A 144,179-nucleotide genomic window follows, 5' to 3' on the forward strand; every position below is an offset into this window, starting at 1 on the left:
CTGAGCTATTAACACATGGGATGGATTGTATAGTACAGTGATTAGGGAGCTGGGGTAAAAACCGTTTAATGTCCGTTCCAGCTGTTTGATCCTCACATACAGCTCTTTGGGGTACTGCTCAGGCTAGAAGCAAGATTATTTTTTTGCAGGTAACAGTGAGTTGAACGGAAGTTGTGTTGTTGTGACCGTTAGGGATTTGTCAGGAGCCCAAGCACTACATAAAGTTTTAGAAAAAAACAAATGTTTGAAACTCCAAAGTGAAAACTACGTACTTCTCGTATTCAGAAAACAAACAACAACAACAACAAAAATAAATAAATAAATAAAACAAATAGTGGAAAAGAAACTCTAAAACCCATTACCACAGAGAGGCCACGACTATAAGACAGAAACAGTATGGGTGCCCACACATTCAAGTAGGATGTGTTTATTTATCGCCCGTCTTTGTTATACATTATTTTAATCCTTTCCGTGTTGCTTAATGTGAAATTACAGTCAACAGCAACACATACTATATTTCTCATGGGACAGCTAATGTTAATATTGATTATCCACAAACCAAAAAAAACAACATTTGTTGCACAACAGTGTTTCTCTCCTAGCTGTCAACTTGCATAGGATAAGCAAAATGTAAAAACAAAAAAACAAAATTTAATTAAACAATTGACACTTTTATAACTCTGGAGTGAAGTTCTCTTTGGATAACCTTTGATGTGCGGTGACTCACGTATTTCATTAACCATATTATGATATGGTGTTAGTTTCACCTTTGCTGAGTTTATTTCAGCAAAAGACAAGCTCACTTATTATGGTATATAATCCTTGTGGTTATACAATTCATATCATTACACTTGAGTAGATAAAGTAATGGCCTGACACAAAGCCACAGAAAACATATATGCTAATGACATTTAATGAAAAAAAATCTCCTCTATGATATGAAATGATGCATTGATGTATGGGGAGAACTCGTAAATGGGAATGTGGAGGTGGTGGTGGGAGGGGGGGGGGGGGGGGGGGGGATATAGTACTTAGGAAATAGTGTTTTCTTATATACATCGTTTTTTATTTATATATTACAGCTTCAAGATCTCAAACACGCTGATAGCTATAATTTTAAAAGGGACAAAGGAAAAAGAAATTCTGAAGGAAAAGGATGACAGGGTGAGAGAAATGACAGATAAATGGGCTTGCTGTGTTGATGATTTTCTTGCTTGTTCCACCAAGAATGAAGAGCCCAGCAGTCAGCTCTCATCAAAGATAAACACAACTTCTTAACGAGTGCATTTATCCTGTTGCACTGCTGTCTTGCAAATGATGTGCTGCGCTCATCCCTTTTTTCCCTCTCAGTGATTTTTTGTGGTGTTTGTGTTGTTAGTTTTACCTCATTTGAATTGAGGACCCAACGCAGCAGATGTATGCTGAGTTCACTTGACCTGCCCCTCATGCCTTGTGATAACAGGAACCCATAGTGTGCCATTTATGTGAAATCCTTTTCTTTTTTTTCTTTTTTTTAGAAGTGGAGAGACATAGGTGATGACAATTATGATGGCATTTTATTGTGCATATGTGTTTTTCATTGTAAAAGGTTCACACAGCAGTAACTCAGCTTTCTTGGTGTCCATGGCAACTGTAAAAGAAAGAAGGCACACTTCACCCATTTCTTCTCTCGGCTTATTTCATTTGTCTCTCCCCTCCATGCCATCCATTAATTCTCTATTTTTCTCAGACCTCCCCCAATGTTGTTTTCTGCTTGTCTACTTGCTCTTTTCTTTTGTTGTAAACTAGTTCACCTTGCAAGCACACTTCTAATTTCTTATTTTGCCCTGGTAAATCCCTGTAGTTGGTTCAACCAGTACTGGCACAACTGCAAAATTGCTCTTTATCGGCAAGAAGAGGATGAAGGCTCCAAGAAGGTATAAAATAGTCTTTTCTGAATTACCACTATGAATCAATCCAATGATTGAGTCATAGTGTTCATATAATAGTGTACACAGTTAATTCACAACCTGCCTCATGATTTGAATCACACACTCAGTCACTTCACTCCATCCCTTTCTGAAGAACACAACCAGGAATTCCTGCAGTCAAATACAACGACTAGATCGGATTAGCTGGTTGAGCAAACAATCCATATGCCAAAGGCAACTGTAGAGGCCTGGGTTCAAGTCTGCCCCAAATCATTTCTTGTGTGTTATTCCCTCCCTACTCTATCCTTGCTTTCCCATCTACTCTCTATATTATCCTGTCAAGAAAATCTGTAACTTAACAGAGAGACCAGGGAACATCTTCTTGTGATAAGAAGCATTTTGGTCCCAGTTTCAATGAGGTAAGCATGTGTGAAAGGAACTATATTGGATTTCATTAGTTTATTGTAGATTTCATTAGTTTATTTTAGATTTCAGCATAAATTGAGTTTTCTAAATATTCTTTTTATGTACAGACATAAGAGGGAGAACAGGAAGCATCCATGGCACATGGATTAATCAGCCGCGTAAGAGGCAGCAGAACATCATATACTATGTGACTAGAAAACTGTGGAAGAGATTCATTACTTGTCATTTTCCACAAAATCTCACATCTGCTGCCCAAGCTTCTCAGCATCCTTTGAAACAAACAAAGTGTTTTCTTAGATGAGCTGTGCAGAGAGGAGGAGGATGGGCTGGAATTTTTTCTCATCTCAATTGCTCCATCTCTATTTTTCTGTACAGCTAACAGTGAGGCCTTAAGGGTTTGAGCAACTGGTCTCAAGAAGAAGAAAAAAAGAAAAGGCAAAGGCTCAAAGGCAAAGCCAATTCAAGATATTTTTGTATGTGTGTGAGAGAGACAGCGTGGTTAAGAGTTAGATCATGCTGTGTATTTGAATAACAGAATAATGCTGGGTGTGAGTGTGTGAGGGAAGAAATGAGAAGGAAAAGCTGTTAAGGAGAGAAAAAAATACACAAAGGCAATTCAGGAATACATACATAGGTTTGTGAGACTGTGATTTGTGTGCCATGCATGTATCATAACATTGCTGTTCAAAGGGTTTAAAACTTAAACTTTCCAGTTGGGTTTTATTTAAATAGTCTGAAATATTACAAACTGATTTGCTAATACAATCGACAAAAAAGATGAAATCTAGTTGGAAAGTTGATGCTACTGAAAACCCTATAATAGTATATCACTTTCTCCGTTATTGGTTGGATTATATGAAAATGTATTCTTTGCATTGTTACATATTTCCTTTACATTTTGCTATGTAAATGAGAATAGGCTCTGTGATTAATTGAAACGTGCAAACATGGAAATTCAGTGTACAAGGCTTAAATATAACAAGGTTTAAATTCGATATTTTGTATCACATATAATCTTCAACACAGCCTTCGGCACACTTCAGCCTTTTCTCCTTGCTTCCCTTACTTATGAATGGTTTCTTGACAGCTAACCTTCCACTGAGACCATTTCAGATGAGGCATTAGCAAAGACAAAAATGCTAAAAAATAATGAGATATGTCACTTTTTGACAATATGTGTTTTTTTTCTTCCTTATAATGTCTTGGGGAGTATCAGATAAACATCACTCAACTGTATCTGTAGTTATATGGACAGCATGCAATCATATAAGCAGATGAAACATGAAAGCTAATTAGAAAGGCCAGAACACTCAAGCACGTCCCTCTGAAGAGAGGTACATGCAGTTACAGGAAACATAATGAGGCTTTGAGGGACTCGATGCAGGTAAGTAAAAGGTCACAGGGGAGAGAATACATGTGGGCAGGTAAGATACAGTCAACAACACAGATTTACAGATGACACAAGAAAAAGAAAACATATTCAGTCTATGTGGAGTAGCATATTTTTGATTTTTTAAATTCTAACAAATTGTAAAAGCAGTCTCAAAATTGGATGGGAATCTCAATTTCCAAAACATAGCACTTTCTCATAGAAATAAGCAACAAAACTGACTTTTAAGTGACAGGCAAGACAGCACACACGAAGAAGTAAACATGGTTGTCCAGAGGGAATAGAAGAACACACTGAGTCAGTAGTGAACAGAGAACAGAATTTGAAAAGAACTAGGTAAAGTGATATTGTAACTAGCTCTAATTATACTGTAGAGAGTTTATCAGCGTCCGTAGTGGAGGTATATCCTCATCTTTTGTAATTATCCTTTGTTCAATTTGATGGACAAAAGCTTTTCTATTAAACAAGGTAAAATTGGACCATTATAACCTCACAAGGATTTTTCTTCCATATTACTGCTGGTTTGTGTGCAGTTAAGCCTTGTTCTGTAAAAAAAAGGGAACATTAATTCTGCTCGGCTCATATTAATGCTTCAAGCCATTCTCTTTGTTAGTGAACCAGCGACTTCATCACTGATGAAATCACTGATTACTGATTTTCAATTACTGCAACGAGAACTTCAAGAATTAAAAAGAAGACTGTTTGATATAAAGTACTTTCCGTGTGGGTTAACAGTTGCTATTGATCAGTAGGTGTATAAACCAAGAAGTTGTTACCTCAGAAAAGGAGGTTTTGTTTTTGGTAGCGTTTGCGTGAATGCGTGTGGGCATGTGTGTATGTCATTATGTGTGTAAACATGATAGCTTGAAAAATGTTGAATAAATTCTGAGAAAACTTTGTAGGCGTGTAGAGTGGGATCATGTTAACAATTCATTAAAATCTGGCTTACATCCACCAAGGTCAACTTAATGATTTATTGATTAAAAATTGCCAAAAGCTCTTATAACTTAGAAACTATGATTCTTTCAAGTGTGTTGTATATATTCAATATATATAAAGTAGCATAGAAAGGATGTAGAATATCATGTGACATCTGACTTCTGACCTCTCCTTCAAGGTCAATAGCTTAATCTAAAAGTCAAAGGGATCATAACACTGTGGAGAGTTATTTAAAACTAGTTTTCTTACTGCCACTGTTTTTTACTCACAACGTACAGGCATATATCATTACTTAGGATCTATCCTGGACTCCTCATACGAACGTTGTGATCAGAAAGTCTCATCAGCGTCATTTCCTAAAGAGGTTTAGGAAGTTTTGCATGAGCGCCAACATCTCCTTAACCTTCCACAGGAGCACAAATGAGAGCCTGCTGATGGGCTGCATCAGAGTTTGGTATGAGAGTTGCTCTGCCAACAGCCGGAAATCACTACAGAGACTGATGGAGGTAGCAGAGAACATTACTGGCAGCGGCTTCCTGCCATTAAGGACTTCTACCTCCAGCAGTTCCTGCAAGGCCCACAGTATTATAACCGATCACAGCCATCCAGCACACCAGCTATTCTGCTTTTTACGGCAGATGGCACAGGGATGTGGCTGCATAGATCACGAGATTATAGAGCAGGGTTGTTTTTTTTTGTTGTTTTTTTTGTCAAGCCATTGGATTACCCAACTGCAACACCTGACACTTGACTGCTGCTTACAACTGTTAGATGTCTATGTGCAATATGTTGCATACTAAACCCCTCCCCATGTTATTTATTACTTATAAATGAAAAATGTTTTTCCCTTTTTTTAATAAACATTGAAACAATTTTTGCTAAACAATGAAATAAATGCTACACTATCTCCATCCACTTAAAAAAAAGAAGAGAGTTAGCTGCTTTGGTGGAGGTTTGCACTCTCTGAGTGCTATACCTTTACTTATACTTCTCTATAGTGACTATAATAAATCTGTGTTTGACAGCTTTTGACCTAATTAACAAACAAACAAAAAAATCCCCCATAATGTAAAGCAAGAATTAAATAGTTAAATTCTTTCTCAGCATAAAAATGTACAGCATGACCAATAAGCTTGGAGATTTGTAAAAGGGTGTGAAAATGTTGGCGATCAGGGCTTTATATGACTGGCTGTTTTACTATGATATACTGTAACAATAATAGTTTTACTGTATCCTTAACAACATAACCACCCACTGTCTGCTATTATTCAATATGATCACTCTTGCACTTAGCCCCAGGTATCAGCTTGCTATCCCTTTGTTGCTGAGCTAAGACTAAAAGTCTCTGTTCCTCTCTTACTGTAGTTTAGGGCTTTTCTCTCCTGCAGAGAAAGAAAAAAGAAACATGAAGCTGAGCTCAGCTTCTTCCAGTGAGTAAGCAACCGTTAGCTGTGAATTATCCCACTTACTTGCATATTCAAAGGCACAAAACCATAAAGTTCTCTCTCGGAATTAAGTGGGAAAACCATGCCAAAGGCAGAACACACTGTGAGGTGCCACATCATGCCAGTGAAAACATCAAAAGCGAGGGATTCCTGGGGGACGAAGGCACCTGAGGTAAATAAATTGAGGCATTTACAGTGTGTTTAATTAACAAATAATAATGGATTTAATAACACATATATATAAAAATCACTTTTAATTTGAAATGTACACCAAAGCCAATGGTCTATTTTATTTACATTTTTATATCTTATTCCCTCATTATGATTTATAGATGTACACTAATAATGGAGCCAGAACAGTGTGACAATAGTAATGTATACAGGTACAGTTATCATAGCAGCACACCACACAGCTGAATCAGTTTGCACTAATCCCATGCCTATTTGCTATTATGGATAAAACTGTCAGACCTATGGGCTCCCAAGCATGAAATAAATTTCCTTTTTACCGGAGGCACAGCTGAAGATGGCCGAGTTGAAGATGCTAAGATCTGGAGTCACGTGGATGGACAGGATTAAAAATGAGTGTATTAGAGGGACAGTTCAGGTTGGGCGGCGAAGAGAAAAAGTTAGAGTCCAGACTGAGATGCTCTGGACATGTCCAGAACAGGCATAAATGATATACTGAAAAGGGTATATTGAATACAGAGTTGACAGGCTGGAGGAGAACAGGAAGACCACACAGAAGATTCATGAATGTAGTGAACAGCAGATGATCCATAGTGGTGACCCCTAAAGAAGTTTTTTTTTCCCCTACTCAACTGATCTGTGGATAAGAGGTTGTAGAGGTTTAGAAAAAGTAGTGGAAAACATTTGTTAATTAGACAGTTATGTTCAACCATGAAAGCACTAGCTTTGAAAAGTTCAGCGTTAATGCCACAAACCTCTCTGCATGCTTGAATGCAAAACAGTGTGTGAATGAAGCTAAAAATAGCCACAGAGGCACATGCTATTCTCTGTTACCCGAGAGAAATGGATTAGATAGAATATGAAATTAGATATTCTCTCTCTCTATCTTCTCTATCTCGCTTTTTGAATTCCATTAACTGATAGTGATGCACAAAGTCTATGAACTCTTAGATTTGTATCTTGCAATGTAACCGTGGGTTGGTAGGCATTAGCTAAAACTATATAGGTTTACTTTATAAACCTTAATAAGGTGGTCTAGTATGTTTTGTTTTAATAAAATTACATGCTTCTGGATATCAGTCTGTGTTTTTTGTTGACTGTTGTGTCTTCGGGAGAAAACAGACCTGCTATTTTAGACATATAAATGCATGACTGTATCAACACAGAACACATAAAGAAAGAAAAAGTCCCAGGAACAGTGTAACATCCCTTGGTTTAAGTCTGACCTTTTCTCTAACATCCAGTGTGACCATAATTATAGACCTCACCGATTCACCACAGCTGCACCGTGGTATGTGTTTTATTGCACTAAAGTAACACAATAGTGGCACCAGATGTGCTTAAAATGTGACATGCATGGCATTTCTAAACACATCAGACAATAGCATATGACAAAAGATCAACTTTTACACTACTTGCTGAAAATTGAAAAGCGGGTGTCCAACAATCCAAAAACAGTGGTTATATGTATAATTCTGGTGTTACGAAAGCTCATTACCCCAGGCCCAATAATACACGCACATTACACATACAATGTGTAGCATTTAATTACCTTTATTATTTAACCTGGGGTTAGATCTTTTCTCATATAAACAGTGTCATGACACAAAATAAATGTGCTCTAACTTTAGTATCATAAAAGTGTACATTGTACAGTGTACAATATATATTAAATACAACAATAATTTATTATTATTTAACAGTAACGTTTAACAGTTATTTAACAGTAAAACTAAAAGAGAGAGAAGAAGAGAATGAGAGAATTTGAGCACAAATCAACCCTCTACCTGAAAAAAGGTCGTGCTCAGAGCCTTGGTAGATGTTTGATTTTGTGACCCAGAAAATGATAAAAAATCTGGGGTCAATCTTCTATAGAAGTCGCCATACAAGAATCAAAATCAGAAATCTTGAGACTTGAAATGAACAACCTACCATGTGAACTTTAATAAAGTTAACTTGTTATTTTCTCCACAGGGAGCATTATATTATTTTGAAGCTGATGGAGAGTCATCTGCCTGTCCATCATCTCCGCCCGCATGACTGGCAGACTGCAAGCTACTCTGGGAATGAGATGTGTTGCTCTGCTAGATGGTGTGTTGCCTCAGGAGGGAGCCTCCCAGAGAGAGGTTAACACCTGCTAAACCTGCTGAGGCCCGTGGGAGGATGCTCCTATAAAAAGAATTTAGTTGAGGGAGAGAAAGATAAACAGAGAAGCACTCATGGACACATGCACACAAGCATGCACACACATGTGCTTTCTGGGTAAATGCATATTAAACAGGTATTAGCAGCTTGAAACCAGCACACATGCAGACCTCTTTGGGCAAGTGTTTTTTCAATGTCTATGTGATTTTTAGAAATAAAAAACAAACAAACAAACAAACATGGACTTGATGCCTGTCAGCGTGCACTTTTTTTTTTTTTTTAGATTGTCCTAAGTCTGAAATTCATTACTGCTATTGCAACCACTGCATGCTGCATGCCAATGCATTATAAAATCGGCACCTGAGAACCTGTTAAGTGCATAATTACATCAAATATCCATCTTCTTTTGCATTTATATTAGCACTTTATGTAACAAATAAATTATTTATAGGGATTATTCTTCACAGTTCCAGAGCTGTTCAATAAAAAGTCCTTTATTTGCACACAATAAATATAAATTTACATTTGAAAGCGATGGGACCGTTTTTGAATGTTTAGATGCTTTGCATTACATTTTGCCATGGGCACTAGGAAACATTAAAGTCTGAATTACTTACAAAATGTAAAATTGCTAGTAGCCAGAAAATATTTAAGCACTCCAGTATACTATATGGACAAAAGTATTGAGCCACACTAAGGCAGAATGCTTCTATTGCCAGTCCCAAGCCCCGATAAATGAGAAGTGTTGAATCAAGAAGGTCATGGGTCAACAGGTTGGAAACTTTGCCACTCTTTCCCAAAGGAAAAGGAAGAGGAGAGGGGTAAGGTGTGTTAGGAAGCAGCGTGACAGTGAGGATTTTATATGTAGGGAGTATTATGAAAGCGAAGAGAGAGTCAGATAGGGTCACGAGTTTGTCGCTGAAACTGAAGAGGTGGTGTTTTATATTGCCAGGGCTTATTCCCCACAAGTTGGATGTCAATTAGAACAGAAAGAGGAATTCTAGGGTACCCTGGATGAAGTGGTATATATGAGGGACAGCTCAGGTTGAGCAGTTTGGAGACAAAGTTAGAAAGGCAAGACTGAGATGGTTTGGACATGTGCAGAGGAGGGATAGTGGATATATATAGGTCAAGGGAAGCTGAATATCAAGCTGCCAGGCAGGAGATAAAAATGAAGACCACAGAAATTTTCATGGAGGTAGTGAAGCAGGACATGCAGAGGGTTGATGTGATAGAAGAAGACGCTAGGGATAGTGTGAAATCGAAGAAGATGATCTGTTGTGGTGACCCCTAAAGGGACCTGCCAAAAGAAAAAGAAGCCACACCACTTAGTCTTAGAATCCAGGTGTTTTCACAACCACTAGCTGAGGTGTATAGAGTCTTTACAAAGATTTGTGAAAGAATGGGTCACTCTAAAGAGCTAGCTGAATTTGAGTGTGGTATTGTAACCACTGCAACAAGTCAATTTGTGCAATTTGTTTCCTCATAAATATTCCACGGTCATCTGTAAGTGGTATTATTGTAAACTGGAAGCATTTAGGAACCATAGCAGTTCTGCTATGAAGTGGCAGACCACGTAAAGTTCCAGAGCAGGGTTGCTGAGTGCTGAGGCACACAGTGTGCAAAAGTCACCAACGCTCTGCTGACTCAGTAACTGCAGAGCTCTAAATCTCCTAGGCATTAACATCAGCACAAAAACTGTGTGCCAGGAACTTCATGTCAAGTGTTTCCATGGCTGAGCAGCTCCTATAGGTAAAATATGTAGGCTGCCCAGTTGATTTGGCTGTAGTGCATCTTAGCAGGAGGGGCAAAAAGAGAAAGAAAATGATATAGTTGAGAAGCTGACACAGTTTGCTGAAAAAAAAGATAAAAAGCCTTTTGAGTTGTTTTTTGTCCAAAATGCACAGTAAAACATCTATTATATGTGAAGAAGCCAGCATATAAAATTAGTACAAAGGAATTGAGGCTTTACAAACAGTCAGAGGATGCCTGCACCTTCTCATTAGTGAGCATGAAACCACACGTGTGACTCACATATAATAATGCTGATGAGTTTTATTTGTTGCAGACTACTATTGATTTTGTTTGAGAGATATCCTTACCCCGAGGGCAGTCTGAGCAATGTAGTAACTATCTCTTCTGTTATTCTGACACTTTCCCAGAGCATCAACAGTCTTACTGCATTGCTGGGAAAGAGCTTTGTAAGTAGACCCAGGGGAGCAAGACAACACGAAGGTTCACAGAGTTGTGTGTGTGTGTGGAAGCATTCATGTGTTTGTGTTAGTGCGTGCATGGTGTATAACGCATGTTTTTGTGGACTATATGATACTGAACATGCAATATTCCATTAGGGAATTCACTTGTTTTGGTGACAGTTACCTGTCAGTAATAATTCATCAGCTGGGTTTTGTGATGCTCAATGTGTATACTGCATGTGTGTCTCTGAGTTGTAGGAACAACTATCATAGTTTACAGAATAAATGCTGCATACTTGGCAGTTTTCAAAGTGTAATTTTTTTATGATAAAGGAAAATTTACTTCAAGCATAATATAGAAATTTTATATTATTTTTTCCTTTATTTATAAAGTTTTAATGATTGTATTTATGCCTAATTTGTATTTAAGACTGATTGGTGAGAAACATTTGACCATATGTGATTCACACACACACACACACACATGCACTCACACACAGATGCACAGACAAAGGATGCTTGCTTAATGGCAAAGTCTGACATGGCTTTTACATAACTGAATCATGAATTATTCTTTTCATGCTTCATGTGATTAGGCTTTAATGTGTCAATTATACAGCCTTTCCCATTTGCCCATTAGGAATTTGCTGATTGTCCACCAGATCAAGGTAGAATGAACCACTATCTGTGCCACTCAGAGGGCAGAACAACCAACTGAGCTGAACCATTGCACCATACCACCAACAGCCAATCTCAGAGAGCTGATGATGATGCCCACCCCACCCCCACCCCCCAATGTTGCCATGGTAACAGAGCAGCGAGTACCTCTATAGCTCTTATATCTGTGGTTATGGTTGTCCGTTTCCATTTTTAGGTGCAGGGATTGATCACTATTCTGCTCACCAATCATCGAATCAGGGTGGCACTGGTGCAGAACATCTGAGGATGGCCCCAGCTGAGACTGACTACCTGCTTCTTACATGAGAAATCACATAAGAGGAAAAATCTGATGGAACCTATGAGAGATGAAATTTGTTCCATCCACCACAGGTGGAAACAGCTAACCTAATGTATTTGTGACCGTCATCACTACAAACTTGTAAAACCCTCATTAACTTTCAATCTAAATATTTAAACACATTGTACATTAATACACAGAAAATAGTTGCAACCTATTAACATCACACATTGATGATGATGTAGAAAAACTGGTGTCTCTCTGAACCTAACCTGAGTATGACGGAGTAAGTGTTGATTAAAACGGTTTCTTTCTGGCTCCTGTATCTGCTGGTACAGTTGAAATTGCTTAGCAACACTGAAGAAACTAATTAAGAAATTATGTGTTTGGGGTATGGCTGTGAACCACAATGTTATCACATGATAACAGTGTTAGTCACAAGGGTGGTGGAACCTGTTAAGATGCAAATAACCATGACAATCCACACAACTTTGTCTCTTAACAGGGGGAAGAAAACCTGCAACAATATATCATTTTGACATGTGACAGCATATCAGAACTGCTCAGCTGTATTAATTCACAATTAACTACATCAGCTACAGTATTATTTTACTCTATTCTTTGTCTTTTATTACTGTAGACTTTAACATGGAATGTTTCTGTCTGCAATTTTTGATTTATGCAGGTATTTTTGTTGTGGAGAGAGCACTTACGATTTGTTTAATCTACAAAACAAACAAACCAAAATTGCCAAAGATTTTCTCATAAGAGAACAGAAAAAAAAATCCTACACAGTTTCTTCCAGTATGCTTAGGAGATGCTCTGTATCTAAATAATTTATTTCTCTAAGTCTGCAGAAATCTTCTGGATCTGACATCATCATCTGAAGTTCCATTAGGTTCCTCTTATGCTTCATTTACATCTGCTATCTTTTATTTTCGTCATGAAATGTTTTCAGAGAACAGAAAATTAAAAAATGTTTGTGTGCTAATAGGCCTGAAACACCTGGTTGGTTTTCTTTGACTATGGTTGTCCTATAGACACCAATAATATCTGCAACAATAACATGCAGTACCCCTTATCCGGTTTAGGGCTTCGGTGGTGCTGGTGCCTATTCCTCTGTCACTGAGTAAGAGGCAGATTACACCCTGTGCAGGTCACCTGTCCATCACATAACTGCAGTTACTGTCCTCTGCAAAGTATTGTAATTTTCAAGATACTTATGATAAATGCACTTCTTCAAGGAGTGACTGCTGGAACATGTAACACATATTATTGATTTATTACTCCCCTTGAAAATATACTCGAACTAATTTATTATCTAGCATCAATTTAGGAATGACAGTAAGGTCTAATCAAGTTTCAGGTTTTTTTTAGATTACCTGTATCCCTATTACCTGGAATTGGGAGCTTTCAGACCCATCTTCTGTGGAACCAGCTCCCAATTTACATTTGGGAAACAGATACCCTCTGAATTTAAGATTAAGCTTAAAACTATTCTTCTCGACAAAGCATATAGTCAGGGCTGGATCAGGTGATTAAATCTTCGCTTATTTATGCTGCCTCGCTTAGGCCCAGACTGCTGTGGGATTCCCACGAGTGTTTCTTTTTCACTCACTCACTTTTTTCACACACTATCTGTTTATACACAACTCTTAATCATCAGTTATTTTTAATCTCTGGCTCTCTTCCATAGTGTGTCTTTCTCCTGTCTTTCTCCTTTCACTTCCTACCGGTTGTGGCACATGGCTCCCTGAGCATGGTTCTGCCAGAGGACTCTTCCTGTTAAAAGGAAGTTTTTCCTTCCCACTGTCGCCAAGTGCTTCGGGGACTTCTGATTGTTGGGGGTGGGGGGTGTTCTCTTTATTATTGCAGTCTTTACCTTACAGTATAACGCTTATTGAGGTAACTGTTGTTGTGATTTCATGCTATGTGAATAAAATATAATTTAGTTTAATTTAATTTAATTTGACTTCTGTGTTAAAACAAGGAAAAATGTGTATTTTTATCATATTTCTGTAAAGACTTGTACTAACACTGAATATATACATTTCCTATAGATTTGTTATGCTAGTATACATATTAATACATATTGGGTCATCATGCTGGCCTATAATGTCAAAGTAAAGTTGTCTGAAGCCACTGAAGAAGCCAGAGTTATATTGCCTGTGATAAAGATTTCCTTTGGGAGAGGTGGAAGAAAAGAGAGACAGAAATTAAATGGTATGAGGAAGACATTACTGGGACCTATTACATGCACTGACACTGCTCTGGGAGCCATCAGCTTGCATAAACAGGTCATTCCTTTACTGAGCTGTACTCATTGATCTACCTTTGCTCCTCCTTTCACTAAATGAGCAGCAGCCAGTTCAGCACAAATGTTGCGGCAACCAAAGATTTTGAGGCTGACCTACAAGGTCTATCAAATGATTTAGTCCCTTCAATTAAGTTCTGAGAAATACAGGGTAGATATTATGGTGTGTTTAAATTTATGCATGCTGTACCATCTGTAATAGTGGTATGTATATCTTTTTCATGTTTAAAAAAAGGTTCTTTGGTAAACTCTGCCATACCATAAACAACTACTAGGTGTACAATCTCTTTTTGCAATCATCCACATGACAATGTGCCAGAAGCCACGTTTTTAACTGCCAGTCTCACATGAATCCACAGAGACTTAAAGAACAGTTAATATAAGCTTGTTGGAGGCTTTATGTTTACACTAAGGCATTTGTTCTAAGGCCATGTCCCTTTACACCCTCTAGGCAGAAAAGCACTCTGGAAGATGAGTTGATGTTGTAAAGCAGCATAATACAAGACACAGAGTGTGTGCTGACAGACTTCTAGTTGTAAAGTGGTCTCCATCTCTACATACACATCTCCTTCTCCATTTTGCTGTGTTGCTGAGCAAAACTGTTGATGGGTTTTGTTTTGTTTTTTTGTTGTATAAATTGGAAGCGCTAGAGGCCTTTGCATTTTTAGATATATTTTTTTAATATAACCGAAATCTTTCAGCAACATTTATGTAGAGTTCCTTGAAAATGAATAACATTTAAACAAGGTAAAAAAACAAAACAAAAACACAGTGTCAACAAATGTTAACATTGTGTTTTCTCAGTCCATCAAATATTTTAAATGTTAAACTAGGGAATGTTTTATTTTTTTAACTCGATGCCAGTAACACAAGGCAGTTGACTGGAAATAGTTATGCAATTATGTTGGCATATTGGTACATATGCATTGGTGCACATCTCATATATAGATTAAACACCAGGAACTACTAATGCTTAACAATATTTTCAGTAGCTTTGCTAAACAAAACCGTAGCCATGCTAAACCCAGGCAGATTTAAACAGTCTAATGGGTGCTGACCCACTAAAAACTACTTCAGATCATCAGCACTAACAATTATAGAGTGGTATTAATAAATATTACATGGCAAGAAATATTACATGCAGAAAGAAACAGATGAATTTCAGCCTTTGGTTTTTCCAGTGTATGGTGGATACAGGTCACAATAGTTCTTCACTCATCGCCATCGCTACGCTAAGTAGAACAATTTCGCACATTCTTACAGACATTATTTAAGTACATTATATGTATCAAAAAGTACACATAACATTTACATACAAAAGCCTGAAAAATGATTTGATAGTAATGAAAAATAATCCATGTCCACTGTGAGAAAAATATAAAATATTTTTGTTGTTATTTTTGTTATATGCATATACAACTACTATAAAGCCTCCTTCATATAGCCCTTGAAGCTTTTCCTCTATAGATAAAGGGGAAAACCTGAATTGTAACATTTTAGCAGTTGGTTATTTTGGAGGTGTCCTGAGGGTCACTTATTGTGATCAGCAATAAATTGTTCCCACTGAAAAGTGCTTTAATCAATGAAAATGACAGAGTTATTTGGGGGAGAAAGATTTGTCACCACACAAAATAACCTTTGTGTTGCCTTTAACAAAATGTGTCATGTTTAACACACTTTCTATTTATGCAGTCCTTATAGGAATATTGCCAAACTATAGAGTGGAGAAACTAGGCTTTATATAACAACATCAATATCTCAAAGCTTTTGCCAAGTCTTGTTAACCACACTGAGTGAGAACTGCCAGAGATAGTTGACTTAATTTGCCAGCAGTCAACCTTACAGCTTCACAAAATCCTTTTATATCCATAACAAGCACCCACTAAAATAATTAACTCTGCAGAAGGGGGTCATTTATTGTGTCTGATTGTCTGCAATGCTGCTAAAAAAAAAAAGAAAAAGAAAGAAACGTACAGATTTCCATGAAATTCGTTAGACAGACAGTCCTCAGGCGGTTGAATAATTGATTCCGTTTTGGTGGCGATCTAGATTTGGGATTTCTTTCCTGAGACAATTACCCCATTTAGCCATGACTATCAAAACTGTTTTCAGCCATCAAACTAACCGAGATACAGACAAATCCAAATCCTAAGGGTATGTTTCCAATAGGAGCAAACTGTTAAGCCCAGTTAATTAAAAATAGGAATGCTATCTTTTGATTTAACCTCAAGAACTGTCTTGCATTTGCAGCACTTTTTGCTCACTTTTTTTTTCTTCCGTTTTATCCATTTACCTGCTGTTCTAATAGTTTGGCTGACAACAATAAGCAAAGACGTGAGAACAGATGGATGTGTGATTCTGGCTTTCTCTCTGTTGTCTTCTGATTCACTGTGACCCAGGCCAATCGGTTTGGAGTGAAGGAATCAACAGCCATGCTGAGAGAAGGAGGTTCAAGCTCTCTCAGGATGTAGCCAAAGAAACATATTGTGTACACACCCACATATAGACACATCAACAAATAACAGCGTATTTTCTTTTCAAAAGCAGTTGTGAGGGTAAAACACGAGGGGTGTTTAATTATAAACTATTGTGGATTAAAGAACTAACTCACAAACAACAAAGGAAAAAGGGTAGCACTTTCTATTTCAGCCAAGTATTAATGTGCTATTAGTGGGGTAGGGTGGAAACGAGAAGGTAATAGCAAGTTATTAAAGCTCAATTTCCAAAATAATATCCAAAGCTCTGTGATATTATATTAAAATTTTATGTAACTGGGTAATAACAGATCAGAACCTAGGGGTAATAATGTAGTAACAAGCATGTTGTTTGTTTGGTTAATGTTTCATTTAAGGTTTAAATGTTTGATACTTTTATTTTGAAAGACAAAAGTGGCAGTAATAAAAACAATGGCAGAACGATGGCAGTCTTATATTTCCAGCCTAAATTCTGCATTCCTATTTTAATAATGCAAACTCTTTGGTCAAGTAAAAAAATTTAAAACCTTAAAAATGAGTTTGCGATTTCCAAATGCTTGAAAGTAAAATTCTCAAGCATTATCCAAAAACATGCCATATCAGCAATGAATCCAAATTTAAAACTTTTGTTGTCTGCAGTCATCTGTAAAACATGATGAAAGATCGGTCATTGTTTGGAGGAGCATGTCGGCCAGAGGTTTGGGGAATCTTGTCAAATCTGATGAAATTATGAGTACAGAAAAGGACCATTCATGTGGAAATGTTCAGTCTGTCTGAAATGTGCAAAAGTACTTTTGCACATTTCAACAAATCACTCCACATATTTACCATTTTCTTGGCAAAAGTGATGGATGCGTAGTACAGTAAATGTTAAACTATTTACTAAACAACTACCCATTTCCAGTCAACATGCGGAACTTACATAAATTCTTTAGTGACAGATAAAATTTTGCTTATAGTTTGCAGTTGTCTTTCTCATTGCTGGTGAAATATCATTTTAATGGCATGAAAAGTGTTAAGAAATGTGTAACTTGTCCCTTTAAAGAACATATGATAATTCAAGTGTTCCTCCTACGTTCCAAGACTCTGAATTCTAGCAGTCCAATGCTTTTGGGTTTTTTTTACTCACATATCTAATTTAAGGTCATAGGGTTGAATTTATTAAAAACATTTTTAAAAAGTCCAACTTGCCCACACTTTTTATTCATCAACACAAAAACACGCTTTGTAGTTTCAGCTCATTATATGTATACACATAGCAATTTGTAATGGGCAATACTCACTAAGTACAGGATTCCTAACAGTCCAAGAAAAAGGGAAGTCATGCAGTTCACCTCAGACTAACAGAGATTATGTCAAGCAAAATACAAATTTTTATAAAAGGCCTACTATTACTATGTAATATAGGCATTATAATACCTATATAGTATGTGCAACATTATTTTACTGCCCTGGTATTCATGTGTTATCACTCTCTGAAGCTAAAAACAAAACAAAAACATTCTGAGACAATTTGAAGCTTTTATAGTCTTGCTTTGGAGTGCCACTAAATTTTAGGTTGTGAAGCAAAGAAAAACATGTTTCCCCAGCAACAGGAAATTAACATGACAGTGAAATCAAATTTTGATATTAGTGTAAAAGGCCCTTCTAGTTGCTACCAACATTACAAAAGTGTGACAGCAAATTATAGTGGGAGAAAAGCAGAACAATAAGCAGAATTGCCATTTATGCTTTGAAATAAATATGCATTCATAACACTGGAGCCTTAAAAATGACCATACCCTTGAGGAAATAGCTGCAGCCTGAGGCTTCAGACTTCACAAAGCTCTGCCTCACTGCCTCACTCACTCACTATAACTGTTGATTTAATTAAATATGCTAAACATTTTCTAATATAAACTGAGCTTTCACAGTGCAGGACACTGATTGTTGTCCTAGTCTATAAATTTGAGGAAACCAGCCTTTGCAGGGCTCACAACCTTATTGATTTTCCCTCTGAGGCTTATTAGTTTATGAAATCCTGTATTTCCTCTGTCTTCCTCTCCAGACTGAGGAATTGCTTAAGAGGACAATATAAAAGGAACTCAAACCTTGTACTTTTTTTTAGAAGAATTTAATGGCCAAGAGCTTTTTTTCACAATCTTAGCCTCAATTCTATATCAACAAAAATGTTCAGAAACCAGTCAGAAATATTAGAACATCATATTATACTGGTTTCTAACTAGCTGCTTAATGTAATGTAGGCTTCTCTAAACTAGGATGGGCCATTATCTCAGAAGCCTGGATAAATGCCTATAAATATTATATAGATAATTATGACTTCGGTAATCCTCAACAGTTCTTCTCACTACAGTTCCAATACCGTTTTTATGAGGAAATAAATGTTTCCAGAAGCCTCAGCAGTAGATCCTGCTTAGTGTTAACAGATAATGTCCTGCCAACATGTTAATAAAGATTCAACATGCTGTGTGTGCTAAATACAACATGTTACACAGCTGTTAGCCTGGGCTTTATGTTAACATGTTAGAGTTAGCATTTACCTCAAAGAAATAACCTTGCCTAAGAATCGTTTCACAGCGCATTAGCATGGCTGCAGACGCATTTCAGTTCTATGACCAGATGTATATTCACATCAAAAACTGAATTATTTCTTTATCAAAGTACCTCTGCTTCTTACAGGTATCTTAAGAATTTATGGAAGATTTGTAGGCAACACAATTTTTAAAAATGGAGAAACTGATGTTCAGTGGTAAAAAGAATGCTTTTCTGGGTGATTTATGACACTAAAACTTAAATAACTTATCAACAATGAAATTTATACCGTGTAACTTTTTGCACGCCATGCAAAAAATTCCATGCCATTCCATGCACGAAGAACTTCTGAAAGTAGGACTGTTTTTGCAGCAGGCTAACATGAACATGAATATTTGAGGCTAAAAAACCTTGTATCACTTAAGATGATGTCAGCCTAACCCGCATGGAGGATATGTGTCTCTATCCCAACAACAGCTGGACCTAATTTATTTTCTCAGTTGGAGTCAGAAGCATACAAAATGAGGAAGAGGGCTGAGAGTTAAGCTATTATGTCAGTAGTGGGTCCTGTCCCCTGAATATAAATATTTATAAATTTGTCCACAGATAGAAGACACTCATTACAATATCAGGGACGTGTAAAGTTCACTTGCACCTTTGAGATAATTTTCAGTCTGTTATAAGAGCTTGAGCTGGGCTAACAAATCAGCAGCTGGCTCTCAACTAGAAGTAGAAACTAGATAATGTCTACAAGGGTTTCTAGGGGTTCAGATTACAAACAAATATAAACACACACTCCTTGTAAATGCATCTTTTTAAAATCCCATGCACTTCTCATTATAGCTTCCACAGCATTTTTTGTTCTAGCATCTCAGTCACGCCTGTAATAATTCCCCCACCATGTTTCCATCGCCTGTGCAGTGTGTAGGCTTCCCCCATGTGTGGTTGTGTTGGCATGGAAACAGGAATGACATTATGATGTGTGTGTATTGAATTTTTCACCCTTGTCCCCAGAGTTCCACACAGTGAGGAAGGCCTAACACCATCCCCTCCCCCCACCTATTACATGATGGGGGGGGCAGATTCTTTTAAGATCTCAGCAAGCACGTCCATAAAAACTCAGCACTCTCCAACTGCTATGATCCTTTAAAGTGAGAGCAGACCCTCTGTGTAGCTAACAAATGCTCCTGAATGCTCCCCAGTTTCTGTCTACCAGAACAATCCTGTAAAACGATTTTGTTGATAGGAGGCTTTTGAATAGAGGTCGTACCGTTTGATGCTGCATGAATGATAATAAGCAGCAAATTATCCCAATCAGTTTCAGGAAATTTCAAGTATTATTTGCAAACCAAATCAACACTCAGAAATGAATAAAATATCCTTCTCTTAGTATGAAATTATCTTCATTACATTGCCCCCTTGTGGCTATTCTATAGAGAGAGCGAGGCGTAACAGGCAGATGAAGCACCAGGCTCAGGAATGACCAGAAGGTAATAGGCTTGTTGTCCCCATCTAGTGGTAGCACAAGGCTATATAACCGTCCTTGTTACTGTGCCTGTTAATCCCCAGAATAAAAACACAGATCAATTTGACAAGCTGTCACATTTACTTTTATTGTAAAGGTGATATTATTCCAAAATATTAATATGTTAGAGGAACAGAGATAAACAAAATGAGGGAAATACATCTAGAAAACATCTACACAAGACTTTGGTAAGAATCTTGGGACACATTCTTATCAAAAAATTCCACTGCAAAAAAATAATAAATTTTCTAATAATGCTCCAAACCATATAGATGTCAGCTGTGGTGCATCTACATGTACAACGACATAGCCGGGTATAAAGTCAACTGGGCTTTTTGTTCCCTAGAAACAACTGAACAACTGAAGGCATATAAAACACTGGAATGGCTGGGCACCTGTGCTTTAAAGTCTGGAATATACTGTACTACTTAAGGATACCACAAGATATAACAGTTCTTCTTTTTATGAAAACAATTTATAGTTCATAATTATATTTTTCAAGATATAATTTACCACAACAAGTTTACAGTAATGTTGCAAAAGAGTCATGTCAGAGCTAGTTTGAAAGCACAAAAGAATCAGCTTTAAAGTTTAAATCCAGACTTACAGAGAAATGTTTGACTTTTTTTCTTCTCTTAACGACAGCTGACCTGAAGTCTGGATTTAACCAATACAGATTCAAGAATGTGTCGTTTCAGCCCTAAACAGAGTGCATTGGATCATTGTGCAACAGTGTGCCCTGTACTCTTCCCAGTCCACCCATCCTCCCATCCGCACCACCCTCTGTTCCCCTACTCCTTCCTAGCATGGGTGAACATTACAAGCTCTGATCTCCTTCCTGTCCTTGCAGCTGGACAGCTGGGCAGTCTTAAACTTCTGCTTTACTGTCATGAGGCGTTCTTGAATTCCTCCGCCGCAAATCTTTGTACATTCTGTCCAACTTGACCATGGTCTCATTCTACACCCTAAGAGTAAGAAAAAATAGAAAAAAGAGGTACATTGTAAGTGTTGTAGTCCTGAATCAGCAAAAAGGACGGTGGATACCAACCTGGATGCTCGGAGTTGCCTTCAGCTCTGCCCTGTTTGCTCCTCCTCTTGTCACGCTGTTCCTTGCGACGTTTCTTCTCATCACTGTTGCCTTGTCCTCGGTTGCACTTCCTGATCTTGCACTTTTTCCGCTGGACCCCTTCAGGACAAGGATCTCCGCCAAATTGAGGCTCAAGCATCACAATGCGTGTTCGGATTGTATGACCTTTCCCACACGACTTATTACACTCTGACCACTCGCTCCACTCTGACACGACACAGTCTATGGCTAAGAAGGAATATGAAAAGAAAAAGCCTTAATAATGAGTAACCGTACAATAAATCACACAGATGACACAAAACTAATGAAGGACGTTAGTTTTAATTTCTGAATCAAATTTTAGATAACATTTTTTTGGATTACTGTCTTGGAGAAAAGTCATATCTCTGCCGAGATTCAAGATATGCCTTGACAGAACCCAATACTCTGAGTCATTATTTAAGAGAATCCATGATAATTACCATATAACAAGACGGACATTCCAGTGGTCCACTCATGCAAAAAGTTTCAATCTAATCTTATCATTTGTTGAAATAGATCTCAAGAACTCTCACAAGTGTGACAAGCAGACTTTTTGCTTTTTTCCATGTTCAGGAGGTTTGTTACTGTACCATGAATTTTGAAGTGCAGCCAACTGCCTCACTGTCACAGACATGTTTGTCACTTATTAAAAACATTTGTTCTTGCACTGCTACCTCTTGAGACATCTCCAACTTGATCTTAGGCATGTTGCTACTCAACTTCACTATCTATATCAATATACATCAACACAATAAGAATAAACAAGAAACTTAGAATACACAAGATAAAGACCAACTCTGTTTATTTGCCCTTTCTTACTGTAAGAGAAGTCCCCTTATGAATGTAAATATTCACAAGACGTGAGGTTTTATAACAAGTATTAGATGATAAATGACATAAATTAATAAATTAGAGATAAACATGTTCAGTACATGGGTGGAGTTTATTACTTACGACACTCTGGTAGCATGCACTTCTCAACCTGTTCTAATTCTTCTGTACACTCTCCCAGTTCCACAGGCGACTTGAGCATACGCTGCCGTGTCCTCAAACCCTTCCCACAAGTTACACTGCAATCACTCCAGTCAGACCACGGAGTCAGTAAGCAGGGAATTGTATCTAAACCAAAGAAAAACACATACTTTTTCTCATTTGCTTAGATGAATGCAATATCAAACATATTCTACAACCTGGTTTCCAAATGAATTGGTGCACTGTGTAAAGTGTAAATCAAAAAATAATAATAATAAAGCAATGCAGAATAGTACAAAGTGAAATAATACCAAGTCAACTTATGAAATGTTAAAACTGAGAAATTTGATTTGATTTTTTTTTAAATATATATGTTTGCATTTTATTCCAGCACTGTGTTGTGTTACCTCTTCTTTTAATAACACTGTATTGAATTTGGGAAGTGAGGAAACTCATAGCTGTAATCCTGTTCTGTTCTGCCCAGTTTAGCACCATTTTTTATGGGTTTTGACCTTCTCTGTAATGAACTAAACCAGCATCTTGGCAATGGCTTTCTGAAGTATACCTGACTCCATGCTGTGATATAGTGATTTGCACTACAGAATTGTCTTTTAAATGCCGTGCTGCCAAAGTTCTTAATGTCATAGCTGTTTTCATTTTTAGCCATGTACATTTCATTCCGATATCTCGTTCGATCCTCTGAATTATTTAATTATATTACTTAACACAGTTAATGATATGCTCAAACTGATAACAACAAAGGTTACAAAAAATAATAATGTGCTTTACTATTTTTTCTGCTTTTTTGTAATACAGTCATTTTGAAACTTTTAGCATTAAAAATATAATTTCTATTAAACACTTTGTAGTTAACCACCTGGTCGAGTAGTTATTACAGAGGCAAAAAAATACCAATATTGTTAATTTAGCACAGCAATGGCATAAACCATTAGATGGTGGTCTAATGAATTTGTTATGTACTGTATAATCTATGTATTTCTTTTTACAAAAAAAATTCACATTTCTTAGTTTCAACATTTGAAATTTATAAATATTGCAGCAAGTAAATACAGTGTATTCATTATTTTATCATTATTGTATTCAGATGTTATTTACATTTTATACAGCATCCTGACTTTTTTGGAAAGTTGTAACAAAAGTTTTATTTTAAATGCAATCAAAACTTATAATTGAAACTTAGAATGAAGGCACTAGAAAGTTTGTCATGAAGGAACAAGGGGAGAAAATTCATTTCAAATGACTGAAGTTCAGGCAATGACTACGGGAAATCCATTTGCTTATATCAAAAAGAGTTTTAACACTTTGCATGATGTGAAAACATCGACTGCTGAAATATATTATGATTGGTGTAGATAGTGTTAATGGGGCAATTTTCACCAGATTTTCACCGTAGGAGGTTTTAGGATAGTTGTGTGACTGAAAATGATGCTACTCACGACATTCTGGCATCATACACTTCTCCACTTCTAGAACCTCTGCCCCACAAATGGAGCCATCTGCAGGCGGCATCTTCACCATTCGCTCTCTCCTTTTCATGCCAAGACCACAAGTGGCACTGCAGACATCCCATTCACCCCATTCTGTAACTAGGCAACTACTGGGAGCTAAGACCAAGAGGAAAGTGCACGGTACAGAAAATTCAGTGTTACTTACATTTGAGAAGTGTTGATATGAAAGTTTGATAAACGGAAAAGGAAAGCAAAAACTCACAGCATTCCTCATTTACCACACAGTTTTCAGTCTCCTCTGTGGGCAGAGTGCAGATTGAGCCATCATCGGGGAACTGTTTAACATAACGCTCCCTGGAACGTGTCCCTGCACCGCAGGACACACTGCATGGAGACCAGGTTATCCACTCTGACATCATACAAGTGGAAGCATCTTGAGAGTCAAAGGAGAAAGACGAAGCAGCCAATGAGTCCAGTGAAGGCGATGGTGATTTTGGCAACAGAAAAAATAATGAATTTTGACTGCACATAATCACAAATTGCATTGTATTTAATTCAACTGCATATAAAATGTTAATTATGTTAAATATTCTTGGACAGTATGAGTGAGGTGCCCTTGCAAATTATTTACACAGAATGATTTGGCTTATAATAGAATCTCCCTGAATGACGCAGTTGTGATTTGCTTTTCTGTATTTCTGTTTTCATATATAATTCCTATGTTAACTATAATATTGTTTGTTGTTCCATACTGTTAATCTTTTATCTCTCTGCTGTCTCTTCACCCAGCCTGTTGAGGCAGATGGCCTGTATCCATGAGTCTGGTTCTCCTTGAGGTCTGTTATAGTTAAAAGGGATTTTTTTTCTCCCCCCTGTTGCCAAGTGGTTGCTCATAAGGGAATAGCTGAGTTTCTTTATACAATATCTACAGATCTTGATCTCATTAGCAACTTTGACAAAGCCAATATGACGATGAAAAAAAAACTGCTTTTAAAATTATGGTAATTTTTAAAAATAAATTTAGTGGAATAACACTATTGTATCGTTCAGGATGTTAAGTGATATTACTATTATTATTACTACGAATGCTCTAATCATTCTTACTTTCTTTTTATCATCATAAGTTTGATTGTACCAGAAACACAAATACAAAAAAGTAAGATTGATGTTAGTGCAGACTCACTGAAACTGCCCGTGCAACATATAAACAAAAGATTTGCCTTTTTACCGTTTTTTTGTTCGTAGTCATTTGTTGTTAAAAGTGAAGGATTTGACAGAGAACAGGAAAATAAAAATGGCTTGAATGTAGGCATCATGCCTGTTTTAAGTGTGGGAGCAGTCTTAATGGACAGCTGAATTCCTCACATTATTTATTCATACGTGTCACATGATGAATTAAATCATCCATTCCTTTCATCTCGAAATACAGAGCACCAACATCTTTTCTCCAAGTGTAATAAATGACAAACTAATGGCTAGGTGAAGTCTGAAAACATAAAACAAGCCTAACCCAGCCCTGAGGCAGTGCAAGTACCTCCAGAACACAGAGTACAATTTACAGCCAAATGTCTCTTATAAATAAATATGCTTAATGGCCTCTTCTAAACAAAGTGTTCTCTTCGTCTGTCTTTCTGCTCTCACGTTCTTGCTGCTGTAGAGTGCTACCTCGGGTATTTTATGAATAACAAACAAAAGAAGCATTTCAAAACATGCCATAACTTCTTCAAGACATTAATGGGTACAATAATTATCACAGATATTAAAAATGCTCGTAAAGGTGCTCAGTGGATGGGGAATCTGTGGAGGAATCTTAATTAATTACAGTGTTTCTCCATCTTCAAAGCAGTCTTCTACTTTTTTCTGGCCAACCCAGTGCGATTAGTTTTTTAGATAAATACCCACCCTCATCACTACATCCAGGCCCCATGCAAGGCTCAAAATCCTGAGTGTGTGGGCAGGGAACACTGAGGTCCAACTGTGCCTTCAGCATCCTCTGCCTCATCCGTTTGCCCTTTTCACAAGTGGCCGAGCTGCAGGCAGACCATGGAGACCAGTTTGAGTAGATACATGTCTCAGGAGTATCATCTGCAGGACAGAAAGGGGAATAGGCGTTCTATAATAGCCTACCATTGTTAAGTGTGCTTTTAATCTTGTGTGTGTGAAAAAGAGAAAATGGAACAGGATGCAGACCTTCCTCTTTCTCCTCCTGGGCAATATCTGCTACAATGTCATCCACATTGTCTGGGACAATGTTGCACTGTTCACCCTGTGAACACAAGACAGACATTTATATTGCTACAATAGTCCACCGCTGTGGAAGTGGTTTGTTGCTCTGGGTTTCTGTTTATTCTTGTTCAGTCCTTCTATTCACCTCCTAGGGCTATCAGAACAAGCAGAAGCACACGGGTAAGCAAAAGGTCACCATACATTTAAAATGATCCCAGCTGTGGTAGGCACACAATATAGATAATGACTATAGAGTACAGGAATGCATTTCATAATGTGTGGATGTCAACACAGAATCATGCATAAAAAATCCCCACAGCTGCCTCTAGATGCCACTGAAGGACTGCTAACCTTTGAGCCCTCTTGCAGCGATAATGTTTCATCACTCCTCATAATTGAAAAAGCTTAATATCTTGTAGAAAACTAATTTAAATACCTGCATTAAATGGTTTAATTAACTAAATGTTTATGCTGTACTTCCTTCACAAGCTGTACTGAACATCACAATACTACTGCTGCACATATTGCTACTACTGATATCACTATAAGAGAAAATAATTTACATTTTTTAAATAAAATATTAAACTGAACCACTAATTTGTTCATAAGTGGTTTAAATATACACATTTTTTTTCACTGTACTGCCCTAACAGAATACAGGAAGTGAATAAAAAATGCTACCTAAGCTTTTTTTTCTTCATGTTTGGGGAGCAAACCCCTATCTCCCCCTTCATAAAGGGATCCCTGGATTGATGAGTTTTATTGCTCTGTAATGGAGCTTTCTTCAGATCACCAAACTGATTGCACTGAAACACTTTTCACAACTAAAATACAAAGTGTGGTAATCAATAAAAAATAGAATGATCAACTGTAAACACTGTATGATGACTAAATGTTTACCTTTAGAGGTCGGTGTATGCCTGTCATAATGAAACTGGGTGCATTATATCACTATTCCATCAAAGACAGAACCAAGACTTGACTGTTAGGAAAACAGACAAACCTTTCTGGCAATGCGTTCGACCATCACCCTCGCCACAGGGGTAATAGCACCCCCCTCAGGATCATAAAAAGGGCTTTGTGGATGATCCAGACTGGTTAAGGGACGGATTTTATCCTGGGGCACGGTAGGCTTGTTGGGAGACTAAAAGAACCACAGACAAAAAAAAAAATCCATGAGCCACAAGAAAGTGGATCTTTGGGATTTTAAAAATAACACTCTGACAAGACTTCTTTGAAAAATACATTTCCACGTTAAGGACAATGAGCCCGAAGTCACAAAAGTTACACAAAATTCAAGTTGAACAAAGGACAAGTTTCAAAGTCAGAGAGCAGCTGTGGACGAGCAGTGTAGTTTATATGGGAGCTACTCTCAGTCAACAGTAAAGGTCTGCCAGCAGGGGGCTGATAGAAGCACCACCGCCAGAGGCAGTCTGGAGGCAGAAGACCAGCTCATCCTTCAACCCCCACTGAGGCCACCCAAAAGAAAAATAGAGAAAGAGCAGAGCTGTTTTTGTTTGTCAGAGAGGGGAGGGATAAGCAGAAAGGTGAAGAGTGGTCATTAATCAACCGTTACTGTAAAAGTGCAATGGTTGAGACTTGATACTCTGTTACAGACCTGTGCGTTTAACAACTTTGTAACAAAGATGCAACGTCTCATCCTCCCACCCTTGTTCAGAATAGCAACAACAGACTTCTTAAAAAGCTTTAGCACTACTGATATGGTCATTCGTTATTCTCAACAACACATAGTTTTATATCTCAATACTTATTTTATTTTGGCAATATTTAAACAATGGAGATTAGAACAGTGGAGTCTTTTCATTGCGCTGAAAATGATGCATTTGGATAGAGTGAACTTAAGAGTGCACTGCATTACTTAGATCTAAAGACAAAATGAACATTTGTGTTTAACATTGCTCCAATATATACAGTTCCAAGAAGGAACGTTTTTTCTGTTATTCACATGCAAATTTACTGACATTTATTTGAGGCGGAGATCTGCAGTAATTACATTATGTTAAAATGCATGTCAAACAAAAGCCAAAAACTGTGGATTCAGACTTCCCTCAACCAGCATTAAAGGAGAACAGTTGTTGAGGCTCATTGTGCTATTGCCACAATTGCCTTTTATATTTCTTAGCCTACATACTCCTTTCGGTTCTTCTAGGTCCTCAGAACAAGGTGTTCCTCTCACAAGCGGTAATTTCACATATTTTAAAATCCACTGCTGAATACAATTTTGTATTTTTGTACAGTAAAAAACAGAGGAAGAGAAAAGGTCAACTTAACCGATAGGCTGGCCAAAATAAACAAGAGGCTACAGTTCAGTGGGTGTACTGTATGAGCTCTAATAGATCAGCCAAAAGTTTCATACATGTTTAGTCACAAAATTTGGTCAAACTTTAAGCCTAATCTCTTGGTGCTGACAGGAGACATTGAGCATGCAGCACCTGAGAGTGAGGGCTGAAGAAGGGACATTGCTCAAGGCTTTTAGAGGAGAATTGGATGGGCGATGACACTTGAATTGTTGCAGCCTGGCGGTATGATGTGAGAGAGGGAGTGATTGTGAATGTGGGCAGACAGGCAGATGAAGAGGTTGGTATAATGACAAGGTCAAAATGTGAGTGTGAAGGGAAGTCTCAGCTGGTGATGAGAGCGAGGAAGGTTATCCAGGGGGTAAAAGGCAGAGCGAACAACAGCTTGCAAAAGGCTGCGATTGCCCAGGGAATGTGAGGTTGTAACCTTATTTGAGTGAGAGACACTAATGTTTTTGTTGCATAATTTTCAGAAGGTTTTACTTAAAATTAATTAAGTCAAACCTTAACTGCTTATTGAGCATGCATTAAGACAACTTAACTAATTAAATTAATAAGCTATTACGTCAATTATGTTTTGATATTCACATACAATGTTTAGTAACATCTGAGTAGTAAATTAAACAATCTTACATTTTAACAAACATGGAAACATTGGTATAAGTGCTTTTCTCACCATATATTAGATTAATGGTAGTTCCTCATGTTTCACTTTAGGAACCCGCTGATGTCACAACAAATTTAAAAACATTTTACATAGCACAAGCACGCTTAGAGCAAAAACAGAAAAAAACACTTTATTGTGCCATTGTTTGAGGGTAAATTATTAACATATTACATTTAATTTTATAAAATTTGTACCCACCTCATATGACACCCCACTATCAGTGCCTGCATCCCAGGGGATAAGGTCCTGGACCACCTTTTGGACCCAACCACACTCCTTTGTACACAAGTCCTCAGCAGACAGACCTACATTCCAGTCTGGACTGGGCCCCAACATCGTCAGGAAGGACATGAGGTGACGTGTCCGGTCTACTGAAAATTCTGCTGAGGGGGCAGCCCGCCTGAGGAAGAGCATGAGTATGAGTTCTGAGTGCATCAAACCACTATGTGAGTAAGGGAGAGCCCAACTGACAAGTGGGAATCTCCAAAGTCTGTGGCACACAATGGATGTGTCCTTCATAACACCTTAGGGTAAGCTGCACCTGTTCTGGACAAAACAAAATCCAGTAATGCATTTGGTGTATCCTCATGTGTTTGTAGGGCCGTGCATTTTCAATTTTGCCCTCAAGTGTCCCAAAAATGAATGATAAAGCTTGCAGGTTATTGAGATTTCTGAGGTTGTGAAATGTTTAATCAGGCAATCAATCACAAAAGAGATATCCAGAGTTAGTTGAACCGAATCAGGTGTCTTTAATGTTGTGTGCACATTCAAGCCGTGACGTTAAAGTAAATAATTTGTACTTCTGGTTCCTGGCACATTGGATTTTGCCATGCAACTTGTTATATTTTCACAAAAGTTAATATAAATTGAAGCAGAAATAAGAAAAATAACACTCTCAATATTATGCTCAGCTAGAAGGAAAGCTTATCTAATATTGTGGAAATTTACAGGCAAGCGTATAAGAATATAAATACACAGCTTATAAGTCATAGTAACTGAACATTTCTTTGACATTTTATAGATTCAGATTGTCAGACCACATCTGTCTCCACATTACATTTGCTTTGTTCTAACACTGGAGACTCACACACATGCACCTCTGGCCATCTTACTTGACCAATGATTGACAGCTAAACTAATTGCAAGAATTTTTCCAGATAACAGAAGAATAATTAGGAGCGAGAAGCTTCTTCTAAGAGATACAATTAGCCAGTGATTCCTCTTCACCTGTCATCATGGCTACATAAACCTATGACTTCAGCCAACTCTGTCCTGCACTTGCACATTCTGCTAATGATGCCTCTGAGGAGCTGAAATAACTGTTATCCCCTGAGAACACACAACTTGACTCAACTCCCCCGGGTCTCTGTTCAGAGAGTACTGCAAGTCTCCGCTTTATCTCAGAGTGCCACCTGGGTTCCACAAAAAAGTCAGGTGTAATTGACAGAAAAGAAGAGACAGAACACGGCTGGTTGCAAATAAGGCAGGGGATTAATCACCCTAGATAACCCCAGTGAAATGCTTTACTAATTCCAAAATGTTTTGGTTTATAAATATGCGCAGGCGTGTTTTTGGAGAAGAGTTGATATAAATTTTAGTAGGTGTCAAAATGTTGCTACATGGATATATTCAGTCATTCCCTTGAATATGACAGTTTCAAAAATGACTTGTGTGGGCGGTTAATCGGTGTGTTTGTTATGCTTGGTAAAGGAGACAAAAACTACTTTCTTAAGGTAAAGGAAATATTTCCTGCATGCAAAGCAAACAAATGAAAAACAAAGTTTTTTCTTGACACAGTTACTTTTGATCGATTTCCACTGCGTCTTATTGCATTGCTAGCTATTGTTTTATATCATATTATACGACATATGTGCACGTGACATATTATACGACATGTCACGTGCACGTTTTGTGCACACGACATAAAATGGACTGATGCTCTCACACTGCTTCCATAATGTTTAGGCTCAAACTCTAAAGAGGCCAGTCCATTACCGATGATTTTCTATCCAGGTCTCAGATGTTTCACAGGTGGTATTCATGGTCAATCAAAATTTGATCATATTTTTCTGCGTTTATAAAATTTTGACAAGATCCCCAACACCACTGGCTGAAATGCAGCCTAAAACAATGACAGAGCCTCACCTGTGTTTTACAGATTGCTGTACTGTTGTACTTCTTTCCTGACCTCCTCAGTACATACTGATGAAAGGAAATTTTAATTTTTATCACTTCACGAGACTTGTTGCTACTGATTTTCAGTTTTTTCTCTCTGTTTCCCTTCCTTACGAATGATTTCTTAACAGTCACTATTTCAATGTGATCATTTTTAGTTCAGCTGAAGGGTGAGATCCATCTCGCAGGTCTCTCAGGTCTTGTTGGGTTTTTTCCTGTTTTCTTAGGGACATGACTTTCAGATGCTGTTTTGTTGCAAATTGTTTTTTTTATTATTATTATTTCATTTTATGCCTCCCACTTTTTCTTTCATCCTCCACTTGTTCAGTTTCCTAATTTTTTTAAGGACACACTGTACACCATTCTGAGATATGCCAAGATTTCTGGCTATAAGCTCTTTGGGATAATACTATTTAATGCCTGTCAAATTGTTTCATCACTGGCATTTATTGTTGATCCAACTCAAGAAATGGGAACAAATGATGTGTTTTTGTGACAGGCTGCTCAGAATAAAGTGCCCAAAGTGCCAATTTAAAATTGGTTCTTTGATAGCTTGTCTGTTGTGAGACACAACACTGGTTCATCGCTTGAGTTATGTCCCCTTTCGTATGCATGACCTAAAAATCCTTTTAAAATGGGCAGGTAATGGAATGAATATGAGCAAAAAAGCAGCCAGTGTCCAAAGTAAAATTCTGAAAGACCTTCAGAAAGCCTGGAAAACTATTGCTCAAGAGCACTTTAAAAATTAGAAGCAAGTCATTGCACAGGACTGTATAATAAAGTACTTAAAGCTTTTAGCTGCTATTCACATAAAACTCACAGAATAACACCATAGTCCTGGTTAGCGGGAGTGGGGAGGCAATAAGAAGCCAGTGTGAGTGTCATGGAGCTGTCAAGCTGCCATTCATTTATTTTTTTACAGACCAAAGACAGAAACAGTGAAACTAATAAAAATATGTTTAGTTAGAAAACTGAAAGCGCAACATTGTACTGAAAAATGTGAGTGAGTCAGAGAATAAAGCGTAGATTCCTCAGAATCTGCGTGAAGCCTTCAGGAATATCTATTATGTTAACGCCCACAACAAAATCTACTGGAAAACTTGCGTTGAAATGTTTTATGTAAGTCTGACATCCATTTGGGACTGAAAATGTGTGTGTTTCAATTGTGTTTATAAGCAAACGCTGTCAATGAAGTTATGTTTGAGAAGTGGTCTTTAGTAGTTTGTGAAAATAAAGTTGTAACCTTCTTCTAACCTTTAGAAAAGGCTCAAACTGAGATTCTAAGAAGCAACACTTTGTGCACTAAAACTGATTTATTGCATTTTAGAAGAAAAATGATCTGTTTGTTTTAGCGCATCTTAACACATAACCTCTATCCATACTGATGCTGGTGTTACAGTAGGCTTTACAATATTTAGGAAAATAAGACTTTTCTTCTACAGTGTAAAACAATATTGACATGATAGTTCTTTTAATTACATGTTACACTTCTTATTACTGAAATCAAGAGCGCTATTTCTATAATATTTTATAGATAGACAGTAACTAAGACTGCCTCAGACGCTTACAGTCAGGAAGCTGAGATAGATCATGACATTTACCTGGACTATTTCAGGATCAGTGACTTTTAATACAATAGCCAGCGTTATTTGTACTAGGTGAGAGTTCAGGTTTAAAATATTCCCTTTTAAACAAGAAAAGTACCGGTCTGTACTGACTGCAAAATGATATGACAGTGGAAGGACTATGGAGATAAGAATGAGAAACCTGAGAAGCATAATTTTTCAGATGTTTCTAAACAGAGCGTTGACTCAAAGAAACACCTGCAGCATACTGAGGCACAGAGCTTCTTCTTCACTTTGAGCGCTGAGTAGTTTGTTGGCTTATTTATTTATTTACTCAGTCATTGGCAGCCAAGAGTTGAAAATTTTGAACTTTGGGTAAAAAAGTGCTTTTTGTAGTTGTCACTTTTCATCCAAACGTCCAATCAAAGTGAAGAGGTGTTGAGAAACACTACATTAACCAAAGGTTGCATCTAATTTGTGCATCCCAATGGAGATGGGATGCACAAATGTTGGTCTCTGAGTATTCATGTCTGTACTACAACAATATTGCTATCAAAAATAATGCTTGAAGAAACATTCATTCACCATGGACCTGCCAAATCTGCAGGTACTTCCAAATATTGCAGACAAAGCATCTCAGTCAAAAAAATCCTGCACCTCCTTTCAAATACTCTTAGCCGGGTATTTTCAGAAGAGGATCTGGCGTATCCAGCTGGCAAAATAGCTTTGTTAGACATGGCAACTTTGGGGAATACTCAGAGAACTCAAATTTCATCATGCTAGCTAGTCAAAAGAGCCAACTGAACATCTGGGGAAGCGATTCTTAGACAATCTGTCTAGCATTTCTTAGACGTATTGAAAAGAGGTGTTTCAGTAATGCTCAGTTTAAGACAATTTGTTATTTTAGCATTAAAGCACATAACCCTATTTTGGCAGGCATATATAATAAAAGCATATTATTATGGACACTTTAACTTCGGGATAAAGGCCCATCTCTACTCTGTGTTTAGTCTAGGGGTTGTATAAAACAAAATATGTAAATTTCCCATGGGTGCTTAGACTTTGCACAGAAAAGTTATTCATACACCTAAAGAAGCACAAACACTGAGACACACCAGCTTAGATATTTGCATTGCTTTGCTGGTACCTTTAACACACAATTGCACACAAGTACACGTATCCAATTTTGTATGTAATTTCATATGCAAACCTAATAAGACTCTTTTAAACACTACATGGTGCATTTTCGAATTTCATGACTGAAATGTGTACTTGACTCTTTCGACGCACAGTGACCATAGTTTGTAATTATTTACATAAAATGTCCTTTCCTTTTTCCTCCTCCAACCAACACAATTGATCCTACACACTCTCGCATGTGCTGTTCATAATCACTGTGTGAAACAGTTAATTGGTTGCATATACAGAGCAGGGTAGGCTAATTAGCCCTTGTGGATATCATTGCTTCTATTCCTGGCTGTGTTCTTCCCTTCAGATATTAATCCCATTGCCCTTATTCTAGCTCTATGGTTGGAGAAACAACACACACACAACAACACACAGGACATTTTTCTATACTAACGGAATAAAACAGGTTCTTGTTGTTGACATGAATGAGAAAGTAAATGACTCATATGACTATAGGGGTAAATAAATGTGCAAACAGTAAGTTAGTGTCGCTGGTGGTTTTCACTGATCAGCGAGCTCTGATGATCTAATTTAAAATGATAACTTCATCTTAAAAACTTCACAGGATGATTTAGTCATCATCAGCCTTTATTTTTGCTGCAAATCTTTTTACTTCAAGGTAATCGCATTTCTTTATCAATGCAGTTAAAAATATTTGTAAGATTAAAAAAAAACCAACAAAATAAGACTTTTTACTTTAAAGTTCAAATATAGAATCAATTTGCACATTCCCCAATGTCTTACAAAACAGCCCCACAGCCTCCACTGCACTACCGATTAGTGTTAGTGAACTTGAGTGAAAAACTGAGTCATTTTTTCACAGTACTGAACAAACTCTACTGGTAAGATTTCTTGCTTGAAATGGCTCAACAAATCCCTGAAATATTGGTTGGAAATCAGAACTGCACTGCAATCAATGATGCATTTAAAGAACCTACAACTGGCAATGATTAAGATTGTGAAATTTCATTAAATAGAAATAGTGAGTGTTCCTTAACCTCAGGACCACACCTGGGAGGTTGAGAGTTCTGTGCAATATGTCAGCTGTTTCTAAGACTGCACACTTCTGGACAGAGACCTCTGATGTTGTATCTAGAATCTGCTGGAGCCACTCTTTCAGCTTGGGGGTTGTAGCGCATAACGCTCCTATTACCACTGGGGCCACTTTGGACTTCACCATTCCACATCTGTTCAAGTTATCCCTTCAGCCCTCGGTACTTCTCCGTTTTTTTCTGTGTACTCTTTCTTTCTGATGTTGCTGTCCCAGGGGATTGCCACATCAATCATAATTGTGGTCTTCTGCTCCTTGTCAACCATCTGTATGTCTGATTTCTTGGCCAGCAGCTGCTTGACTGTCTGGACCTTGAAGTCCCACAGGACCTTAACTCTGGGGGTTCTTAACCACGTTTGGCAGTATCTCCCATCAGGAGCTGGGAACTTCCATGTGGCATGAATGTTCCTCTATGATATCCCAGTGACTTGGTTGTGCCTCTCACTGTATAGTGTCCCATATTGAATTTTTATGTATTACAGCTATGTGCTAGAGAGTCTCTGGGGCATGTTTGTACAGCCTGCAACTTGGGTCCTGCCGGGTTGTTGCCTTACAAGAAAGCCTTTCTCCTTGAAAGCAAAATATGAAGAAATGAGGCTCAAGACTACGATACAGCACTCTGCCAGCCAGTCCTTTTTCAGTAATGACCGTCTGTAGCTCCTTGCAGAGGGTGCTGATGACTGTGTGTACTAGACTAGACTGATTAGACCATATTCATAATGTTTGAAAAATAATTCACTGTAACTCAAAATTAAATATTCTAATAATCTGAAATACTGCATTTCTGTTTTTCATGACCTATAAGCCATAATCATCAAAACTAAAAAAACAAAAACATATAATATTTATTTTTTTGACATGCACTAGTATGTATCTAAGATATATTGATTTCAAACAAAAATCATCGAATTCCAGAAGTGATCCTAGTCAACTTAATTAAACTTGTTCCTGTGTACCAGCTCTGACACATTATAGTCCCATATCACATTGACAGGATTGGCTCCTTGGATTTGATAAATTTATGATTTTTTTTTTTTTGTCTGTCATTGATATACTGCAGATCCAAGATGCAAATAAGCACCGCAGGCCTTGACAGTTTATTTTCGCTCATGAGCCTTTATGCATCTTTACACATCTAAGTCCTAAACAGCATTAAAAAATCAAGTTTAACTATTTATATTATTCATTTTATACAATAAATTAGGGTTTGCAAGCAATTTATGAATTTTGTCTATCAATTTATAAGTGAAAAATGTTTTGAGTTTTATGTATGATTGTCTAAAAAAGTTTTATTTCACAACCTCAGGAATATTTGAATGCATGACATGATAATCACCTAATTTATTTATTTATATTATGAAAACTGAAAAGTCCTGGTATTAAGCATAAAATAATGTCCTGTTACATTTCTTATAAACCTTCCAAAACCACAAACAGGCATCATCATAATTAAAGACATATCACTTACACGTTAAGCGGCTGCCAGGCTGGCCACTGTGCTTTCATTTTGATGACTGTCAGGACTTCATCACCCTACAGGAGAAAGATAAATGCACACAGATTTAGTGTTAGTCTGCTGAAATTATCTAACCTCTCACTTCAAAAAAGACCAGTGAAAGACTTTCCACACTCTATGACTTGGATACATGTGATATGTGTGGTTAAATAGCTGAAAGCAACCTCATCCATAGATAGAAGCTATCCTATATAAAACTATATAAATGTAATGAAGTTATTAGTAATTGAATATTATGGAAATTTAATTTTAAGCTTTTAATCTGGCAGTTAAAAGAACTGCTATTGGCTCTGTTCCAGTTGGAACTCTCCACTCTCAATGACAACAACAAGAAATTACACATAAATGCATTTTGTTGTCATCTCTTTGTGTTCAGTTTTCTTCCAAAATATATTTTCTATGTCATAAATACTGTAGATCCAATCTTAATTCCATCTGTGATGCTGTATCATATTAAGAAGATTTATAACCTTTGCGTAAACTCCTCAGTCTGTCAGTTTTAAAACATACGTTAACGCCACACTTGCAAATTTAAAGCGAATAGCAGTTGACAAGTGTGAATATGAATATGAAGTCGAGTTATCACTTTCGAATTCGTAGGTCAGTTCACATATTGAAAAAGGTTTTGGTTTATTCAAAAGGAAAACATTGTTATTTTCTCAGATGTTTTTGTATTTAAAAGAAGTGTGAGATAATAATGCAGCATCTTACATTACTATACCTTTGGTGTATTTGTTTTTATCTCGACCTGGAAAGGTGACTGAGGAGAAATGTTTTGGCCATGTAACTTTCCTGGCAGTAGGTTAGAAGAAGTGTTTACCAGTTTGTAAACTAATGTGAAAAGAGCTAGCAAATATTGCTCTAAGACCGATAGAAAAGCCAATAACACAACAAGCAATATTCAAGACTACCACAGTAACAAGGATCACAACTGCACAAGGCAAAAATGAACCCTTTTCTGACATTCTAGTCGTTTTGGAAGCTGTAAGGATACGTTTCAGCTTCTTTACCTGCAAACCCAGAAACAATAGAGCCATATATTTTAAAATAACTACACTTGAATGGTCACATGATTCTTGGGAAAAGTTCCTTTGAATCACCTTAGTCAACTTAGCCTTCCACTTGTTTGTTTGTAATTGAGCTATATACTGCACTGAATAAAAAAAGTGAAAAGGGGTGGGGGGGTTTTCATACCAAAGTGTTAATAAAATGTCACAGTGGAGAGCTGCATGTAAAAGGTAACATGCTGCACCTTTTCTAATATGAGCATCTTTTTTTCTTTTATTGTGAAAGGACCTTCTTTAAAAGAGAATGACAGGAGATGATATAATTAGATGTAATTGATGCCAAAATCTAACCCATTAGACTTTCAATGGGCACAATGTGTGCCTATGGTCAGGAAAATATGGGAGCACTTGAAAATAAACTAGTAAATATAATGTATCAGAGTTAATAAATTTCTGCAAAAAGTAATAAAAAAAACCAGGACAGAATAGAATCTCAGTGGTATTCCCCTGGCCATATCTTAGATAGTGGCCGTCTGTTGAAAGTCTTTTCAGGAGCAATAAAGAGGATGTCATCTAATATCTCCCATCATTACTCAGTAATTGCCAGATACCCATCACTTAGTAGCTCTCTAGACATTTTAATGGAATGGATAAGTGTCATAATTAATAGGAGACATGTCAGTATCTTGTCCGCGAGCTATGAAGTAGCCTCAGGCACATCTGCCCCTGCCCTCGGTACTATTAATTTTTAATTTACCTATAATTGACATCACCGCTGAACTTATCTTCTAGTGAATTTTATTTTATGCTAAAATGTTCCAGTTTTCTCACTCAGAAGTTACACAACATGGTTCAGAGTTGCAGTTGTTAATATACACATAGACAAACACAGATAGCTACTTACAGTTTCTAAGTTGGCAATAAGGGAAAGTTCATATCTACAATATACAGTTTTTTCGCAACTGTTAAAAAAAAGAATAATGTTTGAGTTTTAATGTTAGTCACATGAAAAATATGCAAAACAAGAGCATCAAACAAGCAAATAGTCTAAAGCACCTAAAGCACAACTCAGCTAGTATATCAAAATTACACCCTTATTGACTATGTTTGATACTGATATGAATTGCTCTTTTTGTAAAAATATTTAATATTATTATTAATATTTAATATTAAAAAAAAAATTTTAAATATGTTTTTATTCCCATTCAAGCAGAAAGGAACCAGCTGTCAATGCAAAATCCAAAAGGAAAAAAAAAGAAAGTTAATGGAGAACTGCTAACATTACTGTAGCTTAAATAACTGTTTGACTGGCAAATAGGTTTATGTGTCTATCTTTTACTCTAAAAAGGGAAATAAAAATGTTTTATTTTGTAATTGCAAAATGATTACTTCTGAAAAGAGATCATCCATCTTCTGTTGCGTCTATCCAAGGGACAAATATTTTAATGTATTAGAAGCACCCATGAAAACAAACACTCCATACAACTTTGTTGCTAGTTTTATTGAGCAGAACAGAGAACACACATTTATTGGCCTAGTGAAAACAATCTGCAACAGATCATTACCTTGGCACAAAATCCCAAGAGTCTGAATTAATTTTTTAATTAACATGTATAACGTTGCACGTGTATTTTTCCATGTTTTCTTATCGAGTGCATCTACCATAGATTGTCGTGCTGCTATAAGAAAATCTTTATCGCCTAAGCAACTGGTTCCTGCAGCGTCTCTTTATGCCAGTGTCTCGAAAGACAGAGTATCATGCCGTCATGTTTCTGCTTCCCAGATGGCTCTTCATAGAATTTATTAAGAGATGCTTTGATTCCATTACTGTCATCTTTTTTCTGTTAATTTGTTTGTTTCTTTATAATATATAAATATAAGTTGTTTTAATGTTGCAGTTTTCCTGCTTAGAATACTGAATGTTATTGGTCAGCCTACACCACTAATTAAAGTGTTCTCACTGGAAGAATTATTTCAAATCTTTTGCTTTTCCTCATGTGTATGTCAAAGGCAGCCACAGAGGGATAGAATTTCAAAGATTAGGTGTAAGTAGACCTCCTACTGCCTAAATTGACTATATATCCAGTAATGACAGGGAAGTCTAAAGCTGAGCCCTATTACCAATGTAAGTTGTCCCTTGCTTCCCCTGCAAACACATACAGTAGTTAGCTTTTCAGAGAACCTGTCATTTCCCTCAACTAATTAAATACTGAGCAAAAGCAAACCTATAAATCTTTTGCATTTCACAGGGTGGCAGCTAAGGAACAACTTCTCAGGAAGTCATTAGAATGGACTCAGAAAGTGTCTTTTCAATTTAGTACAGAAAAAAAGCAGTTACTAATAAATCCACAGCTCTTCCCTGCTTTCACATGTCACATGTCCAATTTGAGTGTTTCCTCAAGTTATAAAAATGTCTATCCTGACAAACTTACAGAATTTCATTTTTCATCAATCTTCGCTAATGAGTAGGTAAGTAAAATGTATTCATACAGCACCTTTCACAGATAAAAATCACAAAGTGCTTCACAATGAAACCAGAAATAAAATAAAAAACATAATGTAAAACAATAAAATGACAACATAAAACAACAAATTAATTAAAGGCTTGTAGAAATGTCTTCAGCTGTTCATTTAGGAAATACAATTTTTTTCTCATCAGAATCAGAATCAGTGAAATCTATTTAAATTAACCTCATTATATTAACACATCATGTCATACACTATGGTTAATTCCATTAATGAATCATCATGTTGCGATAGCAGTCAGATATTAAATGAAATATTAATTTAATAAACATTGAATATTATATCATATATAATTAATACAAATAATTACCTAATCATGTGACTTTGTCAAATAAGATTTGAAAATATGGAAAAGAAAAAAGAAGTGTTTTACATTTCTTATATAAATGTAAACATTTCTTTCATGATCTTAAGCATTTGAAAATAGTTCAGATAATGCTTTTTTGCTCATGTTTATCAAGTCTAGAGTCTTTTTTCTAATTATGTTATGGTTACGCATGCTTACGGAAGTTTATTACTGCTGATGATCAGACTCTTCTGATATAAAAACAGTTTTTTCTGACAGAAAAGTGACAGAATTTTAGAGTAGGCTTGAAAATGTAATATTTTGGTATTTTGTTTATTGTTTCACAACCTACTAACAAAAATTCAGTCAAATGAAAAACACAACTGTATTCAAAATCTCATGAATTCTTCCTCGATTAAACCGGGATTGAGGTCATACTTGAGGTGAACGTGTAGTCTTTTGGTCAAAAACATTGTAATTATTTCGGGAAATCAACATATGGTCCTCAAAAATGTGCAATGACAAGGACAGTGATGAATGTATCCATGCATGAATAAATAATGCATCTTTAATTTGCATTGGAATTTTCTCTTGACCCTGTTAAAAAGAATCATCATAAGCTGGAATTGATCCCATTGACAGAGTCCTCGAAAGCCACTGGGTCAAGCCTTTCCTGCTGGGATAGAACTGACCTGTCGCACTCCCTCACACTGAGGAGATCAGCCATGAAATTGGCTCACAGCGAGCTGAGGGTATAGTCTTTAAGTACTGCCTCAGCAAGGTAATATCCAAGTTGTGCATGGTTCCCTATTGGAAAAAAGGGCAACCATCAGATCTTTTCCTTTAACTTCATTACCAAGACAACTGTGCAGGGTGGCTTTTCTTCAGGCTGTTCTTCAGGTTAGGCAATGTTTTTATTCACAAAGATAAATTAGATGAACACAGATGCATTTACTAGTTGTGTACAATCTTTGATTCTCTGAAATGACTCTCAGTAATTTTCTCCTGTAAAATTTTTCACTGTAAAGGTCACACTGCTTCTTCTCCAACAGTCATACAAGGCAGCGGACACAGGGCAGTTCTTCACATGGTTTTATATGGGTAATACAAATTGTTAAGTGCCTTACAAATTGGCACCATACACAAATTTGAGTGGCCTAATTTTAAAGCTTAAATATGGTTTATTGCCCCCCAAAAGCAATACAAGTTCTAACTAAGAGGAAGAGCTCATAAAGAAGTGTGTCATTCAGGCACCATGAACATGAAAACATGGAGGGTTTCAGATGAAGATGTTAAAAGAGTCATTATGGGGAGTCAGGAAGAGAGAAAGCATCTGCCCACACACCATCAACACCAATAGATTATTTATAGTATTGTCATATGTGTTTTATTTACTAATACAATTAACAGATATTACTGTTTAATTTTTCAAATATATAACATTGACACACAGAGAAAGGAAGAGAAAGAGAAGGAGAAAGACACTCAAACAGACTTGCAGCTGCTGCATATACGCTAGCATAAACATGTTATTTTAAATATTGTTTGGAGACAAAAACTAGATTATGTCATAAAGAAATACTGTAAAAAAAAAAACTCTGTAGAGTCATTTTCATAACAGAGTAGTATTTGTATCCATTAGAGAAGACACATCATGCAGTGCAGATGACATACTCTCTCATCTTGGAGGGAAAAGATTCATATTGCATGAATAATTTCCATCCAGTCCTGACAAGCACAGTGAACATTCATTTGTGCTGCTTGATTTAGCATTTGTAATTCCCTGTTAGGCAAGAAACGGCATTTAAACTGGCATCATTGCAAATAAGAAATGGTTAGCAACAGAGTCACAGTGTTAATATGGTTTAATATTGGCTGCATGCCCTACTGACATTTGTAATGGTTTCATATGAATGTGGCTGGAATGGCAACCATACATTTGTTTACATGCTTTAATGCAGCAAAATGAACAATCTTAAATCTGTCCCAAATCTGCACCGCTTTTTCAGTCATGATAGTGATGATAATGTAACTCAAACACTCAACATTTACAGAGAGTAACAAAAACACATAAAAGACTAAATCTGAGAAAAAGCAAAGCATTGGGATATTAGGATGTTGTTTTTTGTTTGTTTTGGGGGGTTTTTTGTTTGTTGCTTTTTTACTGAATATACAACACAAAAAAATGTGCTCAGAGTAATTTCAAAATGACTTCACATTTGTTTCACATTAAGTTAACCTTCACACACAGCTGTGTTGTACATGGATGGTAAAACAGAAATAGTTATTTAATGTTAGATATATAAACGGAATTAAAACTTAATATATGGATTAGGGTGAAGGGACCAAGTCAGAAAACATCTCCAACAACTGGAAACACATAAGGCAATGTACATGTTTGTCTTTGGTTTAGTTACGTATACAAGAACGTATTTGTCACAGTTGAAGAAAGACTGTTTACTTCATTTAGATTAAGAAGGCTTTACAGTCATGACTACACAAATAAACACCTGGTTACTATAGGGAACATTCATTCATTCTAACTAAGTTTGGATAGTTAATAGTGCATAGTTAATTAAAATATTCATAAACAGCTTTAGAATTTAGTCACTGAGTTGTGTTTGGGGTCTTCGAATACACTCACATAACTGATTTTTTTTTTATTTATCTGAACACCTGATAAAGCAACTTATTGGCAAAATTCTTTCAGTCCTCAAGTTTTCACATTTTGGGGAAATCGTCTGTAATGCACACTTGATTTCCCTGTCACTGATGGAGATTCACATAAATTAACAGAATACTCAACAGCCAGGGACAATGCAAAAACACTGTAATACATCACATAGCTTTCATGGTGAAAGCAAATCATTGATTTGCTGATTATCTAACATAAATACACCGTTCAACCCTGAAGCTGCCACTACCAGCTTTTAAGGGGGAAAAAAGAGCTGTCACATAATTTATTCCTACAAGTATCCACCTGCTAAAAGGTCAATAACCAGTGACAGAATAAACTATTCAGACTGTTCTTTTGTGTACACTTATTGCCTAACTGCTTTATACTACAAATCTTTTAACTACACTGTGACATTTTTATTTGTATGCCAGACATCCCATTTCTTCTGCTTATCAAAAGTCAATGTTAGCTGCAGGCTAAGCAGAGTATTCCACATCTCCCTGCCTACAGCAATGTTCTTCATTTCCTCCCAGGGTAGCCAAAGGCATTGCCATTCTAGCTGAGATACGTAATTCCTCCACTGAGTTCTGGATCTTTTGGGGGGTTTCTCTCTAGCTGGAAGTAAACCTTCAAAGAAAGGTGGATTATATGGTATTGTATGATGACCAGTGCCCCTAGGACATACTGATTCGCTATTTTTTTTCAAGATCTGGTTACAAAAATAAAATGAAATAGTCCATTGTTTTGACAAAATCTGCACCAGAAACAAGACCAGAGCAATTGTTCTGTTACTTTCTCTGCATGTTTTTGTATGTCTGTACCATAAGATACACAATTTCTTGGACAATAACACCACTTTTGTAATTTTGCCTCCGTACATATCCATAGATTTTAAATCACGCAATCAAGACGGGAACACAGCTCACCGTGCCATCGGCAATTGCGGGTTAAAGCTGTATCATGCAAACAAGTGAACACAGGAACATGATCCAGAAACAGTGAACATTTAAAGTGGATTAAGGCAATGTTTGAAACTGTTCTTTGGTCAGACAAACAAAATTTGAAATTCTTTTAGAAAACATGGCCACTGTGTAACAGGTGGATCAAATAGGTGAGGAACATTCGGTTCAGAGATAGCCTTCACCTGTGATGGTATGGGGCAACATTAGTGCCTATTGAATTGGCAGGTTGCACATCTGTAAAAGCACTATCGGTGGTGGAAGGTATATATAGGTTTTAAAATGACAGATGCTCTCACCTTCCATATTTCAGGAAGACTATGCTAAACCTCATACTCTCTGTTACAACAGCAAGACTGTCTGGGTGCTGAACTGCCTGTTATTGAGACCTTTGACCAGCTGAAAACATTTGGTGCATCATGAAATGAAAAATATGACAAAGACAGAGGACTGTCGAGCAGCTGGAATCCTGTTTGAGACAAGAATGGAACAACACTGATGCAATCAAATTCATCAAATTCTTTTTTATTTTTCTAACTGTCACATTTTCTCATTTTAAACATTTGATATTTTTTATATGCTTAATTATGAATAAAACATGGATTTATGAGATTTGCAAATCATTTTACTCACATTTCACACAGCATTCCTACTTTTTTGGAGTTGGTGTTGTACTGATGGCTAATGCCACTTCCTAGTGGCTATGCTAACATGAGGGAGGGAACCAATTACTCACTCAATGCAATAGCAGGAAGACAAAGCTGTGACAATAAAGCTTCTTTTCAGATCCCTCAGGAAGTTCAGCCTCCGCAGACACTCATATAATCACCATGCTAAAAACATCATTAGTGCTAATTACCATGCAAATACCTCAGTTATTTTGTCACCTCAATATTATTACCATAAGAAAAAAAAACATATTTCCTATGTGTGCAGAATTATGCAGATTAGTCATTCATATGCTTTGCCACTGCTAACCTGACCTGACATTGAAGACTGTAAATAACTATTGTGTTAACTTATAATTTGTCTACACACCTGCAATTTCAAATGTACTTAAATATACTTTCAATGAATTATTATTATTATTATTACACAGAACTTACAACATTGTTTGATTATTGCATAATGCTGTTGGTAATAAGATGTGGGTCAGAAGGATTATTCTTAATGAAGAGATGCCAGAATATCCCTTCTGTATTTAAAATGGTCAAACTATTCCCTAGGACAGTACAATTATGTAGAATTAAGAGCTGTTTTCTGCCTCTGAGCCAAAGCCCCACTTGGTCTAAAGCAGTCTTTTCCCTGGGTGAGATAGGAACACGTCTGATGTTGTAATCAAAGTTCTGCTCAGGAATCTCTGATCTGTCTGTCCCAGCACGTACTCCAAACTATTAATAGACATAAAAAATTGCTTCGAAATTCCAATGGGATGCAAGCTGGCTGTTATCAGCGCATAGCGTAAAGGCTTACACAGCCTTTAGGTGTTAATTAAATCTCCACTGACATTCCCATATCCTGCCCTGCAGAATAGGCTGCAGCTCAGATATTGCATAGGTGAAGTCACTTCAGTCACACCAATCTTGCTCAAAACAGGACAGGAGAACATCCCACAGGCTACGGGGAAAATGTGGTGACAAGTGAATCATCCATGCTAAAGGCAGATGAGTTTGCAAGCACTCACTACTTCTCTAGAGAGCTATGAATTGATTTGCTGACCATGGTTGTCCTCAGTGGCAATCTCTGAGCCTTGCAGCACAGTCTGGAAGGCTATAGTGCTGCCTGGCACACTCATTCATCAAGCAGCCTGAGCCATCATACAGGCAACTCTAGCAAACCTGGGCCCAGGGCTAGGGTATATTATTAGAGATGAATTGAGGTAACTGCCTTTGATGACCCAGTTTAGGGTGTCTCTGCTCTCTATGCTTTTTCTTCCATTTTACTAACTTTCATTCTTACTTTCAGAATTCGTGCTCTCTAAGGAGGTCAGTGGCCACTGTGGTTAGATGTACTGCACTGCAGAGTATGTGATGATCATAAAACTGCCAAATGTTAGTAACATTAAAACCAGATATAATCCAGCCATGCATCGCCATCCATACAAAATTAGATACCTTTAAATCATTACTGACTCTAGTATTACAAACAGCTATGAATCAGAATGCATAATTCAGTTTGGAACTCACAAGAGACATTAACTAAGCAAGGGGGACACACATGCTAAAGGCAAAACATAACTTAGCATAAATACACAGTATGCAAAACAACAAAAACTGTCAGAGCTATATCTCTGTGCTGCATATATTGTATAACAGTGCATAGCTATTTTACAACATGTGAGGTAACTGAGCTCAGCTGCAGTGCACAAACAAAGAACACAACTATCTATGCGGACACCACTGTCCCCGTTAATCTTTACATGCAAGAAAGTTATTATAAGGCAGCTTTAACACACATACATGAAATTAAACATTTACCAGTTGTGCTACAAGGACCAGACAGTTTTACTGCCCCTAAAATCTCCAATCCAAGAAGAAGCTGACTCAAGCAGATAAAATTAATATCATGTGTTTGTTAGTTCTCTCTAAAGGCAGTGAAGAATCATAAGTGTTTTGTTTGTGTGCAGTGCACACGCAAACACACACACACACACACACACACCCACGCACACACAGAGACAGTAATGAGCTTTTTAATGCATTTGAGGAAATAATACATTAGAAATGAAAGACACTGCATTAAAAGTAAATGAATAAACAATAACCCAGGATTTAAAAAAAAAAAAAAGCTGTAGTGGTACAATAACAGTGTTTCTAGAGAATAAATCATGGCTGTCTCCCTGACGTTCATAGGAAGCAACTGTAGACTAATGATAGTGATGACAAAAGATAAAGCTATCTATCCCTCTTTTCCCTCTCACGCAGTTCGATTTTTATCTCGAAACCTGGTACTAAACCATTATAAATAAACTCACACAGTGCGCTCTATTATCACCGAACGCAGCTTCTATCTCTGAATGTTGCAGGACAGAAGCATCCGTTGGAGGTGTAATTTGTAAACGTCCCACATTTTTAGTGGTTTTTTTTAAAGATTTTAAACCAAATAATGCAGCTTACAGGTTCATTTGTTGCCTAAAAATGCGTGGATTTATCTCATGTGTTCTGAAAGTAGCTGATAGCAGCTGAATGGTTGCTGCCACACATCAGCTAGAACGTAACTGTGACTCTCTGTGCCTCTTCATGTTTGGACACAGTTTTTCCTTTCATTATATTTCACTAATGCCCACAGCAGCTGTTTGTTTTACCAGCAATGTAATAATGCAATAACCTTGCCAGCTAAATCTTTCTATGGATGAATTTAGTGGCATGCAATCACAACGTACTCTGCAACAGAGGCTTCATGGTAGTGTCTTAACGGTTTGCCAGGTCCTTAGCTATCAGTCAGTATTTCTCTATTTGATCTGTTTAACCCATGCCTGTGAAGACATACCCTTAGTCCCCAATCTGCCAAATGATATGGAGATTGGGGTGAATGGTGGGCCTCAGACCCATGGTCTCATTTTCACAGGGACAACATAACAGGTAAGAGCTATTACTGAAAACAGATTTATCGAGGCACCTCATGAATAAAAGATTACACAAATTTATAAAGATGATTTATTTATTTAGCTGGCCTTCATCTCATGACCATCTTAAAAAAAATTAGAGACGCTTCCATTCTATAATTCAAAGGTACGTTCAGACTTTGTAATGCAAAATACTGCATGCAGGTTGTACTGTAACTTCACAATATGTTACCATGATTAACCAGCAAAAAAACCTTAAAGCCCAGTATTTTTGTTTAATGTGTTACATCAAATGTTAACCATGTACAGTACATTAGAATGGTTTCAGTTCCCAACAGATGGGAAGGAAAACTACACTGAGTAATACAGCCTATTGCAATTGAGTAAGCATGTGTGTGAGCATGTGAAAGGCATATGGTGGTCCCATGCATATGTCTCATTAACCATGTACACTATTCTGCTACTCAGTGCATAATTTAAACACACTTTCTCAAACCATTTCCCAATCCCTCTACACCACTTTGTCAATTCCTTATACTTTGTTCTGGATCTGCAAGATGTGGCAGTCTGGACACTTAACAGCAGAATACTCACACACAGGCAGTGCCACGTCAACTAGGAAATCTGAAGTTGACTTCACACACAAACAAGCTCAAAAGCACACATGCATATAAACAGATAAACACATGAAACACAAGGGAGGTATTAATAGCTTTGATTAGCTTTCTCCCTGATACAAGGGAGAAAGCTAACCCTTAGAGACTACAAACTGAGTACTAAGTCAAAGCATCCCAATGTTTAGCATAAATTTTAATTTTAACTTCCCTAAACTGTGTCATCTCGCACTCTGAGGAACTGACAAATATTCACAGAAAAGTTCTGGCACATCTAAACAAGACACACAGGGAAAATAAGCAGTCTTTGAATGCCTTGAAACAATCACATGAGGGACTACAGCACTCCCTAGTCCTCTCTATGGGACTTGGTATTGGGATGGCTTTATCAAAGCTGCCTCTGGCCAAGATGTGTGAGATTCCAGAATAATCCACCTTTTATCCTTATGACTGTGTAGGCAGCCCTGAAATGTGAGTCAGCCAGTTACACCCAACGCCAGTTAAGTCAACATTAGGGCCACACACACACACACACACACACACACACACACACACACACACACAAATGGAGGACATATAAAAACATATCTGTATGAATATGTCTCGCTGATATTTTCATTGTATAAAAACTAAAGAACCTGTTAATATAAAAATGCATTTCTGTGTGCAGTCAAATGCACACAGACAGGCACATACACAAAGCACACACTGGCTTACTTTTACCCCACCAAATTTGAAAATGTGCCTGCCTCTGGCTGTACTGTTCGATTGTGGGAATCATAATAACAGTTCTGGGAGCCAAAGCAGGCATTAAGGTTTTTGAGAGCTTTGTTTTCTCAAACAGGAATATCTCTGCTGGGCTCATAAAGCTGACTTGACAGGCCAAGAAAAAAATGCCAGCTGAAATTAAAGAATAATTCATTCCTAAAGTCGAGGTTTTTTTTATTTGTTTGTTTGTTTTTGTTCATATATATACATATATATATATATATATAAATATATATATAAATATATTCTACTACCCAGAAGACAAAATGTGGAAGAAAAAGCCAAGGGGGTTGGTACTGTGGTAGTGGGTAGTGAAGTGTTAGGAATTTCTGCATGCTCTTTCACCCACTGGGGTTTGGCACAGTCCAACATGGCTTGGCAAGGCTGGATACAGAGTTAGGGTCAAGACTTCACTCTGTGGGAGGCCCCTTTAGAGCTAATTGCTATCCCGTTGTGGCAAACCTGAACTCATGCACCAGCATGCAAGCGCAGACACACAAGAAGTACAAAAACGGTATACTAGAGTTTAGTACAATAATGAAAGCCACAAAACGAGAGGGGGAAAAACAAGCATGCAACTTATGTGGCAATTGATATACCAATACAACAGTACTTAAGATAATACATAACTATTTAGACATGTATGAAATTGTTTATCCAACCAAAAAATTGGAAGATCCTCATCTGGCAACAGTCTAGAACATGGCCTCCTTTAAGACAGTGAGTTTCTCCTTCCGGTGCTTCATTATATTATAACATGGTTGAGAAAGATTTAGCTCAGAAGCACTTGAGTGTAAAAATCTGAACCACCGTGAATTCAAACAGCATTTAAAACCCCCAGCACCTGCACAACTTGACCCCTTTTAGTAAGCCACTTGTCTTTCTGTGTCATTGACTTCATAAAATATACGGAGAGTGCCTACTGTATGAATTTCATAAACACATTTCCACAAACGCAATCATGTCAACAGTCATTATAACAAAGAGTGTGTGTTTTTAGCAATCGCGAAGTACACTATTTCATGGAACACAATAAAAATAAATAAAATTTCATTGATGCATCTGTACAGGTGGTCAAATCATTTTTTTAAGCAGTGTAAGCGTTTGCAGGTTTTTCCTTTTACACCCAGTAAAACACTAATCCTCAATTACATGACTCTTTAATTACATCAGAAAACCTTCAGTATAAGAAAATAAGTCTAAGTAATTCTTCTCAATCTTAAAAAAATAAATACATCCACTCATGATGAAAATGTGAATACAAATTTGAACCTACTTTAAAATTTGTATGCTTTTGTAATTCTGGTTTCATGTTGTGCTCCTGATGTGTATTTCAAGCTCAGCCGTGCACACATTTGTCCAGATACTTTTGAGGTTTCTGTAGCTGTTTCTGTGCAAATTATTGCATTAGTGGAGTTGTTGGTTAAAGAAAAATAATCCAGCTATATGAAACAAAAAGTGATCACAAAACAGCATTGATTCCTCATGAAGAAAAAACACTAATACAAATCGAAGATAACAGAACATTACTTTATTCTTCTCATCAAAGACTAGATACAAAGTAGGAATGTCACCAGAATCGATTCTTATGATACCTTTCATTAATAAATTCTAAAAATGGTACTTTAAATCAGTGCTTGCTTTTTTTTTGTTGTTGTTTTTTTCTTTTTGGTCGTTCTTGTTTTTTTGGTTTTGTTTTGTTCTGTTTTGTTTTTTTCAACCAGTGGGGTTTGTGTTTGGTCAGTACTACCAAGACAGGTAATTAAAGTATAGCAAAATCCACAGGGAATAAAGATTTCAATGCACTGAAGAGTGGTTTTGAGGTAATTCTCTGTATACAAGCAGAAACACACATACACACCTGCTCATTCAGTCCGAGTCAAGGACCCAAAGGAACCTGCATATCTATTATTCTCTCCCACGCTCCTAACTACAGGCCTCCCACTTACAGATGGCAAACCTTACTGTTCTCACAACAACTCAACTGAAGAATTATCATTTGAATTCTTATTAGGAGCACACAAAGTGGGAGCAGAAGGAGGAAAACATTAAAAACAAGCTAACATTTTTTTCCCATAATACCTGTTGTTCTCCTAGTCAGCTCTAATGCTACTTTTAGCTTCCATCAGCAAGACAATTTGACAGTAATAAAATGCAAGAGGCAATCAGGGTAACAGCTTTACCAACTGGATGAATCCAGCTCAGAAATCTCCTACATTAAGCTCTGACGTTCAAAATGGAATTTAGAGGGGATCTCAGTCACTTTTACAAACAAAATTTAAAAAAAATAAAAGTGCAAAAAAAAGGGCAATATTTTAAGGGCAACAGGTGCATCTGTTTATACAGATCTGCATTTCCTGTCATTAATCTGTAATGTCTCTTTCTGGCTCCAGCCCGAGCGGTGTTATCGCCGCTCTATGACACAGCTGCAGAGCTCACGATAATAGAGAATTCCATAAGCGTCTGTACTGTGCAATAATGAAAAACACCCCATGCTGTGAAAGGAAATAGGAGATTTCATAATCCGTCTAAGGCCTTGGCCCTGGTCGCTTGTCCTGGAGAGAGTCTCATTAAACTTCTCATTAGTGACACACTGCGCGTCTGTAATGATTGAATGCATATACAAATCACCTCAAACATGAAAGGAGGGACAACAACAATGAACTCTGGCTGCATCCCGGTGCTGCCGAGTCCTCTGATAACCGCATTTGTATATGACATATGGAACAGTATGCACATCTGTTTACTGTCCGAAAGCCAATTTTTAAAAAAGAAAAGAAGTGTTCGGTCCTGCATTACGTTCTCCATCTCACCTACTAAAGCTACTTTACATATGTCTTAAGACATGTGTCTTTTTATTTGACACTGGACCAAAAGACCTTTTAAACCAGAAAAACTGAAAAATGTTTATGGCAATTATTTCAATATATGAATCCTTAAATGAGTAATTACAGTAACATTTATCATTTTAGTTTAATTAGTTTAGTTGTATGGCACAGGCTACATAGAGGATATGAGGCTGAAGGGTTCATTTAAAAAGTCTCTGGCAGACTTTTTAAAGACAGTTTTATATGGAACTGCTTGTTAATTATGCAAGACAAGGAGAAAGCTAGTAGAGATGGATAAAGTAAATATAGCCACCTGTGCATGTCACATTAATATATTTTATCATTCTTCTTCTAAAAAAAAAAAAATCCAACACTAAACATTGGTGCTGTTATCAGTAGAGGTGTACTATACAGAAATTCCAATTCTAAAGATGTACCTAATCCCAGAGGATATGAGATGTCAAATATTTTTTGCCACATATCTGAGGAGCAGGAGCAGCAAGACACATTGTAGAGCCAACCCTTGTTGTAGGTCTGAAAGGGTGGCAAAGTTGAATATAAAATAAAGTCATCATAGTCTGAACTGACACAGGCAAGATAAAAAAGACTGTCTGTATAAATGTTTTTTGGGGGGGGTTTTCTGTGTGTGTGTGTGTGTGTGTGTGTGTGCGTGTGTGTGTGCGTGTGCGTGTGTGTGTATTTGCGTGGTCTGCATAACTGCTTGGCTCTGCAAATGAAACTTTGTATGAACACTCTGATCAGTGGATCCCTTGGCTGGAGTGAAGCCTGGCTATGAATATCAATTTTGCATTCATCGCTAGCTGCTCCCCCTTGACGCCTCACCTGACACAAAAGCGAATCAGCTTTCTGTTTGCGTCAGCGTTTACCAAGCAGCGTTGCACTGCTCAGAAGAGGGAGTCTCCTTCACCGAACCTCCGTACTTAAAAGGCATCGGCTGACTTTCTGTGTTTTATTAGTTGTAGAAAACTGGATACGGTGGACATGTGAGGTGATTGCACAAAACATGTTTTTGAGTTTCTGTTCATCAGATTAAACCCGTTTTCAACAAACAGGGATAACGCATGAGCCTCGTGAGGGAAAATGACCCATTTACAGAACCATCATACCTAATGTCTTACTACACAATTCTGTAAATGACGCTAATTAAGCCATGTAAAGATGACTGAAAAAGGTTGGTTATTCACTACTTTTCCATCATGCCAGGCAATGAATAACAGCATGCATCTTACTAGTATGAGACCAATCAGGTTTATACTGATTGCCAGTGTAACCATCATTGTGCAATCATGTGCCAATTCCACTTTACTACTGAGTCATTATGCAGCTGTTAGGCAACATAATTGTAAACAAGGGGTAGCTCTCAATACCTTCTTGAGATAAAATAAACTGCACAAGCCAAGCCACACTCGGTGATGATATGATTGTTATTAGTGAGAAAAAGTACCTCATTTACTACAGTACAATCATTCGCTGCAATCCTAGAACAGCCAAGCAAGACACCATCAAGAACAACTAGACTTCCCAGTGTTTATTATCTTAACTTCACTGTCTGCAAAATCTCTCAAAACTGTGTCCCAAAAATGTAGCTTGTTGAATAAAATGCAAAAAACTTCTCAGCTGCGAGTGGGAAACCCCGGGTCACACAGCCAAACTGCTAGGGGAGGGTTGACCAGGCAAGGCACCAGAGAAAATCTCCCCCTTTAGTGATGTTGGCAACTGTTCCATGTATAGCCAGTGGCAATAATGCAGCATGGATTGTGATTAATCAGTGGATTCTTCTAAGTCTGTTGGAGGGGGGCTTTTTTGTTTTGTTTTGTTTTTTAAATCAGAAGTTTAATCATGTTTATTTGCAAATGTTAATCTTTAAGTTTCAAAGCCTAAAGAAACATTAAAAAGCAAAAAAAAAATATTAAAATGTTGTTTGCCAGGTTTTTGCGTGCTCTGTCACATATTACTTACTGTTTGCTGAAAAAATATAGCGTCCAGTCCAGCAATGTAAATCAACTAAAGAAAAGTGGGTTCTCTTTCACAGTTTGATTACATTTGTGAAGAATTTCTGTGTCATGTTCTCTAGATATAATACGAGGAAAGCCAGTTTCAATAAAATCAAACTTGTGTTTTCTAGAAAACTTTTTCTATTTGTCAGTCAAATCTAAACCCAATTTCACTTTCACCTCTAACCTTGGAAGAAACTTGTCTAATGATCCAGGCAGAGAGAAAAGAATAATAGAGTGTGTTGTAATAGCTGTGGGAAGGTAGCAATGACATGGAGACCCCCTTGCTCAAACTATGCCCTCATTATCTGCTACAACACCAGGTCTTCAAAATTAGCTAGCAGTGAGCGCTCAACGGGACCATATGCTCTGCCTGCATGGGTAATTTTGAGACTGAGAGAGACAGCAACGCTCAGGAAGGAAAAAAATAAAGATATAACGTGCTATTTGTGGAAGTACCAGAGATTATAGTCCAAGGAAGCAGGAAGAACATGACAAGTACAAAGACTGTATAAAAAGTTCAGACTTCATTCGAAAGAAAACCAGATGCTGTAAAAGACAATTAAAGTTAAAATAAAAGAAACATCCTTTGGATACACATAGAGAGACATAGTCCAACCTAACTGAAATCAGCTACTAATTAACTGTCTTGATGAAAAACAACAGGTTCCTCCTTTTGCCTTCAAAGCACTTTCCGAGTTGTCTCAAACCCCATGTTGTGATCAAAGATTAACTGGTGCGGCTGCACTTTTTAGAGGTATAATTGGTCCAAATTTGATGAAACACCTGGGAAAATATCTTCTAATCTTCTGACGTCTAAACCGGTTCCCAGCAGCGGTACTGCTCCTGATGCTGTGTACTGGTTAAATGTAGTAGTAGAGGCAGTCTAAGAATAGCAAAGATGCCTGAGAGCACTAAATGATCTGGACAACAATGTCAAAGCAATTCATCGTATATCGCACTCAGGTGTGCATACCCTGGAACATCCCCGGAGGCTCCTGTAATGTTGCACAATTCATTTTTCCCCTTTTTTTCCCAGTTTTCGTCAAGAAAAAACATTCTTAGAAATAAATTCATTTACTTGGTAAATATCCCAACTAAATATATTATTAATACAAATTTAAATGTTATTTACCACATGTATAATACAGTCATCTCAACTGGAGTATCTTACCTTCTGTCTGATCTCCTCCTCCATTTTAACTGGTGAACCCAGCTCAGCCACTTGTTTGACACCTTCACTGGCAAAGCCCCCATATTCCCACAGGACATAGTTCTTAGAGTGGGAGGAACCAATTATTGCTGACCAATGATTGGCACGACCTGTAAAGCCAAAAAAATAAAACGTATTTTTAAATGGCCATCTCACCCTTTTTCCTAAAATGCCCTCTGCATCATTCCATTACTGACCCCACACCGGCAATCAAACCAAGAATGCAGCAGTAGACATCACACCTCAACCTCCACTATTATGTAAAGCATAACAATATATAGAATACTGTAGTTTATCTAGGATCAATAGGCTCCTCGTTGATGTTTACAGGTCATTTTTTTGTCCTTACTATCTTACTGTGGGGTCACAATAATCTAACTCAAGCTCTTGGTGTTTCATGTTTTCACATTCTTACATTATCCCCCCATCCTATCTTATTATCACCTTGCGTAGGATCTTATTATGCACCGGTATTGAAAGGACACCCTGCTCTACCAACCAGAAAGTATAATGATGTTTGTATAGCCCTGGTCAAACCTATAAAGTACCATGAGCTTGTGACTAAAAGCTTTATTATATATATAAAAAAAAGTTAAATTGCAAATGAAAATACAATGCTGCAAAAAAAATGAGTTAATGCCAGAGGTTTTTGTAAAGTTTTTGTTCACTTTAAACAAGATATTCTTACCCACATGTGATGGAAAATAGTGTTCGATAGCAGTCAAGTGGCAAGTCGTATATTTATCTGGGACATAATATAAACCAGTTAAATGAGTCTGGATGTTTGGATAGAAGATGAATTTAGGACAGTGTAGTTGTGGTGTTGAAAAACTTTGATAGAGCTTAGAGTTTAAACTTTACATTATCTATTACACTATTATACACTATTATTTACATGTAAAGAGATGACAATTTTTGGTAGCTGTGAATGCACAGGCTTGTGAAATCTTACAAAGTAAATTAATATTTAGTCCAAGGAAAAAGAAGACAAACAAGACAAAAAATGAAAGACATATTTTTTTAATATATTTTGTTTAAGTTTGATAGAGGAATACTGTTCTTTTTTATTCTTTTATCTTAATATCTTATATATTAATTCTATCAATCTTTCTAGGGCAGGCGTCTACACTCTGTGTCCAAGGGAACTGCCATCACTTGCACTAAATAGCCGCACTTGTCTGTATGACATATAATGGGGACAAAGGGGAAAAAAGAAAATAGAACTGTCAAGGTTATCATGTCACGTAGTTAAAAAAATCTCCTGTTGGCCTGTTTTACACTGAAATGTGGTCAGCCCAGTAGTGTACGGCTTCTGCAGTTAAAGGAAACATAGTTAAGAATAGGAGAGTGACGTGTGGCTCAATAGCAGATCTAGTAGCAAAAAAATTATTTGTACTTCAGAAGAGCAAAATCATACTATATGCTTTCTGTGGTGTAGTCAGTGAATAATATTATGCAGTACAATATGTGCAGAGTTATTTCAACTACTTACCAAGGAAATAACTTTGTGCAAGGACGAATAAATCTGTAGCAAGGGAAAGAAATAGAAGCCACACAGCTTGCCCTATCCTTTTAACTGATCTATCTGTGAGGTGTGCGTGTGTGTGTTTTCATAAATTTGTGTGACAGTGACTCTCATATAGCTACTCCTTCTATAAAACAGTGAATTAGCTCGATTTTCAATCTCAGGGTTTATCTTATTCCACTCTAATCGGCATATTGATCTGAATGGCAAGAGCCTGATTTAGACAAGAGAGCCAGTGTAATCTTAAAGTCCATTCACATCCTGATTGTGAGTCTCAAGGTTATATGCATTGCACCCAACCACAGTAAAACAGCTCAATACCCACATCATTACTCAGGCCTATAACCACAGAGCTAAATCATCCACACTGTAGAGTTGCTGTTTTGGGAAAATGTGAGAGTGAGTTAGCTATTCGTATAGGTTTAGGCTATTTATTTGGGCTAGCTATTTAAGTTTGATCTTAAATCCTTCATTATCTTCCACAAACCATTCCTGAACATTTTTTGTAGTGTGTAGTGTGAAACACATTTTTCCCAATAATAGTATCAACAAATTCTTGTTTATCCTTTTCCCATACACAACTCCTATTCAACTTAGTTTCATTCCATATTATTTACCCTGTTCATCTGGTTGCTCCACAGTTTAGCAACCACTGTCACAGTGAATCATGCAGCCATCTTTTCCCCAGGTAAACCACAACAAACACGCATCTATCCACATTATACAACAAAATAAGTTACACTTTACCTCGCAGTAGCTTTAATGGTCTAACTAAATTGTGTATATTTTGGTGGTTTGCATAAGTACCAAAAACTGCCTACTGAGGCAGGCACCAAAAAGAAGTCAATCCCTACTCCAGTGTTACAATTCTCAAATTTCCAGAATGCTTTCTGCATGTTGTTCAATCCTCCATAACAATTTCTTTCTTACTTCACTTTTGTTTAATTAAATCCTAGTAGTTTATTAGTCAGTAACTTAGCAATTCGGATAAATTCTGTTTAATTTATTTGGCATCAAATCACAACAACAGTTGCCTTCATGGTACTCAAGGTAGAAGGTAGCCAGAACTGGCTATGTCCTACATCCCTACATCATTTTTTCATACAGTCTATTTTCCCACTGACATCCAACCTTTTCTGTGACTCTTAGATCCAATCCATTATTTTAGAACATCGTTTCAACAAATCAGAAGACAAACACCTGTTTTGTAAGAAGGCACTGTGGTTTTGAGTTTGTTGTTACCAAAACAGAATTAAATGTTCATAGTAAGAATTTATAACCACAGAAGAATAAGGATGGGTACCGGTATCTTATGGCACCGGTTCTGACATAAACGGTAATAACCAGACTGAAAAGCAGCGCACATTTCGGTGCTTTATTTCGGTGCTTTTTTTTCCTGACATGTCATACACTTTGGATTCTAGCCAATCATTTTACCTTTGCAAGCGTAGTAGGCGGGCCCAGGTACGTACGTTCTTTTAGAGCAGAGCTACAGATTAAAAATGCCCAAGGCGGTCAAAAGTCTTGCTGTACTTCACAGCTAAAGCTGCAAACTCAGCAGCCTGCAACAAGTGCTTTAAGCTGATACTGTGACACTGTCAAAGGAGGTAACACCTCAAATCTGATTAAACACCTGGCGACGCATAGCGTTTTTTTAAAAGCCGAGAAATGCACCGTATTTGATAGCTTGCTGCGAGACCTCACACCGTGCACATCTACTGCGGGTGTGGTGCCTGTTATCGGACCCGGAGTTAACAACATCCCCCAAGAACCCGAAGAGTAGAGTCCTGGCCCCTAGCCCTGCCAGCGTAGCAGAAATGATGACGGATGATGATGGCAGCAGCAGCCGTTCTTCTCTGCGTGAGTAGCTTCATGTTGTTCGTGTGTAATTAACATTGAGTAGGCTAACCACGTTATTATATTAATGCATGTAAGGTGAACTAGCAAACACCGTCGTAGTTACATGCGGCTGTCTTCTTGTTTGATGGCAGATACTCCCTTCACCCTGGCCAAAAAGGCTAAAATGACCAAAGAAAAATTGAAAAACAGCTAAACATGAGAGGTTTTTGGACAAAGTTGGTGTTTTTTCCATTGTTAAGCACTGCTTCCAGCCAAGAGTGATACCATGTATGTCCTATAGCTGCAGAAAAGGCTAACATTGTTATCTTTTTACAAAAAAACAACTGAACATGAGAGGTTTTTGGACAAAGTTTGTGTTCTTCATTCTTTATGCACCGGTACGAGCACCGTTTAAGCACCGGCACCGTTTCAAAAGTACCGGTTTGGTACTGGTATCGGATAAAACCTAAACGATACCCATCCCTACAGAAGAATCTATGCTAATTTAAATTAAAATTGTGGCTATGCCCACAATGCTTGTTAGCAAAATCACGTTACTACAGGTTTAGTTTTTTTTAGTGACAATTCCTTAATTCATGCAGTATGTATAAGACATGAGATGACATGAAGAACTGAAAAGTTGTGCTTACGGGGATAGTCTTTGGGGTGAATCTTCTCTGACCAGTTTCCATAGAAGGTGACTCTGTACTTTGCCGTTCCACAGGCACAACAGTCAAGCAATGGTTTATCAGTAGTATCTCCATACAGGGATTCTGTACAGAAGTGATGGGAGAGAAAAACAAAAGATCACACAGATACACAGAGTAAGATTACTGATTAGTATAAGGAGCAGAAGAGATGGGTGCCTGTCATATAAAAGAGTGATGGTTAAGTAAGAGGTGAGCCAAAAGGAAGAACATGGAGAAGAGGTGTGCAGCACTGTTCTTTTGATTCGCCGCTCAGTGTGGCATCCATCGCCATGCAACCCCGGGGGGTCGTACTCACAATCATTCGCATCAGTGCATGAAAAAGTGTAATGCAAAGATTGCGAACGAAAAAATTGAGTAAAAGGATACAAAAAAATAAAAGGTTGTCAGTGGGGAGCAAAAATAAAGCATCATTTTGATAGTAATACTTTATATCCAAACCGTTATAAGAAACCTACCTCTCTCACACAGTTTCTTGGTGAGTAAGCCTTCATCCTGGAAATAGATTATCCTTTTCTGCACAATGCTAGCCCTAAATAGAGTAACAAGAAGAGAGGGGAACTGTGAGAAGCAAAGTTTGTTGAGGGGAACAGAAAGTGCAAGTGTAAAGGGAGGAAAAAGTAAGAGTGTAAATTACAAAAAGAAAATACCAAGACAGGAAAAAATGAGGAAATGTTATTTATTTATGTATTTTTAATAACAAAACTAGTCTGAGCTGTGGATCATGGCAGAGCTAATAGCTGTAGAGTTATTCATATTTCTGTTTTTCAGTATCTTCCTGAAAGCAGCTATTAGAGCTCACTAGGAAATAAAAAAAATGTTTTTCAAGTTATTTAATGCATAAAACTAAAATAAACAAAAAGGCATGCTTCAGTAATAAAGGTTAAAGTTAGACAAACGTTCCTAAGGCAGTTCACCAAAATACCTGGTACAGTACAGCTGGCTATGCACTATGTCAATAAAGATTGAATGACAGGCCAAAAGTAATGGCCATGAAATGTGAGGTCTGCTATGGGGAGGTTTTTCTAGATTGAGCTGTTTCAAAGGCTTGTTTCATTCAGTAGTGAAGAAGCATGTGTCTATGAGGGGCCTTGACATGTAAATTAGCCACAAAGAGACCTTTTCAGATGCCAACAGACTTGAGAAGCAACAACAGAAAACAAGCCACCGGGGACCTAACTTCCTCACAAACACCAGCTATTTACACCAGCCATGGTTGCAGGAAGGTTTCCACGGGGATAAACCCCAACAATGAGATACTGGATGCAAGTCCAGGGGTAACATCTGATCCAGGTGGGCCCCTTCCAGCTGGACAGTTTGGATGCTATTTATTCTGGACTACGCTGAGCAGCAGCATGCTCTATTGAGCTGAGCTAATCCCAAAAACAACAGGAAATGTGCATTAACCTACAGGGTGTGAAATCTTATATATTTATTGTGTTTTTACACAGAGCTGCACATCTCACTGCTGATATGTCCACATGCACCTCTCACATAAATTAAAAAAAGCATGAATGACCACTTCAACTGCAAATCCAATGTCTATATCAGTGGATAACAGCAATATACAATAAATTCGAAAATCCATATTTATATTGTTAAATAGCAAAATATTAGTTTTCTACAAAACTGGAGAAACAAGAGATGATCACTGTGAATATCCATTTAAAACCAAGATGTTCAACGCAAGTTATCCTGCAGATTAGGTGGAAGATCAAGAATTTGATAGATGCTGGGACTTTAACACATGTATTTTTATGATATCCAATTATCTCTGTGTGTACAATAAAGTCATGACACTCTGTAAGTTACTGAGAATACTGTATAGTTTGAAGGATAAGACAGTTTGCAAATAACAGTAATAGTACCTTTCCACCAATTCCACCCATTATAACTACCTGCCAAAAGAAAAACGAAGGAAAAAAAAACATTTCAGTGCCTGAAAGGCTTACAGCTGTTGATTTTAAAAAATGTATCTGCTCCTTAATTTTAACAAAACATGGTGAATTTTGGGATCCCTTCATTTACCTTTTCAACCTATTATCAACAGTGCCACTGAGCAGATCCAGTCTTTGATTTCAAGAGGTGGTGAGCCACAAAAGGCCTGACTGTAGTCGAAATACTTTTGAATTAAGGTTTCCAACAGGCTACCATTCTCCACCACGTGCAATGTCAATTAGTCAGAAAATTCTCATTTTTCACATCACACAATTAGACTATTCCACATGCCGTACGCCATCTAATCTCACTGACATAAAGCCCATAGTGGTGTGGTTTGTGGCTCAGCTGCACGGGAGGGGTGAAGCAGTGGGTTCAGGGTGTGGTGTCAGGGGAGGCTGACCCCCACAGCCGTTTTTCATTACCTGGTTATGCCTTTCCTATTTCAGTAGATTGCCAGGACCTGAATGGAGCTGTGTGGTGTGTGAAGTCGGAGAAGGCAGCTGAAAAGCTGCAGCAAAGCGTGTCAGGAACAGTTCAAAACACTTAAAACACCTGACAACGTGTAAGGCTGTGTGCGCAGGTCCTTTATTCCTGTCACAGTGGTGCCGAAACCCGAGCCGTGGCACGGCGGAACCACAACCAGCCCTGCCAACTGAGGCATTGGCCTGGATAGTGGCCCAGCTGGTAGCCATGCTTTGGGAGCAGGCAGCAGAAATAGCTGCAGGACCAGTCTGAGCGCCACACAAGGTGTTGGAGAGTCAAGTCGCTCGGGTTGGTTCCTCGATGACACTGCCGCTGCTCAGAGCGGTGCATCTCTACAGCATGGGGGAGGGAGACGATATATACATATATGGGATATAATAAAACTCTGGAGCGTAAATGGGTAGACTTAGTCGGCCGTGCATCCTGGTGGACATCCTGCCTGGAGTGTCAGCTGGTTAACCAGCCGGGCATTCCGCCTTTGCGCCTGTAACCTTTAATTGAGGTCCCATTTGAGCGCGTTGGCATGGACCTCATTGGCACATTTCCCCCGAGTGCACGTGGATATCGCTCTGCATTAGTCCTGTTAGACTATGCAACGCGGTATCCCGAAGCAGTGCCGCTGTGCACCATTTCTGCAAAGACTGTGGTGCAGGCTCTGTTTCAGGTCATCTCTCAAGTCTGAATCCCAAAAGAGATACTGACTGACGAGGGCACATCGTTTATGTTTTGCATGCTGAAATAACTGTATGAATTACTGGGTATTAAATCTGTTCTGACCCACATCTACCACCTTCAGACTGACAATTTGGTGGAGTGGCTGAATAAGACTTTAAAATCCATTCATCCTTGCGAAGTCGGTGTTTGTGGCTGCCCAGCTGCCTCCCTCGGCCTAGCCCTGGACGAGGAACTCCTCGGCCAGGGCTAGGCTAGGCCGGATGGGTCCCAAGCCTAAGTTGGGCAGTGGGGTGTGGTTTGTGGCTCAGCTGCAGGGGAGGGGTGGAGCAGTTGGTTCAGGGTGTGGTGTCAGGAGAGGATGAGCCATACAGCTGTTCTTTATCACCTGGTCATGCCTTCCCTATTTCAGAATGTTACAGGGACCTGACTGGAGCTGTGCAATGTGAGAGCCGGAGAAGGCAGCTGGAAAGCTGCGCAAGCAAAGCATGTCAGGAACAGTTGGAACTAAAACACCTGTCAATATGTAAGGCTGTGTGCGTGGGTCCTTTATTCCTGTCACACCCACACCTCTGCCTGCCACTGTATACAATATGCAACTGACATTACTGTATGCTTCTATCATCTAAATGCCAAATGTTTCAATATTATACAGTAATTACATTATTGCAAGTTTTACAGTAGGCTACTTACACTTGTATGAATGAAAACAGTTTAGATGCACTATATCAAAATCACAGCCGCCATTGTTTTCTTTGATGGAGCAAAATGGGGCAAAATTCATTCCTTTGCAATTTGGGGAAATTGGTGTCTTGGAGAGTGAGAGGATGCCTGAAAAATTGAAAGGAGTTTGCTCGTTTTCAAGAACAAGGGTGATGTGTGGAGCTATTTTAACTACAGAGGAATAAAGCTGATGAGCCATACCATGAAGACGCGGGAAAGAGTTATTGAAGCTTGGTTAAAAAGAGAGGTGATGATCAGTGAGCAGGAGTATGGGTTTATGTCAAAAAAGAGCAGAGTGTTGATGGAGAAGAATAGAGAAGGTAAGAAAGACCTACATGGTGCTTTTGTGGATCTAGAGAAAGCATATAATAGGGTGTCAAGAGAGGAACTATATATAGTACTGAATGAGGAAGTCAGGATCAGCAAGCAAGTATACGAAGGTGGTGCCAGACATATATGAAAACAGCAAGATATGTAGGAGTGGTTGGAGTGTCAGATGGATTAAAGATGGGGATAGATTACATCAGGGATCTGCTCTAGGCCCCTTCTTGTTTGCAGTGGTAAAGGACAAGCTGACAGGTGAGGTCAAGCAGCAATGAACTATGGTGTTCTCAGATGACACTGTGATCTATAGTTAGAGTAAAGAGCAGGAGGCATCTAGAGCGCCTGGATTTGGATATATGTTCTGGAGAGAAGCAGAATGAAAGTCAGTAGATGCAAGACAGAATTTGTGTGAATGAGAGGGAGAAAGGTACAACCGTGAAGCTGCAAGGAGTAGAGGTACTGAAGGTAGATGGGATCAAGCATCCAAAGCGACAGACAGTGGACAAGAGATGAGAACTAAAGCATTGCAGGCAGGGTGGAGTAGGTGGGAATGAGTATCAGGGGTAATTTGTGACCAAAGTATAGCAGCAAGAGTGAAAGTGAAGATTTACGTGATTATACTGAGACCTGTGATGATGTGATGATGTTTGGAGATGGTGGTAGTAACAGAAAGCCATGAAGCAGAACCGGAGGTGGCAGGGAAATCAGAAATCGAAATCAGAGGGACAGCTCAGGTTGAAATGTTTGGAGAAAAAGTTAGAGGCAAGGCTGAGATGGTTTGGACCACTGTAGAGATATGTGTAGGGATAGTGAATATACTGGCAAAGGATGTTGAAGATGAAGCTTCTAGGCAGAAGAAAAAAGGAAGACCAAAGAAAATAGCCATGGATGTAGTGAAGGAGGACATGAAGTGTGTTGGTGTGACAGAAGGGATAGGGGGAGATGGAGGCAGGCAATCAGCTGTGGCAACCCCTAAAGGAAGCAGCCAAAAGAATAAGAAGAAGCTTCATATTGTTATCATGCTGGGATATTCCTCTTTTGCCAGGCTTCTAGGGGCTGGGAGGCATCTTGTCAGCCAGTGTTTTGTTATATCCACAGACATGCATTGTGCTCTCTATAAATGTTGTGTCCTCAACACTCTTGGATCCGCAAACCCACACTGGCTTAGCGTTTTCATCCAGCCATCAGGACTATGCATTCACAGTAGTAATCCTGACCAAATTCCACCAATCTTTCAGTGCTGTGCTGAAGAGAACAAGAGAAGAGAAAAAGGATTTTTCTTGGACATAATCCACAGGGGCTGACAGGATGCAGTCTCCTTCACATTGTCCAAGTTGTCACAGAAACCTAAATTTCCACTGATTACCTCTTTACTAACTCTGAAGCACTTATTTTAGGACATCCTGCAGCTCCAAATAATGTTACAGTGGTTCAATCTATATCTCCTGATTATTGCTGGAAAAGTTTTCCAAAACCTTTATTTAGTTAGCCATTGATCTTTCCCCTGTCCTTTCTCGTTTCCAGTAGTTGGGTTAATTAGAAATCATGTCTGTGATTCTGTTCTGATGATCAAAGGTCTTCTAGCTTGCGTCAGTGATCACAGGTGTCTTAACTCTTGTTGCACTTAGTTTTCTTTTTTTATTTCTAATGAAAATATTCTGTTTGCTAACTTAAAAATTTGGCAAATACTGAGAAGTTAGACAATTTGGGAACCTCTGACATTAAGATCATATTACACATGAGAGTACTCACTTCCCTCGCATCCCTGCTTGATGTAAGATTAAAATGGTATTTGAAAGAAGGTATGATTTTACAGCCAAAAAAGCCTCTCATATAACGCAGATGAACTGATTCAAGGTAAGTGACACCACCAGCACTTCTCTAATTGTTCACACCTTAATTCAATCTCACCCCAATTCCACATATCTCCAAGAGATAGACGAGCAAACTCTGCCTCACTGCTCGCCCACTTTCCTGGACTGGCTAGACAATCAGGCCGAGTAATGCTTATTTAACATCCAATTTAAATTCTATCTTACTTTGCTGGATCCACACCACCGCCGATCCCAATCACCACAAAAGTGCACTGATTTGAGTGTGTGTGTGTACGAGTGTCTGTCTCTGGGTAGTGTAAGTCTGAGAGATTAACAAAAAGAAAAAGGAAAGACGTGAGAAAGAGAGAAGCAAAGGGAAAAAAGGGGGGAGGAAGCAGCACAGACTGCTGTTTTAGGGCTACAACCAGCTCCTGCTACAACAAAAAGATGAAATTAATGAAGATCCATATTCTCAGTTGCAAGAAGAACTCACAAGATGCCTAAACATAAATCCACTCCAAGACAAACGTATTTACATTTAATTTCTGTAGGACTGCTTCCAGTGTTCTCAAAGCATCCTTTATCTGTTGTGTCATCTAACTGATGGAGCTAAACATGCTCTGACAGCTGCATGTGGTTGTGACATTCACCAGATCACTGATATACTCAGACAGCTCATCAAAACATACCACACTACTATCCATATAGCATGCCAGAGGGAAATTACAAATAAAACGTCTCACACCAACAAATGGAAAGAGACAAGATAGTAGCAAATTCAGTGGTGACAGCAACATATGGACTGAATTTAGTTATAGCTTCCGTAGAACAATCAGGATGTAATCAACCAGAGGAACTACACTCTGATAATACCACTGACACCAGAGTACTTTGTGTCACTAGATACTTATGGATATGGGTTTTTGGGTGCATTTAGGAGATGAACAGAAGCAAAATATTTTAGCTAATCAGCAATAGCTAAACATTTGGTGAAATCAAAAATAGACTAAAACTTGATGTATAAGGTGATTTCTGTTAGATTGGGTGTTCTGTTGAGAACATTCGGGATAATATTAATGGACCAGATAGGGGAAGGATTACAATAAGATGATGAGTTTTATATTTATCGAGCATTTTGGAGTCTCTTCTGTTCTATTTCCAATTAAGGAATAATAATTCACCAAAGTAATAAATAGAGGACTAAGAAGAAAATCAACTTTCTCAGATTTTGACATTTTTTTAAACCTTTTTGGTGTCTAACTAGGTTTGAATTACGATGGCTAGTAGCAATTTTTCCCTTAAGCTCAAGGGAATAAATAAATAAAAAACTTATTAAATGATTATTTCTCTCTTGAACAGTGTAACACGTATATAGCAGCTTCTTATTTTAAGCAGCCACTTTCATTAATAACGGTCATTATATTTGCTAATAGGCTCATAGCACTCTACAAGGCCTATATATCTATGCATCGCTTCTGCATACTATCATTTTAGTTAAACAAGAGTGAGACACCAACAGAAACCCAGCAAAGGAAAGTTTGGCTTTGATTTGAGCTTATGAGAAGGCTAAAAATAAATGGTAAGATTTTCAAAATGAGTGCTCTGAGTTCAGGAGGTAAATGAGCATCCTTGCCTAACCCTATCATCACGGATCAACCTTTGAGAAACCCAAACCACCAAGCTCAGACTTTCCATCTAAAAGACAGCAACTGCCCATCAATTATACTGTAGCAAACCACTCACGAGGAGCAGGATTTCCTGGTACATGTGAGTCAGTTTCTATGAGACAGACTTGTGCACAAACTTGTAAGTTCATAACCAGATGTTTTTTATTTGTCTGTTTGTTAGTTTTTTTAAAGATGACATTTTACCAACAGCATTTTACTTTTTATATCAATAAGACTGTACTAGGACTGTGGCTGCATTCGAGCAGAGTGGCATATGCAAAAACCTTGTCATCATTACTGCAGTCAGGGTGAAGAGCAGAGACAAATACCCACTGCCAGCCTGTAATTATGATTTTCACAGACATGTGTTCTGAACAGTAAGCTTCTTACTCTCTCCTTTCTGCATTGTCTATGTGCTGATAGTGCAGCGACATCTCTGCACTTTTAAGTATCTCTTTCAAGGCTGTGCACTCTGTCACACTTTAAACTATTTCCTTTATCTATTAAGTACCAAATACAATTCAACCATTATCTCCCTGGCCTCTACAGGGAGAGCATACATATCGTGGAACGTGACCAGCCTTTTGAAAATTAGGATGACAACATATAGTGAGGATGAAAACAAAAACAAAAGCGATTTTTAATGATTCTTTTGTAAATAAACAATGATAGATGTAGATCACACACCAGAGAAAGAGCATACAAACGGTTAAATAATGCATTTATCAGAAGCCTTCGTGAACCGCACAGACCCTCGGTGCCTTTCCACTTCATGCACTCTCATTATTTCCCTGCAGTGAAGTACAGGATTAATAAATGGATTTCTGTCATGATGTGTCCTCAGCTTAACATGACTAGTCTTCTGTGTTCAAGTAAGCCCAGAGCACTTACAACAGCACGAAATGAGTGGTGCATATCAGGTATTAAACTACTAAAGGTAATATTTAGTTTATCAAGCCAAATGAGAGGATTTAGTTAAAAAAATTTAACTAAAGTCATTGCACTAAATCAATCTCTTTTAAAAATCCTAGTTCTAAATTATCTATATAAAATCGAAAAGCTACTTACTTGAGACTTGAGGCTAAATTTCACTTAGTATACTTGTATAAATATTAATTTATTAGATGTGGACTTGAAATTAAGAGAGAGCAAGACAGCTGGTAAAACAAAAAATATCTTATTTAAATATCTGAAGATATTTATAAAGCTATATTAAATCATGCAAAGCACAGTAAGTACAGACAGTTACAGAGTGTCAGATTTGGATTCTGTTTGCGATGGTTGCAGTGTTGTGGGGGTGTGCGTGTTAGTGTGTACACACCCGAGAGAAAGCACACACTGTACTGTTTATAAAGGTGCTCCTCTGCATTTTTTTTTAAAATTATTGCAAAGTTCCTTGTGACAATACAATAACGAAGCATTATGTCTGCCTGCCTCAACAGTGAGTTTCTTGTTCTGGGTGCATATTTAAACTGCAGTTGGTCCCGATTCTGCTTTGCAGCCTAAGCGCCATCAGCCTAGCTTCAGCTTACATGAATCAGTTTCACATGAGTAATACATCTGGAGGATAACCTGCAATTACCCGTATTTTTGACAGAAGGCTGGATACGTAGACTAAATTTGACTATTGTTTTCATTGTTTGAGCTGAGGGCTTGACTCTGCTAAGCAGGCTGACCAGCCGTTGCTGTATACATACTTGAGAAAAACACAACCGGAGCCACTAGGGGGTGCAGTCCAAAACACCTGGATACTGGTCCTTCTGCGAGGAGTGCTCTCTGTCACTGCAGGGGGGCAGTTGGTCATAAACTGTGTTTCCTCTTCATCAATTATCTGTAAAGCATCGACACACAAACACACAAAAAGATCAATAATGAGTATAAATGCATCAGACAAGTTGTGACCGAAAAAGAACTGGAAACACCTGCAGGTAATTTTCTTCACTTGATGCTGGATCGCACAGGTACATTTTGTTGTATCATGATCTCACAAACATAATTAACAGCTGAACTGAGATTAAACACAACTTTAAACACGCTTTAGTTCTTAGAGAACACATTTCCAACTGTAATAGTTACTATACTGAGTTGAACAGCATGTTGGCTGAGTGATTACTGTTGTTGAGGGTCCGTGGTTTAAACCTGTGCTAGATGTTGGCCCAGGACTCTCTTAAAAATAGTTTTTTAATCTTGGGGACTTTGCATTTTTAGATACATACATAGATAGCCTTTGTGGGTTCCATGACAGTGTCAAAACACAAAAAAAGGAGCAAAACCTTCTTCCACAGAGAACATATTAAAAGATATTTAAGGACAAGCTACAGATATCATGGAAAAATGCTCTAAGGCTGACGTGTTCGGATAACAGAGAAAAGGAAGACTTAAAAAACATAGACATGCTCAAAGCTATCTCCCAAGGGTGGTAATGTGGGAGCTTAATGGCTTGATATATATGTCTGATGTGCCTAAACAATTTTTGTTCTCTTACAACAGGACAAATCATGGCTACAAACTATGCAAGAGCTATTTATAGAAGATGCTGTGAGCAGGTATGCTGTTTATAATAAAATGGCATCAGGATGCCAAACCTACCAACTGTGCTGCATATTTATATATTTTCTGGTAAACTGAAGCAGTAGAACAATCTATTTTACTGAGCGGAGAGATGCTTGTGGCAGTTGAAACGAATCAGCAGTTTTGGTTAAAGTAATAAGCTATTGAAGGCTCCACCACCGGGGGGGGCTTCTCCTCCCTGAATAGAGGGGGGTCACTATCTATCATGTCAGCCAAGCTCACGTTGGCTCGCCTGGCTGTACGACTAGCAGGCAAATGTTGGCCACTGCAAGTCTCAACCTTGATTTCAGAATTTTTTCTGGCATCAAAGCACAGTGTGAACATCCCTGTGGGTAAGCCAACCAAGCTCATAAAAGCTATGCACACCAGGTGAGGTTTCTTGGCCGAAGCAGAGGCACTGCATGACGTGGGGCACAGGCGGGATGCAGTCACTTTACTTTCGCTTCTGATGTCTTCAGGTCATTAAAAAAAAGTCCCTAGACTTGAATTAGGCTGAAGAGTCCAAATCCGTGCTCCCCTCTTTACTCAGCTCCACACCTGAGACATTAAGCACCTGAATGATTTTAACTGTTGGACAGAAAATTAGTTGAGTTGGCTGCATGAGAGAGCACAACCGCTGAGACCAAGGATCTGTTTGATAGGAAGTGACATCCGGGCAGTAAAGACAGGGAACTTTCTCACTCCATAAAGCTGTCAGCAGAGAATTTCCTTTGTCATGCCACGTTATGAATGAGTTCCCTTTGAAATTGTGTGTGAGAGAGTGTGTTAAGAGTTAGACGGAGAGTGAGAAGGGGAGTCCGGGAGCTGTGTGTGTGTGCATGCCATCCATGTGTATGCAGCCGATCGTGGTCTGAAAGATTACACACCCCCTCCCCTCCATGTTCCCATGGTTTCTAACAGGCATTCTGGGCTGCCCTGAATGGACTACACCACATGTTAAAAGCAGAGAAGTCACATGGGACTCCACTGAACACCATCTGCAAAAAGAAGCGACTAATTTGCTGCAAGACAACCTATGATCCTGTTTTTTTTAACTCCCTCTTTTTCAGATCTTCTGACAATAGCTTGACAATGGCTGTTAGGAAAACTAACAAAATGGGACATTCCACTGGAATACTCGAGTTGCGTTTTCGAGTTTATGCAAGAGTTTTGTGTCAAAGAAAGTGCTTGGCTCTATGCTATGCCCTGGTCAGAGCCAAACATCATTCAGCAACAATCTAAAATAAGATGGGGGCAGCAGAAAAGTAGCTGCAAATGGCACAATCCGCCACAGAAATTTCAAAACACATCCTGACAATTCCAGCCCACATATAGCCACACAGCCACATGACAATTTGCCTTTTCTTGTCCTATTATCTCACCCTGCTGAGAAGTAATGTCTCATCAGACATCGCCAGCGTTCCCTGCTGGTTTACACTCTTGCCAAAAAAACACACATAGACACACAGTGGCAGCTGACCTCCCCAGAGAGCTCAATAAAAGTGCTTTTCATCAAGTCGGGAGCTGTCCTAAGACGGCTGAGATGGGGCACACCAGCAGATTTCAAATGAGCTGTATGTTAAATAAAGCCTAAAGCCTCTGTTGCAGCTTCCTTTTTTTTCTTTCTTTTCCTTCAATTCCTGGGGGCTGGTCCACCCAGAGCTCTTTCACAAAGGAGCAATAGTGTGTCTGTGCGCGCGTATGTGTATATAGGTTTCTGACATCAGAGATGTAAAGCATGAAAGACTGACTGAGCAGGTGATGATAGAGACATATCTCTTTAGACAGCAGTTTATTTTTACTGCTCTGTCACAGACTGCTTGGAAAGACAGGTGATCATCTGCAGCCGTGAAAGAGACCTTAAACTTCTAAAAAACCCGGCAGGAGTCCAATCAAAAGCAGGTCACAGTACTGACACATCTGCTCTTTTTACTTCTAAAGTGAACATCTAAAAGGCAATGATCAAACATCTATCCATTTTATCTATTATTCTCTGTGCACTCAGCACCCATTCATGTGTTGAGCGATGTGAATGTCATTTAAATGATGCAGTCTCTCCTATATTAACTCCTGACGTTTAGCGCCCCATCACGCCAAGCCACACTCCGCCATATGGCTAAGGGACGCACTCGAGGCTGGCATTAAAGAAAAACGTCATGAAATCAACTGCAACAACAAATACGAGAGAAAAAAAACCTTGGTGGTGTTAATACTGGGTAATGAGTTGTGAGGTGCAGACAGGACAAAAACAACGTGTTCCTGTCTTTATGTCCTGTCATATTCAAGGCTTAGGTTCACAAAGAGTGCCACAGCATTGCAGTAACTGTGATCAGAGCAGCCTGTGCACTGCTGTGTGAACTGCTCTCTTTGAACTGTAAAGGTTTAGTAAAATAGCGGGTTTTTATGTAAGAAACAATTAGAATGAACAGGTTTGAAGGAGGCTAAACAGGAGAAAGCCAGATATGCTGTTAAAAGTTCTCAGCAGGAATATGGATTTGGCTATGACTAAGACTGAAATGGGTTTTTCTTTACTATTATAGTATATTAATGTGATATAATGGCTTTATTATACGCCTTATCAAATATAATCTAGGATTTTTATGAAATATTTATGAAGCTAAAATCAGTTATTTCCTTGCTGAGTTATTTCCAAATCCTTTGTGTCATCTTATGCAACCTTTAAATTGTACACATTTTTTAAACTGCCATCCGGATTTGAATCAAACAGGCTGTGATAAACTAAACAGCACCAACAAAAATAAATATAATATGGTATAGAGTGGTGAAGGTAAATGTTATAAATGTAGTTCAGGTTTCGTATCCCCCCCACCACACACACACACACACACACACACACACAAACCTGATAAGGATAAGCAGAACAGAATGGATGGATGGATGGATGGATGAATTTTATCACCTTATAGTGCAGTTCCTTTGTATAGTATGAAGTAGCACAGACTGCATACAAATTATTAGAAATACACATGAAATTTCATTAACTACCATGTCTTTTCTCTACCACTTGTCTCATCACACTGCATTACAATTACACAGTCCTCACATATTTGGCCATTATCACATGTGCATAGCAGCACCAGTTGCCTTGCCTTCTCTTTTTTTCTTTCACACTCTTGGCCCCTCTCTGTTCTCTTCCTCCTCCCTACAGTACTCCAGCTGGACCTTCTTGTATAAAAAGTTAATTAGCCTCTCATCTACTTTGTTGTACAGTACCTACATACATGCCTGCTTTTGAATAGATGGCTTCTCAAACTCCACACACATCTTCCAGCAGCCAAAGCAAAGCATAGCTCAAGGGAAGATGTGCTGAGAGTAGGCTCCTTTCACATGCTATATCAAGCCTTTTAGAGGAGGTGAGGTGAGAATAATCACACTTTGACACATGTGAAGACAGGAGGGCTGTCTAAGGAAAATATCTGTCCCTCCACTCATGTCATGCACAGTTGTTATGCTAGATGAAGGATGGTATGAAGAGTACAATAAATATGCTGGCTAGTATTAATTTAAAAATTCCTGTGTCCCAATTTAAAAAATAAACATGTTAGACAAAGAAAGGGGATGGGTTATTGATCAGTGAGAAATTTCTAATCCATAACACATGGCCATATGTGTTGGCTGTTACCATACCTGAAAATTCCCAGCATAGTCCTCGTCCTTGTCACCTTCTGCACCATCCTTTAGGGCAATAAGGGTGAACCCTCTGAAGTAGGAGGGGCTGGCTGCAGTCACAGTCACTACATGGAAACAAAAAAATATTAGAAGACAGCATCACCTGACAGGGAACAGCTTAACTACAGTCCTTCTTCCAAACACCTGATTAAAGTGGGTTAAAATACCTGCTTGAGTAGTGTTGTATGTATAAATAATACTATATATTTTAAGCTCAAATATATAAAGGACAAGCTAAAATTAATGTAATTTGCACGTTGACTTTCACAGATTGTCAAATTATCCAGATTATGTTTAGGATGGGATTTCTGCCCATTTTTACAATCAGTCACAACATCAAAGAATGTTGAGTTACTGCAGAAATCCGGCAACTTAACTGGTGTCTTTAGATATTAACAAATACTGATTTAAACTGAAGCTAAATCATTCAAACATTTAAAATAATTCAGTTGTCATTTTGATTGCTAAACAAAAATTAGTTGGAATTAAAGCAGGCAGCGATGATCCAACTGCAGCGCAACACATTGTCGGAACCAGAAGGGCAGGAGACTAGAAATCACAGAGCAGATGGCACATGCCCATTTACTGCACCCAGAAACTTTCCTTTTAGGAAAAGAGAGAGAGAGAGAAATCCGGGGCTGGCTTTCAAGAAACTTGTTAAGTATGGAACACAACACCAAAAGCACGCAAGAGTTCACAGAGGGATTTAGCTCTCTCAGAAAAAGCCTTCTTAAAATTTTGATCATACAAAACTATTTGAAGCACTCTATTTGCTCACAGATGTTCAAATCAGATTTAAAATGATCTCTCGTTACTCTTTTAGTAGTTAAAATACACGTCTGCTTATTGTGATTGCGGGTAATCATCTTAACGCTCGCCCCGCATCAAAAGTAGATTGTGCAGAAACTTATCTTAAGTTTACATAGTCTGCTGACTGAGGCTTAGAGGCAATGCACAGGCACAATGGAAAGCAGCGTACTACGCGTATATCGCTAACACCAACCTCTGTATGTGCTCCCTGGCTGATAGCTCTCAGGGTCTCCTTCTACCCGGAGCCGAAACTCGCTGTTGCCCTCTTTCCTATTGCTCTGAGCCCGTAATACCCGACTACAATACCCGTCCGCCTTCCCGCCTCTGTCAGAAGGCTCCTCGGTGAATGCAAACGTATTGCACGCCGCGGTGGAGATGAAGCAAAGCAGGAGCACAAAGCGTGGATGTAGTCCGGTTGCTGTCATTTTGCAGATTTGCGACAGCGAAGTTAATGCTCGGAGCTGAAAGAAATCTTGTCAGAAGAAGAACTGACGCTTGCTTCAGCTTCTCCTTAACGTGAAACCAAGTTGCCAACTGCTGAAGTACACTTCTGCTGTGCTAGGAGGACAGCTCCATCCCGGAGTGAACGGGAGAGAGGAGAAGTGAAGACTGACTGGGATGTGCTCTGCGCTCGCTCTACAAGAACTGCACACCGCGTGAAGCTGGTTAAAGTGAACAGGGTAGCAGGGGTCCGGGGGAAAAGCCAAGCGCAGAATGAGCGCTGTGTAGCTGTCTCCAGGGGCACAGCTATTTACAAACCGAGTGAGTGATGAATGCAAAACAAGAGAAAAACAAAAAACAAATTCTTGCCAATGAATGTTTACGCGGAGGAAACGCGTTTAACATAGTCGGACTGAACTCTCGTGCGACGACTGTGTGTGTGCGTGTGGCATCACTTAAGTGCCTTAAGAAGGGCATGTGCACCGTGACACAGACAAAGGAAATAACAAAGCATGCTTCACGGTTGTCAAGGTGACTAATTTGGAAAGAAAGAAAAAAAACTTTAGTCACAAATAGCTTCTCTGTAATTGCATTGCTCTCTATTTTCTTGCAACACAAAAGTTAAATGCTAAAAATTATAATGTTTGTACGTATGCCTTTTTTAATGCTTGGGACAAAATCCCACACTGTCATTATAAGCAAAACAAGAATGGATATAGATCTTTTCAGCACTTCTCAGAGACTATTGATCCCCCAGTAACATCTGAAAAACATTCACCAAGCAGAAGCAACCCAGCTGTAGTGCCGCAACCTGTTAGCTCCACATACAGACAAGTAGACAATGATTAATTTTTGATAGCAGGACAGAGTGACCCTACATATTTGCTACATAGATACGTAAATATGTAATACTATTTCCCATGGAGCTGTCTGTTGAGATGACAGTTGGTCATTTAGTTTGGCCACCATTTGGTACAGACTACAGTCATTTAGTGTTCTGCTCAAACCCACCACGACAATATTTTAATTAATTACACAACAGCAAAATGTTCCTACACAAAATTGCAGTGCTCTACATATCCAGTTTTCTTGCAATTCTTAGAATAAAGTACATTGAACTACAGGTTTGTATTGAATACCAGATTGATTGTTAATTTTGATTGAAACTCAGCTGTTTCTTTTGTCTGTATTCTTTTATTTTTACTTGCTACATCCATACTCCTGCTCACTTTTTACACTTTTAGTTCGAATTAATAAGCTTAAAGTCAGTGTAGAACTGCTATCGTAATCATGAGTGTGCCCAAATGCTCTCCTTCAGGGAAATTGTGTTTTTCACTAACATTTATTTTAAAATATTTATGAAGCATTGATCTGCTAGTTTCATTTACAGGTATTGTTCTACTGATTTATTGGTTAAGCATTTAATACCTCTGAAAACAAATCCTCAACCTCAGTAGCAGAAGCGCTTTAGTGCTTTAGTTCTGGGTTTTCTCTGCCATTTCCTGAAGAAAAAAACAAAGAAAAAACACTGAAATGAGTGTTAGTCTGAAAAACATAGACACGTAGTTTATAATTTTTTAATCCATCTTGTGGTTTGTTGTATTTTGACCTCATGTGTCTCAATAACAGGCTGAGAAATAAAATATTTTCTTCTGATCACTTACTGCCTCCGTCTCTTGTTATCTTCTTCACCTTCTTTTCTGCCCTTTTTGCTCCTGTGCCTTTTTTTCATCCAAAGCATATCTGTTTCAGGCAGTTGTCTCACTACAGTTCTCAGGCTTTGAAATAAAAACATGACAATGACACCACTGGATGATAAAAAGTGAAGTCTTGATGTAATCCCTCTGTTTCTTTGCTTCTTAATCTTTCTCGGGTGGTATAGGCTATATTTTATCATTTGTGACATTTTTCTTGCAACACCCCCAGAGTTTATTTTAGACTTCAGAGGGGTCAGCAGGCATGTAATGGGCATGCAACCGTTTCTGATAGGCACTGACAAATGGAGAGTGGCTATGCTCTGTGCATTTACTGCTGTGTTGATGGATGGATGATGGGGAAGGAAGGGAACAGAGTTTAGATAGCAGAACAGTAAACCAGCAGGTGTGATGAAAGCATTTTGTCTCATTGCCCTGCTGAGCAGAATCTCTTCCCTACTTTCAGAGCCAAGGTTATTCACTGCCTTTTACAAAATATAATGTGGATGAGAACAAGATTTGCACAATCATTACATTCCCATCTGTTCATGCAATTCAAATCTTTGCACTTGGCACAAGAATGTACAGTAGTTATAAAGGTCTTGAGTCGCCCCTAATTTCTTTATATTTTGCTAAGAATATTGAAAATAGGTAAACATCTGCAAACATATATAAAATATAGTATATAAGGCAAATACATTGTTTTTACAATTCCAGTGAGCTTGAAAAACAATATTTTGTATGACCACCTTTGTTCTTCAACATATCTTGAACTCTCTTAGGCAAGGGTTCTTTTATTATATTTAAGTAGTCTTCAGAAATAGTTTGTCGGGATTCTTGAAGGACATTCAAAGCTCTTCTTTGGATGTTGGCTGGCTTTTATTCTGTTCTCTGTCAAGATAATCCTATCCTATATGATCCTATGATGCTTCAGTAATATTGAGATGTGGGCTTTGGGGAGACCAGCCCATGACTGACAGTGTTCTATTGTGTGTTTTTCTGTTCAGATATGCTTTTGCTGCAGTATGTTTGGGATCACTGTCATGCTGAAAAATAAAGCAGTTACCAATCAGATGCTTTATAGATGGTATTGCATGATATCAAATGAGATACTTTTTGACAATTTTGACAAGATCCCCAAAAGCACGGTGAATCACCCCAAGCCATGACTAAGCCTCTACTGTGTTTTACAGATGGCTGTAAACATAGTTTTTTGGATTCATTACTCTGTATAACCCCTTTTCACGGATTTTTACTTCTTGTGTAATATCTCTGCCTTTTCTCCCTGCTTGCTTTCCTTAGGAATGGGGTCTTGACAGCCACTCTTCCACTGAGACCATTTCCGATGTGGCTTCAATGGACAGTAGATGGATCAACTGAAGGGCCAGACATTGGCATAACTTTGTTCTGAACATTGGGTGGTTCAAGATCAATGTCTAAATAAATAAATAAATCTGGGTAAATTCCCAGATGATTAAACATGCAGCTATTTTGCTGGTAGTACCTGAAATTAGTAAAGAAAATCAACACCTTATTTATGCAAGATAATTCATAATTTTATCGGGGGGGTTATATTGGTTGGGTCTGATTATTGGGGGGTCATAACCCCCTAACCCCCCTGGAAATTACGCCCCTGTGGCCAGATGCATCTCTCAGATCTTTGCTGGATTTGTTGTCCTATTTCTTAAAAATAAAAATTTCAGATACTATTTATTTGCTATAGATAGTTTCTTTTAGGCATTTTGTCCTCTACTAGCTATGAGAATCACCTTGTTAGGGAAAAATACTATTTCATAGAACAAATAATGTGCTTTTGTGACAGACTGATAGTAAGAAAGTGCCTACAGCACTACTTCATCCCTTGAGTTAGTTGCCTGTTTCTAATTCAATGATTCATAGATAAGTATTAAATGTTTTTTTTTAAACCCTCTGAAAACAGTCAAGTACAAGGACTGAACTAACAATAAGTCCAAAGAAACTTCGAAAGACCTCCAGCAGAAGGAGAACTATTGCTCAAGACAACGTTTTTAAAAACAATTTCAAGAAAATCTGCCTCATTAGAAGGAAACATAAAGAAATGAGAGGTGACTGAAGACTTTTGTACAGTATTGTGAATGCAAAATGCAAAAAGAAAAAAAAACAATCAATTGTGAGTCAACAAAGACTCTGGACTTGTTGAATATGGATTTCTATATAGGTGACTTTTTTTTGGGTTTGCAGTCTGGCTTTTCTACTCTCTGAAGCAAATGTCTTTGTATTTTTGTATATGTACATGTAGCTTTTAACCAGACCAGGGATGTTATGCCTTAAATAACCACACGAGTTAATAGAAACTGAGTGATGAAATTGAATGAGTAATGAACTGTCAGCCCTTCAGCAGTTATTCTTTAGTTGCCCTTGAGTGGGACACTTAGTCACAAAAAGCTTCAAGGGAGCCAGCCATTCAAAAGCAACAGCAGGAGACCGTGAATGTGCTACTAGCAAGTTACTAACAGGTATGTCGGTGTGCAACTAGTGATGCAAAATATAGAAATGTTGAAAATGGCCTTTGTTTTTGGTAACAATTTTTGGACAAGAACAGATGTCATTACTTTTTCTTGTATTACTAAATTTGTGTTCAGTTGGATGGCACAAAAGTAAATGAAATAACACAACATTTGTCTAGTCTACAAGTTAGATGGACAGAACTGTGTGAAGAGAAATGTAAAAAAACAAAAAGTTTTGACTGAGCAGAGTTGTGTACATGATTTATTGGAAAGGCCTAATATGGGCAAAGAAGAAAGGGGATAGTTTTTAAGGATTCATGACTTCAAGTTAAAATCATTCGATCTGTTGAACAGAACACATGTGGCTTGTGGATGTGGTGTTATCAGCACACAAGAGTGTTGCTGTTGGTCTAGACACCCACTGCGTGGTTTCCTCTAAAGTGACGCCATGGTCTGCTGGTTGCTTGTGAAGTGGTTTCATCAACTGCCACATCTAAGGCATCAAATCTTAGGACAGTTTTCTAACAGCTGGTCTGAAAAAACAGATCCTATCTTTTCTGGCTGTCATTTAAAGCTGCCATTTTGGCTTATCTATTTTTTTTTCCTTTTTTTTTGACATACAAGAAATTTTATTACTTGGGCAATATGTAAGGCATTCGTCATTTTTCAAGTCCACAGGAAAACAAGACTACCACTCATTTGCACTATGGCATCAGTAAACACTTTCATTGGTTTATAGTCTTAAACACCCTTTAATTCAATTTAATTCAATAGTTTCTAGTTATTGCAATAAGGTAAGTCCACTAGCTGCTTGTAATAGCTTTACTTTTCACATTTCCCCAAAAAGTATCAGATATTCTTCTATGCCCCTTTGAGTTTCTTTTTTTTTTTTTCATTCCATGTCTGCTTGTGTAGGTGAAAAATTCAAGATACTGCTCACGAATTTAAGGAAGAGTGTGGTGATATAAGTGCCGTCTATCATCACGGGCAAAATCTCATCATTATCCTCTTTCTCCACACACCTCTTAATTTCTCTACCGCAGCACAAGCCTTTGAAAAAAAAATCCCCTGTGCTTTGTTGTTTTCTAAGAGGAATAGAGGTCAAGAGGGAAAATGAAATTAGGCTCTCATTTGAACATGGTGGAGCAGGAGAGTGTGCTCATTAAACAGCCAAACCCCCCGCTGCAAAGTCATTAAGGCCATATTTACCATGCAACAGCAGTATGTGCAGAAAACCTAAGATTTACCATGTTGTTTCCACTTAATTTGAAGGAGAAAAAGAGGTAGCTACAGAATAATGCTAGAAAAGAGAAGGAAAACAAATATGAAAGTCACAAAATTGTATCATTAAATGTTGATTATAGTAATAGATATATAGTTCAGACATTATTACTGTGTACATCGAGTTGAAAGGCAGAGGCATTCACATAGAAATGACCCCTTGATGTACAGTAGTATGCATAACGACTGCAACTGTAATGCCACTCAGCTCAGTTCAGCAACCTTGGTCTGGAGATAGAGTTAATGTCTTTATTTCCACCATGGCTTCATGCATTCAGACCCCCATCTACAGCTTTGGAGGTAATGCATTTTGATGTCCCTCTAAAAGCCTGAGTGAAACATGTGCTGTTGGGAGACCAGCAAGCGTACAGGGGCTATCACAAATGATTACAGTCAGCCAGAGGGTGACGGGGACCGCCAGGTGCTGGGGCTTGTTGAAGCATTACTTATTGAATCCTGTCTTTAACGCTAAGGAGACTCGGGCCATATCTAAAAGGCTTTGAGGAAATCACACAAAATGTCAGAAACTATTACATGTCAGCCTCTGAAACACGAATACCTTGGCCAAAGTTTGCCACAAGTTATATACAGGAGCTGTTGAAGACTTGTTGACTGGGGACTTAGCATAAATGTCTTTGGACAATCCCCAAAAGTTCATTGTGTTCATCTGGATGTAGTGTTTTCAGTTTGAGAAATGTTTCGTCAGTAGCGAAACAAACAAGAAGAACAAAGGGCCAATTTATCTAACAGGATAGCACAATTTCCAAATAGAGCTCATAGGTGTGGATAGTTTTACAGGTGATGTACCAAAGCTGTTCTAAAAAAGCTAAGCACAGGCACAGTCAGTTAATTTCAAAATCAAGCATCACCACAATTAGTACTGAACTTCACATTGCAAACCTTAGGAAATTATGTCACATGCTTCCTTTACATATTATTCTTCTTCATATTTTGCACCTACACAAATGAACTCCCAGAAATACCAGCATATACCTACAAGACTGTCAGTCGCAAAAATCTCTGAATTAACCACCTCTTACACACAATCTTGTCACTTTGTTCTCTTTGCACTTTATTAATACCAAAATCAAGTTTACACTGGTACAATACATTAGTAAATCTGGCCCAAACAGTCCTAAACAGAACATGACCTTCATGAGTTCAATATTATAAACTTAGTCTCAGGGAGCCTGATTCTACAGAGAACCTATGGTATTTACTCCAAGATGCTCAGAACAATGTTCAGTAAAAAGCAAAAAAACCCAAAACAAAACACACAAATAAAGTTGCTTCATTCAATTCAGTTCACTTCACTTCAGTTTAATTAAGTTTTATTTTCATAATGCTAAATCACAACAACAGTTACCTGAAAGCAATTCATCTGCTGCAGCTTTCATTGCTAATCATATCCGGTTATCAGTATGAGAGAAAAGTTGAATCATATTCTTTGATGACACCACCCATTCTAACCTTGTGTTACCTGACTGTAAATAAGTTCAAACCAGGATTTAGAATTAATCATAGCACAAAAACAGCATTAGTAAAAGGAACTAATGATCTTCTCCCGGCCTCTGACAGTGCGCTCATCTTTCTGCTTGTATTGCTAGACCTCATTGAGGCATTTGAGTCAATACCACTGATCACAACATTTTAATACAAGACCAGAATACAATGTTGATATCAAAGAAAATGCCTTGCATTAGTTTGAATTGTATCTATCTGAAAGATTACAATTAATATATTTAAATTGGAAATCTTCACACACGAATGTTATCCATGGATTTCACAGAGTGCTGTGCTCAGATCAATACTTACGATGCAGATGATACCCAGTTAAATTTATGTATCAATTTGTTGATATACAGACATGTTTTAAAACATAGCACAGCTTTTTCCCTTTAATATGGCTCTTCAAGAAGTTCCTCCCAAGCAACTGTCAGCTCAACAATATATATATATATATATATGTAGGGATAGGACCAGCTCAATGTGCAGGCTGGTAACTGCAAATTCAGGTGGGAAGGTAAGCCTCTGAGAAAGGTCTACACTGATTTCCCAATCCCTGGATGTATTCAGCTGGCCTGAGTTAGGAGGTGTAACCTTGATCTGTTCTTTCCCCCCTTCCCAAATGAAAGATGTTACTGGAAGGTGATCTTGGCATTTAGGGGGATGACATTAACTGACATTCTTTTGTTCTCTAGTATTGAGGTCTAACACCTTAGTGCTTGGTTATGGTGTCAAGTGTATCTTCCTTGGATTAAACCGTTCTTAAAACACAGAAGGGTGTGTTTGAATGTAGCTGGAGTGGCACACTGGTGTTAGGCTTGATCCTCACCACTCGAGCAATGGAAATTTGTTGTAAAGGCCAACACATTATAGGTAGCTCTGACAGTGAAACAGTCTGTTTGTTTTCATACTCCGCAGCTTGCTCCATTTGACTTTTTGCCACTCTGTGCCACATCACCTCATCTGGCAGCCTTCTTGGGAGGCTGCCATAGTACATCTGACTGCTTTCCCTAGGCCAATATTTTCCCAAGTCTTTTTTAGGGGGCCCACTTTTCAAAAAGGAAAAATTGCAGCCTAACTAAGGGAGGATTCAGGGTCACCTGATCCAACCCTAACTATACGCTTTATCAAAAAGGAAAGTTTTAATCCTAATCTTTAAAGTAGAGAGGATTTATGCCTCCCAAATCAATCCAAACTGAAAGCTGGTTCTACACTAGAGGGGCCTGAAAGCTGAAGATGCTCTGCATCCCATTCTACTTTTAAATACTCTAGGAACCACAAGTAATCCTGCAGTCTGAGGTGAGGGTGATGTGGTACTATAAGGTCATTTAAATAAGATAGGGTGTGATTTTTCAAGACCTTGTATGTAAGGAGCAGGATTTTAAATTCAATTCTGGATTTAACAGTCAGTGAAGAGAAGCCAGTAAATGACAGCTATGCTCTTGCTTTCTTGTCTGTCAGTACTTTTATGCCAGCATTTTGAATCAACTGAAGGCTTTTCAGGGAGTTTTAGGACATCTTGATAATAACAAATTACAGTAGTCCTGCTTAGAAGTAATAAATGCATGAACTAGTTTTTCAGCGTCACTTGGAGACAGGATGTTTCTCATTTTGGAGATATTGTGCAAATGGAAGAAAGCAGTCCTACATATTTGTTTAATATGAGCATTGAAGGACATATCCACAAAAATGACTCCATGATTTCTTACAGTGTTACAAAAGGCCAAGGTAATACCACCCAGAGTAAGCACCTGCTTAGATACCACATTTCTAAGATTTTTAAAGTCAAGTACAATAACCTCAGTTTTATCTGAATTTAGAAGCAGAAAATTAGAGGTCGTCCAGGTCTTTATGTCTTTAAGACAATCCTGCAGTTTAACTAATTGGTGTGTGTTATCTGGATTCATGGATAGATAACATGGGTGTCATCTGCATAGCAGTGAAAATGTAAGCTATGCCTTCTAATGATACTGCCTAAGGGAGGCATGTAATAGTGTAAAAAAAATGGTCCTATTACAGAACCCTGTGGAACTTCATAACTAACCTTAGTGTGTGACGAGGACTCTCCATTTACATGAACAAATTGGAGTCTATTAGATGGATATGATTTAAACCACTGTACCCATGTCTATTGGAAACTCTGCTTCCAATAGACATGGGTTCTACATGGCATGTTTATCTGGATTTAATCATTATTAATCTCTGGCTGTCTTCCACAGCACCTCTTTGTCCTGTTTTCCTCCCCTCCCCAGCCAGTCGCGACAGATGGCTGCCCCTCCCTGAGCCTGGTTCTGCTTGAGATTTCTTCCTCTTAAAAGAGAGTGTTTTTTTTTCCTTCCAACTATCGCCAAGAGCTTGCTCAGAGGGGGTCATCCAATTGTTGGGGTTTTCCCTGGATTATTGTCTTTACCTTTACCTTGCATTATAAAGCACCTCAAGGCAACTGTTGTTATGATTTGGTTTGATATAAATTAAATTGAGTTGAAGTGAATTAAACCGTGTTGTCTTCTTCTTCTTCTATTCAGATAAATTTTTCAAGGAGTTGTGAGTTTATTCACATTTATCATCATCATACTACACTAATGGTACTCTCCCTGGGTCTTAATCACCACTCTGAACTCATCCATCTTTCCCAAGGACCTCACATTTCTCATGATGATAGTTGGAACAGATGGTTTAAATCTCTTTCTCTTAGTTCTACGCTTAGTTCCAGTACTCTATCCCCATTGTTGCTTTCATAGGTCCTCAGAGATCTATTCAGTATTCAACGCTATCAGCTGGTCCTATGTAAACAATGCAGCACTCCGATTACAAAAAAACAAGTAAGCAAGAAAAAAGATGCTTAAAGTAACAAAGTCACAAACCTATTACTAATTGACAATAATTGGGTAAGTGATTTAGAAAATATATGTTAGAAAATATATATCATGAAGTGAACATGATCCAAAACACTACCATCTTCTTTGGGACAAAACTAAGTTAAGATGGAATAAGGCAAATTGGACAACTTTTTTGGGGTCAAATGAATTTAAATTCAAAATTGTTTTGAAAAGAAATGGAAATTTTGGAAGAAATTTATTCCTCTGGAATAAAGAGGCAAGGAACCACTTCAGATTTCCAATGAGGTGATATGGGGGTGCTTCAGTGCCAATGGAATTGGTGGCCAGACCAATTGAAAACATTTTGAGCCTCATGAAACAAAAGAATCTCATAAAGAAAACCCATGACTGTTGGGCAGCATTGTTAAAAGAAAAGGTGATACTACACAGTGGTAAACATGGGCCTATCCCAATATTATAAAAAGCATGTTGCTGCCATCAATTTTTTCTCAAAATGGCATATTTTCTCAATGTAAACATTTATTTCTGAATAAAATATGGGTTTGTGAGATTTGCATATCGTTGCATCATTATTTTTCTGGATTGGGGTTGTATCTTTCAGTGGCCGTTGGATATATTATACGTAAAAAGTTTAAATACATGACACCCAACTGTGCGGCCTGCTTTAAATGTCACATTAACATCTATCCTGTCAGAGCTATAAGTGCTGTGGCATTCTCCAAAGTTCCTTTGTGTAGCAAACTCATCTTTCAAAATATTTTTGTACAATAGTTTGTCAGTAGAGAATCTCAGTTCATTATCTATCATATTTTCCAATAAAACTAACGGCACGTTAGTAGATTTCACGAACCTGACATGAATACTTGTTTATGATACTATTTTGTTAGCAGCATTTTCAAAGACACTTTGACCTTTTCGCAAGCTCAGTCTTCCACTTGTTCCTGACCTTTGGCTGGGAAACCACACGTGTTAGCTGAAGATGCTCATGTTCTCTCTTCTCAAATGTCATGCCCAGAAGCACTGCAGGTCTGTATCTCTTATCTAAACACTGCCCATTTTATTACCACTTAAAAATCATGTTAGGATGCAAACTCATTTAAAAGAGTACCAAACGGTCTTGTACTATATGCTTATAACTGACAAACCATTTATTACTTGGTAAGGTGAGTATTGCTTCTCAGTGCAAGGGCTGATTTGATCTTTTTTAAAAAAGGGGCTACCTACAGTACAAATGCATTCATACATATAGCAAGACATGCAGAAAAGACTTCAGCAAAATTTCCTCAAGTAGAATATTCTATTGTTTTATCTTCTGATTTCTATTTTCCCTACAAAAATATAATCAGATAATCTGTGTGTATGGTAGGGACAAAAACATAGCTAATAACATGCAATATTATGCAATATCTAAAAAAAAAAATATCTGTGATGTTTAAACAGTTTAAGACAGATTAACTTCTATAAGCTCTCTTCTCCAGAACAGGTAATTCAGACACCTGTTCAGCACTGGACACATTTGACAATGTTTGACAATTAGAACATGTAGGAGTGGGAGGCTCAGTAGGTAGAGTGGTTGCTCCATGATTGGAAGGCCATGGGGCAAAAATGTAATCAAAAGTTAAATATATCCATTGCACAAATATCATACATGATCATATTTTTCATATATAACATCTCAATGAACCAGTGTACTCGCGTGGGTAATTTGCTAACTAAACCATTTTTGTTATGGCCTTTTTACTTGCATCCACCAGTATCCTAAAACATACACATGTTCGGAAGGCCTTAGAGCTATGGTAGCACCATCTCATTATAGAAAGACCACTGCTGAACTAGAACATAACCCATAACAAACACAAAAACTGAGTTGTAGACCCAGGACCATGACAGAGCAATTACATTATAGCACAAAGAGAATGGTATAGACTGGGTCGATACAACATTATGTCATCTGCAAATAACACAATTTTTTGTTCTCTTTAATACATGAATCTATGTAAGTTAAGCATTATCAGCAGATCTAGAAGCACTGTGAAAGGAACAAATTAAAGTAGGCTGATATCAACTTATCTAATATATTAAGAAGTAGCATTATAAAATTAGGAGACTCTGCTGATAGTTTTTCCTGTGTATCACAGATATATCAGGGTTTGGGAAGAATGGCTGAATGTATTTAGTAGCTGAATCCCTTCAATGACTGGGATGACCTTTCTTCTTCTTACCTATATTCTCTGTCTATGTGAACAATACAGCTTTAATAGGTCCAATTAAACTTTTTAAAATACATATTCATGTTTTGTAGTATGTAGTATGTCTTAATAATGACAGACATTGAATCTCTCTCATTGAACTGAGTGCTTCAGAGATGAAAGTGTGGAAAAACAGAATGCTAAAAGCTAAATAATTGCACATAAGTGCCTTTGAAATAGGCCTGTTTCTTTTGGGGTCAGAAAACCTTCATTAAAAACATCCATATCCAGCATATACATATTCCATTTTATTCATTGCACAGCACTCAAAAAACAGCGTGTGATAGTGAAAGGAGACAGTAAAAAGAAAAATTACTGAAGTCTGAATGGATCTGCTAAACAACACCAAATAACAGATAATGATTATAATACATTCAGACTGGGTGCAAGACTCAGAGAGCTTGGGCCTGACATCTCCCTGTAAACACAACTGTCCTATCAAGTAAGATAAAGCACTTGCATCAGCTTCATTCTTTCATTGTTGTAGAAGCTTACAATTTTGTATCATGCCAAGAAGTGACTTTTGTTAGACTGAACTATTGTTATGTGATTGAGGCATAAAGGCAATGATTTACAAAAAGTGTTGGTGAAAGTTTAATTAAACGAGAACAGAAAAGTACTTCATTCTCTTCTCTTTTCTTACACACTTCTTGGCTCATGAGGTTTCCTGCTTCTGTACATTTAAAATTCAAAAGGGAACCACCCAGTTCACTCCATTTAATCAATAAGCTTAAAACAAACCTAACCTCTCATTTATGATGAAACCAATCCCAAATGAGCATGCCTGATGTAAACCTAATGTGCTCCTGCCAGCTGCTTCTGATACTAAGGTTATATCTAACCACCATTGCCCAAACCCCCATCTTTCCTCAATCCAGATTAATAGTTAGGCTAACCATGCTGATGGCTTTTATAGAAATGAGTGCTCTCAAAAGTCATTCTTTATTTGATGCGTTCCATCTGTAAACTAGTCTGCCCTAAGAACTACTGGCTTTTTGAAATGAATGAAAACAACCACAAAGTATTCACTTTTGAAAGTTGTTACCAGCAATAAGTTCAAACTGGACTAATGTTTACATACATATCCTTTAAGACATTAAAGGACAAACATCATCTTAAGTGAAAACCTTGTGATGTTATTTTTAATGCTACCCACAGCAGAAGAAAATGTAATCCCTTCTCCTCTGTGTTCCATCCTCCTTCCATCTATACCTACTGTATATTGTAGACATTAACTAGATCTCACAATCAAACAATTTATCCTTTCACAGACAATCCACACTAGTCATTGTGTAATACAAACTGTCAGACATTAAAGCTACAGGGCTGCAGGCGCTCTCCATCCTGAGATGAGCACACACCCATCCACTTGCCAGCACTACACCGCAGCCACCCAAACGCACACACACACACACGCACATACACTAAAAGACACACTTTCATATCACCCTCCAGGCAATAAACCGATGCATTTCTCTCTAACATGTACGTTCTAATATAGATTTGGGTAGCTCTTAGTCTCAGGGATCATCACAACAGCGGGGCATTACTTGTTGTTTTCTCTCATCACACAATCAACTCCCCCAAACCCCAGTACCTTCACATGAAACCACTCTTCCCTACTTCCCAATATAATCTCCACCTCAGGCATTACTCATCACTGCCTGGCACGTTGGGAGGTGTGTTTCAAAAGAATATGGACAAAAGAAGCGCACGGTGTATGTGTCTGTCTCTGATACGTAACTGCAGTAGGAGTGTAAGGCCCCAGAAGATGCCAAGGGCAGTGTGTTGACAGCCTTCTAACACATGTTGACTGAAAGTTGACTGAAAACGAAAGTAGGAATTGTTAAAAAAAAAAAGTGAAAGGCTATAACAGCGATATTCTTTCTATCAGTCCCTGTAAAATTAGATTATCATTAAAATGAAGTAGCCTGTATTTGAACAACCTTCAATGCCTGAAATTTGTGAGAGCAGAAACGTCCGTTTGTTTCACGCAAAGATAAGTCTGTGTGAAAGAAAAAAGATGATTTTTCTGTGCTGAAGGGTTATTATGAGTGGATTTATAGTATAATATGATAAGACAAAAAATAAATAGAGACACAAACAAGACAGAAAGACAAAAAGACAATCTTAGGACTAATTTCTTATTGCAGGCACCTTTTGTTTAAAATGACTCCTTTGGGTACAGATGTTGTTATAAGTGCAAAGAGAGCAGGTGTGACAAAAATCTGAGATGACAGCAGATGTTTCAGTGACTTCACTAAAGATATAGGCTTACATAGCATCACAGTCTGATGCAGGCTTGCAGACACTAAATAGAAACATAGAGCAAGAGAGGGAACGAGGGGGAAATGGAAGGGGAAGTGGAAGGGGAAGTGGGGAGGAGTGGGGTTGGCCATTTCCAGCCAGACTAATGTAGTGGTATAAATCCTGCAACAGAGGTGGATAAGCTTACATAAGGGTCGCTTCCAGTGTGGAAAGGATCATTTTTAGAACAAATATTAAAATCAACCATAGTAAACACTGAGACTATCCACATGCAGGGAATTTAACTTTATGTGTGATTTGGAGGTAACCACACTGCTATTTCCCTCACTTCTCATGAAGGCATAAATGTATATAGCACGGTCCTTTCTGTTATAGCATTGCTCAGTTCAAAACTGGTAGATTTAAAAGGTTTGGAATGATTCACAACTTTTGCAGACTGGCACCGATGCGAATGATGAATTTGGATGCTTGTTGCTTAACAGTTCTCAATAGCTCTTTGTTTGAGTCAGGCTCTGGCCACAGTTGAGGCCCACTCAGCTCCAGTGTGCTTTCCTACACCTGAATACTAATGAAGAGCTTGTGATCTTAACCTGACTTTGACTTTAGCAAGGAGGAGACAATGTCAAGCACTCTATTGGTCTGAGGTAGAGACTTGAAGGAGGCTGTCTGACACAGGGCTGCAGAAGATCAGAAACAGTATAGGGCGAGGTGACGTGAATGAGAATATCAGGCTGCAATGAATCGATGCAATGCACCGATTCTGTTGTGGCTTTAATGATTATGTAATGATTCATTTTTATTATTATTATTATCTCCATGAACAGTTCAGCGAACACCACTTGATCCTCTATGTACTCCAGCAGCAATTAAACTTGTGTTTTCTATTTGAATTACAATAAAAACAAGTGGGAGAGAGGGGAGTTTGGAAAGTACTAGATTCTGAACCGCAAGTGTGTAGAGCTGACTGATCCCCTAGAGACTGGAGGCGTAGAGCTCTATGGGGAACATTTGTGATGTTTTGCAACTGGAAACAGGAAAAATGTAGGCCTATCAGGGATCAGAGGAGGTTGAAGTACACTATGAGGAATATAAAAAAAACAGTAAATCTCCCACTCCTGGCTTTATCTCTGTGTGTTTGTCCATTTGTGTGTTGCTTAGAAACATACCAGAATCTCTTTTAACATGGTCTTTTGACGTGGATGTCAGCTGTTGGCCATGCTGACTCCCACTCACTTTTACTGCACTCTAGAGTATGCTTTATACTCAGCGTTTGATTGAACAGATCAAATCTTGATTAACGGTTAGTGCCAGTACTTCCCAGTTTAAACAAAGCGCAGTAAAACATTTGGTGTGAAGCGCAATACTTATCCTAAAACTTTGAAGCCTAAAATGTAACACAACAAAAGAAAAACACAGTTGATATTGATTCAAATAAAATTAAAAGTTCACATCATATGACTACAAAACCAACGCAAACCTCTTAAATGCATAATGGGAGCAGAATTTTAAGTAACAAAATAGTCACACTGCGTTGTGAGCTGTGGATTATAGCAGCATTAACTACAAGTTCTTGTAGTTCACCTTGAGCCAGTGGGGCAGTGTTTGTGACTGCTTTTTCCCAAAAAAGTCACGAAACACTTAAGCTACCAAAAACCTGTGAGTTTGAAAATTTGTCGTATCTCAACATCGTGTGCAGGGTGTCTTTCAAATTTTAAGGAAACTGGACAAAGAGGACAAAAGGAGTGATGAACATTAAAAAAAAATACTTAGAGCAGAGACTTGACACAGGACTTGAAACATGGCCCTTCAGCCATGTCTCAGTGGAAAAGGTGAACTGGAAAGGAAGCTGGGAGAAAAGGCCAAGGTATGCGAAACTACACAAGAACTGAACTGACAATCAATATCTTATGGGGTGACGAGTCATCAGGAGAGAGGTAAAACAGTGAGTGACTCTGTCATGGTCTGTGACTGCATTTTAACCTGTTGTTTTGGAGGATATTTTAAACTGAAGGAATCATAAATGCAGAAATTACCTTCATGCAGCACCATCTGGAAAGCATCTGACTGGCAACAGCCTCATTTTCCAGCATGAATGGAATGTCCTAAAAAAGAAGGTTGTAGAACTATTCCTGAAGACTACTTATTTACAAGAAAGCTCGCTTAACCGAGGACAAGCTATGTTGAAGAATAAAGGTGGTCATACAAAATATTGACTTTAAGAACTGTATGCATTTGCATTATATACAATGTCCATGTATGTTTGCAGATATTTTAATTAACCTCTGCTCCCTTTCCTCATTTTCCTAGCAATATCCATGTATATTGAAATGAGGGCTGGCTCTAAAGGATCCGTGAGCTTTAATGTAGTGCTAGAGAAACACTGCAGCAATCACACTCTTGTCTCACATGACATTTGATCTTGTTTTTCTTTGTCTCCCACCAGCATCTAACAATGTTTTTATGATGCATCTGGAAAACTGGAATATGTGATTTTATAAAAGAAATTATACTTTTCAAGCAAAGCCAGCATAAATTGGAAGAGGAAAAACTGTAGGAGTTCTTTGAAGAAAAGAAAATCCATCCAAACTAATTAAGGAACCGACTAGAATAATACCATCCTCTCAAACAAAGATTGATTAATCAGCGCAATAGGCGGGTGAGACTAGAAAAAACACATGACTCAATCGCTGTTCATAATTTGATACTATCAAATAAAAAACCTCATTACATCTAATAAACTCAGTAAGTTCCCAAATCTCCTCTGAAATTAGAGAATAACTGTGCCCTGGAATAATGCATAAAAAAGATCAACAGTGAACTGATTCAAAAAAAAGAAGAAAACCATCATAGTTTTCAACATTTAACCGAAACCATAAACTTAGAGAGGAAATTGGATTCAAACATGGTCTCTGATACAGAAGTCCTAATTTTATTCAAAAACCTATTAACGTGATCCACGGGGCAGTTTCATTTGTCAGATTATTATTTTGCTAAAACAAAGGTAAATAAAAGAAATACAAGCATTTCACAGAGCAGAGGGAAAAGTTCTTGATGTGTGACAGACCATGCAGTCTTTCAGCAAAGACCTTCATCAGCACAGACCACCAAGCGAGGGCACAGAAACGTACCAACTCCATGTGACAAATGAGCACATATAGGCTTTTAACCTTATGAGAATCATTCCTCAACTAAATTCAAAGCCCATCCACCAAGCACACTGCTATTCTGAATCTATTTATTCTGAATCCAAGTCCTCCCTTCTAACAGTTCCCTGGATAAATGAAACCAATCTCACTTACATACAATCTGCAAGATTTTAACATAACAGTGTTTTTTCATCTTTATTTAAATCTACAAGTAAAATGACACTACTGAGTTTTAGAAGATTATCTTTTGAAAGTTTGTTCTAGATCCAGATAGGCAGCATTCACAATAAAGTCTGCACAAGGTCAGGAAGAACACATAAACTTCACAGAGAAAGGCAGCATCAGAAAAAATATGTGTGGCTCTCTTCCATTTCACTACACTGATGTCATTGAAAATCTACCAAAATAAAAGAGAAATAATTTTTGTATCGAACAGCAAAATATGATTAAACTGACAAAAGTCAGAGTCACGTAAAGCCCTGCATCCCAGTCTACCTAATAAATCATCGACAGAAGAAGCAAGATAAATGAAATCCCAGTGGAAGGAGATTTTAATTACACCTATCTGCTGCATCACTTTCTCCCCATCCCATTCATTCATTGTCTTTCAAATAATGTATCTCATCAGTGCTGACAAAATCATTCTCCATCAAACAAGGAAGAACAGCATGTCCTTTTATAGCAGCGATGTAATTTTCTGTGCTGCTGAAGAATGGTTTTTCTTTCAATCTTTGGAAACTGAAATTGTGTTATATGCACTTGCATGCAACAGAAACTTGTAGTGACTATAGAATGGTAACCATGGAGATAATTAATAAAATCAGCTGGTTTTTAGTAAGCCTTTGAGCTGACTGTCCAATAAAATGTTTTTATCTAACTATCACATAATATGTAAATTGAAGTAGGATACCTTCTGATTTTAAGCAAGTTTTACCAATTATCAGGTAACTGGAAACTGGGTAAAAAAATATGATTTTTTAAAATTATTTTTCCGCACTGTCTTTGTTTATTTGTATTCAGGATTATTTGAGTGCAGTGTCTCTAACCTATATTGTCTCTGCTTTATCATAACTCATCTTGGAGATGGCATCGTTGTAAAACATCCACAAAATCTATTATTCACGTCTTTGAGGATTGCAAGCAAAACTTTCATGAAAGGTGGTATATTATTTGACTAGTATACTGCTATGGCTACAGTTGGACATAACACCAACAGTGTCTGGGATAGAGCTAGACCTTAGAAATCTAAAGAGGACTGGTTTTTCATATGCAGCAAAGAAGTCCATCTTACTCAGTGGGTTGATGATAAAACACAAGAACAACAATGCACATACGCAAGCAGCTCATTTCAGGTGCTGCTCATTCACACCCTGACAAGATAAATGTAGAGATGAGCCTTCAGCAAGACAGCAACACCTTGAGCCAGCAGTGTTTGTGACTGCTTTTTCCCAAAAAAGTCATGAAACACTTAAGCTATTACAGGGCCAGAGGTTTTAAAATGTTATAATTATATTATAAATTTTTATATGACATACAAAAAGCAATGCTTAAACTGATTTATTGTTACTATGTTGAAAACTGATAAACAACGTGTTGTTAAAACAAGACTGTGATATTTTTAAGGGCCGTTTTATGACATCACTTTGTAATTCATGTTTAAGCCTGTTTTAGTCCCTTGTGTTAAAAGGTATTCTTTATTTTACATGACGCTCAGTGTTTTAAAACTAAAAAATATTTCTTTTAAAAAATATTATTTTATGAACTACTCTTCAAAGCGAACTGAAGTTATATGTATCACTGGCAGCAATGTCATGATTTTCCAGCACTGTGAAATCAAAAATGGAACATAAGCAGTGAACATTTGTGTTCTCAGATCATACTTCACTAAAAAATCTCATATCTGATGGGTTCTGGTGATTAATTCAAGATGAAGATAAATCAAGAGTAGCTTTACCGAATGACTTTCAAAGCATACATTAAAAACATGAATCGAGGCTGTTAAACTTTGTCACAGTCTTTAGATTTGGATCCTTCAGTTTTGGATTCTTGCAGTGCAGTTGCAGTCTGGCAGTGGGAGCAGTGTGACAGGTCAACTGTTTAGGAGGGAGATGGCGAGGGGAAAGAAACTGTTCCTATGTCGGGTGGTCCTGGTCTGCAGGCTTCTATACCGTCTGCCAGAGGGCAGCAGGTCAAAAAGTCTGTGTCCAGGGTGTGAGGGGTCTGTGATGATTTTCCCTGCCCGTTTCCTGGTTCTTGAGAGGTACAGGTCCTGGATGGAGGGCAGGGGGACGCCGATGATCCTTTCTGCTGCCCGTACAGTCCGCTGCAGTCTGCTCCTGTCCTGTTTAGTGGCTGCACCATACCAGACTGTGATGGAGGAGCACAGGACAGACTCAATGACTGCAGTGTAGAACTGGATTAGCAGCTCCTGTGGAAGACTGTACTTCCCCAGTTGTCTCAGGAAGTTGTTATTAGTCTTAGTCTAGTAGTGTTGTTGTTGTTGTTGTTATTATTGTTATTGTTGTTATTATTGTTTTTGTTGTTGTTGTTGTTAGTAGTAGTAGTATTTTATTTATTTATTTTCTCAGTGTTTTTCTTTCCTCTGTTTTGTCTGCACCTGTCCTTCTGTGTTCCCCCTACATTAACTCATTCATGTTTTTCTGTTCTTTTCTCTTTTTTGCCATATTCCAGTGTCTCCTTGTTTCAGTACTGTCAATTAGTTGCAGTGGATTTGGCTTCCTTCCTGTCTATTTCTCCTCACCTGATACTGCACCTGTGTCTTATCCCCCCCATCTGTAACAAATCCCCAATTACTCCTCTGGATCTGTAAATGTGTAGTTCTGTGTTCCTCAAGTCATGTGTTTACTTGTGCGCAATCCTCTGTGTTCCTTTCAGATTTAGTCCACCTTGTCCTTCTTTTTTGATTAAGGTTGTTTTTTGTTTTGTTTTTTTACTTGTCAGCATTTGTTTCCTCACTTCAGCGTTTAATTATGAAAGTTGTGAAAAAGAAAGGTTTTAAAGGACTCCTGTGAAAAACTAAATACAACCACAAATCAGTGGCTTACATAATATCACCATTGCTGACAATTATCTGTCCGAGTAACAATTTTCTCTATGACTTTATCAATCTCCCACATCACTGTGCAGGAATGCAGGCTGACTCTTCTTTAGTATATCTGTTGTATTATTGTAGGGTCTTTACATTATAATATAAAGAGCCTTGAGGCAAATGTTGTGATTTAGCGCTATTGTTTCAGTTCACTGAGGTTTGCTACACTTTCTTTTCTTTTCCAGCCATTCTGCTGAAAATTTGATACTGCGTCTGGAATTGTTCTATTGTACCACCCAGTTTTGGATGTCACACAGAGATGTCCTCACATTTGACTCTAGAATATCAAGGTAAACAACGTAAGCTGCAAAACAAGCACAAATCATCACCCCTCTGTGGTGGTGGTGGTGGTGGTGGAGGAGTGAGGATTTCTCTAAATGGTGCATTGTGGCAGACTTATTTTTCCATTTTTGCCTTGTCTGTACAAAGGTCATTGGGTCTTGTTTATTAACAGTATGTATGCATTTTAGAAAAGATTGTTGTTGTCATTGTTGTGATGTTTCCCAAAAGTAAAGTATAAAAGTATAATACTATACTACCAATGCTAAAACAATACTAAACTCAAAGTGCAGGTTTTCACCTTCTTAATTTACACCCATTCCACTATACCTCACCTTTTATTTTCTTAAATAATCTTGTTTGTCATTAAAAAATGACAAATGACAAATAAGGTTATTTGCAACATCATCACCATGATAAAATGGCTCACAAGTGGTTATCAAAATCTCATTGTGTTCCCCTGCATTGCACCAAGGGAAGCATATCAATCCCTAGCAGTTCTTTGCACCTATTGCCAGAAAATTCCTCAAATGGGATTCGGATAAAGAGACTATGCTGTGAGGAGTTGCATTATCATTCAAGATTGCTACAACCTATTCACTCACAAGGTGAGAGCAGTGAACACTGCTGTCCCAAACCATGATATACAGAGGCCTCAACATCCCTCTCTCTTCGGGTGGTCTTTGATTCAGAACATCCGTAGACTTTATTTACAGGATGTGCTTGCTACCGGTGGAAAATGCAGACAATAGCATGGAGAGGGTAAAAAAAACTTTTGTTGTTTGGACAACAAACCTTTGTCTGCAATGATAAGTCCACTTTTTCAGAAATCTATGATCATTTTCTCATTACTTCTCATTAAATGCATAATCTTAGTCAAACCATTTGATGAGCTAATGAACAGACTTTCAAGTGTGAACTTGAAACTAGAAATGATTCCACTTTATCTTATCTTTGTCTTCTGGAACTATAAATATAGTGTTTCAAAGTGGATGGCAAGGGGCAAAATGCTCAGCTCAAGAGGGCCTCAAGGTGGCTATGTCCACCTTTCATACCCTCTCTGTGAGTGCACTAAGAAATGTGAGAAGCTGTTTTGTATTGTGTGATACAATAGTCACATGGTGATACTGGTACCTACTACTGTAAAAGCCCTCTGCCCGGTTATGTTCTTCTCTTGTATTTTAAAGATGTTGAAGCTGGCCTTGTGAATAAGTGAATATTCTACATGCCTTTGCTTCAAGCATCATTAATTTCTAAGAAAAAAGAGGGAACTAAAGAAAATGTTTTTGGTTACTTATAACACCATCCTATTGCAAAATATTACAAAAAATACTTGCACATAATGCAGTAGTTCATCATTTTTCATTGAAGATGTTTCATTCTAAAATGATTTTGTGTAAGGACTTGAACTGTAGACACTCCTTAATCTGCAGTTGCTGGTGCCTGGATTTCACACTGTCTAATCACATTGTTTGCCAACAAAATTTTCAGTGGCAACCTCCTGTTAAGCATTAAAATCCTGCCTCAGCCATCACTATGTGGTAGTCGTTGGCTTCTGTTACACAATTTCAAAAAGAAAGTTAAAAGATTGAAAGTAACATATAGTGGCTGATGAAACAGCACCATTACTCAGACAGTTTGTTCTGCCAACAAGGAAATATAGTTGCTGAAAGATAAAATATATGCATACAGTAACATTTTGACTTAGATGTTCTCATTTTAAAAAAAGAAGAAGAAGAAGAGGAAATACAATTTATCTATATAGTGACAATTCACAGCAACATCTTGAGGTGGTTTATACTGTAGGGTAAATATCTTAAAATACACAGTGAAGGAAAACTGATGATCAGTTGATTCTTTATGAGCAAGCAAACAACAACAGCAGGATAAAAGAACTGCTCATTAATAGGATGACACCTAGGACAGAGCAAAGCTCAGGAAGGGGCAACCTTAGGGGAAAGATGAGAACAAAAAGTGGGCTTAGGGAAACCAAGGATATCACATATCTGTCACACATGGATGATAACTGATTGAAGGATTGTAAAAAAAAATATATATATATACTATATATACATATATATATATACATATATATACAATCAAGACAACAGATGGCTGGGATAAAGTGTTAAAACAATAAAAGAAAAAATACTTTTCTTTACCACTGATTCTTTTTTTTTTTTTTTTAAAGAAAAGCCTACCAAGATTAACGGGAAAAAGAGACCTAAAATCAAATCAGTGACCTTTGACACGTCTGTAATTCAGTGTTGCACCAATGCACAAAGTTGCTGGCATGGTATAAACCTTGGTTTGGGAGTCATGGTTGAGGTAATCAAATTTTTAATTTATTCACTTTACTTAAGACCCAAAACACAAAATTAATAATGAATATTTCTGATTAGAATAAAATATTTATTCATAATTTTACTAAATGTTAAAATGGCTTTTAAAATGAAGAAAAACACAACAGAAGATAAAAAGGGGAAAGATCAGATAAAGTGAGAAATTTCTATAATTATCATTTACTAATGATGATTTAGAATATTTTTAATCTAGTGTTTGCTGATAATTCTATTCAACATCTTGTTCATTATTACACAAAGCAGAGCAAAGAAAAAAAGGGAAATCCAGTATGTACAAATTTCTTTTTAATTTCCCTATAGAAACTCTGTGTCCTTTGCATCACCTTCGCTAGTTAATTTGAACACTTTTTTCTTCAAAGGCACTTACACTACACTTGAGATGGGTGGTAATGAGATAAATTGCAGGACTTCATTTAAGGCACTTTTTTGCCCTTTAATCTAGTATGTGGAAAGAAGCGTGGCACTCTGAGGGGATCAATAACCCTTTTTGTTGTAGACGTGTTTCCAATAATGAGACACAAGGAAGCATGGAACACAGGCTTAGACTCAGATATATATGCAGACATTTTCTAATTAATCTACAGATTGCTAGCCTCATTATGCTATACTTCTATATACTTGTAAGACCAGAATACCCTTCATTTAATTCATAATTAGATTTTTTTTTCCATAATCTAACATAAAAAGTACAGCTTGAAGCCCAAGCAGGAATCTGACATCTAAAAGCAATGTTCCCTATTGGCTTCCTTGGGTTTGTATATGTTTGTATGTGTGGGGGCTGAGACTGGGGTAGAGGTAAGGAGTCAGAAAACAGTGAAATAAAACCAAATGTCAATTCCATTTAAATCCAGCTAAACTAAACTGCATAATTTTGCAGGATGTACTTTCAACCTTGCTTTCATTATCATACGCTACCTTCAAGCAGGTTACCCTTATTTGCATTCATCTGGAATAATTCCTTAAAATAATGATGGCTGATGAATTATTGAGTGATTTTAGCTTGCTATCTATAATCTATAAGGGCACATTGCATTGTACGCAGTGCAACTTGAACAGATGTGAATGCCGTTCTCTCTATTAACACTGCAGTCAAACATTCAAACATATTCAGTGAATTTTTCCATAAGATTTTATTTTTAGGCAGAGACAAAATAGAAATAGAAAAATGATTGCAAGTTTAAGTTGCATCAGAGTTTCAAATCGTACTGATCTGGACTTTGTGTTCACATTAATTTGTTTAAAATTGAAGACTTACATCAGGTAAGGAATGCATATGTCCAGCTCCATAACCTGCATTTTGATTTTTCAGGTGTTAAACTGTGAACTATGAGCATCACACTGCTGTAATAAAAACTGCTTCTTGTCAGATTGAAGGTGCTACTTGCATGAAGAATGTATATTTCTATATTTCATATTGTCTAAAATATGAAATATAGGAAATTTACTCAAATCAGAAGGAAAAAAAGATGAAGATTATTTTTTTTTTAACCAGTGGTTCTTGTTAATATGACTTACATGAAATAACACATGTTCGAGTGGAGTAAACTGTTCATATGTAGTCCATCTTCATTTCTATATAACACATATCTGCCACCCTATTTGTTAAGTTGTCCAGTGTGAGTCCAAGGAAAGGAGTCTCTAGTAGGCTACACTTCTCTTCTCCTAAGTCATTCTCTGTCACTCCTTTCCTAGATCTTGTGATATTTTCCACCAAGGTCAAGTAAAAGTAGGTAGCAGGTAATTTTTTGCAGCTGATCAACCTGTTTTCCTGATGAAATTATGGAACAATACATCAAACAAACAAAGTAAAAATAAGAAATATATAGCTTTCCAGTTTTTTCTTTTTGATTGGATTGTGTATGGTAATCTCAATTTCTCTATCAGTAAATACAAAACATCTGGACAGTTTAGTCATTAAAACTTAACTTTAAAAGCAGCAAGTAATGAGCCCTTAAAATAGGTCATTACAAATCCAAAATTGGGCTCCCATTAATTATTTTTATTAATTTGGAAAGTTTGCATTAAGTTATTTGGGGATGCAGTGGCAGCAACAGAGTCTCTCAGTTTCTCTGGAGCACTAAGTGGTTATTACTGAAACTCATTTGGATGCAGAGCTCGGTACTCCTGCTGGGTCTGCATTTGGCAAAGCTCATTCAAACATCAGGAGGATTGCAGCTGCATGGAGTGAAATGTTTGGCACACATACAACCATATAAACAAGCTGGCAAAATTTTTTTTCTTTTTTTGTATAATCTAGAACCAAATTAAATATAACAAAAATAACACACTGCCTGCAGAAATGTGGTGCTAAATCTAAGATACATTATATTAATTATACAAGACATTACATATTTTATATTTGGCCACAAACTATGTCTTCAGGATCCCTACAAAGTGAAGTTCTTGTGCATTGCCGGAGAAATATTTTGACTAAACAGCCCTATATTTATTGCTGAGAAGACGGACACAATGTTCACGCCAGTTAGGACATGGAACCTTAGTATCACGATGCAAGAAGAGTTTAACTATAAGTCAGGAAGATTGTTAGAAGTGTGATAGTTATTGGCCCTTGTTTTGGGGGGTTTTATTTGTTTGCTGATTTTTGTTTGTTTTTTTCTAACTGCTTAAGTGTGGCCCTAAAACTTCAGCATCGCCTTATGTTTTCCGGAGGTAGGTGCAGTGTGAATGTCGAATGGAAAGTATGCGTAGTTCTGCATATCAAGCTATAAAAGCTTAGAGTTTAGCAAAAAGTATCTTATATAGTGTGCATATACCCAGGAGAACAAGTGTAGAACCAATAATTTGTCTGTTGAAGTGAAACTAAAACTATGAGCTTAGAATTTGTCTTGCAGCTTTGACAAATTCAGAGGGATCAAGGTTGTTGTGTTATTTGACTCTTTTTTTCACTTGGACATTCAGACCCAAAAATTGGACATTTAATGACACGTCAGCATTCATTTAAACGTTTATTAATTTCAAAACAGGTTTTGAAATCTCTCCCGAAACATACTTTTTCATCTTGATCTCTAAGAGAATAACTTGACGGTGAGAAAATGCAAATAAAAGCTCAACCCAACCGTCCCTCCCTGAGCCTGGTTCTGCCGGAGGCCTCTTCCTGTTAAAAAAGAGTTTTTCCTTCCTTTTCCTTTTTCCTCCAAAGTGCTTGCTCATAGGGGGTCATATGATTGTTGGGTTTTTCTCTGTATATATTATTGTAGGGTCTACCTTACAATACAAAGGCGACTGTTATTGTGACTTGGCCCTGTATTAATAAAATTGAATTAAATTGAAATTGAAAAGAACAGTCAGTGACGATCGTATACTAACCTAATGTTTATCTCCAGTACATTGTACATATGATAGATTTGCCACTTTGACAACATGTTGGGTATGCCAATCATGCACTGACTTTGAATACAGTCGAGAAAGATTTTTATTTACAGTTTCCTTTGTATATATGAATAGCTTGTGAAAGCTGAACTATTCAACACAAAGGACAAATGCATTCCAACCGAACCCAGTATTTCAATACAAATGATACATATTATTATTTTAATAGATTTAATAAAAGAGACATGATAAAAGTGTCTTGTAAAGAAAACGCCAGTAGAATTTAGTCAATCAACAATAAATCACCACCAAGCAATTAATCTTTAGCAATTTATAAAGAAAGAAATAGAGTCAAAAAATCAAACATTATAAGATTCCCCTTTTTCATTTCTTTCTTTGTTTTCATTTCTTTCATTTCCTTTTCATTTCTCACCAAAGTACTTTAAGCCAAGGTCTATCTGTACCACTTTTGTCCTACTCTTTGCCATTTTTATGTCTTTGTTCTTTTACCCATCTTATTATTTTTCCTTGACCAGTTTCTGATGCGACTGTCCACTTTCTTTTTGTATTTTATCCATTCATTTATTTTCTTCTGCTTATCCAGTTGAGGGTCACAAGGAGGCTGGAGCTTTGTTTGTTGCAGGGTTTACACAGAGAGACAGAGAATTATTCATTTATTCGCACCTACTGAATTGCCAATTAACCTAACCCACAAATGTTTTAGAACTGTGGGAACAAGCCAGAGTACCCAGAGAGAATCACACAGACATGGGGAGAACGTTAAACTCTACACAGAACTTTCTTGCTGTGAGCTGATGATGAGAAATGCTGTGCTGCCCACTTTAGAGTCTTTTATTTTATTTCCAGCTATGCCTAGAAGGCAGAGTTGAGGCTGATGGTTTGAAAGTGCACTTTAATGAAGTTGCCATGTGAAGACCTGTGAGACATCTGTTCATGATGTTGAATGCTCTGATAAGTCTCAGAAGAAGGTTCTGTTTAGGTCATTTTGTGACTGAACCTACAAAGGCACACTGCTAGTTTTCATTACAGTAAAGATGATACGGAGCTGTACGTCTCTTTTGACCCCAATTCAGTTCATTTCAATTCAGTTCAATTCAATTCATATACCAAATATATAGCAAATCATGACAACAGTTGCCTCAGGGCACTTTATTTTGTGAAGTGAAGACCCTATAACAATATTGGGCATGAGAATGACTCAGTGCCATCAGTGACAGTACCCATAACATTAAACTGCAGCTAAATATGAATAAGACAGAAGTGCACACTGATGCATCTACAACAATCACTACAATACACCTGAGCTCCTTACCTGTAAAGTTGTGCCAGTATTAGAAAAACCTTGGTGTCACTTTTGACACCTCACACAGCAAACAAGCATGTTATTTAAGTTGCCCGCTTGCGTTTTATGCAGATTAGGAGACTCAGTAAGGTCAGCTCAATTATATTTAAAAGAAATCCAGAGATAGCCATACATGCTTTTATCTACTGCAATTCATTATATGCATATTTGCGCCGACATAGTTTAAACAAACTACTGGTCACCCAAAATCCAGCAGCAAATCTTACTAAAACCAAAAAACAGAGAGCACATCACTTCATTGTTAGCTTCCTGTCACTGTAATCATTTTTAATTTATTACATTAATTAATTCAACATTACTACATTTTTTTAGATTTGCTATAAATTGACTTGTTTGTTTAAATCAAGTTTTGCATAATGATAATAAATAAACTTGACCTTTGAAATCTGAATATTTTGCTTTTTGGTACAACTATGACCTTGACTTTAGATTATCAAATTCTAATCAGTTCATCCCTTTGTCCAAGTAACCGTTTGTTCCACTTGTGAATGAAATTCCCCAAAGGCATTCCTAAGATATCTTATTCTGAGGATGGAACATATGGACGATTCACAGCCTGAAAAAATAACAGCTCAGCACAAAGCAGCATAGTCCTGATCTGAAGTCTGGCTATTTGTGGCCACATGCTTCCACAGTGGCTGAAGTACATAGTCTCTGGATGGAAAGTGACAGCCCATAAAGAGCCTGCATCATGATGCAGTGGATGATTAAGAGGCAATGACATTTAACATGCAGTCCTCAGGAGTTTCACAAGGACACAGCAGTGTCCTCTCACTCCTTCCACTAAAGGGGTACAACAAAGCTCTCATATCTACTTCCTTCCCTGTCCACTTCAGCAATGTCAGTTTGTTTGAGTGTAAGATATGGGCTTGTCAGTATTCACCGGGAAGGGTAGTAGTGTGATAGAACTGCAATTTCCAAGCTGTAGGTTCTTTCAGAATTAGAAATCATTTCTCCCCCTGTGGAAAGAGGCCACCTATTGTACAAATCCCTGCCTTGCTGAACCTGAGCTAGCCAAAATAGTACTGTACAGAGAGAGGACAGAGATTTTGGAGCTCTTTAGAAAAGAATAACATATGGCTGCTATTAATATCAAATATGTTTTCACAGACGTAAGTCAATGAAAAGAAAGAAGTGGGGCTAATGTGTGTTTCGTTTTAGTTCAGTATAGATGGAACAATAGATGCAAGTTGCATTTGAAAAGAAGTCAGAGTCAGCCAAGCACTTCTCTTTGAATAGGATTGCACCTCTCACACAGCAAAAGAAAAAAATGGACATGTTTAAGCAAATAGCGATGATTACAGTTCATTTCTATTGTTTGCAAGAAGCAAGATAGAGCATAGTCGACTGGACACATTGTCACTACTAATAATGCTGTTTCGCACAAACACACAAGCATACAGCATTACTTATCACGTTCGCCCATCAAGTCAGCCGAATCAACAACATTAAAAAGTAATGCAAGATTTTCTTTTTTTGAAGAGCTAACAGTTGTAATTTGAAATTTTTCACTGATATGACATGTTAGTCTTCATCAGAAAGCACACTCATAATTATTTGAATAGTCACTAGTTCTTATATGAGTCACTTAGTTATAAAACACAGCAAATTTGGCTTCCCTGAAATGAAGACCACATGGTGCACTTCTGTAAGGATGCTTTGCCATAAAAAGCATCTAATTGAAAACCTCCACTGGACTAAGACTCTCGAGTCTAAGCACCAAACACATCTGGTTGTCCAGGCAGCACACTGGTTAAGAAACTTTGTAATGGCTCTAGGTCACTTAACTATAAATGTGTTATTCTGCAATATTTACAGGGATAACAAAATTGCAAAATCTATGCATAATTGTAAAAGAGTTCAATACCTCAATACTTCAATACCTTAGCCATGTTTCAAAATACAGAAAAAAATTCTTTCTTTAGTAAATGTACAAGCTACCTGCTGTTTTCATGCATTTTAATTTAATACAAATTTAATAAACTCACTCTAGCAACAGCATGCAATCTGTCAGTGACAATGATAGATAATTTGTTCAATTTGTACAACTTTTAAGAGACTGAAGAAGCAAACAAAATTGCATAGCAATCATTAAAATAGTTAATAATATTTCTCCAGAATTACTTCTATTCTCCTTAACAGTCTTTCAGACCTGTGCTCTTGACGAACATTAAAAAGAACATACCTATTCAAAAGAAAGCCCAAACCCTGAAAAGAACTGACAGCTGTATCCTTGAAAAGGCTAAACTAATCATTGCATTCTGACAGCCCTGAAATGCCAGACGTTCTCAGGTATTATTTCTTTTATGCTTTTGTGTCTATATAAATTAAAGAGCAAAGTGAATGTCAGGCTTACAAAAATACAAAATGTGTTTTTACAGTCCAATAGAGTGGGTAAAATATATTAATTAGGAACCATTTGGCAGACTGGTTATTGTACCAGACTGCCATTTCATTCACGGCACATTATCCAAATGAGAATCCATCATTCCAGAGAGAGGGGAGACAAAAAGGTGACGGTCAGTATATTTACATGGTCTTGTTGCTCAGTATCCTCATATTTGTTAGGGAGCATGAAGGGCTCACTGTGTTGCTCTCTACAACTCGCTCTATTCATTACTCCTCAAGTTAGAGAATGTGGATAATTTCGTAAAAGACATTTCTAACATGAGGTTTAGCGCCACAAATATTCATTCAGGGTTATGGAAATGCTACACAGTAAAGAAACAGAACAAAAGCTTCTTTTTTCTTCCCATTTCACATTAGAGGACATTGCTGTTGAAAAATGTATAAAGTATTAGGATAAATGTCAAAAGTATTCTGGTGAATTCATGCATTTTTTCACAGCAGTTTTGTGCAACACACCATTTACAAATTCATAAGTTCCTATGTATAATTTTATACATACAACAAAAGTTTTAAGAAACTGGCTGTTTAAGTTTACAAGTGATGCCAGTTTTATTTTACATTAAACGATAATGACCCCACAGCCAGAAGCAATCACTTGAAGCACTAATTTACTGTAAGATTCTATGAATCTCTCATGTCATTGTGAAAGAATTTTAACCTTAGTCATCTTTATAGTGTTCAGTTATTTGAGGCTTGCAGACATTCGTCTTAGGGTCTGACCTTTCCCTGAGCTACTGCAACAGTTTTCTTTTTCTTTTTTGGTTGTAGACTTGTTGGTGTCATTGGAATCAGTGCCCTGTTGCTTGACCCAGTTTCAGTTGAGCTTTAGCCGTTGAACAGATGACCTCACATTTGACACTAGAATAATTTGGTCAACATACGCTAGTTCATTGTCAATTCAATGACTGCAAGGTGCCGAGGTCCTGTGGCTACAAAACAAGCCCAAATCATGACCACTCTGACAGTTTGTATGAGGTGTTTCAGATGATAACTGTATTTAGTTTTTACCACATGAGGCACTATGCACTATGGCCAAAAATCTCCACTTCCGCCTCATCTCTAAAAAGGGCAGATGTTGTACAATTGTTTCCAAAACCATAAGCTGACATGTTCTTTATAGAGAGAAGAGGCTTTCATTTGGCAGCCCTTACAAAAAACATACGTGTTCAGGTTTTTCCCTAATTGTACTGTTGTGAACTTTAACCTTTAAAATTGAACTGAGGCCTGTAGAGTCGGAGATGTAGCTTTTGGTCTTGTTGCAGTTTCTCTGAGCATTGCACAGTAATGGTTTACTGTAATGGTGTTTTACACAGTGTATTTGAAGCATTTAAAAAGGCTATTTGGATGAAAGAATTGTTCATTCAAGGGTACAAATGACTTTTGAACTAAATGATCTAACATTTTACCCCGATTCCTGCCTGGGGTAATACAAAAGACATACCACGCATTTAATTTCATTATTAAAAAAAAATACCCAACTAATTTTCCCACAGCTGAAGCAGCTCAGTAAAGAATATTAAAAACTGTTATGACCCTCTGCAGGAAGCTCTAGTCATACAGCCATACAGTTTACATGTCCTGTTCTCAAACAAACTGGATAATCCACAAAAAGTTGTAACTGTCGAAGAGCATTAAGCTTTTCTTGTGAAAAACAAGTTTTGTGTCAGTAATTAGGTTATTCCACCAAAATGAAAAGCCTCTTTGATATTGCAAATCAGGACAGTCCAAATTCTCAACAACTCACAATTATCTCATTTCTTCTTGTCCTACACATTTTTACCATTATTTTTTTGAGTATAACTGAATGCTGTCCTGCATTAAAGTGAAGAATGAAAGTTTTTGATTGTACTTTGTAAATTAAGGGTCATTTACACTTGCATGTATTATGAAAGAGAAATCGTTTTCTTTTAATAGACACACCATAAAGTACACAGAAAAAGGGAAAGAAAAGAACTATTTACACAGCACTGCACATAAGAAAACATAGGACTAGTATGAAAAACATGAAAGTTCTTGGCATGCTACAGGCACTATCAACTAGGTTGTGATTCACTGGAAAGCCTGTTGCTCCTGATCCTAATGTTCTCATTTTCAGTGTAAAGATGGAAAAACTAGTGTTTTTCCAACAACCATCGTAGATGTCCATAGATGTCCTAAATCATTTTCAAACGTTAAGAAATAATGAATGAATGAATAAATGAATAAACAAAGCTCTTTTTGATATAGTTTTGAAGTGTCACTTTGAGCCAAAGCAACTGAGAAAACAAGTGTAATACTGTAACACTCAGATGCCTTGCAGCCAAAAGCCAAGATTACGCGTCACCCTTTCCTTGAAAGTGAAAGTGTGGAGTGAACGCACCAAGCTAGATGTGGACATGGGGTCAGAGTTCACCTATCTCTCCCTTCTAATAAGCTTTTTTTTGACTGAGGAATTTGTGCAATCGCTTCAGCGAGGCTAGTAAAGCACATGGAATCAGAACCCAGGGGCACTAAGTCAAAGTCACCCCTCAGAGAAAGAGACAGAGTGGGTCAGTATCACTGTCAACCTTTAAAAGGCAACAGACAGGAACCGTGGACATCTTACTGAATCTGTCTCATCATTTCAAAATCATTTCTACAGAGATTGTTGTGAACTGATTAATTTAAAAAGAAATAAATTATTATGAAAATAGAGCAAGAATCATGTCGTTAGTTTAACAAGGTATTTATGTATGATATGTAAGGATGGTCTAACAAATGACCAAAACAAATGACATTAGACGTTTTAAGTTATAGTTGTGTGAGCAGGAAGCTAAACACATTGTTTATAATCACATTCGCCAATTTAACTCTCATTACTCCGGTGACAAATATAGCTGCTCTACCATGAAGTCATAATCTCAATTATAGTCTAATCAATATTGATCTCATGATTATTTCAAATGATTGCTAACTTTAGACTTTAGAAACACATTTAGATGGGCTTTAAAAAAAATACATAAATAAAAACTTGTCTTTTTAAAGTTGATTCTGAAATACTTAAAATAAAATTCACCTAAAAAAATGAAATGTAGAATTAAAAATATAATTTCACAGCCTAATGACTGGCTGTGTTCAGTACTGTAAAACAGATCAACTCATCAGATTGATATTATTTAAATCTCAGAATTCTGAGAGAAAAATCATAATTCTGACTTTTTTCTCATAATAAAAAAAATGAGGCATCACCACTTTTTTTTACCCCCAGTGGCTCTAATCCTCTTCCATAGGCCGCAGCCTCAGTATCTACCTTTTCATATTGCTAAAGTAGAATTACTGTGTCGACTGCTGTAAAGTCTTTTTGTGCTGGTTTTCATCTTTCATCTTTGTGTTGTTAACTTTATGTTCATACCTAAATACTAAGAGAAAAAACATATGTGTGTCATCATTAGCATAGGGATTTGTGTTGGTGTGTGGAACTGAAGCCTAAGGTTTATGTTGTTGACTGTGCATTTCAGGACATTTTACAGAGTAACACAAGTAATGTAACAAGTTGTATAATGAGTTCATTTCTCCTGGGAATAATTAACTGACATACTGAATTACTTTGAAAAAAGTGTTCTGTGTAATATGTGCAATAAATTGCTTATTATGAGTAATGAATCTCAATTTCATATTTTGATGAATCTCAAAGTGGAGCCAATGAAAACCTAATGAAAATCGATAAGTGAATCTATAAGGAATCGAATCAATAAGTGATATCAATAATGGAATCAGAATCGCAAAGTTATTAATAATTTCCATCTCTAAATAACAATTCTTTCCATGTAAAACAGGGAACTGGCAGTGATATTTTTTAAATGACCTACACAATGGATGCTTAGTAGTAAGTAAAAAGGGTGGGATCACTAAAATATATACTAATTGTAATGTGATATACAAACTGTTTTGACATGAATAAAGATGCTCAGAGTAAGTCTCTTGTGGTGTTCTGGTCCTCAACTCCTGTGGTACAAATATGCGTCTGGAGAGGATACAGTAACACACCACAGTGCACAACACCATCCCCTTGCAACTACATGCATTGGTTTAAATGTGGCATCTTGACATTCATGGGTATTATTCACATGACGTCCTTGATTGCATTAGCATACAAGAGAAACACTCTAATCACTAAGCCATGTGGACTTCAATCAGAAGAAAATGGACATAATAATAGTGTTTTTTAATAATCCCTTTTTTAGCATCAGATGCAAAACACATGAATTTAAATCATGTTTCAGACTACTTTGAGAAACAATGCATGAGGACATTACAGCTGCCTGGTCAGGTAGAAACTTGTGGTTTTTTTGTGCAGCATCAGGGATTAATACCACCCCCACTGAGCTGAGTAAGTACCTATTTACCCAGAGAGCAGAAAGGCAGTAACCTAAATACTGCTTATTTTGCAGTTCTGTGTGGACCAAAATCCCTGCAAGAGGGCGATGGAAGGAAAAGGGGAAACAAAATAGAAAGCAACAGAATAATGTCTTCTTTCTCGTTTTGCCTGTGGAGTCCTGCCTCTGAGTAGTACTGCTTGTGGTTACTGTGATTTACAGAGCACTTCCAGTGGAGATCCATTAGCAATGAAACAACATACCCTCTATCCAGGAAGTGATTTATGTATTCAATAAGCCTCTCTGGTACTCTGGCTTTCATTCCTTGCTTTGCCTCATTTCACATTCTTTTTTGTGACAGCAGCAGTATGACAAGTAACGGTACACAAGGTAGGAAGCACAATTTACCAAGTGGTGCAATTGTATTCTCACCTACGTAGGACACCACTTACGTAGGTGAGAATACAATTGCACCAGTAGCCTTTCTCTAATAAAAGGTTGTGTTGGTTGGTTTGGTGTCACTGTGAATTTTAAAGAGACTAGTCGGCATCAATACCTTAAATTCGCAAGGTTCACCTGTGAGATTGATTTTGTTGAACTGACTTTTTAAAAAACTTTTAAAATGTAAATACTGTATATACGGTGCTTTAAATCATCATCCATATCGATTGAGATTATAATCTTCATTTTGAACACCTAATCAAATCTGTTCTCTTTATTTGTCTACTCTAGTGTCACAAAGGCTTCATTAAGTAATAGCTTTAGTGCTGTCAGCGTTAATCTCGTTAAAATGACGTTAACGTCATAACCGCATTAATGCGTGTGGGGTTGCATGGCGTCAACGCGTTAACACGGTTAGCTAGCGCCGTCCAGCCCTACGCATGGGGCGATCCACGATGTTTTTGTCACTTTTTACAGAATCAAACAAAGTAATGTCAGTACTTTCAAGCTTTAAACTCTGCATGGTCGTACTCTCTCCTGCACTTCATATTATCCATTGTTGATCTACACATGTCTGTTGCTGCCACGGATGTCGGACGCTTGTACGTCATTGTAATGAGACTTTCTCACAAACAAAATCACGGTTTAGTAAGCGGTGTCGCTACCCAATCCGTACCGGAAACCCGATGGGTACCCACAGGGTGTACAGGGGGAGCGGTCGCGATCGGCACTGTGGAGTAACGGGGCTTTAACTAGCTGTGGAGTCAAACAGTTTTCTTACCGTGTTTTGCAGTGTACAGGAACATTCAGACGCATTACTGTATTTCAAGACTGTAGAAATAAATGTTTGCATGTTTGTTTTCAACTACAAGCAGACTTTGTGGATTATTTTCAACTGCACAAAGACACGTGTACGGCCTGACTACCAGCTAGTGCTTCCGCGGTAATAGTAATCCCTTACTTTACTCGTTAGTTGGAAAAAGTAATCGGATTATGCGTTACTGCCCATCTCTGCAGCACGTGATGTATGCATCATTATTTATTTAGTAAAAGTGAAGTTTGAAAAAAATTACACAACCTTGTTGCTTTCATAGGAATTAAGAGGGTGAGCAGAAGCCAGGTAATGCTTATCAAATACAGTTGATTAATTGACTATAAAAAAGTATGAGCACCTCTATAAAAGCTGAATTTTTGGCAGTTTGCTAGTCTGAAGGATTCAGGTGTGTGTTAACACAATGTCAAGGACAAAAGACATCAACATCTTAGAGTGCTTATTGCTGCCCATCAGCCTGGGAAGGGTTATATTGTCATTTCCAAACAATCTGAAATTCATTACTCCATGGTGAGAATGATAATTCACTACTAGACAAAGACAGTTGCCAATTTTCCCAGGAGTGGAAATCCGAGCGAATTCACCCCAAGGTCAGACCCTGCAATGATCAGAAAAACTACAAATACATAAGAGCTACATCTCAGACTGTACCAGCATCCATTAGATTGTTAATGTTAACATATATGATAGTGCAATTAGAAAAAGATGGAACTAATGTGGCTTGTTTGGAAACGGTTGCCAAGGAGAAATCCTCTCCAAAAAGAACATGACAGCATGACTTCATCTGAGCAAACTTTAAAACCTCTGGACCAATGTGCTTTGGACAGATGGGATCAAAGTGGTGATGAAAATGTGCATTCCTGCACCTAGTGAAAACCAAACACAGTATATCAGCACAAATGCCTCATACAAACTGTCAAGCATGGTGATGCAGGGGTGATGATGTGGGCTTGTTTTACAGCCACAGGTCTTTCGCAACTTGCAGTCAGTAAGTCAACCATGGAGACCAAAGTATTCTGGAGTCAAATGTAAGGTCATTTCTCTAACAGCTAAAGCTATACCAAAACTGTGTCTAGTAGCAGGACAATGATTCCAATCACACCAAAAAATCTACAACAGAATTGCTGAAAAAGAAAAGAAAGTGTTGCAACAGCCCAGTCAAAATTTCAGATCTCAACAAGACTTAAAGGTTTTGGCATAATTTGAAAGAACTGTTCATAAATGGTTGTCTGCAAACTTCAACAGCAGCAATGTGAAGAAAAGTGATAATTCCTGCACAATGATGTGACAGACTGATAAATTCATTCAGAAAATGATTACTTCCAATTATCGGTGCTAAAGGTAGATCTACATGCTATTCCAAAAATTGGGTGAACTTAGTGGCTAGTAAACTAATTACCAAGACGAGAGATGATTGGCTTCTTTTTAAATCCAGAATCAAAAATAAAAATTCTTCTCATCACATACAAGGTTTAAAATAATCGGTCTCATCTTATCTTAAAAAACCCTCTAGTACCATAGAGCAATAGTACCCAATAGAGCGTTTTCCTCTGATTTACTTGTGGTTCTTAGGGTATCTAAAAGTATAATTGCCACGGTCCGCTGGGCAGACCGAGTGGAGTGAGTGAGGTGGACCCAGGAGCAGACACAGGCGAGGAGACGGAACTGAACTTTAGACAAAAGCCAAGCCTTTATTATGGCTGAAACAAGGTGGCATGACAAAACAGCAGGGACAGTGGCTAAACTAAACTACAACCTAAACTGGAGAAACTAAGACTCAACTACAAACGACAATGACTGTGACGATTCTGACTGCGATGACATGGTGGCAGGTAACACAGACGACGTGACAATGAACAAAGGGAGACGGAGCACTTAGATACACATGTGAGGTGATCAGGAGAATTGGAGACACATGAGGACACAGCCGACTCAAATGACACATGATGACAACACAGGGGAGAGTAACACTGGACACACTAACATGAGACACGGACTTTCAAAGTAAAACAGGAAACATGACAGACACAGACTAGACACTGAACTAAAACTTGAGAACAAAACTCTTAACCAGAACAACACTGAAACTTAGAATTATAATGTTCAAAACAGGACAATTAAAGAATCAGAAAATAAACCATAATACAGAAAAAAAAAACAAAATACAAGAAACTAAAAATGCTGGGTCAAAATGACCCAGAACCATGACAATAATGGGAAGCAGAGCCTTTGGCTTTCAGGCCCCTCTTCTCTGAAACCTCTACCAGAGGTTTCTTCCTGTTAAAAGGGAGTTTATTCTTCCCACTGTTGCCAAAATGCTTGCACACAGGCGGTCATCTGACTGTTGGGTTTTTTCTGTTTTCTCTGTATTATTGTAGGGTCCTTACCTGACAATATAAAGTGCCTTAAAGCAACTAGATCTAGGTGCTATATAAATAAAACCAAACTGAATAAAATTAGAAATTCCACCTGCTGCTTTGGCATTTTCGTTCCATTTTTGTTGTAATTTCAAGACTTCGTAAGGGCTACACTTTTTTTGTTGTCTCTCACACATAACACCTTTTGTTTTATCATGACTTTAACCCACACACTAGCAAAGGCTCACAGTTGTAAACTTGTGTCTGGACCACATATGCAAAAAGACACTAGACCTTCTTTTTCATTTTTTGAAAAGTTTGTCCTATGTAGACACTAGAGTATATGGAACAGATTTAAATAACTTAATCACCCTGTCAGCATGCACTTCACAGTGGCTGTGGCAATCAGCTGATAATGTTACTGCTCACACACTCCCAGCAGAGAGTCACTCATTTCCCATTCACTTCCCTGTGTGCGGTCACAAATCACACACAAGGCCATCTTCTAACATGGAAGGTAATCTTATTTCATGAATTATGCTAAAATTTGTTTATCCTTGTTATGTATGTGAGTTAAAGTAATGCACAAATATTTGTAGTAACTCTCAAACATGATTTGGTGACTTCTGACTGTAGGTGCAGCATGTAAACGACTTGAAATCGCCAGAGTAAAAAAATGCAAATATTCTAATTACCATCACGTTAGGGAACCCAATAAGCCTCTAAAAATCAAACCACGGCAAGGATGCACAAACAATAACAGTTCAAAAGAGAGGTCTCTTTTATCATCACTCTACACAAAGCAATTAACTGTTGGGTCATACACAATAAACACAGTAAAGAACAAACACGACAACCTCTGTTGAAGTACTGCAATTAATTATTTTCATTATCAGTTGACTTGGTGGTTATTTTGCAATCATTCAGTTAATGCCAATCACAACTTTGCAGAGCCAATAAGGCCTTTAAATGTGTCATTTTGATTGGCAAAGGAAAGCAATTAATCACCTCTTTTGAGGCACTGTATTGGTTTTTCCTCAAGAAATAAAATGATAAAACTTTTTGTTAAATGGCAAATATTATGCTAACTAGGCACTGATTTGGAACTGATTTTAAAAGGAAAACAACAGCAGAATTAATCTGAACTCATTCAAACAAGTTTATTGTGAAAGTTTTAGAATAATAATTATTTACTTTTAATACAAGAACGCAATGTCTAGAGAAATCTTGTTCTTTTGGCTCATCGCTTTACAGGTTGCCAAAACAAGAAGATGGTACAGTGTGGTAGCAACCTGTTCTGTCACATCAACCCCCTGCACGTCCTCATTTACTACATCGTGAATCTTCTCTGTGGTCTTCATTTTTTTCTCCTCCCTGGCAGCTCACTGGTGTGCTCACTGACACCTTATCACATGCATGTCTTTTCTACATCCACAATGATGAAGTGCCACTCCTGACCCTCCCTATACTTCTACATCAGCGCTCTCAAAGTAAATATCACATCTGTAGTACTCTTTCGCAACGTGAAACTATACTGCTGTTCACCAATTGTCACTTCTCTTCTTAACCCAGCTTCAACAGTCTGTCATTTTCATGGTGTGGCTCATCGGCTTTATCCCGCTTTGCTACAGCTCTGCACATCACCCATTTTATGAAAATCAGTATCAGTACACCTTTCCTTTGCTTTCCTCAGGCATCCTCTCACTCTCCAGAACTGTGTTAAACAACCTGTTCAAAAAATCTACAGCCCTCTCCCACACATCATACATGAACAGCTATGTCATTTGGACCAACCGCCTTTCTGCTCTTCTTCTTTAGCTGGCCTCATTTCCCCTGTAGAGAAATGGTAAAGATATTTTGTTCCTATATAATCTGTAGAAATCTGCAAAAATAAACTTTTTGTCTTGAAAACATTTTAAAAAAATGTTGAGGTTGCAACAGTAAAAGTAATCATAAGACTAAAACTGGCCACATCATGACATTTCTAGCTGGGAATATTGCAAAGAAAGCAGCACACAAGTGAGAAGGATAAAAGACAGAAGGAGGTCCATTGAAGAGGACTGGAAACGGAAGGAGCAAATGCATAAGAAGTGGCGAGTGAGGGCCAGGCAGCTAAATTCTGCTGACTACTCAGGTTTCAAACAGCTGGGTAGGGGAGCTCAGCACTCTTTAACATATGGTATCACTGACCAATTAATCTACAGAGGGAAAGTATGGAAGGACAACAGAGAGAGGTAAAAAGAACTGGCAGAAGGGGTCAAGAAAGTGAGAAATCAGCAGAAAAGATTTGAGGAAGAAAGAAGGCTGCTTACAGTAACACCCATTAATTTCCCAGAAGACAGGTGCAGGGGATATTAATCCAAATAAGAGAGGTAAGCTTTGCCAGTTTCTCAGCTCATGCTACAGCCAAAGCTCTGCATATTCCACCCAGCCAAAGGCTTTTAGATGCTTCCCATTAGAACCGAGACAGGGCTGGAATTTAATGGCCAAGCTGCGAAGGAGGAACCAGGCTGCTAGTCACTACTAAGTGGCTTCCAACCCAGTTCTACATTCAGTATAAAGACTTTTGATGGTTTTTCCTCATAAATACTTGGAAAGACAAACAGGGGCAACACTTCACTCTCTGCTGTGAAACAGTAACAAACTTAAAAGCAGTGAATACCTGTGAATATTTAGCTGCTAAGCACCTACGTCTGAGTTCTTTCCTTAAGTTTGAGTGGAAAATTTGACATTTTTCTTTAATAGGACACATTCTTTGGTTATTATAGTCACTTGAGCCACTTGCCAGCAAAATTAAATGAGACCCTGAATATGAGCACAGAGCTTATTCCTTTAAGAGCACAACACATCAAAGTGAATAAATATATCCTGACTGTCTTCACTCGTTTAACACTTAACTTATTGTATTTCATTCACCGAAATATCCATGAATTGGATAAATACAAGCATGAACACAAAGACAAGCATTGCACTAACTACTGAGCACTTACAAGACTTTTCCTGTTTCTATTTCAAGAGACTGCCATGTTTTCATGAAGCACAATGAAGCTATATTAGCTGCTATATCCTCACACATCATTGTTTACACATCAGTTTAAGTTTGGGGTGATTTTTTAAAGTTATCGAGTTTGTTTTCTATGGTATTCCTTATTTATTGCTAGTTTGAGTTTCTAATTGCTGTTTTAGTTTATGTATTGAAAGTCTACTATTTCATATATACTATTAATACTAGTCTATGTTGCTGTGTTCCCTTGTCCCTGATTTCTTATTCAGTAATTTTCTTCAGGTGTATGTTAGTGTCCTTTAGCTATTGCCTGTTTTATCTTGAAGGTTTGTTTTCTTTTGTACTTAATTTTAGTTTTTCTTCCTGTCTTCTCCCTCCTTTGTGATTCGGTGCTTCTCCCTGATTGCTTTCCCCGGTTTTTCTGCCCTCACTTGTGTCTTTTTTTCTCTAATTAGTGCTCTGTGTATACATCCTCCAGTGTCTCCCACCTCTAGTTTATCTGTTAGGTTCCTCTAGCTGACCTATGTCACTGTGCACCTGTGTTTTTACCTTTTGGACTTTGTTAATGCGCAAATCTCATCATCAGCCTTGATTAAACAGATTGCTCTTGTTTGTTACTCCTTCGTGTCCTGCATCTGGGTCCCCTCCTAATCACTATCTCCGGCAGATAATAGAGAAGTTGGTGGAAAAATAAATTTCAACTTAAAGGTATTTCAAGCAAATTAGTTCATTAGTTGATCAGCTTAACCAGACAAATATTTAGATTTGTCTGTGTTATGTTTTCTGAGCCACCTGAGATTTCTTAATTTATTTAATAAGGTTAATAACATTTTGCTTCTCAAATGGTCACGCAAATAATAAAATACACAAATCTCAGTCATATAAATGTAACAGCAACTGCAATACATTATTATCATATGATTTGTCTGTTAAGTATCTTTGACAGCCCCTAGAGTAGTGTTCTGCAAAAACACTAAATATGAGAGTGCATGAAAGGAAAAGCAAAGGCAGAAAGGGACATCCAGTTATTTTAGCTTCATGGAGTCAGTTAAGAGTGACAAACTTTGGAAACTTTTAAACTTAGAGTAAGCAGGTCATGGCAGTGGTCCCCTCATATTTTTAAGGAGGTGGACTGAACTTCTGCAGAGTGGAATTTGCTATGATGCACCGACTGGAGTAGGCAGATATAATCAATAGAATTACATGAAATAGCAGCCTGAACCACACCACACACAACCGCTGTACTGAAAACCCTAAAGGTTTGTCTATTTAAAGCCCAACTGCCCTGACACAGAAAAAGTTGCATAGCTTTATTTACTGTACGCGCATGATTCATGCAAACTGAAGCATATGCTGCAGAGGCACGACAGGCACTAAGATAATTTTAATGTTCTATTCCACCGTGTAGTTCAGAGGCGCCTCAGTTAATGAGACTCAGTCTGTCTGGTTCTGAGTCTGACTTTCAATCCACCACCCACTGAGTTCACATATTAAAATTATACCACTGGGGAAGAGTTCAGTCAGTGGAAAACAATGTGTCATTTTCATCCATATCAAATGATATGGATACAAGAAGAAAATGTTATCTTTGGGGATATCCATTGTCATTAGGTAATTTAAGGGCGAAGTGATGTATCATTTGCCTCATCGGGACCTCCTGACGCATACTAATACCAAAACAGTTACGCTTCATTTCACAAATTCTCTCTGCTCCCAGCAATACCTCAGTCAGAATTCAGTTTACGAGTTAAAAGTGCAAACATAGTTGTGAATATCAATGTGAGAAAATGTCACTTGTGGTGTCACAGGAAATTTGTTAAGTTACTTTCAAGTTTGTTTTCCACCCTTGACCGGTCCTTGTACTGATCATTGTGGTAATTATCAAATCTCTGTGCTGATGTCTTCTCAGAAGTCTGCATTATAATTACTTTAAGCAGCCTTTATTAGAGATAATGGACCTTCAGAGTTCGATCACATTTAATTACAACTGACAAATTAGGCTCTAACTATATCTACACTCTACCTGGGAGAGAGAATATCAAATACAAGAACGACTGCTTCCATGTGTTGTGCATTTCATTGAATTAAAATGAGGATTCGGGGAAATAGATAAGAGTTAGTCAGGAGAGGGGACACAAAAGCAGAGGCCTAAAACATCAAAGCACCGGTGATGGACAAAAGCATCTGAACCGTACAGATTTGGTATTCTCATTAAAATCTGCCAAAAGTTTTAAGTTTCCCCACTTTTCTTCAAACCTTAATGTGTAACATTTGCATTAATAACTAATATATACAGTATATATGGACACAAACTGGACATGCTATGACACAGAGCTGACTTTAGAATGTGTAATATTAATGATGATGGTGGTCTGACTTCTAACGAATACATATACATCTTTCATGGGGCTAATAGAATTGAACTGTGCATTTGGAAACCACGGCAGCTGCATCAGTGTGTTTCAATACCTCGATGTTGTGCTTTTAGTAGAAAGTCATAATATTATTACCAATTATTAAATCAGTCACTGGCATATTGGCATTAATAATGCCAATAATAATGCTACTACTCTTGTAATAGTTTTTTTTTAGAATTACATCATCACCTGAAAACCATGTAATTGACTAGTTTAGTCCATTTAATTAATTTAATCCAATGCTGGTTCAAGTTTTCACATCAGACTGTCACAAACAAAATTCCCACCCTCAGCAGATTCATCTGAAACAACCTTCTGCTATTCAACCCTGAACATACTTCAATCTGCACAACAAAGGTGGACAAAAAGACATCACTTTGATTTTTGAGTGAAGGAGACTCTGATGTTTATGGTAACAACAGGCAAGAAACATCTCAGTCTGGCATATTGCAGTCTGTACATCGATTCTTGAGCAGATCTTTTTCATCTGTCTCAGATGAAAAAGAGATTGCATTACTAAAAAACATTTAAATGCAACTTGATACATGATTAAATTTTGGTTTACTTTCGGTTGACTCTACTTAATTGTAGTGTATAATCCGGTTTTGTCCATGTCCTTCATGTAACATTTTATGCATATTACCAGTGCAGCTCTATCTTTATGAGAAGTAAAGGCTCTTTAGATGTGTTCTGACTTGGAAGCCTATTTACCAGTTCCAGAGAGAGGGCATTTGTTTGCATGGCACTAGGGAGAACCCTAGTGGTAAAATACTGAACTACAGATTTACTGCATTATTTTTGTACACACATACATACAAAAGGCAAAAGTGCCTGGCGCTCATGCTGGTACACAAAACATGAGGATAATAAAATATGACATACATAAGTATTCTTGTCAATAAGGTCATATGAACAGAAGCACTGTATTATAGTGAATTAACACAAGTTATTTGACCTTGAAACAAGAATATGTATGCTAGCTCTTTAGTTATGTTAAAGTTCAGAAAGATTTCTGTAAAAGTCTGTATTTGTTTTTTAAATGTTTCATCTCAGATTCATTTGTTCTGTTTTGGCATAATAAGAGTCAGAACCCACATTTGAAAGCATCTATGTGGTAGAATGTATATTAGGCAACATTGCCAGAAGTGCTTTTTAATATTTCAGAATTTTAGAAAAGCAAAATGACTTTAACTCCATTCCCTACAGCTGCTGTAAATATAGCCAACAAAGTCATAGAACTGAGCCTCTAGGTAATTTTACCTCATTTTCCAACAAGAAAGGGATGGTTGTAGGGATTTATTAGCCTTTGAGATTTTACTAAAGATGACCAAGTGAAGGGCACAGCAATATGAAACTGAAGACTAGCAGCACAAGCTCTATTAACTGGCTGGTTCCTGAGTTTTACATTTTGGGGGTTTTCTTCTTAGAGAAACATAGCTAAAGGTCTGCATGTGAAAACAAAGTCATTACTCTCAGTATGATTATGACTCTTATTAGTACTGAAGGAAAATAAAGCTACATTCTGTCAGCCCTGCCAGTGATATGATTCACTGCAGCTCAACTGTCAAAAATGGTATGTGTGCAAAGTCAAAAACTGTATGTGAGTAGAGTAAATGTGAGTATGCTCACCTGTCAACATGACAGAATAGTTTTTGCTGCACTGGTACCTGTCACAGCTGTAGCACTTTCAGTGGCATCAGAATGGCACTTTGGGTCTTCACTCATATAATCCGTAGCTACTCTGATGGGTGTTGAGCTTGCCACAAACTTCTGCAGTAGTGTCAGAAATGACACTTTTTCATGGACCTGAATTGGCAGGAAACACAAACAAGAATATGCTTGCTCCACAGTTTGCTGATGTGTTACAGAACCGAGTCAGGTCAAAGAAGTCTTTGACAAGAGACAGGTTTCTATATTATAGGACACATTACTTTTTAAATATTTGCTTGAGTTTATGCAAGTTAAGGCCTGTTGAAGCTTTAAATGGTTGCAGGTGAATTCACCTACAGTAATATGCCAAGTGTGCCCCAGAACCCTGCTCATATACTATGTGTCTCTACTAAAGTCATGCTGCCATACAACAGGGGTGTCCAACTCCAGGCCTCATGGGCCGGTGTCCTGTAGGTTTTAGATCTCACCCTGGGTCAACACACTTGAATCAAATGATTAGTTCATTACCAGGCCTCTGGAGAACGTCAAGACATGTTGAGGAGGTAATTTAGCCATTTAAATCAGCTGTGTTAGATCAAGGATACATCTAAAACCTGCAGGACACCGGCCCTTGAGGCCTGGAGTTGGACATCCCTGGCATACAATATCTCCCCACAAAGTCTTTGTATTTATTACGGTATTCAAAAATAAGCAACTTACTTACAGGAGAGATAAATTTCCTGGCAATATGGCAATCATGGATGTGGCTGTCATGCTACTTGAGCCAAAAAACTTTTAAAATTAAAGAAAGCTTCAATTTTGTAATAAGTTGCTCAATGCTGCCTCTGGTGGCTGCACGCAGCAAAAGCTGTTGGGTCACAACCATGCAGTCTATGACAAGTTACTTTACACATCTATAAGCATCTGTTGTTTTTCTGAATTACCATCAACCATGTCTATGTCTCCAATCATTCTCTTCATCTCTCTGTCAGATTAATATGAGAGGATCATTGAATCTAACAAGGTCAAACAGATGAAAAGAAATAAGAAACCAGCCTGGAAGAAAAAAAACCACTTATTTTTTAATAGATTTAGCTCACTTTGTATTTAATTTTAGAGAATAAATACTCATCTTTTTTCAAATCAAATAATAACCTAAAACCCCTTTGTTTCATATCACTAAGTTTTCTCAGATATCCAGCATGAGAATGTGGAAAGGTGTTCACTTCTGGTACACACAAAAATGGTTTCACTGTATTACCTACAGCTTTTAAGACACAAGTGCTTGTCTGAATAATCAGTAAAATTAATAAAAACAAGCAGACAGTTTGTGTTGAGTTTAGGACAGACAACATTTCTTCATTACTACATACACATCAACAGGGATGAGTATAAAATAACAGTTACTGAAAAAGAAGGAGACTTTGTTAAGTAGTCATGAGGCAAAAAGGCTAAATTCATCCAGGATTGCCGAAAAAGCAATACTGCTCTATAAAAGGAAACAATGATTTGAAGGCATCTTCACTCTTTATGTCACCACTGACTGCTTTCCCACAACAGCATTGATCAGAATATAATCAGCAAAGCATTCCACGTGAATATCAGTAAAAGTCACCATCTCAGTGTGTATACAAATATATTGCAGCATCCCTGGTGTAGGCCTACATGCACTCATCTTCAGTCAGTCCCACTTTCAGTTCCCGTGCAAGCAATTATGCATGAAGAGTTCAAACTAACCTGCTGGAGCCTTTCATGCCACAGTGAAATATGAGGAAAGAATTCCTTCTATGGGAGTTTTAAACATTTGTTTTGGGGCCTAATATGGTGTCCTAACATGAGGCTAACAAAGTTGATGAAGGTGGCCAAATTAATTTGGCTAAATTAAACCCATCCCTTTAGAAAAGTCAGCAGGATTTATTTTCATTTTTCCAGAGAATAATCGTGACCGCCTTTCTTCTTGTCCCTGCTGAAATAATTGTAATAAATGTCCTTTATACCATTCAAGGCTTGGTCTTTTATTTAACCTGTAAATTTCTATACTATATAACTTGTATTTACTGGGCCTCACATTTTAACTTTCAAGGTTGGCAGGCATGTTTTATATTTTTATGTATGACCTGGCTTAGTTTCATTACATATGAAAACTTCCCAAAAAATGAAGGTAATTGTCTTCTATAGCATGACTCCAGGGCACAATGATGATCCACAGTGATATGTTCATCTTGAACACTGTTTCTTAACCATGACACGATGGCTTGTGCGCTTAAACTTCTGAATGGGAGTGGTGATGCAGAACCTCATTATGTGTCAGTACTTTAAACAAACGTGGCATTTTATTCATTAAATGTGCTCATTGAGACCATCGAGATGCTTTAGGGGCAGTAAACAAGCATTATACTCACTATCTTTATAGTTGAACTTTACAAGAAACGATGGCGATACTACTAGCGTTTAAGAGACTAGATTTTGTTTAAGGGTTTGAAATTGTAGAGTAGGTGTGCTGAATCATCGGCAAATCATAAAGTATAAAAATCCAGCTGATTTGACTTCAAAGTTGTTCATTTGGGTTTTCAAAAACCAAAGTGTTTGTGTTTTCTACATAAAAAAAGCCAAACATATGGTTAAGTATTTGACAACAGTAATATACTATAATAACCACCTATTACTGTTCAAAGGAAAGGTCTCGTAGTGCTAACCAAGTGAATTTACTCGAAAGTCAAACACCCAACAAATACTGCAATCATGAATGATTCTCTCACTTTGCACACACAGAGATATACATTTCATCAGTCACATCATCATGGATGCATCGTCATGTTAACTTGGGTTAAACTTAAAACACAAATACTCATTCACTGTATTTAAACCATTTCTTAATTTAAAGAAACTAGTTTAAACTAAAAAAAAAAAGAAAGAAAAATATTAGTCCACCAAAGATAACAAGCATTTGTTGTTATTGGTGTTATTATGTGATCTGCAAATAAACATTAAAAAGCGATGCACTGGTTTGATATTATATGGATTCGGAAATTAGCAGATATTGATCGAGCCCATCTTGTTCAAGCTAACGTTCTATAAAAGGAGATTAGATACACAATGTCCTTATACTGTACATGCTCATATACACTGTGGTTTATACTTACCCATCTGACAGGAAGAATTTGGTCCTCTCAGTACAGACAATAACGCTACGGGGTTGTCGCTTCTCAATTAACTCTGATTACCCAAAAAATTGTGATCATGGAAAAAAAAAGACATTTTCCATATTTAGCGTATCCTATTGACATATCTACAGAGAGATGTGTGTACTTACTTTGGACATCGTCAACAGAGGATGGCAATAATCTTTTGTTCATTTCCCTAAAGTCAGGAGCTAAAAAAACATCAATGGTGTATGAAAAGAAATCAATAAGTGGATCATCAGTGGATAAAGAACATCAGTCTGTTATAGAGTACAAACATCAAAAATCTGTCCATAGGAATGCCACCACATAGGAGCAGAATCAAACCTAGAACTCAAACATGTCATTCTGCTTCTTCGCTAGCTTTGCCACCTCCTGCCGGATAGCTTGCACAAGTGCAGAGGTGGAGAGGCTGCTCAGGGGCATACTGTCCATGTCCTTCAGCACCTGGGGTAGACTTTGCTGGGATGATGTGCTTGGGGCAGGTGGTGGCTGCTCCAGTGTCTGGTTATACTGCAGAGGCAGCCTGGTGGGGCTCCCCTGTGGGTAGCGAGGATGAGGAAAAGCCTCTACGTACCCAGGCAGGGGCACCTGAAAAACAAGATGAACAGGGCATCAGAAATACAGAAACCTCATTACTACTGCCCTCTAAAAATGACTTTGTTAGAAGACAGAGTATTCGTTAGTTTTCCATCTTGCTGAGTGAACAGTTTCTCTTGCACCACTAATTAAAAAGAATGGGTGATAACACAAAATATACACAAAATGGACCAACTTAACAAGGAAAGTAATGAGTGTGGAGCTCTACAACTATATTAAACTGAGATGCAACTTGATTCAAACATTGCTTCGAACAAAAATCTACTTTTGCATGAAGACACAAATTTTAAGTGTCAGCATTACACACCACAAAACTAAAAAAAAAAAAAAAAGCAAACAGTAAATTTAAAAAAAAAGGTGTTCATTTAAGAAATGTGCTCAACTACCCCAGTGTTTTGTTGTGTCCACTCAACGCCAGCCATAAATTCAGTTCAGCAAATGGTTTCTAAATGACACTGGTTCTGCAAAAAGACACTGCATGAATGCATTTGGTTGAAACAGGCAAAGAGACAAGAAAAAAAAAAGACAAAAAACATTTCATACAAACAGGGAGAGTGCAGGGAGGGAGGGACACATAGGCCACACGGGTTGCAATAACACATCTAACAAGACAAATGGAGCCTTTCCAATTGTAATGAAAAACATAGGAAAATTTAGGACTGTGCTTAACAACTACTAAGTTAAGTGAGTCCCAGTCATCTTCCAAGTTAGAGACTGGGCAAAAAATGTGTTTTGGATCAATGTCAGTTCCATAATGAGACAAAGGACAAAAAAATGTTTAATGGGGAGGGGTATCCCAACTACGCGACGGACTCCTTTTTGGTATTTTTTTATTATTAATTCATGTCATTTCAGTACCACGCTTTATGGCTCTTTAGGCTTGAATTGAACTTATAGAGAAAAAAAAGTTGAAGCATTTTAATATTATCTAATATATTTTATCAGATTAATAGTGTGTTTCAGGAAACTGTATGAAAATAAGAGAAAACAAAAAAACAACCTTACATGTATCTTTTGTTTGTAGCCATTCTCTAACCTGTTCAAAGTCTTAATTTATTCTTAATCCTTCAAGAAATTCCTTTGGAGGAGTTTATTTTAAAGATCTAATTATTAGTCCAAGGATCTCTTGGAGCTATGGGACAACAGCTTAAGCCGGACTGTCCTGTTTAATTCCAACATCTGGTAACGACATTCTACCACTGTACATTCATTATTCTGCAGTAGGCTTGGGTGCTTCGGACAAAATGAGCTTCCTTACAGAATCTGCCCACTGTGGCGGCACATCCTCGGGTTCAGGTGGATAAGACATCCAAGAGGGACTGTGGTAGGAGGTGGGCGGTGTGGACACAAAGTATTCTGAGTAACCGGGCCTCGTGGCTGGGATGGCATAGACAGCCGTGATTGGGTTTCCTGTGAAAAATAGAGAAGAGAGAGTGGCGCTGACTAATTTCATTTGTGGGTTCATAAATTTCAGCTTTTCACCTCAAGGATTTTAATTTGTCCAAATATTTTTCCATTCTTGAAAAAGTAATGTTGGCATTAAAGCACACTGGAACACACTGTGGGTTGCTTTTAAAGTGCAAAGTCATCTCCTTCTTATGCTTACCTGAGTAGTTGGACACAGGCTGCTCTGCAGTGATAGATGGAAGTGCTGCTCTAGTGGTTGGCCCATATGGGTTGTTGTCATGTTGACTTTGCATTTCAGTGACAGATGTCTCTAAGCTCCTTCCCTTAGGCCCCAAGTCAGAAGTGGAACTAAGTTGGACAGAGATTGGAGAGGCAATAAACAAAGACATACTGCAATACTACACCACTAGATGGCAGACACATGCTGAGTGAAAAAGTGGGCACCTTATTAACATTCTTCCCATCTCTCAATGCACTGCTCCAATATTAAAATTTACACAAGCCCTAAAATCGCGCTGGCCACAGTACATCACCCAGTGACTATCTAGTCCCTGAATATGCATTTAAATATGAATAAATGTTGAATATCTTATGGGTTTTGGGCGCTACAGGCAGCAGCATGACGGTCTGTCTGCAGCTGTGCTCGTGTATATCTTCAGCATTACCGTCTTAGAGAAGTCCCAGGAGGGGGCCCAGTGCGAGGTGGTAAAGGGGGAGGAGAACCCATGGCCTCAGGAAGCTGGGTGAAGCGAAAGGCCTTAAACAGATTGTGAAAGCCATTTAGGGTTAACGTTTCTTTATTACAGGTATTAGAGAGCACAAGTGATTCTCAGCCAACTTACTGGTTTTGGCAGGCTACACTGATACATATCTGTACCATAAGATGGCACCCACTGGAGGCCTCCCTGTCCAGAGCTCATTGTACCCGGTGCACTGGTCACCACATCTGCATAAGGGAGGGGAGGCGGCGCAGGGTTGTAGTGGTTTGGTTGGTGGTGGTGGTGGGAGTGCCTTCCGGATGTGGACTGCCCCCCTGAAGCCAGACTGAAAGCCTCCTCGAGCAGCAGGTGCATCTGCTGTCGCACTTCATCAATCGACGGTTGTGAGCTGAGAGTGGATGTCTCTGAGTGGCCTTTCAAGCCCCGTCCATACATGTATCCCCGCGGTCCCATTAGACGATCAACATTTGTCTCCTCAATCAACTCTGGCTCAGTCTGAAAATGTTACCGTAGAGAAACTATTGTGAACTGAGACTAAAGTCTGACAACTTGTACATTTGGTTGAAAAGCCTATATTTATCTGTTTCATTTTCTTAAATAACAAAAAAACAAAACACAGTTACAAGCAACATACAAACAAGACTGATGAGATATGCAATTTTGGCACAAGTTTAACCCTCTGAGGCCTAAGAAATTATCTGTGGTGACCCAAACCCTAATCTCAGGTTCACAGTTAAGATTTTAGCAATCAAGTCAAAAAGAAATGATCATTCCAACTGAGACACATCAAAGCCTATTTTTTTCCTCAAAAAAATATGTCTACTGTCTCCAAACTACAGGGTTATGATTAGGGCATAGGCTAAGGTTATGGTTGTCACCAGTGATGACTTTAGCCCTCAGAGAATAAAAGCATCAGTTTCAAGGTAGCTTTATGCTGATGGTTTGTGGAAAGCATGCTTTGACTTTCAAATTTATGTGATACTTTTAAACGTAGCCTTTCCACACTGAATTGTCAGGATGCTAATAGATACAAGTCCTGTAATGCATTTTGTAACTCTGTCACTAGGTTGCAAACAAAGTGCTGACTGAGCTAGAAGAGGCTGTTTAACATACACTTGAGTGTACTAGATTAATTTGCTGGAATAGTTTAATCCAGTGTTGTTATGAGTTTGGTTACAGTAAGCTTAGGAGAAGGGCCACTGATACTTTATACATAACCACTGTCCTCTCAACTCTATGTATTCCACTCTCAGACTTAATCTCCCTCCGTCTTTTCGTACTTCCTCTTTAGCCACATGAAATCAGTCCTCATATTTAGTGATAAATTAATATGAGTTGAGGCTGTCCTACTTCCTGTGCGAATACAGACTAGTCATGGGAGACCTAGTGTGGTGCACCTCATAAATCAGCCCCTCTTGCAACACAGAACAGCAGAGAAATATATCTGCAATGATGGAGCCTGCAGCTACACGAGGCCCTATGAAATGTACAGGGCCAGGAGTTCTGAGAAAGAATCTTGTAATTTGTACTGGCCATTGTGCCATATTTCTAACAGAGCTGAAAGGTTGGTAACAAAGACTTCAACACACTGTTTTGCTTGCGACACCAGCTAGTCATCTCAAACACCTGATCTATTTAAATTGGAGGCAAAAAACTGCCAGACCAGATTTGTAACCTGCAACAGAAGAAAAAGCACATAATTGCATAAAACAGTAACATTCAACATAGGTGCCCATACTACAGCTATAAGAGCCAGTAGACCCTTTTATTTTTCTCCCATGAAAAGTCAGATGGCTGTCAGGTCAGTGGAAGTTCAGAGAAATATTTCCAGCACTAGCTCAGAATGAAAGCCCTCTTTAGGAATGGTCTGCCTGATTGCTCTTAGAAGCTCCCATACCTGTGTTCGGTCTTCACGACAGAGAAAAGCCATACACAGAACCATAATGGACCAATAAAACAGTAGGGACATAAACCAGTCTTCCTGAGATGCATTATATATCAAAACGACAGGACCCAATAAATCTTAGCTCTTAATTATAAATGAACCACTTTTCTACCTTCAGCTGGCTGGGGCACACTTGAAACCACACCTGAGTTGAATATAACTCATTTCTCTGTTGCTGCAAGGAGAATAAGGCTGAACGCCAGCAGGGATTGATTTTGATCTTTTAATTCAGTGCAAATAGGCAACTTTTTCTTTAATTACTATTAAAATGAATGAGAAACACGGGCACCGTTGAACAGTAATACATCAAAAAAGTAAAAGCCACTTGTGCAGTCTTCTACACACAGGTTGCAAATTACCTCATATAAATACATTTAATAAATACCAGCATTTGTTTCAGTGTTGCTAAAATGCTTTGTTAAATGAGTTTACACATAAATATCTTTTTCTGTCTTTAAACAGGCTTTTACAAATGCTATACTCACACATGATATGATCTCTTAATGCAATTCAGTGAAAAATGGCTGCGCAGAAACGCCTCTTAATGTGTTCAAACACATCCCTATGTCTAACTGAAGCCTTTCTCTTACAGGAAAGCTGTGTTCTCAGCTCTGGAAATACTCTGTTTGGTTCAGGTGAGGGTGCTGCCTGGGTAGAGCTTGCAGGAGGCAAGACACACGGCGTCCACTCACCCGATGTAAATTCTCCAGGTAATTACCTATTGTATTCTCCGACTGAGTCAGAAATGCGCTTCTCGCATACAGCTCTGCGGGATAATGTCGAGAAAAGTTCAGGGCTGCAGTGCCAAATGTGAAAAACAGCTTTAGTCTTGTCAAGCTGCTCTTCCCCCATTTTGCTGGTAGTCTGTACAAAATTCCCTCTTGTCTTAAGTGTCCCTCTACAGCTGCACAGCAGCTTAACAATGTCTACAGAAATACAAAGGGGAAAATTTGCACTAAAATTAACTGGAAATTTGAAAGACATGCATTCTGTTTGCCCAACACAGACAGATGAACCCTCATTATAGTTTTAGCTGAACTGTGGAAATATCTTTTACTCACAATGAAGCCTGTGGATTTTAATTCCCCATCAGAGGATCGCTTCACAGGCAGCAAGGACAAGAGTAACAAAAAGAGTTAAAATTACCACATTTTTTATAAACTGGTGCATATTTTTTAAAATAGACTAGAAGCTGTGTAGAGTTATCTTTTAACTGCTAGTTGGATGATCTAGTTGGGCAGACAGGGTCGGTGTTGAAATATAACTCACATCATAGCCACTGTTGCGGATGCCTCTCCTGGGTCTCTCTCTCATTACAAGCAGGTCCATCTCTGTTCCTCCGGGGCTCGGACTGCTTAAGCTTTGTCTGCTTCGATAGGCCGCCTGCCCTACCTGCGAGTGCCTGCCAATTAGAGTAAAGAGTGGATTCAGTGCAAATCAAATCTGGTTTTGTTATTAACTTAAAACATTTACCCTTTCAGTTTTAATTTCCCCGCAGTGGCAAGTAGTGAGGGGTGAGGGAAGACATAATAAACCTTACAGGTTTTATTGAGCCAGACATTATGAACAGGGCGAGGAAAAGTATAAAAGCTACCTGAAATGTTAACACAGACGGATGAGATGTGACATGTTAGAAAATGCCAAGAATATCAAAGAAAGGTTCTGGGACAGATTTCAAATAATTGTTTGAAAGACTTATTTTTTTCACAGTAAAATGGTCATCAAGTGAACACACAAACCCACTTTCTGGTTTGAACATTGCTGGTTAGCAGATGAGTGTGAGTTATTCTGATGTCTAAATGTAAAGTACAAGTACTACACATGTTTTTGTGCATCTGTATGTTTGAAACAGGACAGAACCAGCATAGTGGTCCATCCAAAACCCTGAATTATCTCCATTAGGGAAGCTCTGAGTTTGGATCAGTCTAATCAGAAAGGCCTAATGGGACTCCCACTACCTACTATGGCATAAATGGATAATAACAGTATTAGAGGAGGCACTTTCACTTATAGAGGTAAGCTAATTAGGCACAGCAGGGGTGAGCAGAGATTGCTAGCGGTCTATGATTAAAAGTCCAATCAACCAATATGAAGAACATGATACATGTGGTGGGTCAAACTTGTAAGCAAGAATGGATTTTTCTTTGTGTTGACAGTCAGTAAAATCTTGTTTCCAGCTGCTTCCCTACTCTCCCCTCACCTTCTGTGAGACTTGACATAAGTAGAACCTCGCTCATCATCAGGCTCCAGCGGTCTTCCATGCTCATCGGCAGCCCTCTCATGACCGTGTTGCTGTCTCTGTGCCACAGCCCGGCCACTGCTGCTGCCGTTGGCGGACGGGAAGTCATAATAGCCCTTTCTTTTAGCCTTCAGCCTCAGCTTGTTCCTGTAGTGTTCAATGTCCGACTTCTGCTTCAGTGCCAAGTTCACCTGCAGAGAGGGTAGGCCACAGGATGTAGCAGAACAGGGGACAATCAGAACAAATGCAGACATGAGGTTATTCTGTATGCGGTTACAGGTTTGTCTTAGAAGGCAGGTGTGAATAGAAGACTCTTAAGGGTTCGTCAGAAAATGAACCCTTATTAAAAATTCATTATGTTGCTTCAGTATTACAACTGACATAGAACCATCCACTTCCAGGTTTCTTCTTCTTTAGACTCACTGTAAGTTTTCTAAAAATGTTCTACTGGAAATCCTTCTTGGAAATGACAGCTGGATGAGGTTCCTATAAATATCAGATATTGATTAAAAATGTGTTTATTTGTGGGTAGCACAGAAAGATGTGACCTTTTGCCAACTTTTTCCTGGTGATTTTAAACTTAAGATAGAAGTATGCAAGGGCAGAATTCTATGTCTTCCAGCTTCTATGACACATTTTTTTGTTCAAAAAGTATCCGACTGAGAGGATGTGTGCATATGCATCACCTCTCCATTGACAATAGCTGAGTCCTGGCTGCGGTCAGAGGATGCTGGATGTGAGTAGTTGGTCTGAGCTGCCACTGGCTTTATGGAGATAAGCTGCAGGGAGCCAGAGGAGGTGTCATATGGATCTGAAGAACAGAGAAGGAGTTCACTCACAAAGAGACTACAAATACCTCTAATCATTACATTGTCAGTCAAAGAGGAATAAACGGTCACACTCTCTCATTGTCTGTCTGATAACCACCCCCGCCTGCCCACCCAAGGGCTCCTGTCACCTCTTCACACTGGGGATTATGTCAAACATCAGTTGTCTGTGTCAGCAAATGAGTTTTTGGATGGAGACAATAGATCACAAAGATAGATTTGGCTTCCAAACTTGTGGCATTGCATCTCTGTGATAAATGAAGAAAAACTGACTTTGCACTTTAGTTCCTCGTTCAGCATCAGACAAACTAGATTCGGTCCTAGCTTTCCCTTAACTCAGCTGATGAATTATTCAAATCTAAGCATTAAGAAAATCATAATCGAGCAACCCTGATCTAATTTAAAGAGTATTAGATTAATTTCAATCACATCCACCACATGTAGAACATTTAGCTTCAGTGGACGAGAATAGAACAGCAAATAATTCAACATCTAAATGGCTTTCGCTTAAACTGCACAGAATGCTAAAAGAGCACGAGAAGGCTGACTTCACATGGTCGTTTGGCTTTTCTTCTGTTTTGCATTAATACATGTGTTCAAGCATGTGTTTGTGTCAGTGTGTCACAGCATCTGCTAGTCTGACACGGTGTATTATGCCAGCAGACTCTCTGTTTCATGTATATTGATCAGATCCATCTATGCTTATTGCTGAACAGCTACCTATTTTGGAATATAAAAACAGCTGCAGTAGAAATGCAGTAGACATCCCTCCTATGCAAGTGTTTTGCATAGGACAGAATGGAAAAACATCTGTCATACACCTGACCTCGTCCGCAAAGGAGCTATAGAGCAAATTATTTGTATTTGCATCAGCGTGTGACTCTCACCGTCCCTCTTGCGAGTCTCCTCCTTTGTCAGTTTCTGCTGTGCTGTGATTTTCGACACCGTCAGGCCCCTGCCGGAATTGGGCTTCTCTGATTCGTTGCTGATGACGGAACCATCCTCACTTGGCAACTTGCTGCAAGTAACCATAGCAACAAGAAAGGCGGTGAGCTCTCAGGAAGCTGGGCTCAGAGCCAGGTTATGTCATCCCTCGCTTTAACAACCTCACCTTCCTCTCTCGCTCACTCAAGCCTTTGTCCTGTTACCACAATGTGCTATTACGTTATTTTTTTTTTGCATAGCAAAAAAAAAAGATAAAAAAGATGTGTGCCCACGTTAAAATCATCACTAAATGCTGCCTGCTCATAGTATATCAGTGAAATCAAGACTATTCAATCATGTATGTTCACTTTGTTCACTGAGACTCATTCATTTTGCAGTAAAATGAAAGCAAACAATAGAAAAATCATCTTACTGACAAAAAACTTTACCATTATTACATTTGAAACATGTAATAACAAGACAGCAATCGTCTAATTCTCTTGCTAAAAAAATTAGCAATATGAAGGACATTTATCTTCCCGTTTTGTGTCTGTACTACATATGCAGTGTCGATGTATGTGCAAAGTACATGTCAGACTAGCGTGCATTTATGTCCAGAGTGAAGCAAGGCTGGACAAACAATTGCTTCATCCAAACTGTTGTTTTTACTCGCTTCAAACGCCGTACTCTACTTGGAATTAGAGCCGATCAAGCCTCGGCTCAAAAGACCACGAGGCTGACAGTGACATCAAAGCTCCATGGTCTATCCCCTAATTGTCTGCCTAAAATTGATAACAGCAAAGAAAGACAGTGGAACAGTGGCTACCCTCCCCGTGCTCTAACTGAGGCAGTGCTGCAGAGCTAGCCCCACTCTATAGTCTGAGGCTGCATAGAAACGTATAAAATTTATATAGGTGGACAGATTTTGGTTACACTGTCGGTGTGAGAGAGTTTTAGGTTTAAGGCTATTAGAGATACAGTATATATGGATGCACATCATCATATAATAACATTATCCTGTGAAATGATTTTAGATGTTGACAAAAAAAAAAATATTTTTAGCCCACATTAGATTTAGTTAACAATATTTCCTTGCCTGTGATTTTGACTTTAAAAGCTAACGTTTTGGTTTTTACAGGCTATGTGTATTAGTTGATGCATGATAACAAATTGTTGAAATGCAACAGTGTGGCATTTTACCCCCTTTAATCTAAGTTTAAAGTATATCTAATATTCTACTCTCTTGTTATGCTGAATGGAAAGTCAATCAGAAAATAGCTCATCCGGCTCATAATCAATCACAATTGACAGGTTAATGTAATAGATGAAGTACAGAAAGAATTTTATGTTGTTTTTTGTCATTTGTTGGCTGTATTACACAAACTAATGACATCTAAAATCCACGGAGGCTCACAAACAGTTATATCTGCAAAAACTTAAGTAGCAATTCTTGTAAAAATGGAAAAAGCGCCAGTAAAATTACAAATATGACCATAACCTTGGGAACAGTTTCGGTGAAGCCCCATTAGCAGATCATTGTGCACAAGTTTCACTAAAATCTGACCAATACTTGAATTGTGTCATTGCAGAAGAGATGGTCGAGTTAACAGACCATCGATGGATGCGTCGATATCCCATAAGCTCATCAGTCATTCGTTTGGATGAGCTAAATAAACAGGATGGCAAAGTAAGTGAAACCACAGTATTCCTAGTCTATCGGTTTACATTATTGATGCGTCTAAATTTATGAAAAAGCTAAAACTAAAGGTTATTGTTTGACATTACCAAACAGTAAACAAAAATGAACAACCTTGAGCTCTCTGGTTAAGCGACACTTGGGAAAATTTTGAAGCACATGGTTCCTGTATTTTAGCACCATAGTAATAATAATAGCAGGATTTTAATTAATACTGGTAGTTTTACTTCTGCCTAATCAAGATTAGAAATTGGAGAGTATAATAGTCTTATAAAAATGAGTCACTGACACTGATGTTATTGGAACTGTTTTTAAAACCAATTAGTGTGATGGCCTTGCGTCAATAGTTGCTGTTTGGCCTGCTTTCTGCTTCTTCCTTTTTATTTCAGATACAAATCCCTGACTCTGTTTACCGCACTCGCCGACTGAATTCACGTGATCAGGAGTCTGTATAAGCTTCTTTTCTCCGAACGTGGTTCTCTCTCCTCCCACCTTGTAGGCTGGTGCCTTTTAGCCACCCAGCAAGATTTACATTTGCTATGATTTGATTGATTTTCAGTTATTCTCCTGGGTGGCCACCTTCATTTGTTTGTTTGGTTTATATTTGTTGAGCTGCTATTAATAAATGCTGACTTAGCTGAAATTGCTTCAGCATGGCCCTCCCTTCTTTGTTGTACTCTGAACCGACCAGGCAAAACACTACCAAATTTGCAACAGAAATGAATGAATGAAAAAATGCTACAAGAATTCCAAACTAACCTCTACAGCAAATGTTCTCCGCTCTGAAAACTTGGAGCCAGGCTTTGTTTTATAACAGATGAAGCGAGGACAGACCGCAGGGTGGAAAAAGGTAAATCATAGGCTTGGTACGTCTTAGGATAAGTGCATATAGCTGGTTAAAAACCAGGAAAATCTACTTAATGATGACATATGAAGACTTTAATAGCTTTTTGTTATTCATTAGTATCTTGATGAATAACAAATTAAAAACTTTTGCTGCCTCAGGAGTCTTTAAAATCATTAAGGCAGGACCACTAGCCCATAGATTCCCTTTTCTATTACATAAATTTTGTTCAATATCATTATCTTGCATGGCCTTGAAATATTATGCCCTTTTGCATTCCCTGATTAAATAATTTAGCATGATTTAACATGGCAATTAATTACCGAGACAGGGCGACTGACTGTCAGATGGGGAAAAAGGTCAATTTCACCTGCCCATGCAGAGAACTCTGCTTATAGCTGCCTATCACTCAGCACTGGGGTAAAATAAGGACAGAGCATAGGACAGGAAAATTTATGTTTTATCATCCTGCCTTTCTTTATATAACTCAGGCATTTTGCGCATGAGTAGTGATCCTGTGTGATAACACATATATTGTAAAAAAAAAAAAAAATCAATTAAATTATTTATTTAGGAAACACATAAAACTCAAAATCCAACCCTTCACAAATTTTCATCTGGCCCACCTTTTAGTTTACGTACAAGCTAACAACCTTACCCTATGTCACAAAGATGCAAATCCAATGCTGAAGCTAGACAGTTGTGTAGTACAACAGATGTCTTCGCTGAGCATAAAGAGAGGACCATGTGCATCCATTTCCCAAGAAACGATCTCATATACTTCTATTGTCATTTTGAAACCACATGCCAGCAAAGTTACAGAGCCATGTAGGGGGTATAGAGGCTTCAAAAAGTCACTGCCTAAAAAGAGGCAGGCAGCTACAAAAATGTGATTTTACAAGCCAAATCCCAAAGTGATGGAGCTGTAAAGGCAAGCTTCATAATAGAAGAGACAAGCCATTTAGTGGAGGATATTCACACGCAGCTACTGAGCTGTCATGTCGAGGTCTGTGAAATAGACAATACTACACTTGTAGAAATATGTGCACAAAAAAAAGGTTAAATTATTTTGCTTTTATCAGAATGTCTCTTCCTTTATTAAGTGACTCACACCAGAATGTAGTTTGTTTGACTAAACAGTATGATGGTTAGGCAACATGTGGAAGTTTTAGGGGGCTTTCTGTGGAATAATTTATGTATAAGAAAGCTCTACGGGACATCAACAACAATATAATTCAGGATATTTTTATTATTTTTGATTAAATGAAACCATGTTAGTGCTCTCATTTCCCAGTCTGACCCTAGTGAAATTGAGTTTGATACCCCTGCTTTAGAAAACATCAGCATCCTGACTGAAGTATACAACTCAGACAGCTGGGAGGTTGAGCAAAGCCTGAAAATGTAAGTTGTAGCTTTGTTTTAATCTTATGTGATATGACCTTTCCTCAGCACCATCATCATATCGGATCATGATTTATGTCCTCAGAGTTCTTGGCTTAACTCACTAACAGATGATAGCTAAAGCTACATGGATTGTAAAAACTTTATTTATTTTATTTTTTATTTTTTGTGAAAAATATCGGGCCTAGCACAGAACCCTGTGGATCTCCATGATCATATGTGTGTGCGGAAGACTCATTAGTTATATGAACAAATAAGGATTTATTGGACACAATGCATTTCCTTTAATGTCTAGTGTCATAGTAGTTATTCTCAGAGCTAATGCCAAGAAAAACAAACTGAATAAAGATCAGCAGTTTCTAAAGCTGCTCTACTTGATCATACATCTGCCAGCTCTGTATGAAGACTAGGTTTTTTTCTTCTTCTCTTTTTGGTCAGAACTTTATTTGTAAAGAAGCTCATTAAGTCATTACTACTGATAGTTAATGGGATACAAGGTTCAAGAGGGCTGTGATAAACAGAGCTGTGCTATTCCCTCAGGTCTATTTTTATGTTCTGTTTCTGTTTGCCTTCTCTAAGCCAATCAGCTCCCACTCCTTGTTCTTTAAATCCTGCCTTGAAAATCATCATGCATCCCTTCTCTTCCTCTCCATCTCCACCTCATTTGTAATGTCCAAGACGTCTCATTCAAAATCTCCATCAGCCATCTGCTTACTCTGCTCCACCACCAGCTTCTAGGCTCCAGGGGGTCCTGTCACTATCTCCTACTGTCATCTGGGACTCTGCTTTATGATGTCACTTCTAATCAGTCTACCTGCCAAAATACTTCAGTTTGCATGGTCCATTTCTGCTTATTGTGCTTGCACTACACTCTGAAAAAATTATGACACAATTTTTAATTAACATGTCACAGGCAAGTTTTCAAGTATTTTGGGGGGGTTTGCACACTCATACACACCAAAAAACTGTAGACAAACAAACACCTAAATTAACTGTTTTCTTATAAAATAATGAACACATAATCATTGCTATAATATGAGTAACATTATGCATTTTTTCTACCCCAGATCAATACAGGTCACGTAGGTAAAAAACATTTAGAGTGAGCGATACCTTTTGTGTTTGTCAGTGGTGAGACTTTTCTTGTTGGCAGTTCCATCTTGTTGCAGAGCCTTTTCTAGTGAAAGTGGTGTGTCCCGTATTTGTAGAGACATCACTAAGGTATCCTGACTGACAGGCAGTGTTTCCTCATCTCCTCCTTGTTGGCCAAGGTGCTGTTTGGCATAGTCAAAACCTTGGACTGGCTGATAGACAAGTTGGGTGAAAATGCAGAGTGACAAAAAGTATAGCTGAAGTGAGAGTGATTTCTTTTTCACATACCTCTTGTCAAAAAAAAGTAACCATTTCAAGCAACACAGAACTAAACTGGCCAGAACGAGTGTTACAAATATCTCAGTATAGCTAAAATACACAGTGCATATTTTGATGTCCAAAGGATTTAGGGAAAAGAAGTGGGGATTACTGCACCGCTGCGCCTTTAAAAAAGATAAGCACAGATTTAACTGAGGCCCTTTTTCATGTTCTTCCAAATTCTTGTCAAATAAATGACTTGCAGTGGGCGGTGACAAAAATGGGATTTGCAGACTTTCACAGAAATACAGCAATAAAGTTATATATTAAAAAATATTTGAGGACAAGCGAGAAAAGGTACAGGCTTCTACCTAACACTTGAAACCAATATGCTAAAAAAAAAACAGTAGTAGCCAAAATACTTCAGACCCACTCACTAATACATACACATACGTTAAAATATTTAGGACCGCTCCCATCACAGTGTCATAAATTGTCAGACACACATCACTGCCTCAAAGTAACCCAGACATGGTGCAAAATCACAAAGTGTGACACTCCTGTGAACATTCATCCTCTCTCTGCTGATAGAGCACACACACACAGAGAAACAATTTTCACTGAATCCTGTCTTCTCACTAACTGAAACCACTACTGTTGCTGGTTTCAAAAGAGAAAACTCTAACAAGGGTGTGTGATGAAACGAGTTGGCTGGCTGACGCTGAGTAATGTAGAAGAGCTAGCACAAGAGACTTATTTAAATTTTACCTATCTGAAGCTATCTTTGAGCAACTGAGCGTTTTTACATTACTTATTAGAAGGAACTGGATATTCTTTCACTAAAGATTTTTCATAACATTGAGTATTTCATATTTTATAGAATTTAGCTGGTATGTTGGGGTTTTTTTACATCATAAGACTTTGCAGGATCTTTTGCAGTCTAATACTGAAGATTTTATTGCTTTCTCACTAATGAAAATTCATAAATAAGACAGTGGGATACGCTGAGCGTTATACTTTGCATCTTCATGTATCTACAGTGATGTATGTCAGTAAACCACTGAGTCCAAACACGACACGCATGCAGCTGGAGATATTAGGTAATTGCCGAAACTCTGAATGGAGCAATAACTAAACCAGTTTTCCATTTTCGCTACACAAACTAAGCAATTATGAGCATACACACAAATAAAAGCGCTCATTCTGCTGGTAAACCATTCCTTGCAAGCCTTAGTCTTTCAGATTTGTCATGTGGTGACTGCTATACTGTAACAAGTACAGGCAATGCCATTCTTTTATCTAGGGAAATCTCATTGTTGCAGGTTTGATAGTCAGAATTCCTGTTGTACCCTTAGTTTTCATCAGCACAGCAGGATTTATTACAATATATAATAGCTGCTGTCTGCCCAAAATCCCATTCAAATCCCACTGCTGGCACAGCTGAGCCTTGAAAATGAAAACACAGATCAGTAATGAGAAGGAATACAGAGAAATAGATACCTGGTGATAATAGCCCACATCTCTCCGGTACGCCATCTAAAAGCCAGAGAAAATGTTTTAAACAGTGTATGTGTGATTTGGGTTTGTGTTCAGAATTGACTAGGATCCTGCTAATGCATTAAAAGAGGGCACTGAAATGGGATAATGCAGATACTGTTGAATAAAATACAGAAAACACAAAATCCGAAATACTAACAAACAAAAAGTCGCTAACATATCCCAGCATCACCGACCCTGATCACACAATGACAGATGGCAGACATCGCACAATCTGTAGTCTGTAGCTGCTAAATAAAGTGACAGACAGTACGTCTCTTAATGTTGCATTTATCGGAAAAAAAAATCCCTGAACTCAAGGTCTTCACGTCTTTGTCTAGCCAAGAATCCAAACCTTCAAATTAAGACAAGCAGCAAATGGTCACGAAGCTTGAAAATATCTTTAAACAATGAATTGATTACCAAAATATAGCTCAGTACATGAATAAGATAAATACCTTAGCTCGAGGGTTAAGGTTACCGATGGCATCAGCTTTGAAGTCATTCTTATTCTTCCTGCACAGCACAGCTGTGATGATGATAATAATGAGTGTTACTACGGAGATCGGGGCCAAAACAGCAGCGATTATCCAAAGGTTATTAGGAGGGTTCTTGACGACAGCTGAAAAAAATTTAAATAAGTTGTTGATTTTTTTATTTTTTGTTGTTTCTTTGTTTTTTTTTTACCTGTCATTACTTTATGACATCCAGTAGGCTCTAAATGATAACCATTTGTCCTTTGATTTGTTCATTAAAATATAATGGAGTCCTCAGCATGTTGTATTGACAAAACATGAAGAACCATTCATTACACTGCAGCACTGCATACGGCTCAAGCTGACATACACTGCGCCTCATTCAGCTATTGCAGGCGACAATCCAGTGCATAGGAGAATGCTGCATGCCCCCTCCCACCCCTGCCACCCACAAACTCTGTCTCACCCTTTCCCCCCCCTTGTCTCTTCTCTTAGCAGCAAGCTGCACTGTAGCCCAAACAAACAATGTCCCGCTGGGAGCATTTCAGAGAGATTAGACAGCAAAGAGCTTTCTCAACCTTTTCTTCTATGTCTCTCACCACAACACCAGCTTTTCTTTTCCAAACTCGGCATGAATCATGTGTTTTGATTCGCCTGTCTCTGTGTTTGCGTCACTTTTCCTAGCTGTCAAATGCTAGAAGGATGCTTTGCTTACGTTCTGCTTGCACCTGGACAAAGTAGCCCAGGGTGAGCGCCATAGTCTGAGAATCCACTGTGTTCAGGACCTTGGCAGCTGATGTGCCCAATAAAGGAATGCCATTGTGTTGGACATAGTAGGTCATCTCGGCCGGATTCTTCAACCCTGAGATCCGGCGGATGCTCACCATCTGATTGGGTATGAAAAGGGATGTGTGTGTGTGTGAACTGCTGTACAATCATCATAAACCTATTCAACAGCTATTACAATGTCTTATGTACCAACTTATATTTCACAAAATACAACAAAAATAAAATCTTGTATTTAGGAGAGTTTCTTATGATGAAAAACTGCATGAAAAAAGAAAGGACTTGTTGAGTAAAATATTCAACCTCTGACTTGTTTTGATGAGCAATTACCACATGATGAGCTGAGAAGCTACCTAATTATCAGGGGTTGACCACAAATAATCGTGCAAGCGTGTGCAGAAGTGCGTATCAAAGTGTACATCTTATGAAATATTCATACTGTTGGGAGAAAAAAGCCCACGAAACAAATTTGACTAATCTGACTTCTGACATGCCAAGGCAGTCAGGCAAAACATCAGAATAAGAATCTTAGATGACTGGCATTCCCTACAGGCTGCAGTGCCAGTTTCTTACCTGGACAGTGTAGCTGCCTACAGTCGTTGCTCGTCTAAAACGAGTGCCCTGCTGGCCCGCCAACACAAACAACTCTGCCAGGCGCTGTTCCATTAGACTGGCGAAGCTCTGGTACTGTCCCTCCAGGCTGGCATTATCCACATCCTGGATCACTGCAAATGTAGTTGAAATAAAGAGGATGGCCAGATTGTTGTGAAGAGAAAAAAAATATATGGTTGGCAAGGGCAGAAAGGAGTACAAAAGAAAAGACAGAGGCACAGTTAGAAATGTGTGTGTCTGTGTGTGTGCGGGTTGTAATATAGTGTAGCTTGCTTCGGAATTCAATTCAGCTTTCATTATTGGCATGACCAGTTAAAGTGTTGCCAAAGCACTGTTAATTCTGATATGAACTTATGAGACATTCAGAACCTTGTTATAAATAGGAAAAAGCAGCAAAGCTATAATTCTGGTTGGATCTCATCTTCAGTGTGGGGCTGACTTTCAAGTGACTCAAAGTGTCACTGGAGTAGGTGTAGAGCAACAGATTGTGATCTGAAAGACTCGTTCAGTTTGACAACTTACAGATATACAACAACAAATGAGCCACAACATTAAAACCCCTGACAGCTGTCGCAAATACTACTGATCATCTCATTATAATGAAATGTTCTGCTCGGACAACCTGGGTTCTGCCCCCTCCCTCCAAGCAGAACATTACACCCTTGCACACTGATATAACTGATCAGGAAAGGTTTTAGAAAATCACCAATATGTGCATTGACGGAGCCTCCAAACTCTCCTGAATCCCAACCAGATAGAACGTACTGGAATTACCCCAATTAAAGGATGCCCCACCCACAGAACCCACAGAGCACAAAGGATCTGTTGCTAAACACCATACCTGGCATGCCCACATCCCAACAGATACAGTAACAGCTGTTTTAGCACTATAGTGAAAATCTGCACAACATTAAGCAGGTTGTTTTAATTCTGAGGCTGATCAGTGTATTGCTCCTCAGCCAATTTAGTCATTTAAAAACACCCACAGAGAAAACATTTACTAGGACTCATTTTGTACTTTATTTCTCCTCTGGAATGAGACAGTTCATCAGTTCATTTCTTAAAGTTCCCATGAATATTTTCAAAACTGTAGAAGTAGAATGTTCCAGGAAGTCGTTGGAGGACTGGGAATCGGTTGCATTTGATGACTGGTCATAAGTAGATGGCAATTCCTAAGTAAATAATCCACTCACAAAGCAAGAGCAAAGCATTATCAAAATCAAATTTTCAATATTATAGACAACGAGTTTCCCAATGAGCTCTGATTTTAACAGTCAGGAAGCAATGATATCCCTACCTGTAACAACCCAGAAGTCTCTGGTTGCTATTGAAGTGTTCAGATTGTGATATTCCATTGCTGTAACGACAACAAAAAAGTTGAAAGCAAAGTTAATACCAATATATGATTTCCACACAGTAGTGTAGCTTACATTTGCCTTTGCACGCCGAGATTTTACGATGAATGCTCTGTTGCACAATTGTATATGACCTGAATATAATCAACATACAAAAAAAGCCCATCATATTTATTGATGCAAGTGTGAAGCATTTTGGTGGTGTTAATTTGGCCCGAACATACCAACACTTCTGAAGCCTTTCAAGAAAAATGTACAGTAAGCCGTTGAAGGTTTGGCACATTTTGTGTGTTGATATCTCACTTTAAAGGCTCATTATCACTGAATGTCAGACAAATACAGAAGCAAGGGAAGCTTTAAGCAGTCTGAGCTCTGGTTGTCTCTGTGTTCTGTTACATCTATTTCCTGCCTGATTAAGCTGTTGTGCTAGAGACTGGTGCAGTGTTTTGGGGAATGCTGTATCAGTGGTCTGTGAAAGCACACTCACAGAACTGTACACTCAGGCATGACAGGAGAGACGGGTGGGGGAGAAGGGTGAGAGGAATAGTAAGGGCTTTAGCAACAATAATGGATAGGGCTGAAAGGCTGTCAGCAAAATCAGTTCAGTGCTGTCTATAAGCTTCAGTCATTTGCACTAACAATCAGCAAGGTTTAGCAAGCTTTTGTGTGAACCTCTGCTGTTTTCTGATGAGAACGTTGAAAATCCCAAATATTCTCCAGCAAAAGCTATTATTAATTTTCCCTACTTTGTACCTTCACATGTTGAAAAGTTAAATGATCTAGTCTAAAATGGTAACATTTCCAAATAGCTTCACTCATTACATTTGAGAAAGGTTGTTGCAAATCAGGGGGTGTAAAAGAGCTGAACTCAGCAGTCCAGACTGCACGTTGGAACGTATGAGATCGCGGGCCTTTGCTGTCAGAGCAGAGCCTAAGGTGGCAGGAGAATCCCCCACAGTTAATTATTTACTGCAATAATTGGCTTTGAAGTGAGGAGGCAGCCGCTGCTAGCATATGCTTGCACCTCCTGTGAGCAGTGTAATATCACTAACTGTGAGGCTACAAAACAAACAAAATCACTGTTACACGCTTCTGTCTTTAACCCCACTGTCTCTCTGGCATTTTCCTCCATGTCAGTATCTGCTCCCTCAGTCTCTTCTTTTTACCGAGATTGCCTTCCTCTCTTTCTGTGCTCAGCAACTGAAACAATATGCCTGTAGGCAACTTGATTTTCTAACTTAATTCAGGCTCAACACAAAGTGGTTTTTAGTTTAATGCTCACTACTGGAAATCCTATCTATCTTGATTTCAACAATGTGAAACCCAAGACTGCTATCTATCCTCAGAGGCACTTAGGTCAGATCCCAGATTTGTCAGATTGGAAGACGCAAACCAAACGTAAAATATTTAATCTTACATTCTTTTCTTTCTTCTGCCCAGGACACACCAGGCTATGAGCAGGGAAACTTCTCTTTCTAGACAGGCACATAGATGCTTTTGGAGCATAAGAGCTTCGTTTAGTATTTTTAACCGTTAGAGGTAGCACCCCTTTTGTTTTGTCTCAGTAGCACAACCTTTGGACCATCTTACTTCTTAAAATTCAGTTTTAGAGGCTTTTCTCGTTCCCAATACAGAGCAAGTACCTTCTTGTGTAAATACTGTGATTAGGCTAACATGAGTGCAACACTGGCGACACTCTAGATATTATATATTTTTAAAAAGACATGGTAAAAAACTAAAAAATTAACCAACAGAGAGGTCATAGCTTTATTGAGCTCATATCGCATGGAGAAAATGCAACTATCTTTGACTCATGACACTGAAATCTCATATATTTTGATAACAATTTCCTTTAACTTGTTACTAAACATAAACCATACAGAAAATTGATGTGAACTGAAAATATAGAGGCGATAAAAGGATTCAAAGAAATTAGAAAATCCACAAGAAAAGGTGAGGATTCATTACAATCACTGGCATGCTATTAAATTACTTCAGAGTTCCTATTGGTGATGTGAATGGAAAACATTATTACCATTATTTGACAAACGTTAACACTCAGTTCTGAATCCTTCTAAGATCCAAACAAGTTTAGAGGTATAGAGGTTAGAAAATCTGTTTGGTCTCTTCCCACAATGTCCTTAGCAACAGCAGAACATGAAGAAGACTAAAAGTTCAAATAAAATGTAACTAAGACTGAACTCAGGCAGAGGTTATTACAAGGAAGCCTATAGTCCTATATAAAGTATCAGCTCTGGTGTGATCCTGACCATGACAATGTCCAAGTCCAATGATTAACAATTTCTCAAACTGACCACAGTCTAGAAATATTCAAGCACTGAACCTGGTTAGAAACTATTGCAATCAAGCTGGGGAGTCTTGTTTCTGCTTGAATAGAAAGCAAACCAGAGGTGCAGTTTCCACACATCAGCCTCTTTAAATCCACAGCTTGTCCTGTGGCTTCCTCTTTATTCCTGAAGTCTGCTTGACCCAGTGAGTCTTTAAATAGAATCTCTCCAGACCTGTTTGAGCTAGATAACAGGTTTGCTTACACTGGATT

At 38.0% G+C, this 144,179-nt stretch overlaps 2 protein-coding genes across 4 annotated transcripts in view; both read right to left on the reverse strand.

Annotated features, from left to right (window-relative positions):
- Nucleotides 1-20,509: 20,509 nt before the first annotated feature.
- spon1a (spondin 1a) lies at nucleotides 20,510-74,796 on the reverse strand. Its single transcript, XM_003442316.5, has 16 exons — nucleotides 74,094-74,796; nucleotides 73,049-73,155; nucleotides 68,548-68,681; nucleotides 59,685-59,758; nucleotides 59,170-59,292; nucleotides 55,117-55,265; nucleotides 36,650-36,714; nucleotides 29,401-29,602; nucleotides 27,221-27,361; nucleotides 26,182-26,257; nucleotides 25,894-26,076; nucleotides 24,254-24,424; nucleotides 23,980-24,147; nucleotides 22,505-22,669; nucleotides 21,491-21,757; nucleotides 20,510-21,407 (listed from the first exon to the last, which is right to left on the reverse strand). Exons 1-16 carry the CDS (start codon nucleotides 74,323-74,325, stop codon nucleotides 21,244-21,246), a joined length of 2,421 nt encoding a protein of 806 aa, XP_003442364.1. The 5' UTR covers nucleotides 74,326-74,796; the 3' UTR covers nucleotides 20,510-21,243.
- A 45,981-nt stretch (nucleotides 74,797-120,777) lies between these two features.
- Nucleotides 120,778-144,179, reverse strand: part of kiaa1549lb (KIAA1549-like b) — a 56,045-nt gene continuing 32,643 nt past the window's right edge. The window contains exons 8-24 of one of the 3 annotated variants that reach the window (XM_005467148.4): nucleotides 141,562-141,621; nucleotides 140,226-140,377; nucleotides 139,582-139,753; nucleotides 138,849-139,012; nucleotides 138,355-138,390; nucleotides 136,618-136,808; nucleotides 131,527-131,657; nucleotides 130,499-130,623; nucleotides 129,774-130,003; nucleotides 128,843-128,975; nucleotides 128,635-128,673; nucleotides 125,752-126,123; nucleotides 125,575-125,666; nucleotides 125,109-125,257; nucleotides 124,761-124,912; nucleotides 123,889-123,963; nucleotides 123,356-123,493 (exon numbers count right to left, since the gene is read on the reverse strand). In XM_005467148.4, coding sequence (XP_005467205.1) covers nucleotides 123,934-123,963; nucleotides 124,761-124,912; nucleotides 125,109-125,257; nucleotides 125,575-125,666; nucleotides 125,752-126,123; nucleotides 128,635-128,673; nucleotides 128,843-128,975; nucleotides 129,774-130,003; nucleotides 130,499-130,623; nucleotides 131,527-131,657; nucleotides 136,618-136,808; nucleotides 138,355-138,390; nucleotides 138,849-139,012; nucleotides 139,582-139,753; nucleotides 140,226-140,377; nucleotides 141,562-141,621 — 2,228 coding nt within the window. In that variant the 3' untranslated portion in view covers nucleotides 123,356-123,493; nucleotides 123,889-123,933. Of the gene's footprint in view, nucleotides 123,494-123,888; nucleotides 123,964-124,760; nucleotides 124,913-125,108; nucleotides 125,258-125,574; nucleotides 125,667-125,751; nucleotides 126,124-128,634; nucleotides 128,674-128,842; nucleotides 128,976-129,773; nucleotides 130,004-130,498; nucleotides 130,624-131,526; nucleotides 131,658-136,617; nucleotides 136,809-138,354; nucleotides 138,391-138,848; nucleotides 139,013-139,581; nucleotides 139,754-140,225; nucleotides 140,378-141,561; nucleotides 141,622-144,179 lie in introns of all 3 variants that reach the window. The other 2 variants (XM_005467146.4, XM_005467147.4) reach the window with 2 other exon arrangements.

Source organism: Oreochromis niloticus, linkage group LG1, assembly GCF_001858045.2.
Source record: "Oreochromis niloticus isolate F11D_XX linkage group LG1, O_niloticus_UMD_NMBU, whole genome shotgun sequence".
Lineage (NCBI taxonomy): Eukaryota > Metazoa > Chordata > Actinopteri > Cichliformes > Cichlidae > Oreochromis > Oreochromis niloticus.

Coding starts and splice junctions, on each gene's coding strand:
- spon1a (XM_003442316.5), bottom strand. CDS start 74,325: ATGACAGCAACCGGACTACATCCACGCTTTGTGCTCCTGCTTTGCTTC. Junction 68,682..73,048: donor ACTATGCTGGGAATTTTCAG/GTATGGTAACAG, acceptor GATGCTTTACAG/ATAATTGATGAAGAGGAAAC. Junction 22,670..23,979: donor GTGTATGATGCCAGAATGTC/GTGAGTAGCATC, acceptor TCTTTGGTTTAG/ATACAATTCCCTGCTTACTG.